This window comes from Cheilinus undulatus, linkage group 12, assembly GCF_018320785.1.
Source record: "Cheilinus undulatus linkage group 12, ASM1832078v1, whole genome shotgun sequence".
NCBI lineage: Eukaryota > Metazoa > Chordata > Actinopteri > Labriformes > Labridae > Cheilinus > Cheilinus undulatus.
This window is the reverse complement of record NC_054876.1, coordinates 7,186,300-7,330,478: the sequence shown is the minus strand read 5'-3', so window position 1 is coordinate 7,330,478 and position 144,179 is coordinate 7,186,300. Positions and strand designations below refer to the sequence as shown.

General features: G+C 39.8%; 1 protein-coding gene across 1 annotated transcript; it reads right to left on the bottom strand.

Moving 5' to 3' along the window:
• Positions 1 to 35,671: 35,671 nt before the first annotated feature.
• wscd1b (WSC domain containing 1b) lies at positions 35,672 to 103,693 on the bottom strand. Its single transcript, XM_041801741.1, has 9 exons — positions 103,525 to 103,693; positions 94,097 to 94,730; positions 65,608 to 65,722; positions 56,406 to 56,590; positions 45,479 to 45,600; positions 44,782 to 44,971; positions 41,656 to 41,820; positions 41,350 to 41,550; positions 35,672 to 36,631 (listed from the first exon to the last, which is right to left on the bottom strand). The coding sequence occupies exons 2-9, from the start codon at positions 94,482 to 94,484 to the stop codon at positions 36,279 to 36,281; spliced, it is 1,719 nt and encodes a 572-aa protein (XP_041657675.1). The 5' UTR covers positions 94,485 to 94,730; positions 103,525 to 103,693; the 3' UTR covers positions 35,672 to 36,278.
• Between the last annotated feature and the right edge of the window lie 40,486 nt (positions 103,694 to 144,179).

The following is a 144,179-nucleotide window of genomic DNA, read 5'->3' as shown; positions in this document are numbered from 1 at the left end:
CTACATTGCCCTTCAGACAGAGATTTTCCAAAGGCACACTCCAAACTAAGTGTTATTGAAGAACACCTTGAAAAAATCAAGAGTCTAACGAAAAAAATGTATGCTGATCTGAGCTTGGCAACCATCTGCTACATTCATTTAATTTTCTTTTAATGCTTTATCATCCTTGATATTTTGAACAAGCATTTAAGAAATAACTAATTGTAGGAATGTCTAGTAACACTGGTGCTTCTGTTTGCATAAATATCTTTAACCACTGCTGATGACGCATCAGTATTCAAGGGTTCGTTCCACCTGGTAGAGGAAGGCTCAGTCCTTCTACACTCTTTACCCTACCACTTTGTCCTATCCCTTCAGTCTTCATTTTCAAGTCTAGTGGTAGGATGTCCTGATTCTGGTTGGAGTGGATGGATAGAGTGAAGTGCTAGAGCTACACAGCCCTTCAGATGGAGATTTTCTAAAAGCACACTCCAACCTGAGTGTTAGAAAAGATCTCCAAGAATATCATGCAAATCATCTGCAAGACCTGAAAATTCTAACATCAAACTAGTATCATAATTGAATACTGGTTCAATGCATGATTTCAAACATACTTTAAACCCTTAGGCATCCCTTTAAATGACTACACACATTTATCCCTAGAGGACATGTTCTGCACCTACTTTAAATGCTAAAATTAAGGATTTAGATCATTTTTTCCAACATTTTTTTTTTCTGTTATCACTTCAAGCTCTGATCATGACATAGCAAATCTTCGGTCGTTGTTATGATTTTATGTGTTTTTAACTCTAAACTTTTGACTTCCTGTTTGGAGATTTCTGATCAGTGGGTATTGATGTGGTTTGGCAGTGCCAGCACTGAACATAGATCTGTAGCATATCCCCAAGGAAGCACGTTAGAGTGGTGCTTCAGAGACGCAATTTCTCATATCTAACATGCAAAACCCAAGTTTATATTCATATCAGCACCCACAGACATTTTTATTTCACTTCTTTATGCCTTTATTTCACAGAACTATAAAAAATCCCACTGTAAGTGTGTCTTTTAAGTGCCCTACGGATAAACGCTTGGCCCAAAAAGAGTAATGGCACAATCTAGTGGTTAGTAGTGAAAATGGCAAGTCTAAGGTTCCCATTCAAAAGTGCAATACAGATAATGGTGTTAACAGTGATACATGGTATTGCAAATTTGCAATCAATATAAGCAATTATAATGGGTTTAAAAGGGCAAGTTTTGTTCCCAAGGGACACCAACATGAGTATTTTTTCTATACACAATACCAAACAGGTCAATGTAATGATTTGGCTTGAAAAATTAAAAATGAGCAGAAATACATATCTTTGATCAGTTTCATGCCAATTGCATCAACAGAACACCCTGTTTGGTTCAAGAATTCCAAAACAGAATACAAAACATGTGCCTAGGTATACCTAAGGGTTAAAAACCATTAGTACCAGAAATGTCTGATGTTGTTTTTGTGTCTGTTTTTATAAATCCTGTTTTTGACTTTCAGTGAGTTATCAGGAACTGGAAGGGTCGGCCCATTTAGTAGGGGAGGATTTCACCACTACCCTTCTGTTTCAAGGGGCGAGGGGGCGCTGGAAGATAAAGGTTAGAGACCAAAGTCAGACATGGGACTGACTCTTCCTTTTCAGTAGAGTTTTCAGTAAACCTTTTACACAGGCCTAAGTGTTCTGGTTTCAATCTGGTTTTATAAGTACCCTACTTTTCATTTGGTCATGTAGACATCATATTCTAATTTTAGAAACTTGAATAATTCCTTATCCCAATATGAAAAAACAGATTTTGATGCTTAAAGAACTCAGAAAGAAAACAGGAAACAGAAACACCAAAAGCCAAATATGTCAGGTCAGGTATGGGAGCATATCCTGATTCAGCACTTTGCCGTGTCAACCTTGGCCGTGAACTGCCCCGGCCTCTTGATGACCAGTGTCCAGGCCTGCACCATCCCCATATCTCCAGGTATCCTCCCGGTTGAACCCTCCACAATGCACCCCTGAAATCCGGTCCAGTCCACCAGGCCTTGGGCACACAATGTGTGGTGTGCCAGATCATAGAAGCACACCTGCACCTGTATCAAGTAGCTGACCCCTCCCATCCTGACTCTCCTGAGCACATCTGCATTAGACACATGCACCAAAGACAAAGGAGTCTATCCAGCGTCATCAGTAAGTGTCCAGGCCTCAGAGTAAGACTGGGAGGACAACGGACCAAGAGACTCTGATGTTTGTAAGCATGCTCAGATACCAGGAGCACCATGCTGCCTTTCCCAGCAAACCCATCGCCCCATCTGCAAGTTCAAGTCAACGGCTGATCTCAGCCTCACAATCAGCAGATCAGTGGATTACACTACCAAAGTAGGTGAGCTGCTATACAACTTCCACACTCTCACAATTCCCAGAGGCAGATTCGATGACAACATCCAAGGCATCCCCAAATCCCTGGAGCCAGGAGATGGGTATTTCCAACAATTCACCCTCATCACTCAGCAAGTTAAGAGCCCCCTAGCTGCTACCCACCCCATTGTCCAGTCTGTACAGGCACTGAAGAGTGTAGGAATCACACCAGAATCAACTATGGCCGTCCTTACTCCATGGGACTTTGCTAAAACTTTTAAAGACTCTAAATAGACTGACATCTGAGACTCTCTCACAACCAAAGACAATTTGTCGCCAATCAGTGACGAGGGGCAGTTCTCTCAGACGCAGTGGAGTCGTGAAGTATGCAAGCAGCAACAAGAGGCCGGTGCAATTATGGCAGAAGAGCTTAGCATGGACGCTGCTAAAGCACAAGTTTTATCAGGACTTGAAGACATTTCTTTGTCAAAAGAAGAACAAAGAACAGCAGTGAGCTGTTTTCTTTTCAAAACGACAAAAGTCATGTACTAACATGTCTATAGTCACCATGGTTCGCGTTATTCCTCGACAGCAGCTACGTCACGTGTTTTGTTGCTCTGGTTGGCCAGTAAAGATGTGACAAACAGAACGTTCATCCAGTCACACTCTGAGTTTTTTTCAAATCCTCTGCCCTTTCCCAAACACTTAGTATTGAAGGTTTTCAGGTCAGGTTAGTGAAGACCCGAAGTGCTTTTTGTTAATGTATGTAAATGGATCATGACTGCTTTCTCTGCATCTGTTGGGAGCAGTAGCTGTGTACATCTTCAACCAATCACAGAGGCTGTGACTAAGGACTTCTTCTCAATAAAACAAAAATAGGAGAAGACTTTGTTCTCACTGCACTGATCAAAATACCTTTTTCTAACTCATTTAAGTTTTAGAAAACTCTTCACCCCCATCCCATTCCAGTGAACGGGTTCAGCTGGGCCTCACACCTGTGGCAGTGTCTGCTGACAACTATCTGAACATCATGTTTGAGGACCAAAGAGAGCAACACCATGATATAAAAAGAAAAAAGGGAGAAAGAAACATACTAGGAGAAATATTATTTTTACAATTAGATTCTCTTAAAAGAAACGCAAGCAAAACTTACAGTTAGGTTGAAGTTACTGATAGGAAAGTAAGTATTGAGATAGGATCATATCTGTGCTGCAGAAACAATATTCTACACAGTATGTCCAGGAAATAAAGCACAACCAGAGAATAGACAGCTTAGTTTAACATATTCATGAGAACACATAGGTCTCATACAAGGGTTAAAAATCACAACAGCGCTGCAACGGCCCAAATGTTGCATTATGTATTTCTAAATTTGCATTGTTTAAGAAGTTACATGTTTTATCTTCTGATGGATTTTCTTTTGGCTCTCCTCTCCAGGGACATGACGTGAAAGCTGGTCATGGAGCTGTTATCATGAATATGTTCCTGAAAAAAAGATGTGGCAAAAAGCATACACTGTAAGTAGCAATGTCCATAAATCCATGAATAAAGTTTTAGTCTATTGTCCCATGATATTGAGAAAATCTAGGTTTTCTTTATATTTTGATTAATTTATCAGATCTTTTATAATTACAAAGCCATATATCCCATCAATACATGTTCATTTTACAAGATCTCTTGAAATCCACCCACATTTATATTTTTTCATGGAAATAAAGAACAATAGAGTGGCGCAGAGGTGAGTTAGCATTTTAGCACTTCTGGTTTCCTCGTCTGAACGTCTATGGGAGTTTTCAGCTAAATGCCTGAAATAAGGTCTGTGGTGAACACAAGCTCAAGAGATTTTAATGTTTTCTACCACATAAAAAACATCTGAAAAGTGTCCCACCTTTGAACTGTACATCTTTTCATATCTCAATTGAGGCGGTTGCTAAGGGGCAGCTTACTAGGACTACAGCATTTGTTGGGACCATATATAGCTGATTCCACCAGGTGGTCCAGTTTATTTCAGTATGATTTGGTACGCTAAACTCCAAAATAGTTCACGTTTCCACATACACTCGTGCCCTCACTTGGTGGGCGGGCTGTAAAGCCATGTGTAAGCGGCCACAGGAGCTGTAGAAATCAAGCTATGAGTTATTCACGTTCCAGTTTGAGCTACAGCATGTGACATCACATGCAGCGCGAGTCTGCTGGTCCAGCCGCAGAGTTGTAGAAAGGTGACAGAAATCAGGTGGGCATAAGCAGTAAACGGCTTTATTTCAGTTGAAAGTGCTTTTAAAAATAAATAAATAAATATATAAATGATATTAACAGCTGTCAGGGTGCGCTGATCTTGTTTTAAAATAGGCTGCAGCCTGAAGTTTTACAAACATGTCCAACAACCACAGAGCGATGTTTTCAGAAGTTATCTAATGCAAAAAGTAGATGAATAAGTAGTTACAGTACAGAGAATCAACTGATCTAAGGCTTTGTTTTCACCAAACTTCAGCATTAATTTAGTTTCACATCCATCGCGGATAAACCAGGCTGATGTGAGCCTTCAGGCTCTGCTTTGTGTTCTTAAAATCAGATCCAGATAAACATCAGGAAACTCGATTTGTGACTTCAGTCAGTGCAACTCCCTATTGTTGTGTGTAGCCCCAGCTTTTTGGGACAGATAGGTAAGATTGGTACCGCAACAGAAGGGTGCAAAAAAGTGGGATGGTACGGGTCGTTCTTTCGGGACCGTTTCCAACTTTTGTTATATGGAAATGTAAAAAATGTGTGCCATTACCACCTCTATGTCACCACCCAAAGCATGTGAAAAAGTGTGTGACTACCTGTGTTACAAAAGAGAAGTGACTGCACATTTTGAGGGAATTTGTCGGTGATTTAAAGACCCTGTAAAGTGAAAATAAATCTATATTTAGGTTTTCTGTATTACAGGTCTCTGTGGTATGAACCCCCAGGTCAAATTTCAGTCAAATAAAAATCTTGAGGTTTATAAAATTAAGCTTTAAAATCATGAAAAATGAGGCAATAAAACCTGCTCCAGGATGGTGTGGGAGTGGCATTTGAATGAGCAGAAGCCACGCCCACTGAGGAGAAAAACAATCCTCTCAAATTCAAAAAATGCTACTGTCTGAATGTAGTAGCCCTCAGTGCAATGTGCAATAGTGGGAGGTGACCAACAAGCGTTGGGCATTGCCCACTTTCAAACTGTCATCCAATCAGATGTAGATGTCAAGAAACAGGAAGTAAACAGTATGCTATGGAAATGATTCAGAATGGAAATTACTCATTTAAATAAAACATTTGGATATACGTTTTTTTTACATATATGGATATAATTCTTGTTTTAGTTGCTATCATCTCTACATAAGGCATCAACATGTTTCCTGTTCAAACATGCATTTTCTTTGTTTTTTAATCATTGTATTCACTTCAGGATAACTAGCAGGCTAACCAGCTAGTGCTGTGAGACGTCTGCTGCTAATAAACAAAAACATTTACTGAAGTTATTATTTATCTTCAAAATCTATAACACTTTAGTTTATAAAAAGTGTAACATTCACAGATAGATTAATCTGATTTTTAATATTCAATTAATTTAAATGTGTTTTATACCACATCAAATTCAACTATCTATTCCACTTTTATTGTTGTAAAGCCTTCAATTATGATGATTTTTGTCAGATACTCATTGTTCCATTTAGCACTTTTAAGTATTGTTTTATTAGTGGGTCGCAAAAAAATCTTTTCCAGTGCTATGTTCCTTGTACCCCACAGGTTTGATAGGAAGGGTAAGGCAGCGTTGAGCATCGCCCACATTGGGCTCCGCCCCCTATTGCACACTGCAGTGAGGGTCTTTCCTCTGAATGGGGGAAAGCACCACAGACTGTAGAAAGAATTAGACAAACCCCGTGTGAAGTCAGCTGTCTGCTTACAATAGGCAGACTCAAACGGCTCCTGAAGCCAATCCCCAGAGGCTTCCATATTGAAACCGCGGTCTCAACCAAACTTTGGATCAACCTAATGGCTCGCCCACTAAGCGCGTCTTGCTGTCAGCCTGCTAGCTAGCATTCTGGTTGACAGAAATGGAGCCTCTGCCTCTTGAGCTAACTGTCAATCAAATGAGACGTGCCAATCAGCTTTCATCCAAACGATCGTGGTACAAAAAAATTCACCCCCCCATACAGTGGGAGCACAATAAGACACTTGCTAATGAGACATGTCTGGTGTTTTGAAGCTGGCTGTAAACCAGTTTATTTCTAGTGTCAAAACCAGCTCTTTAACAGGTGTCTAGACGGAACTTCTAATGTTCCTGCAGCCAGCCTCAAGTGGACACTAGCGGTATAGCAATTTTTTGCACTTCCGCATTGGCTTCATTTTTCAGGGCCGGAGGTTGCCACTTGAAAAGCACTCACGCAATTAGCCCCTCCCTTGACCTTACGTTGACCTTATGATCAGCGTGCAGCTGCCTGGCTCAGTGCCAGAGAAGAGACAAAGTCTGTTTTCTGGCTCAAAACTCTTTTATGATGCTTTAAATGATCCATAAACCACTGTGGCTGATAGATTTGGCATATTTACCTCACAATGAACTAAAAAACAGCATTAAATGGACTTTAAACTTTCAGAAAAGTGACGTACGCCAACTTTAGGCCCTGTTTTGTGCAAATGTAACGTACATAAATGAGACCCTGTTAATTACCCACACATTTGTGCTTGTCTTTAAAAATGAGATGAACTCTTAGCTCTTAATCATGGTGACATTGAAAGGCAGATGAAAATGTAACTGCTGTTGAACTTAGGATTGATGGTGTTATAATGCAAGGTCAAAGCCCAGCAGGTAAACTGGAGCATGTGCAGAACCTTAGAACTCTACTCATCCTATTAATAATAATAATATCTTGAATTTATATAGCGCCTTTCAAGAAACCCAAGGACGCTTTACAGGAACACATAGACATGGACAAACTATGTGAGGCGTAGGATGAGTGTAAGGGGTGGTTTAGTGAAGACTGTAGGCTGTGGTGAACAGGTGGTGCTTGAGACGTTTTTTTGGAAATGTCCAGAGATGGAGCGCTACGGATGTCTGCAGGAAGAGTGTTCCAGAGGGTGGGAGCTACAGCACTGAACGCTCAGTCTCCATAGGTTCAGAGTTTGGTTTTGGGTATGGAAAGTAGGCCGGTGTCTGACGACTGAAGGTTGCGGGATGGTGTGTATGGATGGAGGAGATCAGAAAGGTACTGAGGAGCCAGAGCATGGAGAGATTTATATGTGAGGAGGAGGATTTTGTAGTTGATTTTGGACTTGATAGGGTGCCAGTGAAGGTGGATGAGGGTTCGAGTGATGTGTTGTCAGGGTCTAGTGCGGGTGAGAAGTCCAGCAGCAGAGTTTTGGACAAACTGGAGCCTGTTCAGGGTTTTGCTCGGTACCTCGGACAGGACTCCATTGCAGTAGCCTTGATGGGAGGTTATGAAGGAGTGGATGAGGATTTCTGCCACGGGGTCTGGAAGTGATGGTCAGAGTCTGGAGATGTTCTTAAGATGATAGAAAGTGGATTTGGTGACAGATTTTATGTGGGACTGGAAGGAGAGGGTGGAGTCCAGGATGACGCCCCGGTTTTGGACCTCGGAGGATGGACAGATGGAGGTCCCGTCCATGTCGAGCATGAGATCTCCAACCATTTGCAGCAGCGCTTTGGGGGCCACAACCATGAGCTCTGTTTTATTGCTGTTGAGTTTGAGTTGGTTAGATGTCATCCAGGCTCTGATGTCGTGGAGGCAGTTTACCAGGGAGTCAGGAGGGAGCTGGGTGGATGGTTTGGTGCTGAGGAGGAGTTGGGTGTTGTCTACATAGGAGTGGAAGCTGAAATTGTGATAGTGACTAATCTGTCCAAGGGGAAGCATGTAGATGGTGAAGAGGAGAGCAGCAGAGCAGCAGAGAAATCCATTCCTTCCCCCCACCCTCTCTGTCTCTACCTTTCAGGAAATGTGTGCTGATACAAGCCGTTTTCAGATTCTCCCCTCAGGATGTCATGAGGCAGTTAGCCCCACCCCCAGGTTCCCCCAAAGTTGGCCCTCACAGCTCAGCTGCCAGCTGAGTGGAGGATCAGGAGAGCCACATCCATTAAGCCACATCCATTTCCTGAGGGGGTGGAGTCAGACAGCTCAGTAACATTTAAAGCCACAGACACAGAAACAGCTCGTTCTGAGCAGGGCTGACATAGAGGGGTTTTTAGACATGGAAAAAAACAATAATGGAGTTTTTTTTTCAGCAACAGACTTTACAGGCATGTTTCGGGGACCTCTGAGACCAACATAAATGTGTCTTAAAAGGGTAAAACATTTTGCCTTAAGGTAAGTAGATGCAGGAGTGAATCAGTCTACAATTGCACTGCCCCATGTGTTCAGGTCTGACTTTGAAAAATTGAAAAACTGGATTTTTCTGAGACTAATATGTTAACATTTTCAGGCAGCCAAAAGCTGTTACAGCGCTAAAGTGCATCAAAAGTTACAATTCCAGCTAAAATAACTGATGCTCAAATGTGGCCAATGTTCATTCATGGTGGGCGGCTGCAAACTTATTTTCGCCCTCTTTGTTTTGACGTAGGAGCATAATCGACAGACACCTTTAAACCTGAATGTAAAGTAGCTCTCTGCATGGATAAACACCTCTGGAGACTGGAGGTACGTAAGAAAATCATTTTTCCTCTGATGTGTGAGTCACTGCATATGAAGTGCCACCTTAAATAACATCCATTTGCAGGGCAGGGCTGGCACATTGACAGCTTTTCTTTCATATAAATCGAGCTACATTACCATACAGAAAACAATCCTTTTGTTATGATGGGTACTAGCTGAGGTGTCGTGTTTGTCATACAGAAAATATACAACACATGAGTGCAGTGACAGAGCTACAGAGAGAAGAAGCCGACACTGCAGGGCTGTGATCAGCTGTTGGCTTAAATGAGAGAGCAGGAGGTGTAAAGATGTAAACGAGGTTAATTCAGAGAAGTTCTCTGTTTGAAGTTCAGAGAAAGAACAAACTCCTCTGTAGCTCTGAGCTGTCAGGAAGAATTACCCTCACACCTCCTCTCTCCACAGAGATCTACCAGCAGGTGACAGCAACGCACACTCTAAATCCTCACACCGCGGCGTTTTGTTTTGGATGCTGCAGCTGGCTTTTCTGAGTCGCTTATGCAAATATCTTCCTGAAGAGCTCAGCCTGATGATCTATCACTTGAACTGAGTTAACCAGTGATTTATTTCCTAAGCCAGCAATTGACTGGACTGTCTATGAATCAGCACACATTCAACATAAACCCCATTATGAATATAATGCATGTCTTTCATTCTGTCATCACTGCTCTGTATGAGGATGGGCTGTGACTGCCATAGTTAACTCTATCCTTCTTTTATATATATATATATATATATATATATATATATATATATATATATATATATATATATATAATCCCACATGCATTGTTGAGGAAATAATAGGTCACAGATGAGCAACCTATGTCATGCTCATAAGGGCATCATCACACATAAACACAGATGTATTTGTGAAGGCTTAAGCTGAGGTGCTTGTACGTCCTCGTAAGACATAAAAAAATGGGTTTGCACGGACAAAACAGGCTACTCTCCACAGCATGTAGAAAGTTGCCCAATTCCGCTGGAAAACCACAGACCTGGCAACCCTGAGTTAGGGGGACAATCAGTTTTGTCCAGGCCAGTTTCATCAGTCTGGTTTTTCTTTCTTTAACAGAAAGGTACCAACAATTTTGGCCCCATATGAAAGGGAAGATTCCTCCATGTAAGCATGCATGTCATGATCCTGAATGTAAAGGTACTGATTGACTGTTGTGACTTGTCTTGACCAAAACTTGTTCTCTACAGCTTCTAAGGTAATGAGTGATAAATCACACAGATCCACTCTCATGTTTCGACCTCGTTCTTCATCAGCACTTTGATGTCAAAAAACAGACAGAGGTCATATTTCTCTGCAGATAATTGCTACACAGCAACTGGAGTATGAGCCAAGCCTGATGACCTTAGAGCCATAAATCACTGTCATCATTGATCTAGTGAATAATTGTGTTTAATTTTATTTGGTACTGAGCCACATCTGCTTATATCAACATGAATGTCAGTGTGCAGCAGTAGTTCCTAACCTTTAGTGACTCCTCTATGACAAAGGTCACACCAAAGTTTCAGCATTAACAATTCAGACCAGATCTCTGCAGGAATGTGTCTATGGATGAGGTTATGTTTGGTTGATATCTACAGTTTATTTTTTTTCAAATCAGATAGGAATGACTAAAATCCATTTCTCTAGTTCTGATGTGATGTTTGTATGTTTAAAACTCTTTTCTTATGCGCTCTTTAGCCCTGTCAAGTAAAAATACTCTCAAAAAGTACATTTCAAAATTTGAGTAATGTTAGAGTTAATCTTTATGATCCATGTGTGGAGGCTCACTGATAATGAAGCCACTCTGACTCATCTAAGCTGCACAGCAACAGACCGCTCCTCTCTGTCCATCTCGCTGCTTACTTCGTTTTTATGGACTGAGGAGTCTTTTTGGTAGAAAACACACGCCATTTAAATTTCTGATCAGTATCAACTGTTGTCATTACATGGAGGAATTTCCCATTTTGAAGTAGAAAAGCTGTTTAAAAGTGGCAACGCCTCAAGGCATAGAGGCATTGTTCTGTAGGTTAGGTGGAGTTCCACGTATATCTGCAGCCTTGGTATGAGGACATCCTGTGGCTCTTTCCCTCATGTCATTTCCCACTCTCTCTTTCCTGTATTTAAATCTCATTCCTGTATCTGGATCTACCCACTATCATCCTCTATGAATAAAAGCATAAAAAAGCCCCAAAATAAATCTTGAACAAACATCAACCTCTGTTCCTGAAAAATGAAGCCAATGCAGAAGAGAAAAAGATTCCAATACAGCGAGTGTCCACTTGAGGCTGGCTGCAGGAACACTGGAAGTCCTGTACGCAACAAGTGCTAAAAAGTTTTTTTTTTTTTTTTTTTTTTTACACTAGAAATAACCTGGTTTACAGCCTGGTTCAAAAAGGCCTGTTTTTTGTACCATGATTGTTTCAATCATATTTAGTAAAAACCTTAGATAGCTTTACAGGCTACCTTTCTGTCATCCAGAATGCTAGCTGGCTAACTGACAGGAAGCTGAGCTTAGTGGGCGGGCCGTTAGGTTGATCCAAAGTTCGGTTGAGACAGCAACTCCAGTATGGAGTCTGTCATGGATTGGCGTCAAACGCTGTTTGAGTCCGCCTATTGGCTTTGTCTATTTCTTTTTACAGTCTGTAATCTTGAAGTAGCAACTCCTTCAGACTTTAGAAGACCCTGTGCTAACCCTAACCCTAAATTTTGCTACACCTGTCAAGCTTTCACATCCACCATGCTGAATACCTAGTCTTCTGTGTAAGTAGGGGTATTCTGAATGAAATACTATCACAGTTGTAGTTAAAAGTGTTTGAAAATTTCAGAGGAGGCAGAAACATCCACAGTGTGTTTGTAAAAGCTTCATTCATGATATCATTTGTTGACGGAGTGTGAGCAGATATGTTAGCATTAAGCTAATGACTAGCACATGAGCTAGCACATGGCTAATTAAGGCAGCGAATATTCATACAATTATCTATGCATTTTAATGAACCATAATCTCCCCATTTATGAGCAATAATTTTACTATGGCCAAATTAAATTTACTTGCATATTTTAATATTTGGCATATTTGGCGTTGTTTAGGGTGGAGTGGGACCTCCCAGTATTGTATTTTACTCTATTTGGTACAAATTTCAGTCTGTTGACCGACTTATTTAGTCACTCTTGATTCAATAATGACACTAATTACTAAGAAAAAAATAAATAAAAACACACTTTTCACCCTTTTTCCCCCCTTTTGCTACATCCATGCATCCATTCATTCAGTTTCTATACTGCTTATCCTGTTTGGGGTTGCAGGGCGTGAGCAAGCAGAGAAAATTATTACAAAGAAAGGGAAGCTTCAGTTTCAACATGAGACATTATCACAACAGTGATAAAATATGGATAAAAAAGGCCAGAAATTATACTTGTACAGCCTGCCTGAGTATCAACTATGTGTGAGAAACAAGTTGATTAATTTTACTCACATTGAAAGAGAAATTTCTGCTGACAGTGTCTAGTATGCACAGAGTGACCACAACAGCACTGCTCTCCAGCTCACAGGACGTGTCTTCATCTCTCCTCCTCATGCAGACATGTTATCATAAAGTCTTATATCACCTAAACCACAGGGAGATGATGCTCTACACCACAACCCAGCAAATCTGAAGGTTTTATGGTTGAGATTTCATTTTTGTGGCTTATCCCTCCTTCAGCTCCAGCTGATTTATCTTCAGAGCATAAAAGAAACCATAAAAAGACAGAATCCATAAAAAGAAAGGTCGGACAGCGGGGGGGGAGAGTGGACAAACAACACAGCATGAGTCTGTGAGAGTCCTAAAATCAGACTCTGCTGTTGACCATCATTTCTTTTACAGATGCTCGTATATCTGAGAAACAGCCGGACAAGAACTGTGATACAGTCACAAAAGTCTTTCTTTATAGACTTCTTTTAAAAAGCACTGTTGTTATTTTCATAAAGATACTGGGAACTGTGTTTGTCCACAGAGCTGGAACAGATGGAGAATATGCAGCTGAACCTCCTGCTCAAAGAGGAAGGGAGTGAAAAGCAGACCCATAACAGATTTCTGATCGATCCTGGATCTCAACTTCTGACAAAAGGTGATATTAAGCTTTGAAATAACCCTGAAGAGGACCTCAAATTAGCAAAGTCTGTGGCAGTTCTTCCCAAATGCTGTGATTAGGCACAGTCTCGGTGTGCTGTGAGAATTTTTACACCCATGTTTTAAAATTACGATTATATGTTTATCAACTAAAGATACTGTACAACAGTGATACTCAACGTGTGACTGTGGAGCCATGTGTGGCTCTTTTGTGTCTAGATTTTAAATATTATTCCCCCCGTAAACCTTAAAAAAGGCTTAGCCACCTTAAGCTACCTTTTGTCATTAAATACCACTTTTTCCTACTTTTAGCTCATTTTGCTACTTCTTTTTGCCAGTTTTTCCCACTTTTGCCCTTTTTCATCATTTTTTGCCACTTTTTGCCCATTTAAGCATCCTTGTGCTATAAAATACTACTATTTTCCTATTTTTTGCCCATTTTTGCCACTTCCTCTTGCCTCTTTTATCTGATTTTTGCCCTTTTCCACCTTTTTTTTTACACTTTTTGCCCATTTAAGCATCCTTTGGCATTAAATACCACTTGTTTCCTCTGTTCCTATTATTGCCTCTTCTTTTTGCAATTTTTCCCATTTTTGCCCTTTTTCACCATTTTTGGCCACTTTTCGCCCATTTAGGCATCCTTTTGCTATTAAATACTGCTAGTTTCTAATTTTTTGCTCATTTTTGCCACTTCCTCTAGGCTCTTTTATCCCATTTTTGCACTTTTTCACAATTTTTGCCACTTTTTGCCCATTTAAGCATCCTTTTGCTGTAAAATACTACTATTTTTTGCCCATTTTTGCCACTTCTTCTTGCCTCTTTTATCCCATTTTTGCCCTTTTTCACCATTTTTGCCACTTTTCACCCATTTAAGCATCCTTTTGCCAATAAATACCACTTGTTTCCTGTTTTTTGGCCATTTTTTTCCTCCACTCTTGACTGCATTTTGCCCATTTTAGTCACTTTCGCTCATTTTTTTGCAACTTTTGGACCATTTCCTGCCACCAGTAACCCATTTTTTTGTAATTTCTCACCCATTTTTGCTACTCTCTGACTCTTTTTCCACTTTTTCACCATTTTCGACCTTTTTCATGCATTTTGGCCCCTTTTCATCCATTTTTGCTGCATTTTGACCATTTTTACCATCTGTAACTTATTTTAATTGCTTCTTCAGTCTGCTTTTACCATTTTTCACCGCTTAGATTGTGGCTCCTGCAAAGGTATTTTTCAACTATTTGGCTCTTTGGCTGAGTGGGGCTGAGTAACTGCTGTAAAATGTGTCAAAGAAGCTGTCTTGCATGGCTATGATTATGAATAATGTATGCTTTAAGATTTTGGCTTTATCATAAGTGTTCTTTTGGCTGAAGGAAAACTTTACACAAGATTTTGGAGTTTTTCTGTGGGAATTTGTGCCTGTTCATTCTGTAGAGCATTTATGAGGTCGGGTACCAGTGTTGGAAGAGAAGGCCTGGCTCACAATCTCTGTTCTAGTTCATCCCCAAGGCGGTCGATGGGGTTGAAGTCAGTCAAGTTCTTCCACACTGAACTCATCAAACATGTCTTTATAGTCCTTCTTTCTGTACTGGGGCACATTCATGTTGAAGTAGAAAAGGGGCTTCCCCAAACTTTTGCCACAAAGTTGGATGCATAGCATTGTCCAATATGTCTTTGTATACTGAGGTATTAATATTGGCCTTCACTGGAGATGAGGGGACTAGCCCAAACCCTGAAAAAAACCCCAATACCATTATCCCTCCTCCACCAGACTTCCCAGTTGGCAGTCAGGGAGGTAATGTTCTCTCAGCCTCTGCAAACCCAGACTCAGCCCTCTGACAGCCAAACAGAGAAGCGTGAATCATCACTCCACAGAACATGTTTCCACTGCTCCACAGTCCAGTTAGTGTGCTTTACAAAACTCTGATATGGGTTTCCATGGCATGGGTAATCCTCACAGGTTTGAGTTTGCCAAAAGAATGTGGGAGACTCCATGGTCAAGTGGAAGAAAGTTCTTTGTTCTGATGAAACCAAAATGGTATTAGACAACACTGCACATCACCACAAACACACCATCCTCACTGTGAAGCACAGTGGCTGCAGCATCATGCTGTGGGGATGCTTCTTGGCAGCCGGCCCGAGAAGGCTTGTAAAGGTAGAGGGTAAAATGAATGCAGCAAAATATAGGAAGATCCTGGAGGACAATCTTATTCAGTCTGAAAGAGAAGTACGGCTTGAGAGAAGATTTTCCAGCAAGACAATGAGCTGAAGCAAAAGCTACACAGAAATGGTTTAGAATATTCTTGAGTGGCCAAGTCAAAGCTCAGACCTCAATCTAATACAGAATTTGTGGCTGGACTTGAAAAGGGAAGTTCATGCCTGATCCCTGTACAACCTGACAGAGCTTGAACAGTTTAGTGAAGAAGAATGGAGTAAAACAGCAGTGTCAAGATGTGCAAGCCTGGTTGAGACCTATCCTCATAGACTCAGTGCTGTGATTACAGCCAAAGGTGACTCTACTAAATACTGACTTGAAGGGGGTGAATATTTATGCAGTCACTTATTTTACAAGACATTACTTTAGGTATGTCAGGACTGAGTTTACATGCATCAGCCTTTATATTTTAGTTGTTTCTGTCTGCTTTGTTTTTGATGATTAGCCAAGTCAGTCAAGTTTTACAGCTGGTCTTGAGTTTTTAAACTTCATGGCTGCATTAAAGAACATCAGGACGGCCCGTATGTGAAGTGCTGCAGAAATTGCATGAGTTTATATGTGGAAAATTTAATGAGGCGCTATTTTCCAAAGGAATAGCCAAATATCTGGTGCCAAGCACAAATTGCATACCATAAAATGAAGCCCCTCCATCTCAGAGTCCTGTGCTGAATTTCTGTCCCAGTTCATCCCTGTATTTATGAAGACAGGGAAACATTTGTTTTAAAAAAAAAGTCTTATTAAAACTGGACTTTTGGCTGTGATGGGGGCGGATTCTTCTGAACCCTCTGAACCCCCCTCGCTGTGGGCTTGACAGCGCACAGAGCAGCAGCCCAACATCCAGAGGTTTTCTCATCTTTTCAGTCCCTGTGAGAACTGTCTGCATTTCTAATCATCTAATCTGACTGAATAAAACCCCTCTGTCCACCAGGAGGCCTGTATTCATTAGAGCAGCTCTAATTAATCTATATGATTAAAAGAAGTTGACCTGTAAAGACATGCTTCTTTCTTTTATTCCTATGAACACACAGCATGCAGAGATTTCTAAGAGTCCATTTAATATTCTCTTTAATTTTAATTAATTTACACGTCTTACTGATGGACAGAGAGCAGCTCTTTAATCTCTCTGTGGTCTGTTTGATCAGTTTGTCTGATTAAAAACTCTCATGTTTAATCAGATCCAGCTCCAAATGGACTCGTGTGTGTTTGAGGCTGCAGAGAAATGTCACCTTCACTTCTGACATCCTTTCACTCCCACGTCCTCTTTATGTCAGGAGAATTAAATGCTGCCAAAGTTTTAAAAAAATCCAGATTAATTGCATGCATAGTTACAAAAACTATGATGGATGCCCTATTCATAAAGATTTTATGAGCTGTATGGCTGTTAGAAAAACAAGACTAATACAAGTTTACTGAACCTGAAAATTTCTCAGTGTCTTTCTCCTTCAGTCTCCTCATCTTCTGCATCAACACACCCATGCATTCAGGTCTTCACTGATCAAATCAGTGCAGTATGTCTTCTTTTGCTTCAGAACCTCCGTGGTTCTTTTCTTAACTTCTGACACAAACTCTAAACATGTTCCTTTGAGCACAGATTTGATCTCAGGTGCTAGATCAGGTGAACAGGGAGGGTGATCAAGCACTGTGATTGTTTTTGGGTCAGAAACTGCTCCACTAAGAGCCCTGATGAAGAATAAAACCATTTTTCCACAGCTGTCTCTTTCTTCCAGACCCTTCTGGAACCTATTCCTCCAAACTGATACCCTCAGGGCCTGTGTCCAAAGTAGGGCTGGGTAATTAATCGCAAATTAGATTAAATTGCAGTAAGGCATACTGTAATTTTCTAATCACACACAATATTCATTACCTCCGCCAGGGAGGTTATGTGACCAGCAGGGTTTGTTTGTTAGTTTTTTAGTTTGTTTGTCAGCAGCACAACTCAAAAAGATATGGACTGATTTTGATGAAATTTTCAGGAAATGTCAGAAATGGCATAAGGAAGAACTGATTGGATTTTGGGAGTGATCCCGATCACCGTCTGGATCCAGGAATTTTTAAAGGATTCTTCACTCTTGGGAGATAGGGCTAATGGTGGAGGTCTGTGCTCTTGTCTAGTTAAACCTAGTTTTATTTTTTCAAAAATTCTACTTTTCTTGTTCATGTTTATGTATTTCCTAATCAAAATAGTAATAATATAAAAAATCATCACCCCCATAGTATAGCAATTGACATCAAATTTGCTTTATTTGCCAAAATTGCAATCAGATTTTGTGTGTGTGTGTGTGTGTGTGTAAATCATTTATCACTAGTATAACTAATTTAATATTGTGCTATCTTTAGTATATAGAATGTTTACTATCATTGCTTGTTGAACACCACACAAGATGAGGAAGCTAAAAATAATCCTATATTAAATGTCAATCATATTTTTAGGGGGAAAAATCACTCGTAGATTATTAAAGCACATCGTTCAGCCCTAGCTGGCTTTGTCTGCACTGGCAGCGCTGATAACCTCATTTTTGGAGCATTTATTGTTGCCACGTTACAAAACATAAATCCTGCTTTCCTTGGTAGAATCTGTAACATTGTTCTAAAATAGAATTATTGTTTTATTTTTCTGTTTTTCACAGAAATGTCAAACAGGAGTTTATAAGGAATCCTGGCCTTACACAGGCTGCAGCTGCAGACCTTAAAACTTTCCTTGGAAAAAGACGAGGCAGATCGGTTTCTCTTCCACTATTGTCAGAAGTCCCGCCCCTCCTTGATTCTGATTGGCCAGTGAGGGAGACGAGACACTGATGAGCAGGGGCATAGCTAGGGATTTAGGGCCCCCAGAAATAATATTACGCCCCATTAACCAGCTAGCCAAGCAACAACTGTGATGTCATTCTTACGAATATCTCTGCATTTTAATGCATTTTTTGAACCATAATTTCCTCTTTTATGAACAACATTTTACTATGATTAAATTAAATTCACTTTTATTATTTTACAGTGCTGGACTGCACCATTGGGTTATTTTTAGGGGAGGGGCAGGGCCCCCTGTATTTTATTTTATTTTATTTTATTTTATTTCATACAAATTCCAGTCTGTGAAAAATTAATTTAGTTGCTTTTGATTCAACAATGACACTAGTTACTAAAGAAAAAATAAATAAATATGAACACTCTTTTCATTGCAGGCTTCTCAAGGGCCCCTCCATACTGTGGTCCCGGGTAATCAGTACCCTTTTTCCCCTTTGTGCTACGTGGCTGTGGACACAGACCTTTAATGTCAATGAAAACAATAACCATGGCCTTGGATTTGGACCTGCTTTGTGGTGCTTTCTTCATCCTTAGTGTTGATGGTGTTTTTCCAGTGCATTGACTGCTGTTTTGTCTCAGGATGGTATTGGAAGATCCAACTTTCATGGCAAGTAATCACCAAGAAATTTTGGTTTCCTTCATTTATACCAGAATGTCTTAACAAATGTGCTTATGTTTTTCCTTCTGATCAGGAGTCAGACGTTTGGGACAACTCTGACAAACACTTTTGTCATGTTCAAATTTTCCCGCCAAATTCGCCGAACTGTCTCTTTATCAATGGAGACCATTTCTGCTATCAGTCTTATACTGAGGGGTTGATCTTTTCCAGATCAACCACTCAGTTTGGTGAATGTTTTTGAAGTTTTTGATGTGCACTGGCGCCCAGAACGTTTATGGTCCTTGACATCTGCCTTCACTGAATCTTTGGTTCCATTCAAACACGCATGAATGTGACGTGCAGTGTTCCCCATACACCTCAGTTAATTTACCAAGATTCAGCTGCTTTTTGTTCATTTCCAATAAAAAATCGAGGTTAATTGTTGCTCAACTTCTAAGCAAATCATTTTCTGATGCCTGTTTATATATAATAAACAGCAATTTTAGACTTTTAACACTTTTTGAAAACTGTGATTAAAGCTGTTAAATTTTTAATGAGTAGATTTTTTTGTAAATGACACTGAAACATGTATGAAGATCAGTTTTGCTGTTCATCAGTGTCATGTCCAACATTGTGTCCATCCAAAAAAATTTCATCTTCTATAAAGTGTGAGGAAATTAAGCCTTTTTATTGTCATAAAATCTCACATTTGGCATGTAGACTGGCATTTAAAGGGTTAAATCAATTGAAATGATGAAGTAATTAATATAAATAACGCTGAAGATAATGAAAAGATCTGAGCTTTTTAAAGTAGGAAAATATGTTTCTATATATTAGTTTTACGGCTGTTTTAGGATTGGGTCATTAATGTCACTTAACAAATTAAAATAACTCTTTTGAGGGTCAGATGAGCACAGCGCTGTTTCTTTGCTCCTGCAAACACTGAAATATTCCAGCCTGATCAGTCAAGGTTCATCTTATTCTAGTCTTAGCAAACAATGAGTTTTCTTTGAAGACAAGTTGATGCTTGAAACTGCTGAGTTAAGTTCAACAATGCTACAACAGCCTGTTTTATATTTTCCACATCAAAGATTTTTCCTGAGTGATATCTTTAAGGTTTCATGAGCTAGTTTCAGGAACAAAGAACACACCTCTTATGTGTCTCATGCCACAGGTGTTTAACCTCCTCTTGTTTTCTTCGCCTTTGATTCTGCTTTCACTTTCCTCTCCCCCTAAAAATCCTCCTTTCTTCTTTTCTGGTTCTCAGTCTTGTTAATCTCCTCCTTTCTTTCCTTATACAGGAACCACCTGAGGCTCTGTCCTCCAAAGAATGAAGAGATGATTCCCTCAGCCAGAGTTTCTGCTCCTTTCATGTCACCTGAACCCTGAACCAGTGTTTCATCTCTCAGCTCCTATCCTGACTTCTTCTTTCTTCAACACTTCATCTTCCACCCTCACCTTCTTCCTCTCATCCCTTAATCCTCCACACAGCCAAATTATCCATGTTGATTCACTCATAGTGTTGAACTGAACACTTTTTCTGTGTTTTTATCATTCTCACAGGTACCGAGTTAAATTTATGTAGCACCTGACCCAGCAGTTAGATGATTAGTGTAATATTGAAGTGGTGTTGTAGTGGTATGGGCGGGGCCCTGGGTACTTTAATTTATAAGGCTAACCATGCTAACCTATGCACTAGAAGTGAAAGTGTCAGTGATCTCACACAAGCCCTCATCAGCTGACTGTCAGCTGATCTGCTCTAAGCACGCTATTGGCTAATCGCTCTCAGGTTGCCTTATTTGAACTGCTTGGCCACGCTCTGCCGTTCTCTCTGCAACCCTCCTCCACCCCAGCTCCTCCTTCATTCTGCTTCTGACATAATCACTGTCATTCTGTTGTCACTGATGTCTGAGTTACTTCTCTCCCTGCCTCAGGCTTTCCTTATTGGCATAGCAAGAGCAGAAATGCACGCTGTTCCTACTTGATGTTTCCACATAGGCTCTTAGAAGGGTAAGGAACCCAGCACAGACACACTGTCAAACATAAATAACAGCAATAACTGCTAATTAATAACCACTAATAAAGAAATATTTACAGCTCCAAATCTATCTATCTATCTATCTATCTATCTATCTATCTATCTATCTATCTATCTATCTGAAACTTGTTTATGAATTTTAAATACTTGGTGGGGAAAATGAATCATCACATGTAATCTCACTTCAAATAGGTTTTGGCACACAATGTTCTTTTTTTTAACTTAGAACACACCCTAATAAAATGAAAAACATGACAAAAAGACTTCTCTTTAAATTCAAAAATCCAATTTGAAAATAAAAAAGTTAAACGATAGAAAAACCTTTTAAATATATTTTAAAACAACCAAGAGTATTTCCCTTTCTATTAAAGACCCTTTGGCTAAGTTCACACTGCAGGCCATAATCTGATCTGAAAGTGGTCTAAATCTGATTCGAAATGGTCAGATTCAATGGGACTTGCGCTGTTCACACTATCAGAAAAAAATTAGAGTCACATGTGTGCAAAAAACTTAGAATCAGGTCACTTTTAACTGCAGTGTGAACGTAACCTTTTAAGGAGTCTTTTCATTTTGACTACAGGTATCCCTTAAGTTCAGATTTTAACTAATAAACCCAAAATGCAACGTTGCAGACCTGATTTGTCACGTGTTAGCAGTTTGAACAAAAACAAAAGGCTGTTTCACTTACTAAAGCAAGCACAAGAAAATGAAAGCATGTGCAATTGTTAGTTTTAACTCACGAATCCTTCAGTTCTGTCTGCAGCTGAGTAGAAATAGGATTGAACACATTTCGATGGTTAAATTAATTTATGAAATGAGCAGACGTGAGATTTACAAGTCAGTTAAACTAATTGGCTATTATTTTTCAAACACAGGCTTGAAACTCATGATGCTCTTTTAAACAGTGATGAACCTCCCGCCACTAGAGGCCGCTGTAGCTCCAGCTGTCCCACAGCTCTTGACTGGATGTGAATGTGAGAAGCTCAGCAGTTAGCATGTGGTAGGAACACCGTGGTGTGGTAGTTCTTTCAGTAGTAATGTAAACAGAGTGGTATGTAGGCTGTTGCAGATTAAACTCACGTATAACTACTCAACCGAAGTGAAAAGAGGCAAAATAAAGCACGCTATTAATCTGCAAAGGGGAACGATAGCTGGCAGGGCTAGCTGCTAATGTTAGCAGGGTGTGATGTGGCTAACACAATGACCCTGTGATGAATTTGGCTGTTCTCCATGTATTTTCCTCTCTTTAGACTACTTGGTTTAATGCAAACTTGGCATTTAGCCGAATGGGGAAATAGAAGCCTAGAAACATCCCTGGTCAGAAGGCATGGACAGGACAGTGGATGACAGACAGGAACAATCATTGACGTTTAAGGGCTAGCAGCAGTCCAGAATGGGGACTGTGTGCATTAATATGTCTATCAGTCTCTTTTAAAGCCTCCAAACTCATTTAATCCTCACACAAAGTCTGTTTGAGCTTTTAACTAAATAACATACCACACAACCACAGTAACATCAGCTGCTAACATTGCACATGCATGCTTATCCCTTTTTCCTCTATTCAGACTTTTTTTGAGGTACTGTAAACTGGTATCTTTGCAGAACATTTGCCAGACTTTAGGTCTGTCATTCTGCAAAGCGCCATGCTACAGTGATATTGCAAGACCTGAAAAGGGTTCTGACCAATCAGCTTCCTTTGTGGAGGACAAGGCAAGCGAAGTTAAGTTGTACTGGGAGCCAGTAGCAATGACTGCCACTGGTGTAGTAATCAGCTCGGATGCAGGTATAGCAGCAGTTTCATCAGAGCTGGACCACATTTCTGTAAGGCATTATGAGCAAAGAATCCTAAAGAAAGCTTTTCATGACAGAAAGAGTGTTTTCACTGCTACAGCATGAGTTTGTGAGAGTTTGTGAGGAGATATTGTAGGATGAGTTGGTATGGCTGCTGGTGGAGCGATTACCTCGGATGTAGCCACAGCGGCAGTTTTATCACACCTCAACCAAAATCCTTTATCAAAACATGAGCAAAGAGTGATACCGGAAGCTTCCCTTGACAGGGAAGATGTTTTTGTGCATCTCCTGATCGGCTTTGGCATGAATTTTAGCAACCATTAGGCTTCACTGTTCATAAACCACGGCAGCCCAACCTGAACACCTTAGTACTGGAGCTGCACATGTTCACTACCTCATTTTGTCCTGTCACTCTGGTTGGCCCGCCATGAATGTGACCAACTGAAATGTTTTAATGTGAATTAATAAAAGATGCTGCTGATGAAGTGAGTCACTAAAGTAGATACACAGTGAAGAAGAAAGAGGAGGATGGGTGAGCTGGTGTGGGAATGAGGGGCAAGAGGGAGGTGTGTCCATGTGGGTAAGTCTATGTGTATGGAAAAGACCTGGTACAAAATCCTGCTTAGGGCCCTGCATGTAAGTCATCAAAAACACCTGATCTCCCTCTTTATCCTCTCTGTGATTGGTCTAAAGCTTCACTCTCATCCTCACTGTGTTTGTCTTTTGAGTTTCCTCCTGAGCCGTCAGGACCGACTCATCTCATCGTCTGCGCTTTGAGAGAAACAATCCCGACTCCCGTCCACGCTCGCTCAGCCTGCCCATCATCAGCAGTCTGAGCACATCGTCCTCCTCTGTTTCTTCATCTGTGGAGTCAGATTCATGTTTGATCACTTCATGTAGTCAATCAGCGGGAGGAGAAGACAGTGAAGACATCAGCGTTTGAAGCAGATGGTGTGTGGTGTCTTAATATAACCCAGCCGCGTGTCAGTCTGCTCAGAGCTGATGACAGACATCTGACTGTGAGGCCGTCTGCTGCTCCGCTCACAACGCTCACTCAGCCGCTGGAACAACACGACTAGAACACACAATCAACATGAGGAGCCTGCATGATTCCTAACAGGCAACCAGTGAAACATTACAACAGGATCAGTCGGTCTGATCATGCTTTTTATTTTTAAATCAATTCAGTTCATTTATACTATGAGCATCAATCATCTCCCACTAGCAGGATTAACCTGAAATATCTCCTTCATGAACTTTGACTGATATTAGGCCCTGCTATGACAGTAAAGCATGTATCTGCAGCATGCAGTGCAAAGTGAGGATGTGTTTCCTCCATATTATTATTTACTCAGTTAATAATCTAGATAAAAATCAGGCGCAGAGCACACAGAGCTGAATTTCAGTCACTTGATAATAAAGGTTGTGCTTTAGGTGTCACATGAACAAACCAATTAGAAAGTGAAAGCCAGGCACACTTGCTAGCTGGAGCACTATATGGATTTTATTTTAGACTATGACATCATCACAGGCCTATTAGTGCAACCTATGATACAGAGAGATGCACCACTCTGAGGAGTAAACTACCTAAGTTAAGCTCGACTTTACTGATAACTATCAGTGGAGCCAGCGGAAGCCGGTCGAGAGAAGAGCAAAAACACTTCTTCCACCTACAAAAACTTTCAGCGTAGTACTTTGCAAGGTTATTATTGTTAATAAAAACTAACTAAACGACTAAAACCAAAATGTAAAAATCTTTTCAGTTAACTAAAACTAAATAAACCTAAGCGTTACCAAAAAAAAGAAAACTAACTGAAACTTACAGTGCCGTGAAAAAGTACTTTCGCCTCCTTTCTGATTCCTGAATTTTTTGCATATACAGTATATCACACTTAAATGTTTCTGATCATCAAACCAATTTTAATATCTCTCAAAGACAACCCAAGTAAATGGAAAATGCATTTTTTTAAATGATGATTTTATTATTTTTTTTTTTTTACCCTTAATGAATAAACTAATTTAAAAACTACATTTTCTATTTACTTGGGTTGACTTTGCAATACATTAAAATTGGAAACATTTAAGTGTGATAAATATGCAAAAAAAAAAAAAAAAAAAAAAAATCAGTAAATCAGAAAAGGGGGCAAATACTTTTTCACAGCACTTTAATTCTATAAAATGAAATTAGAGGCAAAATCTCCTTAGTTTTAGTCTTTGACAGCATTAAACTGACTGGCATGGACACCCAAGCCTGGATGGTGTAAAAGCACCTGATTTTGTTTGGAGATATTTTACACAATGGTAATTTTAGGTCTTGAGTCATATGTAAACATCAAAACTGAATAAATAAAATGAAAAGTGAAGAGCCCTTTTGGGTCTCATCCCTGACAAGTTCCCTCTATTGTTGAAAAAACTAAAAGTGGCACTAAACTTATACCAACTAAATTAAAATAAAACATTTTTGCAAAACAAAAACTAGAAAAAGGAAATTAAAAATCCCAAACTGTAATGACCTTGGTGTTGTGTAAAGTACAGCAAAACCACGCCTGTAGCTGCTGCCTCTTTGCCCTCAAATGGTACCGATTGGTCCATGCATTCTCAGACAAGAAACATGTCTGTCAGATTCATGGAATCTGGCCAATCCATTGGATTTGAAGGGTTACTGAACTCCAGATAACTCTTTCAGATTTTGGACCAGAGGTGGATAAAGTACACGACTATATTTCCCAGGTAAAAGCAGTTACTCTGATAAAAGTACAGGTCTATAAATCTACCCAACTCAAAGTAAAAAGTTTATAATTTATAGCAGTGATCATCAACTGGTGGCCTGAGGGCCACATCAGGCCCCCCACATCTCCCCATTTCAACCTCCGGAACATCATTAAACCCAGAGGAACAAGGAAAAACATATTGATGTGCAAACCAGTTTAAAGTTCAGACACCTTGTTATTCAAAGGTTTTTCTCAATTTTTTGTCATTTTGTACTTTGAAGATTAATATCAAAGACATCAAAACTATGAAAGAACAAATATGGAATTATGTAGTAAACAACAGTGTTAAACAAACCAGAATAGGTTTTATACACTATATTGCCAAAAGTATTTGCTCACCTGCCTTGACTCGCATATGAACTTAATTGACATCCCATTCTTAATCCATAGGGTTTAATATGACGCTGGTCCACCCTTTGCAGTTATAACAGCTGCAGCTCTTCTGGGAAGGCTTTCCACAAGGTTTAGGAGTGTGTTTATGGGAATTTTTGACCATTCCTCCAGAAGTGCATTTGTGAGGTCACACACTGATGTTGGATGAGAAGGCCTGGCTCTCAGTCTCCGCTCTAATTCATCCCAAAGGTGTTCTGTCAGGTAGAGGTCAGGACTCTGTGCAGGCCAGTCAAGTTCATCCACACCAAACTCTCTCATCCATGTCTTTATGGACCTTGCTTTGTGCACTGGTGCACAGTCATGTTGGAACAGGAAGGGGCCATCCCCAAACTGTTCCCACAAAGTTGGGAGCATGGAATTGTCCAAAATCTCTTGGTATGCTGAAGCATTCAGAGTTCCTTTCACTGGAACTAAGGGGCCAAGCCCAGCTCCTGAAAAACAAGCCCACATCATAATCCCCCCTCCACCAAACTTTACACTTGGCACAGTGCAGTCAGACAATTACTGTTCTCCTGACAACCACCAAACCCAGACTGGTCTATCAGATTGTCAGATGGAGAAGCATGATTAGTCATTTCAGAGAACGCGTCTCCACTGCTCTAGAGTCCAGTGGTGGCGTGCTTTACACCACTGCATCTGACGTTTTGCATTGCACTTGGTGATGTATGGCTTGGATGCAGCTGCTCGGCCATGGAAATCCATTCCATGAAGCTCTCTACGCACTGTTCTTGAGCTAATCTGAAGGCAACATGAAGCTTGGAGGTCTGTAGCAACTGGCTCTGCAGAAAGTTGGCAACTTCGGCGCACTATGCGCCTCAGCATCCACTGACCCCACTCTGTCATTTTGTGTGTTGGCTGAGTTGCTGTCGTTCCCAATCGCTTCCACTTTGTTTTAATACCACTGACAGTTGACTGTGAAATATTTAGGAACCAGGAAATTTCAAGACTGGACTTGTTGCACAGGTGGAATTCTATCACAGCACCACGCTGGAATTCACTGAGCTCCTGAGAGCAACCCATTCTTTCACAAATGTTTGTAGAAACAGTCTGCATGCCTAGGTGCTTGATTTTATACACCTGTGGCCATGGAAGTGATTGGAACACCTGATTTTAATTATTTGGATGGGTGAGTGAATACTTTTGGCAATATAGTGTATTTTAGATTCTTCAAACTAGCCATGTTTTGTTCTGATGACAGCTTGGCACACTTCTGCCATTCTCTCAGTCAGACTCACGAGGCAGTCCCCTGGAATGGATTTCATTAACAGGTATGCCTTGTCAAGAGTGAATTTCTTGCCTTCCTAAAGGGATATTTTGGGGTTTTTGAAGTTGGGTCATATGAGGTGCTTGGCTATAGTAGTGGCATTAACCTTCAGCGATATCTGTGAGAGTTGATCCTGTGGTTATAACGAGCTCAGAGAGCGCCGCAGCACAGTGGCTGTAGAAGGGAACATTTTATCTGCTTAGTTTAAAGAGTTTTACACAAAAATGGGCCAAGACAATATGCTGGCTTGCCTGTACGCTGTACGCTTGATAGAAATCCATCAGTCAGCCATTATTAGCAAATTGGATGCATGAACACATACTTATCAGTTTATTGGTCATTAAACCTGTGGTTTTCTTTCAGCATTTTCCTGCCTAAGAATCAAACCCATAGACCTGTTTCCTACATGGGTTTTTCTCCAATCAGGACACAGCATATTGGCATCAAACTCAGTGATGGAGAACCACAGACTGTAGAAAGAACTGGACAAAGCCTGTGTGACGTCATTAGGCAGATTCACACAGCTTTTGAAGCCAATCCGTGGCAGCCTCCATATTAAAATCTCAGTCTCAACAGAACTTTTGATCAACCTAATGGCAGACAAGAGCCCACCCACTGAGCTCGACCTCCTGTCAGCTAAGCTAGCACTAAAGCTGTCCTTCTGGAGGTAGCGTCTGCCTGTCAAGCTATCTGCCAATCAAATGAGATGCGCCAATCCGTCCGCAGTGAGGTTTTTCCTAGATATAATCTAAACGATTGTGGTACAAAAAAAATTTCTCCCCCTGTACAGTGAGGGGACATAAAGACATTAGCTAATGAGACATGTTTAGTTTTTTAAAACCAGGCTGGAAAACAGTTTATTTCTTGTGTAAAACAGCTTTTAAACACGTGTTGTGTACAGGACTTCGTGTTCCTGCAGCCAGCCTCAAGTGGACACTCGCCTTATTGCAATTTATTGCCCTTCTACATTGGCTTCATTTTTCAGGACCGGAAGTTTCTGCTTGGGGAGAACATTAAAGAACTCCAGAAATATTCAGCTAAAATATCTCAATCGCCCTCTTGTGGCTAGCTGTAGTATAGGGACTGATCTTACTTTTAGAGGCTTAAAAAATGGCATACACTGCCATGTTCATTTAAGCTAAATGTCTCTTCATTTCAGTTTATTTCAGAGTCTGACCCCTAAAGCATCTATCAAGGAAAAAGCTGGCCCTCGCACTAATGTAGTTGATGACCCGTGACTTAAAGTTGACTTTAAGCTCTGAGAAACTAGTAATACAGTAAAATATGATCTTTCTTTATTGGCAACAACAAGAGAGAGAGTTCAATTCTCTTGTACTGAATATTCTCCAGGATTTTAGGCTTAATCACCAATTTCTCTCTGGATTTAGTAAATACAGTTAGATCACTGGTTTCTATAAATGCTCTGGAGAATCTACAATGAAGAGATGGATCAGATATGTAGACCTGAATCTTCTCCTCATGGTTGCAGCTGTAAAAATGTTATAAGGATCCCGTTCACAGCAGGGACGTGAACCTGCTCATAAATCCAGGGATTGAGGCTGCTTCCAGGGATTAGACTCTGGATTTATATTCCTGTAGCTCCAAAGGCCTTTTGAGCTGGAGTCTTACCTTTTACCTGTGACAGACGGAGAATGATTTCCTGAAATCTGTGCAGGAGAAAATGATAATCATGCAGTTATTTTTACCTCCCTCTAACTCTGGTAACGTTTTGTTGACAATCTGTCAGAGAGATCCACAGTACAAGGCATGGTAAATCACAATTCAGCTGCTACTGTATGCTTACCTGTGCAATATTTTCTCAGTCAGATTAATTTCTGTTTAGAAAGCGTAAATGAGTCAGTGACTCCACCTGCGTTGTAATCGGACACCACTGTTGCTGCACGCTTCCTCCACTCGTTCCTGTGTAACAGAGACTTAATTCTCCTCCTCTCTCCTGTCTGTGACTTAGACGTCTGCACTTTTTCACTTTACTTACTTATCTACATCATGTGCTACGAGGCATTCTTTTCCTTCTTTTCTCCCAAATAATCTGAAATCTCAGCTTTTTTAAACTTCTGTAGTGGATAAACATAGTGACAGTCTAGGGACGACCTTCAGACATGCTGCTTTGTGCCGTAGTTTTTTTGTGGTTCAGTTTTTCCTCTCTCTCTCTCTCTCTCCTGTCTGCTCTCTCTCTCTGTCTCTTTCTGCTCACCAGGTGCTGTTCTTGTCTTGCTGAAGCCGTTGATTGAGCACACCTGAATCTACTCAGCAATCAGTGGCAGGAGAGAAGAGGCAGCCAGTGCCAGTGGGCTACCGTCTGCATGTGTTAATACTGAGCTGTGTTTAGAGCCTCATTCTGTGGAAGGACAGAGCGTTGATTCACTAAAAAAACCTGTTTCTGAGTCGTTTGTTGTCCTTTATCTGTTAATACACATGCTGCAATGCCAGTTTTTTCTTATATTGTTCATCCCTCGCCTGAACACAGGTTCACCTCTCAGAGTCAGACTGATGCACCGGTTTGACCACCAGACAATCAAGAAAAGAATTACAGAAAAGTCTCTCAGCACCATCCTCTGTCATAATGATCAGCTCTGTAATTAAAGAGGCTTTAAGTGTTTTCATCTTTATCTTGAAATGTCCTTGGTGGGTTTTTTTAATAAAAAAATCTGAAATATTAAAATGATGGCAGCTACAGAAAGCTTTTTCCGGTGGTGTGTCAGTGAATAGTTGCAGTTTGTGTGATTGTCTTTGTGTACACTCTGTCTTCATTGATAAACACTTCAATATATCCTCTTTTACTCTCATTTTAAAATTTTTCATCCAGCCAACAATTTGTTTTGTTTTTCTGCAATGTTCTGCTCAACCAGCAGGTGGCGCTTATCTCCCAGGCTTTACAGGACATGGTCCATCTGAACATACTGGGCTCCCTTAGTGGGATCTTTATTGTCACGAGGCCAGACTGGTGCTCAAGTGAAAACATCACTCCAACTTTTTCATTAGATTAAATCTTTTCCACCCTGATTTTCTCCACAGAGCCGCTCATAGAGACAAATCATACATGAAGTTTCACGTTGTCTTATTTTGTGACTTCAAAACCATAACTTTGATTTGTTTTCATTCTGTTTAGTTATTCTCAGGTTTTTGGCCACTTAGGATCAAGAATGGTCAGGGAAGCAGTTTGTCGGCATTGTAATAGATATCTAGAGTGAATATGGTGTGATGATTTTCTTTCTTTCACCATCAATAAGGCTATTAAAATGATTTTAAGAACAAAAATGGAAAAAAAATATTGTTAGAATGTGCTCCCTCTTGCTTTCTTTCGTCCTTAAACAAAGTGGGTTTTTAACCTGAATAATTATCTCTACAGTATCCAAATATAGACTTTTCTGAGATGTACACCCTTTTTCTTAAAAAAGAATGACCTTGATAAGAGTGTGGATGGGCACATTGAACTAAACAGTTTGTACAGCAATGTCAGACATCAGGGTAACAGAAAGACACAACTTTAGTGGAAAAATATTTTTATGATTCATAAATGATACAAAAATGAAATATGTGGCTAAACTTTTTAGAAGTGGAGAAAAGGGGAAAACGGATAAAAAGTGGTAGAAAGTAGCAAAACAGTTAAAGGTGGCAAAAATGGGTTAAAAGTGTTGGAAGTGGAGAAAGTAGATTAAAGTGGTAGAAAGTGGTAAAATGTGTAAGAACTGGCAGCATCTAGCAAAAGCAATTAAAGAGGCAAAATCTGTGTTGAAAGTGGCAACAATGGCAAAAAGTGGCAAATATTGTTAAAAATGTTTCAAAAGTGGCAAAAGTTGACCAACAATAGAAGTAAATTTTGGTTAACCTTGCAGAGCAGATGGATACGCCCGTTTCCGTGTTTCTCACTGGTGAATCCATCTAGCAAAGCTCCCGTCTGAACCATTTGGGCCCGGTTAGAAAGTGACAGGACCAATCAGCAATGAGGTGCAGTACTTCTAGGTGCGGCGGAGCCGTGACGTAAGCAAGCAGTGACAAGAAGCCATTGCAATTGTGGCAGAAGAGATTAGTGTGGCTTCTAAAGCGCCTGTTTTATCAGAACTTGGCGACATTTCTTCATTTAAAGAAGAACAAAGAACAGCAGTGAGTTGTTTTCTTTTCAAAAATGACAAAAGTCGTGTACTGACATGTCTACAGCGCCATGGTTCACGTTATGCAGTTCTAAATGGAGTTAACTCGTCGGTAGCGTTTTGTTGCTCCGATTGGTCCGTAAAGATGTGACACACAGAACATTCATCCAATCAACCTCTGAGTTTTTTTTCAAAGGCTTTGCTATGGACATAAAACAGATCCATCTTAACCTTGCAAAGCAGATGGATACAACGGTTCCTTATTTCTTTAATCCATCTTGTTAAGCTCCCATCTGAACCCTTTAGGCCCGGTTAGAAAGTGACAGAACCAATCAGCGACAAGGGGCAGTGCTCTCAGGCGCAGTGGAGTCGTGACGTACGCAGGCAGCAACAAGAAGCCGTTGCAATTATGGCGAAAGAGATTAGCATGGATGCTGCTAAAGCGCCAGTTTTATCAGAACTTGGCAACATTTCTTCGTTAAAAGAAGAACAAAGAACAGCAGTGAGTTGTTTTCTTTTCAAAAACGACAAAAGTTGTGTTCTGACATGTCTACAGTCACCATGGTTCGCGTCATTCCTCGGTAGATGCACACAGGCATGTCACATGTTTTGTTGCTCTGATTGGCCCGTAAAGATGTGACAGACAGAACGTTCAAATCCTGTGCCCTTTCCAAATGCTTAGTATTGAAGGGTTTCCAGATTGATGTGTGAAACACGTCCATCTGACGTGTCAGGTTATCAGGCATCAGGATAACAGAAAATAAAGGAAAGGAAAAAGAGACAACTTTAGTGGAAAAATAAAATTATAATTTCTAATTGGTGCAACAATTGGCCACAAGCGATGAAAATAGGAGAAAAATTGTTAAAATATGTGGCTAAACTTCATTAAAAGTGGTGAAAAGAGGCAAAATGGGTAGGAATTGGCAGTAACTAGCAAAAGCAATTAAAGAGGAAAAATTTGTGTTGAAAGTTGAAGGTTCAAGATTGTTGAAAATGTTTTAAAAGTGGCAAGTTAGCTTACCATGGGCTAAAATTGGCAATAGAAGAAAATTTTGGTAAAAAGGTGCTAAAACTATCAAACTGTCTTTCAATAAAGAGAAAAAAATGCCAAAAGTGGCAAAAAAAACCAAAACTGTCAGAAATGGGTAAAAATTGGCAATGAGCAGCAAAAATGGATTAGGAGTCGCAAAAACATGGCAAGAAAGGGGCAAAAGTGTGTTAAAAATAGGAAAAAAGGGACAAGAATTGCCAGCAATGGAATAAAATTGGTAAAAAAAAAAAAAGGCAATAGAGTTTAAAGTGGCATGACAAGGGTTGGCAACAGTTAGCAAAAGCAAAGGGGCATTGCAGGTCAAAAGTTATAAAATGTGCTGAAAAACATGTCAAATATCATTGAAAATGGTTTAAAAGTCACAAAAATTAGTTATAAGAGGCAAAAAATGAGGTGAAAACTGGTTAAAGCTTATAAGCATTGGCAAAAATGGGATTAAATTGGCAACAATTGGCAAAGATTGGTTAAAAGTAGAAAATATGTGGTGAAAATGAGTCTCAAGTGGCAAAAGTGGTGGATGTAAAAAGTGGTGAAAAGGTGGTAGAATGGGCACATTTGGACAATTTCCACATTGAGGGGACTGTTAGCCAGGATGCTAGCACCAATGCTGCTGGTCCAACACACATGCAATGACATCACAATAAATGATAACTGGAGAAGACCCATTCACTGGATTGTTCAGGGGCCAAACACATTCAATGTGTGACCTAAAAAAAGATGTTAACATCTAGGAAAAGACCAAAAAACGGCGGAAAATCCCAATTTGTTTTTTGTTTTTACTGGAATTCTAGTAACCCTTTTCTCATTTTAAAAGTTTTGGAAATAAAAATATCAGTTTGAATACAACCAGCACGCGTTATAAAAACTTGTTGAGTTTGTGCATGACCCAGATTCAGAAACTGAATGTATATTGAATGTTTGCATGTTTGTCCGCTGTTTTCTGAATTGAAGCCCAGTATTGAGTAACTCTGCAGGACGGTATCTCTGTTTCTACATCTTTTATCTCTTATTTGTTAACATTGTGTGCTGGAAATTGATTTTTATGCCTCTGAGCAGGAAATTGCCTTGGCCAGACGCATTGTGTCCTTGGGAGGTTCATCCATACGTCCATTCTTATCTGCGGTCAATTGTTCCATGAATTGTTGGGTTTTAAATGAGCTGTCAGCATTGTTGCCATTGCACATTCTGTATATCATGGTCTTCTGGACTTGTGTTTCTATCTCACTGCCTATCCATTGTGGAGAAATCCATGGGAGTTCTGTAGGACATGCATGTATTCATGTATTTTTCATGATGTGTGTAGCATATAAGGACTACTGTTGTAAAAATGTACAATAAAGATTTTTCAATCCCTATGAGCTACACTGGATCTCAAGAATGCTCAGACAGATTTTCTTCGAACTCCACACAAATGTTCACTATGACTTAAAGATGAATGGCTTAAATTTTGAAGTCCATAGGTCAAAGCTTAATGTCATTGGACCTTATATTTATCCCTTTATATGTGAACACAATATTTTAAGAATGCTTTGAAGGATTTCCTCAAGACTGCACTTTGTTGTGTCTGATATCACACCTTCACCGTGTCTGAGCATGCAGATAAAGGTCAGTCTTTTGGTTCTTGGTCTGTTAACTCTTACTGTGCTCTTGCGAAGCCTGGACACCTACTGATGGCCAGAGGCACAGGCTGGACTCCTCTGTGACGACTTCTTCAGCCACATTTTTTGGATATTGTTGGAAGGACCATGTTTCTAATGCTGACATGCTGAGGACAGCAAGGATGGGACGGGTCAGCTGCTTGATACAAGAGTGGGAGCTGTGAGGATTTTCTGGCCTGATCACATCATTTCGGGGACTGGGAACCCTAATAAGTTAATAAAACTCAAAAATGTTTATGTAATCAGTCATTTTATTTATGGTAACTCAAATTCAGTTGCACATTTATGCTAAGCTATTTTATTTTTTTTTAGGTTTAATGAAACTGTGGACATTTTTCTATACTTTAAATTCTGTTAACATCCGACAAATACCAGCACTTTAAAACAGCTTTTCTTGATACTGTAGGTTTCTTATCTACTATATTATTCACACCACTTTGACATACTTTTATTTTGTATTTAATGTTTTTTATTTTTTTACACTAACTGAACTGACAATAAGTACAAATAACTGCAAGGTGCAATTTAAACCTGGGAATGCTCTTACATAATGTTCAGCTAAGTATCCATGTTACACTGAATTTGCCACCCTCAAGCAGGACTTTACTGAGTGGGTAACTTCACCCATGGTGCTAAAGTGTCTAACTACAAAAGCTCAGACTCTACCGCAAACCAGTTCCCATGGACTTGAATTAAACTTGTTCTTGTTTTTGAGTCAAAACCCATCCGAACGAAACCTGAACTTAACAGAAGCTTGGGCTCGCCAAACCATGCAATGCATCAAGAGCGAACTAGGCCGGAGGCCCGGACGACAACAGCGTGCAGGGGAGCTTACCCAGCCTGAGTTTCCTGTACTGAAAACCAGTCCTGTTTTTAATACACTGGATGTTAGGGCTTTAGAATGTGGCTTTGAATATTTACCTGGGTTTAGCCCATAACATATCCACCCATCCACCCATTCATCCATCCATACACCCCTTCATCCACTTCCACTTATCCAGGGCCAGGTCACAGTTGCAGCAGGCTAAGCAAGTCAGCCCAGACATCTCTCTCCCCAGTGACATTTTCCAACTCTTCCTGGGGGATTCTGAGGCACTCCCAGTCCAGAATTGATACGACGACATGTATAACCCCTCCAGTGACGTCTTGGTCTACCCCATGGTCTCCTTCTAGTTGGACATGCCTGGAAGACGTCCACAGGGAGGTGATCGGGAGGCATCCTGATCAGATACATGCCTGAACCATCTTAGTTAGCTCTTTTTGAGATGAAGGAGTAGCAGGTCTACTTCAGGCTCCCTCCAGATGTCCGAGCTTCTCACCCTATCCCCAAGGATGAGCCCAGACACCCTCCCGAGGAATCTCATTTCAGCTGCTTGAATGTGCGATCTCATTCTTTTGGTTATTCCCCAGAGCTCATGAGCATAGGTGAGGGTTAGAACGGTCGGTCAGTGTGGTGATATTTGAACATAAATAAGAATGAAAAAAGAAAAGAATAAAAACTATGCACTGATAAATTATCAAGAGGAGGGATGAAAAACATCTGATGAGAATAAAACAAACTTTGAAATAATTTTAAGAACATTTATGGTATTGTTTAGTACTCATATCTGTGCTCAGAATCAGTGAGAACCCAAATGTAAGGACTTGTACTCAGTCTGGAAAAATGTGGCATCCCTAATCTTTAGCCAAAAATAGCTTTTTGGGTTTTCTGTCAGGTTTGTGAACACATAACAGCACAATCAGTACACAAGTAAACAGCTTGTAAACAACTGATTGAATTTAATGAAATAATGTATTCATAGAAACAGCTGTTCTTTTACATTTTGAAGCGTAAAGCACTGATCATATTTCTGAGGTCATGAACCATAATCCTGAAGACTCCTCCAGCCTTGTGGGGCAGCTTTGAGTCTTAAATCCAACATGATTGCAAACCTGTCGCATCCAGCAGATTTTCACAAATTCAGTTTAATCCGGTAATGCTGTTGCTGTGGTTGTCATCTGTGTTAGTATGCAGTTTAACTTTTATAACATGGGTATACTGTATGTTAAAAACACATCAAATGTCCTGAAGTGAAATTATAAAGAGCGTCAGAAAACGCTCTTCATCCAGATTGAGTCCAGCGGGGATTAACACACTTATATTTGTGCAGTCAGCATTTTGCTGGATAATCCCGACTCTGCAGGCCGACAAATCATGTCAAATCCTCTCTGAGTCTCCGTCATGTTTACAGCTCTCAGTGGGGAAGACTCTGCCCGAAGCCTTCCTCACTTTCACCAGTGGATTCACACTGAGAGTCACGCGTTTTCCTGTGTCCTCCTGAGTGTTTCCATGACCGTTCACATTGAGCGTTATCAAAGAGTCAGGTCAGACAGTGTGTAACGGTTCCCCATGAAGAACTTCTCTCAGTCAGAGACATGGGAACAACCTGTTCACATCATCATCATCTGGGAAAGTATTCCTGTGGCAGTCTGCTAAAGTTCCTGCTCTGCAGCGCCTGGTCCACAGAACGGATGAGAGGGTCAATCCCGTCCCTCATGTCTGCAGTGAAAGGGTCGAACGAGGGCCTCTTGGCCCCTGAGCGTTTAAAATGTCCGTCCTGGTTGGTCTGAGCACACAGCAGCCTCTCCTCTGTCATGGAGATGTTGAGGAAGTCAGTGATGAGGCGGAGCTGAGGGAGGAGAGCTCGCTGAAGCTCCTCGTAGTGCACCACCAGCAGACGGCGTCCAAACTTCAACCAGCTGAGAGCGTGGGACGCCCACCAGGGGGCGTAACTGGAGACAAACTCAGGCCACTCTGCAGGAGGGAGAAGAAAGTGAGGATCATTATGATGACTGCAGGTTTCTAGAGCTGTCAGAAAATTTAAATAGTTAATCACAATTAATCCCAGGATTTCTATAGTTAACTGTGACTAAACACACCCTTTTTATTGCATTTTATAATGGATTTTGTGTCAATTTGGATTTTTTCTACTGTCTTAACCTCAGGATAATTGACTTCCTGTCCGGATACATGCCTGCTTTTATAGTGAGATTGAAGATCTTAACAGAAGAAGAACTTAACCACAGAAAAAGGAACTTGCTATGGGTTGAGGAAATAAGGGGACAGTAAAAAGGTAAATATTTGTTTTCACAAGGTTCAAAGTGGCAAATTATTTCCCCTGTTATCTCCCTCATTCATTCTTCTTTGCCTTTATTAATATGAGTAGCAGAGAAGAAAGTAGGAAAGAGGCTAAAATGTTGCAGCCAACATGCTGCTTTGCATGCAGTCAGAATACTATGATAGGAATCAGTGCAAATGAGGATATGCAGTTAGGACATGCTGTGAGACCCTTTTTTTAAAGGAATGGCAGAGATACATATCTGGTTGATAAATTCAATTCAACTGCTCAGTCTTTATGATAGAGGTAAAGTTATCCATCAGTTTGGTTCTGATTTTGCAGTTTTCCAGAGCTTAAAAACATCCATCTCAAATGTATTATCACTTGTATATTCCAATATAATCCCTTAAGAAAGCAGGGTTAGTTTAAATAAATAAGATGGCAGCATTAAGAGTGAATTTTAGAAATAAAGAACAGACTTTGGTTCTTTTTAGTATTTTCAGCTGCATGCTGTTGATGTTTTCATTATAAATATTGAATTAGATGCAGGACAACATTGTCAGGATGGCCTGAAAATCTAAAAGCAGCTGATATAATGTTGAAGTGACCGCAATAAAAAGCCTTAAAAGCCAGCTTTTCTTTAAGTCTAACATAAAATGCAGCGCTTCTTTCCTGTCAGACACTGCAGAGATATTGGCTCCTCTGGCTGCTGAATTGATGCCACTTGACATTTCTCTGAAAAGTCTCCTCGTGTTATTGGATATGAGGTGGCCGGCAGTGAAGCCCACTTGATCTGTGTGAATTAAAGATCAAAACAGTGTGCGAAGACGTACTGTGAGCGTCTTTGCAAACACTTTATGATCATTATTCTACAGGCTGGATGGAAATTATTCATCTGCTAAAGGTCTTTGAGTGGTTTTGTATCGTACAGATCACACAGAGCTCACACTGTTCAGTGCCGACTGACTGATAGAAGGTTATCAGCACATCTTTAAAGCATTTATCAAAGTCTGAATAAAGCCGCTCCTTCTGATGCTCTAACAAAAGGCAGGGTCCTGATTGCAGCCTTGATCTCTGACTCTAAGACACCTGTTTTAATCTTTGTTTTAATTTCCAGCCAAAGATCTGTCATAAACAATTTCTTTGAGGTGTTTTCATTCTAATACATGTTAATTTTTTGATGATTTTTTTAAAAAACTTCATATTTAAGTTAAAAAGTTTAAATATTGAAAAGCTTGTGTCATCATAAATTAAAGGAATCACGGATTGGCTTGATTTTTGGGGCCCATGGTGTCACTTTGAAATCCTCTGATCAGAGTAACTGGGACGCTGTTTCTCCAGAGAAAAGCTCTTATTTAAATGTTTAACCCTTTGAAATCTTCAAAGAAATGGCCTGACACTTCTTACTCTGCTCATTCAGCTTATTGTGATTCTGTTTCTTCAATGTTTTGAAGTTATGCATATCACTAAGAACTCTAAACCTAATCTAACAAGCCTCATAAGTCATAAAGAACTGTATTTTTGTCAGAGACACAAACAGAAATACACCAAAAAACTCAAATAAGGACCATAACAATGACCAAAAACCATTATGAATGTACAAACGTTGACAACCCAAAGTCTTTAGAACTATGCACGTTTTTAGTTTTTAAAATATTCAAACCTTTATGAGCAGACTGAGCACCTGTTTACACCTGTTTTCAAAACCATACAAACTGAAGGTAGATAAAGGTTTCTATATTCTGTCTTATCATGAAGCTATTTTTCATGTCTCCATGCCAGCAAGCTGTTCAGCTGTGCATCTGTTTGCATGGACAATACCTGTGAAGAATTATCTCCAGTACCCCTAAAGGAATTTTCTTCAAACTCTGCATAAATTTGCATTGTTATTTAGGTATAAACTGACTATATTTTGGATGTCAAAGGTCATTCTCATTAGACCTCACACTGCTTTCTGGGAACATCACATCCCCACCCGATGACTGCTTTTCTTCAACTTTGCACAAATGTCACTCTGACTCAAGAATAAACTCAGCAAAGGTCAAAGGTTTAAGGCCAAGGTCATAGGGCCTAATGTTCATCCCTTGCATGTGAATAAAATTTTAAAAATTTTTATGGGATTTTCTCAAAACTTTGCACCAAAATACACACATAGGCCTTTCAGACTGGCAGGGCTCCGTGCAGGATCCAGAACAAATTTTTGAACCAGCTGGCACGTTTAAACCAAAACAAGTTGGTTCTCTGCTGGAATAAAAAAAAAAGACAAGTTGGATCTTCCTCTTGAACACTGACATCATCAGCTGGCATGGCATATTTCAGGTTGTGAAGATGAGCAGAAAATGGAGAAAAAGTGGTCAGTTGAAGAGACAAAATGTTGATGCAATGAAGCTGGAGAGTAGTACAAGGGAGAGCTGAACTTGTGGAAGAGATGATGAAGGCTTGGTTCAACCAAACACCGGACCAAGTAGCTAATAAACTCTAGAAACATGCCTGAGTAAGGCAGAGCAATGTCCCACTTTGGTTCCCCCTAACTGGTTCGCCAGAAAGCACCAAGGTTTTGAGACTCCAGAACCTTGGCCAGAGCCAGAGCCAGAACCAGAACCAGAACCAGAACCGTGTCAGTCTGAAAGCAGGGCGCTTTCACATTAGGCCCAGTTGTTTTGAACCTCGCCGCAGCCCGATTCCTCCCCCTCCCCTTCTCCCACTAGCTTGCTTTCACACTAGCAACACTGAACCGTGCTCGGGCCCACTTGCGTATTTACTCAGTCTGAAACAGCAGGTGGCAGTGTGCACGTCAACCCCCCCAAGAAGGAGAGAGTAGAAGAAGCTACCATGTCAACCACTGGGGTCATGACCTGAGCGAAGATTGTTTTTGTTTTGCCCCAGCAAAAAGTCCATCCTGCAGCCATGGATGATTTAAAATCACTTTTTAAGATGCCAGCAACTTTGCTTTTCATATGTGCACATCTACGTGCAGCTCAGAGGATTAAATGGGCTTGCGCTGCGCAGATACAGCGGTTATTGAGGTGACAGGAGACTTTTATCGCCTTTGCACCTCCTCTCACTGACTCTAACTAGTGTTCATCTGTAAGGTGAGTCACAACAGACCATTTATTGACTGGATTCTGATGATTTCCGCCTTTTATAGAGGAAAAATGTGAACAAACTGCCTAGATGTGGAAATAAGTTTAGTTTTTACAATGTCGTAAAGCCGATATGATGCTCTGTCCTGTATCTGGGCGCGGTTGCATTCACATCTCATCTGAACTGAGCCAGAGTCCACTTGAATCGCGTCCGAGACCACCTCCCCAAGAGGGCCCGGGCGCAGTTTGTTTGCATTCACACTACCAAAATGAACAAGACTTTGGGCTCAAGTGCACTCGGATCCGGGACCAGGCCCCTAGTGTGAAAGCACCCTGACACAAGAACTGAGATGGTAAGATTTAGTCAAATGATAAGATTCTGGAGGTTAGGGCGCGCAGATGGTCGAGTGGTTTAAGGTGCTACCCGTATACGCGGGCGGCCCGAGTTCAAATCTGGCCTGTGGCCCTTTACCTCATGTCCCTCCTTACTCTCTTCCCTGCTTCCGAGTCTATCCACTGTCCTTCCTCTATCAAATAAAGGCATGAAAAAACCCAAAAATAAATCTTAAAAAAAAAAAAAGGAGGTTAGAGAACATTTTCACCTCCAAACACAACAAGCTCCCCAAAGTTTAAAACAGAACATTAACCAACAAAAGAGATACGATTTCTACATATCCTAGTCCTTCTTCTTGACCCACCGCTGTGCAACTACTGTTCGACAACTGTTTGCTTACAGAGGCATTAAACACTAGTTTCAGACTGGCTGCATGTTTTGTTGCATGTTTAAGCTCTTCGTATGGGAGGTTTCCCAGATGGGAAACAGTCTGTCTGCTATGTCAGATTATTGGGATTGAGCCTTGGTCTTTTTAAAATGATTTAGACATTTCAATTTCAAAAAGAGTGTAAATTTGAGATATTTTACCTTTAAAGCATAGCTAAGAGCTTCAATTCACATCACTTTCATTGCATGACCCTTTAAAGATGCTGCATCCCTTTTGTGTAGCATGCATCTCTGTATGTTTGGTTTTATTTGTCTACAAGTATGAAACCCACATCTTGTTATAATGAAAGCATCATTCTGTTTGTAAGACATCAGGTTTTGAATGTTTCTGATCCTGTATATAAAGCTGGGATACTTCAGAGTGCAGTATTCACTGTGAATATGTGTCTTAACTGTTCTCTGATGCTCTCACAGTCACATAAAAAGCATGAAGACTCTGCTCTGCTGCTGTAATATCAGCAGGGCATCATGCAGCAGTAACTACAGGATCCTCCTGCAGAGCTACAAACCTCTTCACCGTTATATCTTTTCATTAATAAGACTTTATTACCTTTGCTCTTCCACTGAGCGTCTGTGGCGTGCCCTAAATGTCCGGCACACTTGCGGTTGAATTCAGCCATGAGGGAGCGGTAAGGGTTACGTATGAGCAGGATGGCAGAGTCGAACATCTCGATCTCTTTCTGACCACTCTCATGGGTCTTCACACAGATGCTGCGGCCGCTCTTCCAGTAATCTTTCTCTCCTTTGAAACCTGGAGCGGTTAATAAATGAAGGAGTAATGGTCAGCTATGAGGAGGTAATTCAACTCACTCAGTCATTCATAAAATAAGCCTGGGGGCACCCCCTCCTCTCCTACCTCTGTTGTACAGTGTGCCGTCGAAGTAGAAGCTGCCAGTGTAGTAGCCGGTCACGAGCTCGATCAGGTGCCGTACCCAGGTGTTCCCCGCACCAGGAAAACTAGCTAGAGCCACGAGGGAGCTGGATCTCTGAGGCAGAAACATTCGCTCTTTGCACCTGGAGTCTAAACACACAGAGATTTGATATCTGTTATGAATGGAAAGACAACTGTGTCAGATTAAGATAAATCAGAGAATATGCACACAAAGAGCCTGTAATGGATTCACTTTACGAACAAAAGACGTGATGGAAAATGCATGATGGTTGCAAAAGTGACTAAAAGCATCAAAAGTTTGAATCTGGGTTGGGTTTAAGTTTGGGAATAACAAAACTTTAGAGAGCAATTTCCTCCTCAATCATGTATAAAGGCTGGGCTCAGACTACTGGAGTTTTTAAATCCCAGCCAATTTAAAAATCAGGCTGCATCATGCACAAAAAGAGATTTTTTTTTTCTCTCTCATCTCATGAACGCACAGCATGATACAGTAAATAATGTTGCATCACAAATAACAGCATGTTTAGTAAACTGTGTACCAGAGGAAGCAAAAAATCATCCCAAGTAGTTATGTGGAAAAAGCAGAAATATTATCAAATGAAAGGCAATGTAGTTTGGTAACATTTAGTAGCAGTAAGCAGTGATGCTGCAGATGTTAAAGTAAAAGCAAGAGGCCCAGTGAGTTTTGGGGAAAATGTAATTTAGGAAGCATGGCCTATAATTGCTATCATGTCTTTAGCAAGATCTCTTTTTTGGCTCTTTTTACCAAAAAGTGGACCTTTTTGCTGTGTATCTCATTGCTACAATGGGAGTGCAATGTAAAACCTCCCTGGAGAAGATGCTTTTACTGTTGCTGCAGATGATCCAAAAAAGAAAAAAAAAATCACTGCTGGTCCAGGATGGTCCCAGAGTACAAGAGCATATAAAATTAACCAATCAGGTGAACTTGTAATGTTGGATTCAAAACACAAAGACAGGAACGACATTTTAACTAATTTCTCATTTACAAACGAGAAGTAATTAACTATGGTGAATAGAAATGGACTTTCTATGTTGCAAAAAAATTTAAAAGTTCTATCCATCCATTTTCTATACTGCTTATCCTGTTCGGGGTTGCGGGAGGGCCGGAGCTTATCCCAGCTGGGCGAGAGGCAGGGTACACCTTAGACTGGTCGGCAGCCAATCCTAGGGCTGACATGTAGAGACAGACAACCAGGCATGCTCACATTCACACCTACAGCCAATTTAGAGTCACCAATTAACCTAACAAACATGTCTTTAGTGGTGGATGAGGATGCAGGAGGATGCCGGAGTAGCTAGAGATAACCCACAAACCCACCACAGCAAGGCCCTTACCAGGAAGTGAACCAGGGACCTTGTTGCTGTGAGGTAACAGTGCTAACCCCTGTGCCGCCGGGCAGCAGAGTAAAAAGCATCTCATAAATAAAGCAGACAAAAAGATCACAGGGGCTATCTGAGATTAGATTATGTATAGACCTATTTTAGAAGTAGTTTGACAAACAGTGATTTATAGCTACATAATAAGCATGACTACATAAGCAAATGTAGCCAAGTTAGCTTTTGTAACTTGAGCCTCAGCAAAAGTGGCTCAAGATAATGTCGCAACAAACATAAAGTAGGTATGTAGTTTGAGGTGCTTTTTGAGTTTAGTTTTAGCTATGTTAGCTACATAGCTACATTAGCTATGTAGTTCCTTATCCATAGCATGGATAAGTTAGCTTTAGCAACTTGAACTTAAGCAAACAAAGATTAAGGTAACAAAAATGTATAGATAACATATCTATGTAGCTAACTGCTGCTCTGTGATAGCTATAGCTATAGCTATATTAGCTATATAGCTACATTTGTTATGTAGCTCTGTTATCTATAGTTAAGTAAGCTCTAGTAACATGAGCCTTAGCAAATATAGCTAAAAATAGCGTAGCTACAAAGGTAACCTATCTGCGTCGCTTAAGATATTAAGTGAGTTTAGTTTTAACTCCACCAGCTATGTAGGTAAGTTAGCTACGGAACCCTTATCATCTATAGCAAAGTTAGCTTTAGCAAATTGGGCTTTAACAAATATTGGGAAAGCTAACATAGCTACATAAAAAAACATATCTACATAGCTTACTGCTACTTTGTTAACCTCTATTTAGCTATGTCAGCTACCTAGCTACATTAGCTGCATAACTTTGGCAACTGTAGCTAATTCTAACTTAGCTTTGTAGACACATAGCTTACATAGCTGCTTTGTGAGTTCTCTTGTATAGCTACATTTGCTATGTAGCTGTTATCTTTGTAGCTTACGAAGCTAGCAAAGCTGCATAAGTTACGCTTGCTACATTAGAATATTTTCATTGAGGATGAGCTTTTTTCCTGTAAGCAGACTGTCAGGTTTTTCAGGTCAGGCTTTTTACTTTAACTTTTGCTATCCCAACCCTTACCCTAACCCTACACTGAAGTTTAAACTGAGTTTATTTCAGTAGTTCCAGCCCGTATTTCTGTTCTGAGATATACAGCGTCTCAGATGAACAGTCTGTGAGAGTGGCTGTCAGAGATGAAAGCCAGACTGTCTCGCAAAAGTCTGACTTGGACACTTCTGACAATATGTCTGACACTCTGGAGAAAAAATAGTGGGGTTTTTATTTCTGAAACCAGGATGTTGAGCTCTGTTTTTAATGTAGTTTTCTCATAACTAGGGTGAATATAATTTGCAAAAAAAAAGAACAAAGAAGCAGAGGTGTAAAAAGGAAAAAGTCAAGTTTTCTCTCCTTTAGAGGAGAAGAAAACAACTTTTAGATTACCTGTTTGGCTGATTCTCTCAGATGCATTTCAGGTAATGTTTGATCTACATATGATGGATTGTTAGCTGAACTTTGATGCAAATATCTTTATGAAATCCTGCCTATTTTTGCATGACTTTTTATGCAATATATAATTGTGTTTCTTTTATAAATTATGGAGTAAATAGTCCATATCCATCAATTGATTAATGCAGCTAAAGATTTAAAATACACTTCAGTTTTTGAATGCATCTACTGATGCTGATAATGATGAAGTTTCATTCAAAGATGAAGCGATTCTCACCCAGCACCGGTGTGTGGTACACCTGGTAGTGGTCGTGCTCAGTGGGAGCTGCTGGTGTGGACATGCTGGTGTAGTTCAGGGCGGTGTTTCCTGCACACTGCTGGCCGTCCGACTTCTGGTTGAGGCTGAACAGAGACGACGTCCACGTACAGAAACAGCGGGGCTTCTTGAACACAGCCAGCGGGAGCTCCTGCAGACCACAAACACAAATGTTCTGCAGGTTTTTCTCTGACTCATCAATCTTATTTTGCTCTCTGAAGACATATTTCACCTCAGGGTAATGTGTTGGATCAAACGAGAAGGACAGTCTGCATTACATCCTTCTTCTACTCTACATTTTTGTTCCTTTCTCTCGTGTTTCAAGGTCAAATCCTCAGTCATAGCAGAAGGGAAGACACTGCAGTGAATTATTCCTGAATTGTATGCATAATCACACACATGGACACTCCGATCACAATGCTGCACCACAAAAGGATGTGCAATATTTCCATCCCTGTTTTTCAATGAGACACAGCTGCATTAGGATCCACATGATCTCCTTCTCATCAGCTGCATATTAAACCACAGCTACATGATCCTATGTATGATCTGCTGAGAGTACAGTCAGCAGCTCTCTGAGCTTCAGGACATCTAAAGATAATCTACAGAGAGCTGTGTGAAGTAAAACAACGACCAGGGATGTGATTTAGATTCAAACCTTGTCTGTGCACGTCTCAATGCAGGCCTGAGTGGTCAGGTTGGGCTGAGACGAGGAGATGGGGAAGGTGGTGAGGGTGTTCTTGGGCAGCTTGAAGCAACCGCGATAGTGAACATTTCTGACTGGAGAGAAAAAGACACATCAGAACAAATTTAGTCAAGAACAGACCAACTTTTTCAAAATAAAATGTTAAATTGCAGAGATACTTTTTTCTAAACAAGTGAAAGAAGATGTGAGTTACTCTCAGTTTCACTGCACGGCATCTTGTTGACGTTATGAATCTGTCTGGTGTCACTGATATCATGCAACTGAAATGTCTGAGTAGTTAAACTGCTGGATGGTTCATGATTTCATTCATTTATTTAAAGACAAAACTAAGAAGGGGATTTCAAAATAAAGGCCCAAAAGGCAGAATCAGCTTCTGCAGCTGGATCTGATGGGTGCATTTTAGCAACAATATGTGCAGAAAGTATGCATTGAGGTCTTTGGTGCTCCCATAGGGAGCCCAGACCCCAGGTTGCCCCCCCCCCCATTTGCAAACTAACTGAATAACTGATATGCACATCTATTTGGCTCCTCAATGGCAGAGTCAGTTTTGACAGCAATTTTAAATAGTTTTCGTCTTTGGATTAAAATGACTTTTAGATTTAGTCACATTTGAGTCATTTTTAAACCTTTAAGTCTTTATATTTTTATATCTTATATCTATTTTGAATTAATATTTTTCAAACTTTAGCTGGCAAAAAAAAACTTAAAAAAAATTTGAGTCCAGTTTATGTCTATAAAAAGTCCTTACATTTTAGTCTTTACTTTTGCCAATCAGCCAGTTAGTAGCAATAATATAAATAAATGAATCAATCAGTTCTTTAGTTGACTGAATATAAAATATCAACCTGTACATTTCTGGCATCCCCTCTTATACTGTAGTCACAGTGGAAATATATCGTGTTTTTTTATCCGTTTCAATCTCCTTGATTAAAAACTACTTGCCAGAGATTTTATTAACAAAGATCTGTTTTTAACTAGTCTTATTTTAGTCTTTCCCATGGAAAAAGAGTTGGTCAACAAACAATTTAGGCCATTGTTTTAGTCATTGAAATTAACTCATTTAAGCCCACTGGGCTGCAAAGGTCATAACTGTTATTTATCTCCTATAAACACATTTTAAAGTACTATGCATGTTTTTTCTATCAAATAAATGTGAGTAGACAACATAACTGAATTTCTGACTGGCAAAGCAGCAACAAACCTTGACAAGAAGAGGCCATTTTTTTAAAAAAGAGACTTTTTTTTTTGCTTGATAATTATGCATCAAATAATCATAACATAATAGAATAACTCGACACAAATATTACATCAGTAGTATCTGATTTTGTGTGGAGTCATTTGTTTAAGAGGCAACTGTCGTTGCCAGTTGGCTAATGCTACTATCCAACAGTAGAGTGAGGAACGACAGTTCATATTAATCCAGAGATCTTGATCTTTTCTGAGAGTTATGTTATTTTTTTGTACTCTAAATCAAATGTTACCCTTACTGCGTGACAAATAAGGTATGTGCTGCCCTCAAATTCTGGATAAGAGAGGACAATATGGGGATAATAACTGGAGAACATGTTAACATGGGACTCAATGAACATAACAATCTGCTAGAAACAGGAAGAAAATTTTGGGCAGAGATGGGTTAAAGCTACTCAGTTTTTCTATGTAGTTTGTGTTCTTAGTATTCTAGTCTACATTCTACAATGTTACTATATTTTCATATAATTTTACTGAAGTTTCCTGTTAGCAGAAATACTGCTGTTTTCTCTGTTTTTCTTCCCCGATTTCATTCTTTTTGCACAAAAACACCTGGTCAAATTCCTTGTATGTGTAAATGTACTTGGCAGTAAAACCTGACTCTGACTCTGATTACAGAGACGGGCTAAATGGCTTCTTTTCAGCTAAAGGCTGGTGTGTGAGCTAGTGTCGTGAAGCCTTACACACTTCTCTTGAGAGAGCCAGAGCTTACTGGCAAAGTTGCACAGTGCTGGAAACAGGTGACCAGGGAGGTTATGCTATAATACTCTTAAGTACTATTCACACAGGATTAGTATTACCTGCGGACCTGTGATTATTTGTGAATTACCCCCTGACGTCAGTGTTTGGTGAGGTGAATTTGGACAAGTGAAGCCTGTAATGTACTCGATTTTACAGACATTTCTGAAGGAAAACATAAAGGTGCAGCAATGAAAACAGTTTATTTTTGTTTCTAAAGTTACAAAAAAGATACAAAAATGCTATGTCATTCACATCAGGTTCTGCACGTGATGTTGTCTTCAAGTGCAATGCAAACGGTTTCTCTCTCTCTCTGTATATATACATACATATATATATATATATATATATATATATATATATATTTTTTTTTTTTTTTTTTTGGAAACATTTTTTGATCCTTAGCAAGCTGTCCATGAGTGAAGTCGGGAACAATCTCCCCTAACTCGTCAATTATGCATCCAGGTCACATAACCCCCAGTCACCTGTGAATATCTGCAGCTGATCAGACAGAGAAGAAGAGGAAAAAGTCGTGCATCCCTCCTGTTAATCCAAAAAAACTCTACATAAAGGAGAGAGAGAGAGACGTCTCGTGTTGAATATGAACCTCTCCTGTCATTTCTAACTGTTTCTATGCAGGTGATGCTGTGGATATTATTCTGCACTCTACTAATTTGCATGCACAACAACACTTCTTGTGCCAAATTTTAAATTAGAAATTGTGTTATGCCCTGGAATTTTTGTTCTGCAAATTCCAGACATGATCAATTGCACAGGATTAAAAACACAGACATCTTTCCCAATTCTTACACAATACCAGAGGTCCCTAGGTAAAACTAATCCCATGCGAGCAGGGCTTTAGATTGATTTTGAAACTATTATTTTCTGTGAAAACCTTACATATTGTTACTTTTAGGTGAAAATATTTTGATATCTTTTATCCTATGGCTTCATTGACTTGTTACCCCTGAAGTATGTGTCCTGTTTGGACTCGGCCATTTAGAGTTAGGATAACATTTCTCAAAAATTAAACAAATAAAAACAAAAATGTAATACTCACTGGGCTGTTACTTGTTGGGACCTGTTTGTCCAACTTATATTTCCACTATTTCTTTACATGTTCATTTACTCTTTGGTAAATATCAAACATGAATGACTGAAGGCTTGTATAAATTGAAATATCTCAAACATAAGTGAATAAAGATCAGGGCTGAATCCAGTTACCGATCTATTCAAAGCACTTATGCTGTGATTATATTTCCATACTAAAGTGTATCCTGGTGTGCAATATATTCAATATTCAGCTGTAAATCTCCAGAGACACTGAGGCGTCTGATCATGAATATTAATACTGTATATGAAATAAACTCCTTATATAATATATATGTGACCTTGCCAACTGAAAAGAGAGGCATTTTTAAAGAACAAAAGAGAGAAATGTGCATGAATAAGAATGAAGAGTGGATTTTTCCATCCTGTTGTTTTTCTTGAAGTTGTTCAGTCTATAAAGACTGCTAAGAACCTCCAGCTGAGGATGTGCATGTACTGTCTGCTTTTTTTTAATGATTATTTCATGCACAGTAGCTTTTATGTAAATGCATCAGGGGCTATAAGTGACATGTCTAATGCTAAAAGGTAAAGGATGCTGCCATGTGTTCCTGTGATTTCCTTGAACTGAATCACTCTGTGACTCTGCTGCTGCTGCTTAAGAGGCAATGATGGCAGTACCGACAGTACAACCAGTGCAGCAGCTGTCAGGTGACCTAATACTGGGACTCGGCACCACAAGGTATTTGTACGTAGTATGACTTATTCATCTTATTCTTATTCATCGCCCTGTATAATGATCAACAATGTATTTTATGTGCTTTGTCTTGTCAGCTGTGGTCTTGTCAGGTGTCTGCCCTTGTTTTGGGAGTTTTTATGTTTCATTTCAGTTTTATGTGGGACAACAGTTGGAAATTAGCAACTTGCTATATCTGGTGCAACCATGTTTTCATTTACTTTGTTTGAATGATTAATGTCATTGCACATTATCCCTTGAAAATTAAAAAACTAAACAAAATTAATAAGGCAGTGGAAGTTAAGGCTGGATCAACAGACCTACATCAGCTGAAGCCTTCTATATTCATTAGGGTTGGGTATTGCCACTGTTTGCCTGAATTGATTAGATTCTGATTCACAAGGTCCTGATTTGATTTAATTCGATTCAATATCTATTCATGCAGGGATGTTAAGCAAAACCTCAAAATGTAAGAGATTAACAGAGAACTAAAGTTGGAAATACCACAAAGAATATTCCAACCGGGCACATCATTAAAAATATAAAGGTTTGCATCAAAAATTGACGCCAAAATCCTTGTACTATTTTACTTCCATTGTTTTTTGTCCCATTTTACCAAAAACTCCCTAAATTCCAGGAAGAAACTGTGCCCATCTGTTCCATTGTACAGTCAAGCTTCCTGGCTGGTAAAACCAACGAGTCCTTTTAAAGGAGCAATGACGACTAAAATCACTGGAAGCTAATGCCACTTCTACTGCTATGTACCTCATACGTCACAACTTCAGAAATACTGATATAACCCTTTAAGGACTGAAATTTGTTCACTGTCATACCTACAGTTGTGTGTTTTAAGGACTTAAGCTCTAGGTCTGAATTACATTTAAAGTGTAAGTGAACCCCCAGCTCAAAGCTAACCCCACCCACTTCAGTAATCAAAAAAATGCACAGAAAGTGAGCAGCCATAAAATGCAGATGTTTATCAGTTTGGTGCAGAAGTCAGAAATAACACTAACATTGATGTCTTTTATCATAGTTCAGTCAGATACTTCAGTGTACATCTGAAAAAAATATTGTTCACTGTGTGTTCACTACTTCTTTAATATTGCACGCCCATTTATCTAGACTAGAATATTGGATTTAATTAAGATTTTTTTAAATCTTCTTACCATAAAAGATGTGAAGGAGTGATACGGGACAACAAACACACATATTAATAATTGACAAGAATAGCTCTGGTGATTGCCTCTGTATTTGTCCCTCTGCTCTGAGCTCGCACATTCATTTTGAAGATAAAATCTTAAAAAACTGTCCTTTATTAAAATCAAGCATTTCTCAACAGTTTGGTGCTGTGCTTTAGAGAAATAGAAGTAGCCAACTTATTGAATACACGCCACTGTTATTGTCCTATTTTTATTCTAGAACATGTTTGATGCTCTGATGCTGAAGGACCTGGAGGCGTCTTGTCTTGCTGGTAATAAAAACTGTCAGTCAACATTACAGACAGGATCCCTGCAGAGAATGACCTTTATGTTTAGATAAAATCCACTGTTTTTGGCTGAAACAGCCACTAGCAACATCACACCCTTTAAAGGCAGCAGAATCCAATGAGTGCATTTATATGCACACTTATAAACCAGTTTATATCTTAAGTAGTCAGGTAAAACAGCATGGTGTGATATGATTTATCAGATAAAGGCTATTGTCTGGTTATGAAAAACTGGATAAACACACCCAGCTTTTCCCCAATAACCTGTTTTAATACAGTGTATGCATAGAGTTTCATCTGGCTTTCTTTACATCTGGTTTCCTTTGTTCAAATCTAAATCTGTGCATACAGGCAGTTTTATCATTAGGCAAAGGGGGGCAAATGTGTGGGACCTTACGCTCCAAGGGGCCTTAAGATATCGTTATTATTGAATCAAAATCAAATCAAACATATTTATATAGCACATCTGAAAACAGCTGCAGAAGACAACAGCTGTATAGGTATACACCTATTGATGCACACTATAAGCACTTAAACACAGACCCAACACAAGAACACACCTACAGGGTTCCGAAGATTCAATCAGCATATCAAGGTAGGTCTTGAGACGTGATCTGAATGTGCAAAATTAAGTTGCAGTTCTGATTTTGAAAGGAAGGCTGTTCCACAGTCGAGGGGCCATGGGGGACTAATAGAATGAATTTCCTTCAGGATCAATAAAGTATCAATCTATCTATCTATCTATCTATCTATCTGTCTGTCTGTCTGTCTGTCTGTCTGTCTGTCTGTCTATCTATCTATCTATCTCTAAAATGATCATTAAAACCAGGGACTTGGGTGCGCCGGTAGTCAAATGGTCAAGGCCCGCACCATGTACGCGGGCAGCCCGGGTTCGAATCCAGCCTGAGGCCCTTTGCCGCATGTCTCTCCCCCATTCTCATACCCGTTCCTGAGTCTATCCACTGTCCTCATCCATCTAATAAAGGCACGAAAAGGCCCAAAAACAAACCTTAAAAAAAAACCAAAAAACTGGGACTTCCAGAAGGACCAGATCTGAAGATCTGAGAGGTCTGCTCGTTACATATGGCCTTTAGAGGTCAGTTTTGTTGGATGGGGCTAGTTCAGTTCCATTCAGGGCATTAAAAGCAAACAGTGCTCCTTAAGTGGACTTGGAGCCAGTGAAGGAAGGTTAGACGGGGATTATATGATCCCTCTTTCTGGAGCCTGTTAGCTGCCTGGCAGCTGTGATTCGACCCAGCTCCAGGCAGGACAGGGATGACTGGCTGATACCAAAGTACAGGGAATTACAATAATCTAACTGGGATGAAATGAAAGCATTGATAACTTTACTAAATCAATGAAAGAAAGTGTTGCTTTTAAGTTTCAGATGGTTCTGAGCTAGAAAATACTGGATTTTACACTGGTTTACCTGATCATAAAATGTAAAGTTGCCATCAAAAATAAATCCAAGGTTTTTAGTGTGGGGCTTAACGTATGAAGACAGACCTGAGTTATTTAAGGCCAGTTTCGTGGCACCTGAGGGACCAAACAGAGCTGCTTTGGTCTTTTTGATAAGTTAAATAAATTCATGGCCATCTAGGGTTTTAGATAATCAAGACAGGCTGTGAGAGAGGTGAGATCAGATGGATTGTCTGGCTTGATCCAGAGATAAAGCTGAGTGTCATCAGCATAAAGTAACATGAGAGGCTGTGTTTAAATAATTTGACTTAAAGGCAGCATGTATATAACCAAGGGGCCTAGGATGGCTCCTTGAGGAACTCCAGAGCTTGAGTGAGCTGTAGAGGAAGTGGAAGTGCCAGTGTCTCAGAGAATTTTCTCTTGGTCAGATATGAACTGAAATAGCTCACGGCTGTGTCTGTGACGCCAACCCAAAACTGGAGGTAACTGATTAAAATACCTTGATCAACAGTATCTAAAGCAGAGCTGAGGTCTAATAGTTTTAGGATAGCACAATGCACGAATCTACTGCTAAAGGAAGATCATTACAAATTGAATTGAAAGTGCAGACTCTGTGATGTGAGCTTTCCTGGCACTTGACAAAAATTTGTCTTGTATGTCATCTTTAGCGAGGTGTGCATCAAATGGATGAATACAACATGTATTTTGGATGTACAAAAAAGGGGCAAAGAGTAAATAATACATCACAATAGACTTTGATAATCCAAAAATGCCCCTGGGGAGGGCCACTGACGGCGACAGTAAGGTCCAACCCCCCCAAAAGCCCTTGACTGTCTTCATATTAGGCAAAATATGGTTAGATAAATCCCTACAATGAAGCAAAGAATTGGTGGATTGTCATGTGAAAACATGTTGTGCAATTAACAAAAATCCATTGTTTGTATCAGAAGGATGTCTATTGCCCCAAAACTGAGCATATATTTTCTATTGCTGTTAGTTTGACCTTGCCTGGAGGCGGATTTTAAACATTTACATGTGTTGAGTCTGAGTCATGATACTGTTTTAAGGGCTAGTCAAGTACTGCTGGGTATTTTTAGTTCATATTTGGTCATTTCCTGTTATTCTCTGACTTTGTTCCCTGAAAAAAGTGCAAATATCTAAGCTAAAACCTCCCTGTCTGTGCATGAGTAAAGCAGAAGTGGAGGGAGAAGCAGCCAACATAGCAACAAGCAGCAAGTGCATTGGGAAGCAGCATTTTTAGATGAAGCTGAAATGAATTTCATGCTCAAGGAAACGAGGGATTTTAACATCCTTCATTTCCTAGATGGGAAGAAATGCAGAAATGATTAAATACTTGAACTGTCTATAAAAATGGCTCATGTGGGGTTTACAAGATGCCTTAAACAGATTTGCTCCTGCTGAAAATCACTGAGATAACCTTACAACGTAGCTAGGGGACAAAACAGTATGAGCTGCACTGTAAATTAAAGACCCTGTGATGTGAAATCCAAAATGTATGTCTTAACACACTAAATATGTTGGAATAAGGTTGCTGTAAACATGTGAAAACACTGAGATCTACACATAACTGAATTCTGGATTCAGACTGTTAGAAAGATTTCACCTCTTCCCTTGCTGGGTTTTATTTGGGCGGGGCAAATGTTGGCTGGTGAGTGGGAATAATCCCGCCCCCCTAATACTACAATGAAATAAAATCACAGAGCAGTTCATCTTAGTACAGTCTGTTTTTAGAAGATGTCACTGCCTTTATTGAAAGTTAACAGTCAGTTAAATGCCGTTTTGTTGTTCATTGTGAGGTAAATTAGCAAATCTAACATCCACAGTGGTCTATAACAGAGATTTGAGCCAGAAAGCAGACTTTGTCTCTTCTCTGGCACAGAGCCAGGCAGGCAGGCAGGATCTGATCATGAGGTCATCGTAAGGTCAAGGGGCAGGATAATGGTGTGAGAGCTTTCCTCCATTCAGATTGTAGTATTTATTAAATTTGAGAGGGTAGTGTTTCTCCTGAGTGGGCGTGGCTTCAGTTCATTCAACAGACATGCCCACACCAGATTTTACTGCCTCATTTGTCATGATTTTGAAGCTTAATTTTATAAACTTAAAGATGTTTTATTTGATTGAAATTTGACCTGGAGGTTCATAACACAGTGACCTGTCATACAACAAACCTAAATACAGATTTATTATCACTTTACAGTGTCTTTAAAGATGCTCAGTGCTACTGCTGCTAATGTTAGAGGTGGAGAGTCTGCACAGAAGAAAAAGTTACAACTGAAGTTACAGAGTTTACATCATGCACTTGTGGAAAGACATTCAACTACTGAGTGAATCATGTAAAGAAGTTTGTTCCCAACAGCTCATTGTTGAAGTGCATGTACTCCTGTCAAATCAGATTATTTCTAATACCTGATTAAAACCACTGATCTGATTAATATGATCATGTTGTTGTACTCAATGACTAAAACAATCATTCTAGCTTGCTGAACACACGCCATGCTGTTGTACTCTTGCCTGGATGTGTTAGTGTGTATCATTGGATGGATCATGGCTAATATTTCAGCAAAACAAATAAAAAGACAAACTGAATATAGCAGGACTAAACCAGCTAGCGTCTGAATTTAAAGGTAGAATCAAATTTCTGTTCTTTTGGGTTTAAAAAGAACAATGTGGTGACTATTTTAGGTACAGAGTTGTGTCTCTATCAGGATCCTTTCCATGATGTTTCAAACAGTCAAAGTTTTTTTGAGTAATGTACTTTGTTCTGGTGCCTTAATAATATAATGATAACGCAATTATCCTGAAATTTAGACTGCAGACATTGCAGGCTGCCTTGCAGCTGCCAACAATCAACTTTTGAACCTTGTAAACTTTAAAAGTGTTTTGTTTATACTCCAGTTCTGTCAAAAATATGGACTCTGATATGAAGAAACTTAGTTTGTTGATTTCGGCACCCCTCATGCTAAAGTGGTTTGTCTTATTTTTTGCTTATTTCATGAGCTGTAGAGTTTAAACAACAAATAAATAACTGATCTCATCCTTCTTTGAACAATCAAATGTGAAACTCATTAGGAAAAATTGCTTCAGAACGTGCAAAAAAAAAAAAAAAAAGTAAAAAAGGTCTGTTTCTACAGCACTCTGTTAAAAGTTTTCAGAAATAACTAAAATATGCATTTAAAATACAGTTAAGCTGGTATTGATGGCTTTAAGCTGCAAGGTTAAGCTAGGTCAGCTAGGTTTAGCCTTTGAGGATCCTTGGAGCACGAGACCCCGGGCGTTTGCCTACCTTTGCTTAAAGGTATAACTGCCAACCATCCGACTAAACCAGGAGTGTCCAAACTTTTTCCACTTAGGGCCACATAGAGAAATATATAAGAATGGTGGGGCCACTTTCATAAACCGCACCTTGAGAAAATTAAAAAGTATAAAGTTATCATATTAACTCTAATGCAGGTTAAGTTGTTCTGATTGAGTGTGCTCACATGGCTAGTTAGTGGTTGACAAGACAAATAGCCAATCAATTTAAGCATTCTGGGGAGGCCAATCATGACACGTTCGAATGTGGGCCATATTTCATTTTATTTTTAAAACTTGCTGTTGGACAATCAAAGGTGGACTGTGGGCCTTATTTGGCCCCCAGGCCATAGTTTGGTCACCCCTGGACTAAACAATTCATCCATGTTGCATGATGAAATCCATACACTTACTAATTTAAGAATGGAGGAGAAATAACTTAAAATAACAGCATTAATTATTTACTGTTTGGTGTAAGTTTAGATTTCAGCTGCATAAAATTTCAGCCTCTCTGAGCAGCACTGATTTTTGAAGCATCATGAGCATAGGGTGAATGATTCCTGGCATTACTGATGTCTATTTATAATCAGCTAAAATCAAATATTTAACACTAGCTGGTGTGTATTGTTTGGATTTGTGTTTATTAGTCTCTGTTGTTTAAATATGCACACTAGTTATCAGTTATTGCTATTCCTTTAAGCACAATGAAGGCGTTTTTTCCTGACTCCAAATTCTGCTGACTGATGTTTATTTATTCATATTTTCTTTCAGAAAGTTCTAGAGTAAAAGTTCAGTCATATCTTCACTCGTGTGTGCCGTCCCCCCACGGAGCGGCTCACACAGAGAATAAAAAGCACTCAGCCCTGCGTCCTCCCCGAGGGGAGTCGACTCACACTTTCTGTGCCCAGGCAGCTGCTCCTCCACTTTATAGACGGAGAGTCGGCCCACACCGCCACAGGGAGACCCCCTCTCCCCCCGACACACCAGACTACAATCCTCCTCGGGAGCCCGTGGGCTGCTGATCCGGTTCCCGCAGTGACATTCAGCTCCGTACTCCAAACCTGCAAACTGGTACCCACTGCACAGAGAAAGAGACACAGATGGAGACACAATTATCGCTCAAACTGTCACCCTCAGGCAAAACCCCCACAGGACAGAAGTTAGCATTTCAAACTTCATATTAAATTCAATGGTGCTGCTTTAAACACACAGTAAACTCTGCCTGCTGGGCTATTTATCATTTTCCTTCTTACTGCTCACGTCTAGGGCTGGGCGATGCTGCTCCTACAAACAGATGTAGATATCACTTGCTTATTTCCACTGGTATAAATGCTCTGACACAAAATAGAATACTTAAAATAATAACAAGACTGATGGGCATTAACTGTGTTTTGTTGTTGTTTTGTTTATGTGATTCTGTGTGTCTATATTGTTGTTTTTGTGTTGGAGTGGTATGTCTCACACTCTCTCACTGCATGCCAGTTCTTGAGAGCAGGAGCGCCGGGCAGTCATGGTTGCAGCTCAGTAGTTGTCACAGCTGCAGCTAATCTCTAGCAACCAAAATCTCCTTGTAATCACCCTTTGTTGAACCCCCAACTGCCAGAGTATGCTACAGCTTCAAGTGTGGTAACCAGGCCCTACTCCAACATTCGAATCAGGGAATTTTTTCTACAGTGATTTTTCTTACCACGTCTAACTCCTTTTGGTACCTCCATCTCTTTGCAAGTGCTTCTGCCAACCACCAGCCTGTACATTCATCATCGTTTGCACTGTTTTTGTAGATATACCTAGGGCCCTATGATTTCTGCGTTAACGGTCCGATGAAACCAGGGGTTTCCAAACTTTTTCCACTTAGGGCCACATAGAGAAATATAAGAATGGTGGGGACACTTTCATATATTCATATGAGAAATTATAAAGTATAAAGTTTTCCTAACCAGTCTAATGCAGGTTAAGTTAGTCTGATTGAGTGTGCTCACATGGCTAGTTGGTGGTTGACAAGGCAAATAGCCAATCAATTTTAATGATTTGGACGAGAGCCCTGGGAAGTCATGGTTGCAGCTCAACAGTCATCACAGTTGCAGCTAATCTCTAGCAACCAAAATCTCCTTTTAATCACCTTGTGTTGAACCCTCAAGTGCCAGAGTATGCCACAATTTCCAGTGTGGTAACCCGGCCCTACTCCAACATTCAAATCAGGGAATTTTTTCTAGTATTTTACAGTGATTTTTCTCACCACGTCTAACTCCTTTTGGTACCTCCGTCTCTTTGCTAGTGCTTCTGCCAACCACCGGCCTGTACATTCATCATCATTTGCAATGTTTTTGTAAAATATACTTCCTGTTACCTCATCTCATGCTCTGCTCCTTCGTCCTTGTCATATATATTTGTCATATCATATGTTTGTCACAACTGTGTCTTTAGTATAAGAGCACTGTTTTTAATACTTGTAGCTATGAAGCAAAAAAGGAATCATGTGTTGTCCTCCTTTAAAGGCAGCAGGAAGAAAATGATCTTCCAGTCAAATACAGCTCTATATAAAGCATTACCTATTTCAATTTGTATGGAAAAAAATGCTCTCAAACGAGTAGGAAATATTACTACATGAAATGAAAACAGCTCTATAGGTATGGAAAACAGCTTTGAAAGAAGTTAAAATACTTTAACATTTACTATTTAACTTTCAATCAGGCTTGGATTAACCTCACCAGCCAGGCAGTCTGTTTGTATACGCATGGCATGGGATATATTTCACATTAATCTTAGCAAACACCATATAGTTGAAGTTTCAGGAAGGAAAAACCTTCAAAAAGTTTTCGAGGTTGACTGATATGGTAGGAATACGCCACCCTCAAGTCATTTAAAAAGGTGTTTGATGATTCAAAACAGTGCCCGCTGCATCCTCCTCGCCCCCTCCTCTCTCTTGCACCAACATCTCACTTTAACACCAAAGTTTGCTCATTTATTATGTGAATATCAATCATGGAAATAAAAGAGATAGATGGGTGGTTGATATTTCAGATCAGCGCCTCTTTCTTTATTCTCTCTTGCTGGCTCATAGATGTCCAAACATGCCCATCTCTCTCCCTCTCTTGCACTGAAACCTCACCTAAAGCACCGTAGTTTGCTGGTGTTATATATCTGGATAGCAGCCGTGGAAATATAACAGATAAAAGCAGAAGTTTGTAGTCTACTCACAGGTCGTTACAGAGACTGAATTAAGAACTTGCTCTCCATCTCTCCAACTTGGCTCAGCGTTATGACGCATGAGTGTGTGCTGTATGAAGCTCTCTGTCAGGATGGATGGATCCAGAGTGGTTTAAAGGACTGACAGAGCCACAGGCTCGCAGTACGAAGCAATTTGCCTTATTCTACGAATTTTTTGCAGCGAATGCAAATAAAAGCGCATCGGACTCAGAGAGCAGTCAGAGTGTGTGACATTTTTTCAGGTTACGGATCAGAAAAATAATGCATCAAAAATAACAGATCCAGTGTATAAAGACTAAGTATTATGCACTGTTTAAATTGTTCACTGCTGTTTCGCACTTACAGGAGGTGACAACGTTTAACTCCCTCTGATTTCTTCTTGTACTTTTAAACAGTAATTTGTAAACTGAACTTAGGTGACATTTAACGTACTGTTAGGCTTGTGTTACTTGTATTTTATCCATCCATTTTCTATACTGCTTATCCTGTTCAGGGTCATGGGGGTGCTGGAGCCTATCCGAGCTGTCATTGGGCAAGAGGCAGGGTACACCCTGGACTGGTTGCCAGTCAATTGCAGCACTGACATAAAGAGACAAACAACCAGGCATGCTCACACCTACAGCCAATTTTAGAGTCACCAATTAACCTAATGAGCATGTTTTTGGTGGTGAGAGGAAGCTGGAGTACCTGGGGAGAACCCACGCATGCACAGGAGAACATGCAAACTCTGCACAGAGAGGCCCTGACTGGGAAGCGAACCAGGAACCTTCTTGCTATGAAGCAACAGCGCTAGCCCATGCATCGTCATGCAGCCCACTTTTATTTTATGTTAAAATAATTTTTTCTCTTAAAGAAAGAACCTATTTTGTCGTAAATGCCCTTTTCTTGATGTTAAATCTTCATATTAATTTGATGTGTTAATCAAATTCGCAACAGCAACAGAGATAAGCCGTTGTTGATAAACGACTAGCTATCTAGCAGGAGCTAATGTTAGCTAGTGCGCTAGCATGCTAACAGTACTATATTTAAAAATGTAGACAATAATGCAGTCACTGAGGGTGTAAATTGTCCATCGTTCCACTCTCAGTACTTGGGAGTGTGCCTGTGCATTTGAGTGTACTCCTCAGTGTGAACTCACTTTGTCGCTTATGCACTCAAATTAGTATTTAGTACAGAAGTTTACGATTTGTAACACACTGTGTAGCTGTATTCTTGCCCCATGCTAAGCCATATATCAGCTGCCATTGTTAATCAGCTTTTAGTATAACTAAACCAAGCCCATATTTAACACCTTTTCTCCTCAAATGACACTGACTGGTCTGGTCATTTCTCTGACCAGGAAAAGACTTCAGATTAAAGCTTTGCAAAGTGGATCTATCTTATGACAGACATGATATCGGGTTAATCCAACAGCTTTGTAGGGTAATACTTGTATAACTGTGATGGATGTGCTTGATTAGCCAGCTGAATGGCTAAACTCTGATATTAAATTTGCTACTGCAAGCTTTATGAGTTGGTTAACTAAATATCTATGATTTTTTTTAATAAATAGAGGCCTTAAATCCCAGTCAAATGCTCTTTAAAACTGTGATGAAGCCTCTTGCCATTAGAAGCCACTGTAGCTTCAGTTTATGGCCACTGACTACCTGCCAGAGCTTTCCAGCAGCTCTTTACTGGACTTAAATAAAAACGAACGAAGGCTGGCAGAGCTAGCTGCTAACTTTAGCCACATTCTACTCAATAATCAGCCTCACATCATAAACCCACTGATACAGCGACCCTGTGATGAGTTTGACCTTTTTTGAGCTTTTCTCCACTTTAGACTGGTTGCAATTTAGATACCCATTTAGCTGGATAGGGACATGGTCATCTGAGAACATCACTGTAAAACAATATTACTCTCTAAGACAAGATGTTCTGATTCTAATGACTGCTGTGGATATCTTTAGCACTTGGCCTGTGGCTACATTACAAGAGTGATGATATTCAGAGCAACATCAGTCTCCCTCATGTGTAATTGCTTGATAAGGCATCATTATAAACCTATGAATATAAACAATGTCTTTTTCTCTATCAAGCTGAAAATACACTGATCTATCTTAAAACTGGATATACTGCCCAGTCCTCTCATCTCAGCGTTCTCTCTCTCAGCTGAACTGCCGTCACCTCTGATCTGTACTTTACATATCAAGGCTGTTGTGACTCATCGCCCCACCCCCACCCCCGTCTTCCTCAGAATGGACACGGCCTCATCAAAATTGACCTTTTCATATATGTCCTTTGAAGCTTCCTCATAAATTGCCTTGACTTTTTACTTGTACTCATCGCAGTAATTGGCTCGCTCAGGTAACGAGCGCAGCAGCTCTGTGTGGACGAGGAGGAAGAGGAGGGGGAGGGGAGGGGGGGCTCGTGGGCTTGAGATGAGAGCACCGACTCTCTCTCTGCCTCCATCTGTCCTCAGCTCCTCTGTTTCTGTGGGGATACACTTCATGAGAATATGAGAAGGAATTATTCAAACCGGTCATTTCTTCAGTCTGCTTTGAAATCTTCCACCTGCTTCTCCGTATTTTCTTGCAAATTTGGCGCACTCCCAGAATCAGAAATGTTCAACTCCCCCTTAAAAGACCCTCTAAGTACGCTTCTTCTCTGGCATTTTGAGATTAAAAACACTGCTGGAGTGAATCGACATTATGGTAAAAATAAAGTCATTAAACTTGTGTACAAAATAAGACAACTTATCCATAGTTTTAAATATCTTTAACACCATTCCAACAGCATTTGTGAAATCTTTATCATGATGTGAGATTTAACTGATGATGAGATAACCTCATTTTACTGATTTAAGAGTTTATAGTCCACAGTGACAACTAACTGAGTAAATACCAGTTTGTGGCTTTAAATTTCTACAAGTTTTACAACAGTGAGTTCTATAACTCTTATCTGGTTGGACGAGAGCCACTGAGCCTTATAAACCAATATCTTACAAAGATTTTTAAAAACTTGTTCTTAAAGTTCTTTAGAGAAACCTATGTGGGGCTCATCATGTTCTGAAACTGCCAAATTGTTTACACCTGTGTTCTTACTTTGATGAATGCCTGGTGGAAGCATGTGCACATTTCTCCAGATTAGCATAGAGAAATGTTCCTTTATACCATGGTCTTGGTGAATACTCGATTTTGACTGGCTCTGGAAATTCCATTGGCGTCAATTAACTTCTGATATAAGGACACCTTTTGAACTTCCCAAGCAATCCCGGTCAAAAAATCTTTTTACTGTTCAAAATTAATGTGCAGCAGCCGTTAGCTATAGCAACCTGAAACAGTCATATTTTCTGAGCAGGGAGTATAGCGCTGCCAGCCTAAGAAGCCTGTGGACTGGCATCAACCGTCACTTTACTGACATAAATAAAATGACAGACTCCAGGTTTAAGACCTGTAACCTAAGACGGCCTTATCTTTTATAGCCAACGTTGTTGACATAAACAGGAATATGTATATATCCTCTCAATTGTATTGAGAGGTTCTGTTCTGTGTTTGCTTATGTGAATGAGCAGCAACAGTAGCCAGTGATGTACGCTGGAGATATGTGACAAAATGCGCATTTGCTGTGTGTCTATTGACGTGTGTCAATAAAGTTTTCTCCCTCTCAGAGAGAGAGCACGAGATCCAGTTCAAGCAGAGCTGATGTCCCACTGTGTGATTATTCCTCCGTTAATAATTCAGTCTAGTACTGGATATGCACGTTAGAAACGCTGAGCAAACCGACTCTGCTAACAGACGTACGTCTTGTTTCCAGGCTCACCTTAACACTGAGAGGTGAGTGTCGCAAAAAAACTCACTTCCCTCCTGTTCTAACTGCTACAAACTATTGTCAGAGGATTCAAATAATATAAACAAAAGAAAAGAAGCCATTATTTCTGTAGTCTGCTAAAACTAAGCTTTCTATCAGATGTTTACATTCCCTAAGAACGTTATGAGATTGAAATGGCTATTTCAGTTATTAGTCAAGCCCTCATGCATTGCTAGGGGAAAGAAACTGTTGTTTTAGTAAAACTTTACGTTTTGATCACAAAACATATAAAATTGTAAATTAGTAGTCGTATTAATTATTTTTGTTGGCAAGTGACCATGGTATAAGTGGGTTAATGCCCTTCGAGGCGTCCGGTTATCAGGGATTAATGGACTTCGTGGAGGCAACCGTCCTCCGCTGCTCATCGGACGGTTCACACCTCCACAAAGTCCATTAATCCTTGATAACTGGACGCCTCCTCGGGCATTAACCCTTACTTAATGGCCATATAAGGGCATGGGACTGCAGGGCAGTGTGCAAACACAGAAGGCAGGAGAGGAGGGGAAGCGAGATATCACTAGCTTACAAATAAAAATAAACTGTAAAAACAATCACAATGCTTTTAAATACTTTGATGGTTCCTAAGTGGATGTAGTCCTGCTGAAGTTACACCAAAAGAGGAAGATTTATTAATATTTTAGCTCTTGAATTTGTCCTTAAATTTGTTTCTTCAAAACACTTCTAAGAGAAATCTTTGTGAGATTCATGTCAAAGTGCTCAAATATTCCCACCTGTGTTCTGTAGTTGATAAACATCTGAGAAACACTTCTTTTATGCACAAATAGGGACATATAGGAGCCGTTTGCAAAAGAGTGAAGGAAGAAGAAGTGAGATATTAGTAAGTAAATCATAAAAACATCTGCAATACCATGATCATTTTAAAGTAAAGTAGTGCTGCTCCAAATGACAATAAAAGAGGAAGATTTAATTATATTCTTAGCACAAGAAGTGTATATTAAATACATGTAACAAATATATTTACCGAATGAAATCACTGGTTCAGATGCCTTCATAACAGAAAGGGATGCATTTTGATAAGGATTTGTCTTTTTTGGGTTTGTTTTGTTTTCCACAACGAGTATGATAATTAAATGTACATTTATTTTGAAAGTAGATGCTTCAAAATGGGACTTACATTAAAAGCCTGTGTTAGGAACTTTTAATTATTATGAATAAACGTCTGATTTAAAAAAAAAGTCTGTAACGTGATAAATTTGCATTAATATTAAAAGAAAAAAGCAGCTTTGATGAAACACTGCATGTTTACAATCATGTTGATTATATTCAGCTCATGTTTTTGTGCATACTGTTAAATTATATGACAGTGTTTAAAAAGTGACAAAAATGCAGTCATTTTTAATCAAACTACTACTTCATTTGAATGCTGATGAGTGCAAAATTTTATCCTCTCAATCAGCACTCAAAGGTTCATAAGAATGTTCTGGAGTGTTCCAAGGCATAGTCCAAATGCAGCTGTCAGTTTTTAAAACCAGTTTTTTTTTCATCTGTATTCAAAAATAGGCCCCACCCAAACACAGCACTTTAAAAACATCTTTGTCCACATGATGTCACAAAAATGCACTAACCTAAAGATCATGCCATGCCAAGAGTAGTCCGTCCTTTTCTGTAGTGCTTTACTTAGTGACAGAAATAATGTTCTTAAAGCTGTCCCATCAACCTGAACCTTAGTCTTTTCCAAACTGCCCTTATTGGCGATCGGGTTCATGTCTTTGAAGTTTTCAATAAAAATGTAGTCAGCAATGTAAACTACTGAGCTATCCAGCCCATATAGTGGGAAGACAGCTGTATGTGTTTGTGTGAGCATACTAAAAGTTCTGTAGCAGGTCTAGTTAGCATGAGTTTGGCTACGTCCACTGTTGCTATGGAAACAAAAGCCATAAGGTTGTACACCAGTGACGTCAAACAGGAGAAACTGGAACACAGTGTGAAGTAACAGGGTAAAAACTCTGTTTTACAAACACATAAACGCTGTAAATGAAGTTTCTAAAACTCTTTATCCTAGAAGGAGTTTTTAAAAAAGTTTGTGACACAAAACTCTGTTTGCATGCATGTGTCTATGAGTGGATAAGGTCTTAGAGTTTGTTTTTACTTAGAGAAAATCAGAGATTAGAAATATGAAGAATGAGAATCTGTGTAAAAAGATTTGAAGGACAAATTTCTTCTTAAGAACGGATGGTGAATGAGGCCTGTTAATTGGATATCACTGGTTTAGATGGTGCTTTTATTAGAAATTTCAGTGTCATGCTGGAATACGAAAAAGATCCATTAAAGATGTGTTGTAGAAAAATGATGAAATTAGGCACAGTATGATTTATCGACTCCCATCACAGTTATCAGTCTTATGAAGTACAAATACCCACTACCAGTATCAATCTGACATGTGGACTAGGCCAAAGTGGAAAACCATCAGTGGAACAGTTTGTTATTTCAGCAGAGAGTGAAGAAGATGAGGGAGAGAACCGATTATTAGACCACATAATGATCAAGTATCTCTCTGGTTTTGTACTTTAGCACATTTCATTTGAAGTCTGTTTAGTTTTAGATTTTATGCAGTGTTTGTTCATGGTTATTGATCTTAGAGAGTTAACTGTGCCTCTACTTGGTGATATAAAATCCAATTTGATTAATCTGGAACATAATAGGAGCTTTTCTTCCCTTCGCTAAAATAAGTGTTTATTAACTGTTAAATGAAAAACTGGTAGAAACTGCTACACAAAATCAGACTTCCTGTTCTGACGGCACATATCACTCCAAATGCTGCCTGCAGCTCATTAAGCGTTCACACACACACACACACATACACACTCTCCTCCTTCTTCCTCCTGACACATCAAGCCTTCTGTCCGGCTCCTCACACCTCCTCCTCACCCCCTCATCTTTTACTGTCATCCAGCCACCTGGCTCTCTGTGCCTCCACACACAGGAGGCCATTCATGGAGGAGCCTGAGATCCAAAGCGTTTACTCACACAGCGGGCCCTCTGTGCTATCTTCACAGGAGCCGGTGGCACTCGCATTACCTTTCTGAGCAGGTGTCCTGACACAGAGAGCTGGTCATTTTGCGCAGGTCATAAAGCATCGTTCCTCCCAGGGCTCGATCGGTGGCGTTGTGCAGGAAGCAGCCCATGTAGGTTCCTGCAAAAAAAAAACAAGAGAGAAAAAGTTTCAGACTTAAAAAGTCATAGCAGAGGTCACAAGTGTCTTTGCTTTATAAAGGTGACTATTGAAATGATTGAACTTTTACAGCTGAACTTGCAACTTGCAACTCCTAGTAACAGGTTCTGGTATGTTCTGAAATAATTTCAGTTCACATTTTTGCAACTAAAGGAGATAATGTGAAGTTAACATAGAAACAACTATCCATGCTTTAGTTTTCACTTCCACTTTTCATGCCCTTCTTTTCCTGGCCTATACAGTCCCTAAAAAAGTATTCATCCCCTTGGATATTTTACTCTTTTATTGAGTTTCTAAATCAATCATGGCCGATATAACTTGGCTTTTTCTTACAACAAACGACAGATAACTCATAGTAAAAAACAGATTCCTACAAAGTAATGTCAATTAAACAAAAACATGTAATTTAAAATAAGTGAGTGCATAAATATTAACCCCCTTTAAAGTGACTGACCTAATCTAACAGAGGTCCAGCCAATTAGTGGAACTGGGATCACCTGAGTGCAGTGAATGTGTCTAAAGTGATTGTCGTATAAAGACTCCAGTGTCTGGAAGGTCCAATCACTGGTTAATCAGTATTCCTGGCTACCATTACATCATGAAGACAAAAGAACACTCCAAAAATGCTGAAGGTTCCCAAGAGCACAGTGGCATCCATAATTCTCAAATGGAAGAAGTTTGGCACAACCAGGACTCTTCCAAGAGCTGGCTGTCCAGCCAAACTGAGCAATCAGTGGAGAAGTGCCTTAGTAAGAGAGTTGACCAAGAACCTGATGGTCACTCTGCCTGAGCTCCAGAGATCCTCTGTGGAGATGGGATAAAGTTCCACGACCATCACTGCAGTGCTCCACTGATCTGAGCTTATGAAAGAAGCTTCTCCTCAGTGCAAAACTCATAAAAGCCTGCTTGTAGTTTGCAAAAAACTCCACATGAAATCAAAGTGGGCATTCATGTGATTTGCACTGAGGGGAAGCTTCCATCTAGCCACTCTGAAACTTTGTCCCATCTCCACACAGGATCTCTGGAGCCCAGCCAGTGACCATCAGGGTCTTGGTCACCTCTCTTACTCAGGTCCTTCTCCCCTGATTGCTCAATTTGGCTGGGCAATCAGGTCTTAGAAGAGTCCCGGTTGTGCCAAACTTCTTCCATTCAAGAATTATGTAGACCACTGTGCTCTTGGGAACCTTATACTTTTTTGTAGGAGTGTTCTTTTGTCTTTATGGTGTAATGGGAGCCAGGAATACTGATTAACCAGTCACTGGACCCACAAAATTCTGTGTCTCTATGTCATGATGGGTACTAAGGGTATATATTGTAGCATTGCAATAATACTGAAAAAGTGAAGGGGGTCTTAATTTCCTTTATCATCTATTCTCTTCTCAGTTTTAAACTAATTAAAATCAATTCTTGTCTTAATGTTTTTGGGGTGTCTGTTTCTCTGTGAATGCCATAGCTGCAGCTGTTTTGATGTTAATTGTCACTATATTTTTTCAGCATAAGTCCTAAGTAGTTTCTGAATATTTTCCTCTAAATAAACAAGTGAACTTGTCATTGTGAAGAATTTAGTCCTTATGGAGCATTTCCAAAGACTTTTGGGGATAAATTATTTATTTTTTGCTTTATTTCTCCCTTTCTTTTTTTTTTTTTTTTTTTTTTTTTAACTTGTCTTCGTGTTTTCGGAGGTTGCCTGTTTGCTATGATACAACAACTTCCTATAATGGCCATAATTAGCACATTTTGTTTGCACTTAGCACAAAGAGCAAGCACACAATGCCCACACTCACAGCTGGCTGTAAATGGATGTTGACTCTCTCCGCTCTGATTTGGATGTAGACCAGACTTCCTTCAGTCTGAGGTCTGGCACTGTCAAAGTCCTCTCTCAGTGCCAGAGCGGCGTCTGCGTCATCACTTACTCACAGTAATTAAACACACCAGCGTGCATTGTGAGCCATTATTTCCAACTAATTTATAACAAGATGACGCCTAATTTATCATCCAGTACAGATGATTCTTTTCTCTGCGGTAAAGTGAGCCTATTCTGAGTTAAAATCAGCCCTGTCTAAAGACGGATGTGCTGTAACACATAATGGACTTCGACAGACTATTATGATGTGCGGGCCAGATTAAAGCTCCATATAAAATGTCACCCAAATTCAGTCTTTGATGTTATCCTCGTCTTTGGCACGCAGCTGCATCAAACTCTAACCAGCTGACACATTAAAGTCTCCTTTTTTATAAAAGCCTCCTGTGAGAGGAAAAGAAGCATATGCATTTCTTTTGTGTGCAGCCTTCATTTACATCTCGGCCCCTCGGGTCCAAGAGTGGTTTATTTTTAGTTTTTATTTTTCTAAGCTTAAAGGCATGGGCGGAGAAAAGAGAAGGGGTGGTACTGACACATTTCTATCTAGATACATCCATCCAGTGATAGTGTACACAGATTTATATATTTGATCTACTAAAAGCAGCAGAGAACAGGAATGATATGCATGATATGCATGTTTGGATGCACCTGTGCTCTCTCACACTTCTGTGATGCTGTAACACTCCATAAAATCACACTGATATTTCACCATTAAAAAATTAATCTGAATGTACAAAGTCAGAATATTGGAGCATCATCACAGCACTGTTGGGAGAATGTAATTTGTATGTCCTCTGGTTAAAGTTGTCGTACAAACCTCATATTGTGTTACACGACCTTTTGACACAATCAAGCAATTTCTGTAACTCTCAATGAGACTTTTGCACCTGTCCACAGGTATTTTGGCCCATTTCTCATGAGCAAACTGCTCCAGCTGTCTCAGGTTTGAAGGCTGCCTTCTCCAGACTGCATTTTTCAGCTCCTTCCACAATAGGATTTAGATCAGGGCTCATAGAAGGCCACTTCAGAACAGTCTGATGTTTTGTTCTTAGCCATCCTTGGCTGTTTATAGCTCTATGTTTTGGGTCATTATCCTGTTAGAGAACTCATGACCTGCGACTGAGACCAAGCTTTCGGACACTTGGCAGCACATTTGGCTCCAGAATTCCTTGGTAGTCTTGAGATTTCATTGTACCCTGCACAGATTGAAGACCCCTGTGCCAGATGCAGCAAAGCAGCTCCAGAACATAACCGAGCCTCCTTCATGTTTTTCAGTAGGTTCAGTGTTATTTTCTTTTTATGCTTCATTTTTGCATCTGTAAACAGAGCTGATGTGACTTTGTTGTTTTTAAATTTGGTTTCAACAGTGGAGTCTTTGTCAGTTGTCTTCCACTAAGTAGAGGTGTAATGATTCATTGACGTACAGTGCTTAACAATTTATTAGACCACCTGTCATATTTGTCTCAGAGACCAACCAGCATCATGAAGTGCTTTAATGCGGACTCTTCATTTTCAGTGAGCTGGAAAGGGAATGAGGGATTTCAAACTGAATTCGCCCAAATTTGAGCCAACTCACCGGGCTTCTCTGAGAAGTCAGAAATGAATCAAGCATAACATTCAACCTAGGGCTGGACGATTATGACAAAAATAATAATCACGATTATTTTGATTGATATTGAAATCACGATTAATGAACAGATTATTCATTTGAGTATTTATTGAACCACAACTTAAAAGAACAATCAAAAATAAATTCGTAACAAGTAAAATAATAACAATTTATTAAATAATAGCAATAAAAAAACAATAAATAAAAATAAATATCCAATCTACATGCATTCCTGTAAAACTTTCAAAATTTGCAACATGCAAAAAACACTAATAACACAGCCAAAAACACAACCCAAAAATACTCTTTGAAGCACACAATAATCGTTTTTCTTCAATTATAATGTTTTTATGATCACGAGAAGCCAAAATTGAAATCACGATCAAAATTCAATTAATTGTCCAGCCCTAATTCAACCACTAAAACTAATCTTTTCTGCTCAGGAATGCAAGTAAATAACTATAATTTGACATATAAATCAAAAATATTAACGTGCTATACTATTTTTTCAGTTTTTTTGTCAATCAGTAAATTTGAAAATTCATGGATAACAATTATAATTATATTTTAGTATTAAAAATATCATTTGGGTTAAAGATCTTCTACATATTGGTGTATTAACCATTGCAGAAACATAAAAAATTATTTTGGTAATTACCAGTGCTCTTAATTTAGGGCAGCTTTGGCATAAACCACATCGATTGGTTGATTAATGGTCCAATCAGATCAATGGAAAGTCAAGACATCGATCTAACTCAATGCTTCAAGCTATGCTTTTATTTTGAAATCCACCCCCCCCCACCCGCACGCCTGTTGACAGCAGAGTCCTCAACAAGCTAGCTGCAAGCTAGCTAACTAGCAACAGTGGCTCAAAGTTTTGCTGCTGAAGGAAAGAGGATATCCTCTCCTCTCTCGGCTGTGTGGACATCTTTCAGACAGATGCTACTGAAGGACGGGTCTCTCGCCTTAGTTTGTCGACTACGTAGACATCTTTATCCGTATACAGCCGCCGTATGAGATCGTTCACGGATACAAAACACTCAACTCATTATGGCTGAGGTAGTGCGAGGGTTGTCTGATGCTTTACACTCCAGATAAACAGGGAAAAGCCACTTCTGCATGTCCCTTTGATACACTGATTTTATTTCGCTATCTCACGTTAGATTTATAATGAAAATATAAGCTGTCCAAACTTAACCTGGTTCAAGCAGGACAGCTGCTCTCTTTATAGCCCCACCCCCTCGCTCTTGTCATGAGGCTGCTCATCACAGGAGTGTCTATCGAAATAAAACTTTGGTCTAGTCTTAACTCTCCATTTATTAAAATCAAGGTTGCAACGAATCAAAAGTATGAAATAGTCATCACTATAACATGATATGCCACATATTTAACCTCATGTACATCTCATAATGTACAACTAAACTACAAATGAACTATCTGCCACATTAACAGGCCTCGGTGTGAAGGGCTGATTCAGAGTAGAAATATCTGTTCAAGTCCACATGTGGGTAAATAAGTTCAAGAAAAAAATCTACAATTGGAAAACGCACCAAAAATGTTTTTTTTTTTTTTCAATTTCATTTTTATAAAGCGTTGCAGAAAAAGTCCATATTGTTGCTTTAGAGTGATCTGAGGATGTGAGGAAATAAAAATGTCCCTAATTTAAAAGTAATCAGGGTTCTTAGTTTAAAGAAATGAGAAAACATTTGTTATTGTGAAATGCAGGTCTTTGTTATTTTTGTTAGAGTTGTTTTTATTAAACACAGAGACCTGACAATAATGTAATTGCAGAAACTGTTTTTTTCAGTAACTGTGTGAAATTTATGCATAACATCACCTGATATTGGTTGTAGGCCCCCATACCGAATTGAATCAAAATCGTATCGTGGCAGATTTTTGGATATCAGAAAAAATCATATCGGTGTCCTAAATATTGATACCGTACCCTACTGTATCAGGATGAAACTGGTGATTTACACCCCTACCATTAAGTCTACATTGACTCAAACAGCAATGGATGGTGACCTTGGAGTTCACCTCTAATCTCTTTGGAAGCTGTTCTGGGCACTTAGGTTACCCTTCTTATCATCCGTCTATTCAGCTTGTCATCAATTTGCTGAGGCACGCATACCCCTCCCACCCCCTTCCCAGTCCTCCACTGGTCTGCACTCACACTGCTCCAAGCCCAGCCAGGCCTGAGCTCTGATACATCATCACATCTTATGACAATGCAGTTTACAAGACATGCAGTCTCAGAGTCCAGGGCCAAGGAGGCAAACCGTGCCTGAGTGCAGTACGGAGCAAACATGTTGGTCAAACAAACTGGACTTTGAAGCTCTAGTATGCTTTTTAATGGTGCAGATTGCATAATGTGACTGTGCTCTAGTTTAACTCATTCTAAAGATGCTTTCTTGTCTTCTCTCTCTTATGTTAAAGGTGCTGGTCTCAGACAGGGAAACATAAGCCAGATCAGCCTCTTCTAAAAATATTTCGTCCACAGTTCTATTGCTACAACATGAACTCATAACTTCTTTTGGCTAAATCTATGATTTTAGAGCTAATAACCGCTCTAAATAAAGGCTTTGCAGTTAAGTCTCACTATCAAGCAGTGATCAAACAATAGTTACCTAATTGCAGCTATTTGTTATAGAAATTCATAATGACTTTAAAGTAATTCAGAGGGCAGGGAGAACACAGCTAGTATCAAACACATTAATTTCTCCTCATTTAATTTATGCAAGAGTGAAATTAAACCACTCAGGGATAAAATAACTCAGTGAATAATAGCAGGACACATTTTGTTAGAATATGATTATTATGTAGAAAGCACTTCAACTTTGTGCACAATTGAAGTTTTATTTTTTTCTTACAGACATTAAGAAGTTTCCAACAAAAGTGACCCGCTGATCAGTCTGCTTGCACACCAAGAAAACAGCGCAAGGCTAACTCCAGTTAGACGAACTCTTACTTAGCCACAATCTTTTCAGAGCATGGCTGTTGAGTATGAAATGAGTGAACACAAAATGCAGTTTTTAAATTATGATTTCACTGATTAAGGGGAGAAAGCTACCCAAACCTACCTGGCCCTATGTGAAAAAAGTTATTGCCCCTAACTGTTTTTTTTCACCCTTGGTGGCAACAACTGCAAGTAAGCCTTTGTGATAAATGGCTATGAATCTCTCACATCACAGTGAAGGAATTTTGCCTCACTCTTCTTTGCAGAATTGTTATATTTCAGCCACTTTGGAGGGTTTTCGAGTATGAATGGCCTCTTCAAGGTCATGCCAGATTTCAATCTTGACTTTGACTAAGTCCAAAAGCTGCAAAACCTTCAGTATTTTTGAATCATTCAGAGGTGGACTTACTGGTATGTTTTTGACCATTCTTCTCCTGCATAACAAAAGTAAACTTGAGCTTAAGGTCATGAACTGATGGATGGACATTCCCCATCAGGATTTTCTGGTAGGGAGCAGAATTCATGGTTCCATAAATTACAGCAAGTCGTCCAGGTTTTAAGCCAGACGGAGGTGGGTAAAAATGAAGCAGAGGTTCACCAATCTGCAAAAAATAGCATCTGTTGTAGAACAACAGAAGAAAAATGCTCTCCAGCATGAAATTGTGAAGAATATCCTGCAATCTATAGTCCATAATATCATCAAAAGAATCTGGAGAAATCTGTGCAGGGGACAATAGGTCAGCACTGGATGCCTATGATCATCAGCCCCTCAGGTGGCACTGTATTAAAAACAGGCATGATTCTGAGCTGGAAATCACTGCACGGGCTCAGAACACTTCCAGAAATCACTGTCTGTCAACACAGTTGGCTGTGCCATCCACAAATGTGAGTTAAAGCTGTATCATGCAAAGAAGAGGACGTATGTGACCACAAGTCAAGAAAGGGCGGCGTCTTCTCTGGACCAAAGCTCATTTAGAATGGACAGAAGCAAAATGGAAAACTGTTCTGTGGTCAGATGAACCGTAATTTGAAATTCAAAAAGTCTGCATCTCTGATGGTATGGGGTTGCATTAGTGGCCATGGTTGGGGATGGGACCGATCTGATCCAATATCGGTATCGGGTCCCATATGGACGTAATTAATAGATCAGATATCTGACTGAAGGTGCCGATCCAAGTGACCAATCCAAATCCATCCTACAGTTTATGGTAGACCATGAAGACCATGACGTACTTCCTACTATACGCTAACTGCTTAGCCATTAGCCGTTAGCCTCCAACGAGCTTCTGATTGTTTACATCCGGTGAAGGGTCAGAGAGGAAGGCTGCGGCCATTAACTGAAGCTACAGCGGTCTCTAGAGATGGGAGGTTCATTAAAAAGCATTATAGTTCATAAAAAATGATAGGTAATTAGTTTAACCAGCTAGTAAATCAATATTTAGTAGTAGTTCAAATAAATTTGATTGGAATACATTTAAATTCAATTCATTTTTGTATTTTTTTTTTTTTTTTTGCTTTGCAATAAGAGGAGCTGGGTGGTTTACTATAGCCACATGTAACCTCACACATTATACCAACAACAATAATAATTGTTAAAAAAATATATATATCTAAATCAGTATCGGTATCGGCACATATTTATTAGAATCAGATCAGAACTGAAAAAAAGTGGATCGGTGCATCCCTAGCCATGGTGTGAGCAGCTTACACATCTGGAAAGAAACAATCAGTGCTGAAAAGCAGAGAGGTTTTACAGCAACATATGCTTCCATCCATCCAGACGTCTCTTTCATGAAATGGTAAAATGTCTGTTTCAACACACGACCTGTTGTTTGTGTTCTATTGTGAATAAAATATGGGTTTATATGATTTAAGAATTCCAACATTCCAGGGTTCTTCTACCCTCTAGCTGTTTTTTTCTCCTCAAGCTTTCAACAGGTATGTTTAAGTCACTTGAGTGCATGTTGATAATCTTTCAGCGTTGCCTTTTCATTCTACCTCACAAACACAACTGAGATATTCATGAAAGTTTCAAGGACAGCGAGGACTCAGCTCTCACTTTTTAATATTTACCACCAGCATTAAAACTTCAGACTGATGCCAGCTGGTCAAAGAGGATTAAAAAAGACTTGGAGGGGTAGATGAGACAAGGATTGAATAGAAGTGGCAGCAAGGTGCACAGAAGAGATGGAGGCGAGCAATGGAGCGTGAAATCTCTGGCAGGCCGAGCATCGGCAGATCGAATCCATGATTCAATCAGTCTGCGTCGTCCTCTGAAGCTCGTCCAGACATTTGTGTCGGGGCGGAGCTGAGTCACCAAACACCGAGCTTTAGGAGGAAAAAACAAGAGAGCACCAGCTTAAAGCACGAAGAGAGCAAAACGGCCACAGTCTGCAGCAGAGAGAATCTCAAGAGGCATCATCAAGGTGAGCCCCCCCTCACCCACCCAGCAGGCCGGGTCATTTCTTTAATCAAAGTGAAGGAGAGGCCCCGGGCAGCTGCAGCTCAGGGTTAATGGAGGGAAGCAGCTTGAATTCCCAGACATGATAGAAAGGAGTGCACTTAGGCCTGACACCGAGTCGCTTTCTTAAACACTGAGACAGATGGCTGCGCTGAGCCGATTCCTCCCCGCAGGACGAGATGGAGGAGCTAATGACACGACGGCCGAGGACGAAGACATGTGCAGCAGCAGCAGGAAGCATGTGCACCGTGTGTGACCATTAAAGTGGGCTGAGGAGGGTTCACAGTCTCACTGCTGGGTGGGTAACATCCACAGATGTGAGTCATCCAAACCACAGCACAGGGGGTCCACACATGGTGGGCCGACTATTTTTAAATATGCAAGATTATATTGCAGAGTTGGAGTGCAGATTTTCTGCAGAGATGGGATGTAGAGCCGACATCTGTCAGTTAAGAAATATGAAAAATATCTGCCAAGTACGACTAAAATATTCATTTGGCTTTCATGTGTAACTACACTGCAACTTTTTATCATTTTTCAGTTTCTAAAACTTTCTGAAAAACATGTCTTCTTCCCATCTAAAAATCTCTGTTGCTCTGTCTGCATAATCTTTAACAAGAGATTACCAGAAAAGACTGTTAAGTACACCGTTGGTCCATTTTGATAGTCCTTTTTGGTTAGAGAGGTTCCTAACTGAGTGAAATGACCCTTAAAGTGTCAGCCATCATAAGAGCTGCTCAGATTCTCTAAGACGCTTCATCACTTCCTTTATTTTCTCCTTTAGCATAAAACACACTCGACCATCCTCACCCTGATTCAGTGGCACACACCTCTCCACAAGTGATCAGCATGACTCTTAAAATGTCATCTTCACTCAGTTAAACAACTTTACTTCAATCAAACTTTAGATTTATGTAAAAAAAATATATTCTCGACATCACAATCATGTCACCCCAACCTCCGATCAAGCAATCACTTAAAAATCAAACTGCTTTTGTGTCGCTATTTTGAGCCAATCCATCAATCATGGTCAATGTAATTTTGGCTTTTTTGACAACTGAAAATTACAATAACATCTCTTCAACGTCAAAGTGAAAACAGATTTTTAGAACATAATGTCAACAAAATAAAAATATGTAATGTAAAATAACTGACCACATAAATATTCACCCCTTTTAAAGTGAAAGACTTATCCAACAGAGGTGCACTCAATTGGTGCCAGTAGTCTCACATTTAGTGAAATGGGGATCACCTGAGTGCAGTGAATGTGTCTCAAATGATTGTAGCATAAAGACGATTGTGTCTGGGAGGTCCAGTCACTGACTAATCAGTATTCCTGGCTACTATTACACCATGAAGACAAAAGAACACGTGTAAATCTGCCTAGATCAGGTTATCCTCACAAACTGAGTGAGCGTGCAAGGAGGAGACTAGTGAGAGAGTCCACCAAGACACCTATGACTACTCTGAAGGATTTCAAGCTTCAGCAGATAAAATTGGAGAGACTCTGCAGACAACAACTGTTTGCTGGTTTCTTCACCATTCAAAGCTTTATGGGAAAGTGACAAAGCGAAAGACACTGCTGAGGAAAACTCAGAGTCAGTCTGGACTAGAGTTCACCAAAAGGCATGTGGGAGACTCCATCATCAAGTGGAAGAAATTTCTTTGGTCTGATGAGACCAAAATGGTGCTTTTTGGACATCAGTCAAGATGCAATGTTTCCTGGACACCAAAAGCTGCACATCACCACAAACACACCATCCCCACTGTGAAGCATGGAGGTGGCAGCATCATGCTGTGGGGTTGCTTCTCAGCAACCAACCCTGGAAGGCTTGTAAAGGTAGAGGGTAAAATGAATGATGCAAAATATAGGAAAATCCTGGAGGGCAATTTTATTCAGTCTGTGAAAGAACTAGAGCTTAGAGAAGATTTATTTTCCAGCAAGACAATGACCCAAAGCATACAGAGAAAGCTACACAGAAATGTTTAAAGACAACAAGGTGGATGTTCTGGAGTGGTCCAGTCAAAGCACAGACCTCAATCCAATAGAAAGTTTCTGGCCAGACTTGAAAAGGGCTGTTCACACCTAATCCCCATGCAACCTGACAGAGCTTGAGCAGTTTTGCAAAGAAGAATGGAGTAAAATTGTAGTGCTCAGATGTACAAACCTGATCTAGACCTATCCACACAGACTCAGTGCTGTGATTGCAGCCAAAGGTGACTCTACTAAACACTGACTTGAGGGGGTGAATATTTATGCAGTCACTTAATTTACATTTTTTATAGTGTACATTATTTTGTAGAGATGTGTTTTCTCTTTGATATCAAAGAGAATTTTTTTGGTCAAAAAATGCAAATTGTATTAACCATGATTGATTTATAAAATCAGTAAAAGGGGATGAACATTTTTATAGGGACTGTACATTAAATAAACCTGAAAGGCATCTCTGAGGGGTAAAGAGTGACTCACCACTACCTTACTGCTGAATGATTTAACACAAAGGGCGTTTTCACAATAAACAAGATTGTTTGCTCCGTGCCTGACCATGATAGCTCCCCGTCTCCTCTACCGTTAGTCTGCTTTCACATTAGTAACATCGTTTTGTGCTGTCTGTGCTGGAGTCTACTCTGCAGGCCGAATGTTTTCCTTATTTTGGGGAAGCCAAAACCAGTCCTCTTCCGATACACATGCTTACCGTTGAGCTTAAAGGATGACATGGGTCTCTGCTAAGCAGTTAAGGCAGTTTTTAAAGTGACAGGAGACATTTAGAATCACCTTTATGAGTGTACTTACTGATGCACCTTGTGCACATCTTCCATGTTTGAGCACATTACCGAGCACATGGATCATGCTCAAAAGCACCCCGTCCAGTCCAGTGCACTGATCAAATAAACTGAAAACTATACAAAGCAAAGAAAATATATATCAAAGTATTAGTATGAGTATACACTGTGATCTACAAACAGCCACCTTCAGTTTGCATGATTTAAATAAACACAAACTTCATAAATCAAGAATCATATTTTATCTACAGTTTGGTTTCTTCACCACCTTCTCTGGAACATTTCTCACTTTTGATCCCTCGAATATCTCTGGGCATGTAAAACTTCTGATGTCAACTTTGCATTTCAAGGAATTTGTGATTCATCCCTGCGAGGCATAAAGTTAGACACACAAAGAGTTCTACATCACACGCTCTGATTTGAAATGTTTGAATAGATAGGATTTTCTCATGAATATCTGAAACTTTAAATGCACGTGCAAACTGTTCCACCTGGCTGCGTGGAGATATCACTGCTATGGAGCTGAATGACAAACAACAGAGGTAAAGATTCACTTCAGGTTTAACAAATACAGGGGAATGAGCTGGCTTCTGGTTAGATCTACAGGCTTTTAGTTGTGCTGACGATGACATTGTGGTTTCTCACACTTTTTGTTATATTTACTTATTCTTAAATCCTGTTACAAAACAGTGGTAGTTTTCCTCCAGAGGGAGCATGTCCTTAAATCTGTTACTATACACCATATTTTTTTCAACACTTGGCATTAATGTTATTTAAAAAAAAAAGATCATCTGACTCTTTAATTTCCAGTGTACACGTTTTATTTAGTGTAATCTGCATTATTTTGATTCACTTCCACTAAGTCAGCTGATCTTCTTTGTTCCCAATCACACACCTACATCACATATGGAGCCTGAACATAATTTGCTAGATAAAAGGCATTTTAGGACATTTATGGGGCTCTCGCCTTTTTGTATGGGACAGGAGTCCTCCCCAGGAACATTTTTAAGATAAGTAAAGTCAAGAATTGTACTATTTGATGTGTTCTTGGCCTCTCATTTATGTGCAAAAGGTAAGTAGGACTGAATCACTTTAAGTCATTTAAAACTTACTTTATATTAAGATGTATAATTCAAATCTGATTCACACGAATACAAGGCCCAAAAATGTATTCACTCCCTCAGTTGTTAAACCCTTTGATTGATTTTATAAATAATCATGGTCCCATAATTTGGCTTTTGTGACCAAAAACAATTAGAAAAACCTCTTTTATGTCAAAGTGAAAACAGATTCCCACAAAATAATGTCAATTAAATTAAAATAAGTCATATAACATAAGTGACTGCATATATATTCACCCCTTTGGTACGATCACTGCAATACTCCTCAGTAATCTCTGCTTGCATTAGTGCTGATTCATCACCATGCTGCTGCTGGCAAAGCCTAACCACCTCCACCCCTGTTGCCTCTTTTATAGCATAAAGCTTGTTGCACCCTCATATTCATATTCATTCTACAATTGATTAACTGTTGTTGAACTAGTTTCATTGTATTCAGTACACATTGTCATAAATGTATCCATCCATTTGTGGGTTTCTAGCCATGCACTCCCCCGAATGTTAAAATATGCTGCTTGACTAACCAAGAGAGCATCTTTTGAGCAGAGCCTTTTCCATCATGTAAAACTGTATGATGAAAGCGTTCCTGGATCAACATATAAATTTGCATCCTAATGTATTGTTTCCTGTTGCATCATGTCCTATCATATTGCATTATATAAGATCTCATCATATTGGATCATAACACATGATCTTGCATTGTGTTGTATTGCATATCGGCTTTTATTGTGTTGTTTCTCTCAACAAATTCCGGTGCATCATAGCGGAATGCATCGTAGCAAATCACATCTAAGTGCATCACAACTTACGCATCACATCATAGCGTATCACAATGTAGCGTATAACAACGTAGCATATAACAATGTAGCATATAACTACGTAGCATTTAACAACGTAGCATATAACAACGTAGTGTATAACAATGTAGCGTATAACAATGTAGCATATATCAACATAGCGTATAACAATGTAGCGTATAACAACGTAGAGTATAACAATGTAGAGTATTACAACGTAGCACATAACAACGTGGAGTATAACAACGTAGCGTATAACAACGTAGCGTATAACAACGTAGCATAATACAACGTAGCGTAATACAATGTAGCGTAATACAACGCAGAGTATAACAATGTAGAGTATTACAACGTAGCGCATAACAACGTGGAGTATAACAACGTAGCGTATAACAACGTAGCGTATAACAACGTAGCATAATACAACGTAGCGTATAACAATGTAGCGTAATACAACGTAGCGTAATACAACGTAGCGTAATACAACGTAGCGTAATACAACGTAGCGTAATACAACGTAGCGTAATACAACGTAGCGTAATACAACGTGGCGTATCATAACATAGTGTGTCAAACCGTAGCGTGTCAAGTAGTATTATATTGTGCCTCACCGGTCGTGTTGTGTTGTATTGTATCATGGTTGGTTGGTTATATTTCTCGGTTGAACACTTCCTTTAGAAAGTTGCTGTTAGGCTGGACTCTTCTTACTTATTCCTTTTCTTTACTTCATCATTACAGTCCTTTTCTATCTCTATTCTCAGCCATTGCATCAAACAGTACTGGGATGGACTAACTGGCTTCTTTTTAGCTGATGGCTGGTGTGTGAAATAGTGCTGTAAAATGTGTGCATTTCAATAGAAGAGCTGTAGCTTCTTAACAAAGCTCCATATAGCTGAAATATGCAGGGCACTGTGAGGAAATGTGATCAATGCCATCTCCTTGTTAAAAGTTATCCTACTGTTAGATTGACTCTGATAGAACAAAATGTAAAAGTTACATTTTTTTTGCTTTATTCAGTATTTTTCTAAAGCCAAGCACAAAATGACTAATGTGTGAATGATTTTTGAGTATTTTTAGAAATAAATTAATTTCTCCAAAATCTGGGCTCTGCGTTTCACTCTGAAACCTTCAGCCACCTTCTCTTCTTGGCCATGTGCATCACAAACATGGATAATTTAATTCTGCGTCCTGTTTTGTACTTTTTACCGGGAACTTTTGCCAGATGGCTTCTTCTAAAACTGATCTCCTTCCTGCCTCCAACATTTTCCGTCAGTATTACCTTGCTTAGTGACAGAGTGGTTCAGTAGTGTCGGTTTAAAAAACGGATTAAGAGCTCTTGTAAGATGCTTTTCAGGAGCGAGCTGGAAGAACAAATGTTCACAGGAGGTAATTCTATTGTATTTATCATTTCAGGCGCTGACAGGCAGCCCTCAGCATTACGGCAAATCTCCAGGGATATTTTAAAGTATCATTTTATCTTCATAATTTAGTTTCCTGAACTACTCCGGAGCCTGCCCGTCGTTTTCTATCTGAGGTTTTCAGAGAATCAGTGAGCTCTATCCCTCATCTACACGATGTGACGCACCCATGCGTAAAATGTCATATAAATGTATAATGAAGCTCGTCTAAATGTTCTCAGGGTGATTATCTGCTCATAAATCTACAATGAAGCCTGTTGTGAGTCTGCTACAGAAACAGACAGGGTATGACCTTGGCTGCAGCGCCTTTCAGCAAAAAGGGAATCGCAAAATAGAAAATAAACGTGAAAATTTGCTCTGCCATGTATTATTCACTAAGAAAAACATCAACTCTGTCAACACACATCTACCAAGAAATTTGTATCCCTCATATCTTCACTTTCACCGCTTCATTTCAGATTGCACGATGTTGTCAGAAGGGAGAGCCTTTCAATCGGCGGTGCATCTTTATTTACAGATTCTGCCTGGAAATGTAGACTCAGTAAGGCACAGGCCTGGATCTGAGCTCGGAAGTGCTCTGGTTTCTGTTTGTGGTAAGAGCAGTATCATTTACTAGCATTTAAGGGCACTGAAAACAGTCCATAGGGAGAAGAAGACTGAGGAAACAGTATCTGCTGTAAGAGAAATCCCAGAATCCTTTGACAGTTTAGCTTTAAAGGGGGCATGTTGAGAAAAGTACATTTTCAGCACTGCTGCACATACAGTATATTTAGGTATTTGGAGTATCTACTGATCTGTAAAATGTGACATAAATTTAGTCAACATAATCCTGTATTCATGGTCTGTTGGTGTCCCACATCCCAATGAAAGTCATTGTAAAACTCATCCCTCACCTGATATCTCAACCTACAGCCTCAGAGCCAAACTTTTAAAAATGTCAGCTATTGTTTTTCTTCAAGCCTTGGATTTGCTGGAGTAGTACAGACTTGGAGAGCTAAGGCTAGACGCTGCCATTGTTAAAGACAAACGTGTCTTCGCATCACTGGCCAGCCACAGAGGAGCTAAAAGTGAAGTGGTTGGACTTCATTTTTAATGGAAACATCTCGTCTACGGGCAGGAAGAACTTGGCCATGCATGCCAAATATTTTACATCCAACTGCCTCATCAACCTTGAGTGGTATAAAGCAAGACTGTCCGTGGAAAATGTACTGGCGAAGGAAGTCTAAGTATGTTAGTATGTTCTCTGTGTCCTTGGAGGTTAAGTACAGGCAAACAATGTTTGACAATGTAGTGACGTTAGTAGCCTCCAGACAAACTGAGTTTACATGAGAGCAGAATTCAGAATTCTGAAAAACACTAGAAATAAGTTTGGGGTCATGGTTTGGTACAGCTTCATTTCATTGATAAAGTCCCAGATTCAGAATTCTTGATTTCCCTCTAACATTTTTATTGTTATTAACACTCTGAGCCCATAGCCATTTTTAACCATCATGTCTTGCCTTTGGACCTGTTGAGTTAAAAAAACTTATAAAACATCAACCCTGTAGTGCACAGTCAAGCTCTAAACATCCTTTTCTTCAACCCAACCTGGGCTTTAAGGATATGTGTGCTGCAGTAATGTGACCTCAATCTTAAAAACGCTACAGGACTATAAAGAAAAAGAAAAAACTTATTAGAAATTAAAACTCAAAGATTTTAATGTATTAAACACAGTAAATATTAATGACTTAGGTTTTTTATGCACAAATCTCTTCTCCCATCTATCAAAAAATGTGAAAAATAATGACTGTGATAAAAAGCCTTCAAAATATTCACATTTTTGTCCCCCCAAAAAAGCCCTAGTGCTCTTGGGAATTTGAGTCATTATTTAAAGTGGAGTGACTCTGAGGGACACATCACAGCCTTTCTGTGTCTCTTTCTCTCTATTATGAGTCATTCAGGCTCTCTTCTCCAGTTTCTCAGTCTGTGCATATGCGCTGTGCAGCAAAGTATGACAAGACAATGAAACAGCCTACCATTGGTTGTCACAGCCCAGTCACAATGCATTCTGGGATACAACCAGACATTATGGTGGAGGGATAACTCTGCTAACTGCCAGGAGGATTAAAATATGGACAATAAACGGATAAATAAAAAGATGTTCAACTTCAGTCTTACTGGTGTGGATTTAATATTTTAAGACACCCAAATTAAAGGCTGGCTAGAAAATGTTCTGTAAGAGCTACAAAGATGTGGATAGCATCATTAGAACAGCGCAGTAGAGGGGTTTTAGAGGAAAAAAACAAGTGGCTACAAATGGTTAAAAAGTTTTTAAACTTTGAATAACGTGTCTCTTCTTGTTGTATACAACAACGCCGTCCTCAGAGGGTCAATAGCAAACACTTATGAACATTACTGTTTGTTTGCTCTTTATTGTAATTTAATGGTCAGACATATTCATTGTGACTACACGCATTGAACTGTAACAGTTCAGGACAAATATAAAAACCATTATACCCCAAGTGTCAGTGTTTATGATGTAAAGGGAAACTTTTATGGACCAGGAGACATCGCTGTCTCTCTTCTCTGCTTTTTTTTCTGTCTATTATAGAAACTAACAGTAATGCATCTTAATGAGGTGCAAATAGACTTCAGTCAGGAACTTGGCGGAGAAGGCTCTGTTCAAAAGCTGCTCCTTGGGTTAGTCAAGCAGCATACAGCTGGAAACCGCCATATGGATGGATACATTTATGACAATGTGTATGGAACACAATAAAATTAGTTCAAACAGCAATTAATACACAGTAGCATGAATCTGAATATGAGGGTGCAACAAGCTTTATGCTATAAAGGAGGAGGCTGGGGTGGAGGAGGTTATGCGTTGCCAGCAGTAACATGGTGGTGCAAGCAGGGATTAAAGAGAAGTACGTTATATTTAAATATACCGCTGTCTTGAGAGAAAGAGCTGTGATTGGCTGTGGCAGCTGGGAGGCGATGATTAGGATCAGCTGGTTGTCAGCTGGTCATGGCTAAGCACATAACATCATATAGTGTAGATACAGGCATATCTTGAGAATCAATTAATTAAAGAAAAAGGGGTGAACGCTGATTTAGACCACAGTGGACTGTGCTAAATGTTATAAATGGGTCACTTTAATAAATCTATATAAACTGATATCTAATATCTCACTGTTTTGTCGCCACCCCCAATCTTAGTGCTAGTGAGGCTGTGAACATGTTGAACGGTGCTTCACACATGCACAAAACTCCTTAAAATTTAATGAAGTTTTTGCAGTGAGCTGCACGTGTGATGGCAGATTTTTTTCTCTTTGACTTAACTCAGACTTTTTTCCGCCCCCTGGACAATTTCCAGAGTGAAGTTGGTTTGAGCTGATGTGAGGATGCAGCTTCACTTCAAGCGTATGGGAGGGGGTGATGATGTTTATTTCCTGCGACTGCTGCACAACCACATGTAATAAAACTGCTTCATTATGTCTCCTGTTAGCCAGTATATTTGTCTCTGTTGTTTTGTTGATATTATTGCAGTTCAGTCGAGCTTCACACATGCACACAAATCTCATCATAGTGCCTTAACTGCTGCATCTTCCCCCACACTCCTAAAATAATCTTAATATAATAATAATAACAGCTTCTTTAATGTCCCCTTTGGTTTGTCTACAGACTTTATGAGTTCATAATTTATTCCATGTTGGTTTCTAGTAGAAAATATGAGGAGAGGATGAAGCTGGGGAGAAGTGAGGGGTTTGCATGCATCAAAGCTACACTGTCTTCTCCTCAGGCTGACTCATTAACTGGTGAATGAACTGGTTAGCTGGAATGAGATTTTCTATGTGGCTGTAGTTGTACTGAGATGTTTGCTCCCTTGTCTAAAGAAGCTAAAAGACCTTGTAAAAGAGTAACAGACTTGATGTTCTTTTCCAGCGTTTGAAGGACATGTACTGGGTGACTTAACACAACCACTTTTCTCATCACTGAGCCTGACATCCTAGCTACGCTGCTGAGTCTGTGGTAAAAAAATAACAGCACAAAGCCCTGACGAATAAAACAATGTATGATGAGCACTACACAAGCCAACACATTAGGTGTAATGTGCACTCAGAAGGACCTTTATGTGCTCAAGAGTGCCACACTAACGAAGCCCTATCTGCTCCCTCCATGAAGAGAAACACAGCTCACTGTTTAATTTGTGGAGACACTGTGTGCACAGATAGAAGGCCCTGCTTGCCTTGAGTGACTTTCTTTCTGCTTCATAGCTGATGGGCTCTGAGTTTGTACTATATAGCACATTTAGGGGATGAATCACTGAACATGAGCCGTGCCCTTGCAGGGAGCAGTTTGCCACTTCTCTGTTTTTATTGAATCATTCAGTCAGTGAATGCACCATGCTCATTTACTTCTGACTGCCTCAACAGATCCTCTCAGGAAGTCTTCTTTTTTTGTTTGTCCTAATTTTTTTCTTTAGAAATCATTCTTAATGAATGTAAAAATACTTGGCAGACGCTTTAGAAATCCAGCTTTTTCTTGCTGGTTTCTCAAAAGTTGCAAACTTGAACTTTAACCCACAATTTTTTCAAGGTTTACAAAGCTTTCCATCTGCACCATGTACTTCAAGGCAAATCATGGCCTTGCCAGTCAATCTTTTTCCATAGCATGCACTGTGGTCCATCTCAGGCACATGCCAGAAGCAGAGCTCCTGATTATGGAGAAAGTAGAGCTGCTGCAGAATAAAAGCACTGCTCGAAAATGCGGTTTATTTTTATAATTGAAAGAACCGATGGTGCTCTTATTTTGAAATCCATTCTGGAAGTGCACCATGCCTGTCATTCTTACCAGAGACATAATGTCCTGCAGGACGTTTACACTCAAGGCCAGATCTACTAAGATCCCAATTTGCGTGTACTAATTTGCGTGTGCAATCTAGAAATTTGCATTCAGGGTTGGACCGCGGTTTGCGGGTGATTTACTAAGAGTGAATGCACTAATGACAAGAGGTGCAAACGTGTTGGAGACATGCCCATTTAAATGAGGGTTTTGCGTGTTTCATGGTTTGCAGCATGGCGAGTTTGGAGAGCTGAACGTGCAAAATGGAATGAGCCATTAAAGTAACAAGCTGTACACGTAAACTAAGTCTAAAAACAGGAAAATTAAATAAATAAGCAGCAGTTACGAATGGAGACGGTAAAGAGTATCCCGGCTGGGCGTCAGGGAGAAGAAAAACATTTTTCCTTGTTGGATTATGTTCCCTAGAATTAGGAGAGATCGTCTTTTTTTTCCTGGTATACCAGTAATTAGCGCTAGGTTGCGAATTTTTTTTTTTTTTTTTTTTTGCTGTGTGGATTTATTGTGTTTTTTTGGAGGAGACTGGTGGATTAATGACTTTTGCATCACAGACATTTTAAAAAGACTTAAAAGACACTTAAAATTGCTCGGATAAGGACTGGGTTTCTATTTTTGTTAGATTTGGACTTTTAGTTCATTATGAAATTATAAAGACTGAGGTAAAATCTTTCATTTTGTTGTGACCTACTTTTCATTTGAGTTTACGCATGACGTGCGCTTATGTTCTGGTGAGGTGGTAATTAAATGGGAAGCGCTTTAAAGTCATTATGTTCTCTTGAGAGACTTATTAATTATATTTGTTCAGAATTGTTGTTTATTGCATTTTGATATAGGCAATTCTTTACTTTAAAAGGTTTTCTATTTCCTTAAAAATCCCCCCTTGTGTGTGTTTAACCCCAGCTTGAGAAAAGTTAAGTGTTACAACTTCACACAGAACATCGGGATTGAAAGATCCCAGCTGTAATGGCTACCGTACACTGGAATGACCTAGATGCAAAAAAAAAGTAAACTTGCAAGGAGTTTTGTCATTTCAGGTACTGTGTGACTCCTTCTTGTGACTGGCTCCAAATCTGCTCTGAGTTCCTCCAACAGCTCCAAAATGGCAAGGATAGGCAATATGTTTTAATGACTGTTTCCTCATTTATTCCAAAAATGTTCAAACAAGGGTGAAAAATGTGTTCTCTGTGTCTCCTTGCCACAATAACTGCAGCCATGTGTGCACAATTACGCTGTTAAATATAGATGCAGTTTCTATGAAAAAAATTGCTTTAAGGTTTGATAAATCGCTTTGCGTGGACTAAAATAATATATTTACATTTCCTCCTCCCAGTACACACACAATTGCGTGTAAACGCCCCATATTGCATATTCATTGCAGTGAACGTCCAGTACTAACTGGATGCAGCCGCGCTATATTGCACCTTTGAAAGATGCAACATTTAGCGTGCACTGTTAGTAAATCAGTTTGCACATTTTTTTGTGTGTGCAATGAGTTTGCACACTTTTTATACACGCAAACCTTTAATAGATCTGGTCCTTAATCTGCTTTAGCAAATGCTGGTTTTCAACCCTCTTTATCTCACAGATATGCTTATTCAGTGGCTTCAGATTTAGACATTTCACTCATGGAAATCACATTGAAATGTTTAATTTCTTATTCACCCAAAAATTAAACATTTGGGATGTTCAGGAACAAGACTGTGAGCACTCATTGTGCTTTAAATGCACTCCCTTTACCACACACTACAAAAGAGTGCATCACGGCATGTGGTACAGTAATTGTTTACTTCTATCATCCTTTTTTTATGATCATGGGAGGCTAAAATTATAACCATTATTGATACTCAGTTTGCCCTGCAGCAGCTAGAATCCAGACTCCACTCTGCTCCACTTGAGAAACACCCAAATCTATTTTTGACCAGGTACTTCCAGTAAATGAACAGAACAGATCGCCACAAACAGGAAGTCAGACACAGGAGGGCACAGGGTGTCCTGCAAATTTCTTAACACAGACACCCTGTGCAGTGTTGTAATCTTACTGGCTATACGGCCCATCCATCAAACAAACTTGCTACTTGCGCACTAAACCTACCCATGCCATTGACAGCCAATGAAGCCTTGCAGGCTTGCTACTTTCTGAGCCAGGACAGTTGCAGGATCAGGCGGTCAGTTTGTTTGGTTCCTTAGAGTCTACCATGCAAAGACAGAGTAAACGTTTGTTTATACCGCTGCTGTCAGACATAGTAAAGAGTAAAATGAACACACAATATGTGTGCCTCAGAGGTAAGGAGAGTCTGCACAGTACTTTTATTCAGTTGACTTAAGTTATACCTGAGTGAGCGAGTGTGCATCTGTGACTAAATGACGTTTCTAGTATTGTTTGTTGGGCCTTTACTTCTATTTGGATTCCAACACTACTGTTATTGGTGCCAATTTTTGGACTACCAAAATCAGAAGGCAGAAGAGAAGACAGGCTACACTCCCTTTGAGTTCATTTGATTTGAGTTTTTCCTCATACTTAAGGGGCAGGCACTGATGCAAAGTCAAAGACAGACCAGTGCTGTTCAATGGTTAAAAATAAGGAATAAAAGATATTATTGCCATGATGTCAGAATTGCTAGATTCCAGCTAAGAAAGTTAAAAATCAGTAATTGTAAATCAGAAAATTCCTGCTGTTATTTACAGTCAATATACTGGCCTTTATATCTGTAGTATGTATCATTTACCAGCCTTAAAAATCAGCCAAATGTACAAGTGTACCCTCAGGTATACGTAGTTGTCTAGGGCGCTTCACACTCAAGGAGGCCAACCGTGAGCCCTGAACATTTTGAATTAGGCCCAAAATGTAAAACAACTACCAGACAGTTGACTTCCATCCTCCTTTTTCAGCTCTGCATTACCCAGCCTCTAGGCCAGTGGTTCCCAACCTGGGGTCCACGACCCCCCGAGGGAGGGGCGCCAAATATCTTAGGGGGGGGGGCGCAAGGCCTTGTCTGTTCTGAGGCTGCCAAAACAGATTTGCAAATATTGATTAAAACCATGGTAAAGCAGTTAAGTCATTAATGCAAAGGTCTTTTGATAAGAAAAGCATGCATAGGCCTTTTTTTTAGAGTTTTATAAGTGAAACAATTCAAATCTATGTTGATTTTTGCTGGCAGTGTGTCACTTTTTCTTCTTTCTGGTCCTGGGGGGCTCCGCTTTTCTTAGGTACATGTGGGGGGGCAGAGAAAAATGGTTGTGAGACACTGCTCTAAGCACTCAAGACACGTGGTGTGTTTGCATTAAAAATTCTGTGAATATATCCATCCATCATCTTATATTAGGTTGGGATGCAGCGGCAGCAGGTGTAGCAAGTCAACGCAGACATCCCTCTCCCCAGTAAAATTTTCCAGCTCCTCCTGGGGGATTCTGAGGCGCTCCCAGGCCAGATGGGATGTATAATCACTCCGGCGAATTCTAGGTCTGCCCCGGGGTTTCCTCCCAGTTGGACGTGCCTGGAAGACCTCCACAGGGAGGTGACAAGGAGGCCTCCTGATCTGATTAGAACCACATAAACTGGCTCCTTTTGGTGCAAAAGAGCAGCAGCTCTACTTCAAGATCCCTCAGGATGTCTGAGTTTCTCTCCCTATCTTCAAAGGGATACTTCAACATTTTGGCAAATTCATCCATTGCCATAATCCTTATAGTCTTAGTAATGGGTTCGTTACCTTTGGTTGTCGGTGCAAGCTATTTTTAGATTCCCACTGCTGATCTGCTGTGCCAACTCAATATAAGCAGACGGTATTCCGGCTTTTCCTCATCAAACTCATCAAATGCACAATCCAACAACTCCAAAACGCTCTTGTGGACAAGTTGTGACCTGCACATTCACCACTCTATGAAATAATAATGTTTAATTATGTAACATTACAACGCATGAAGCAAATACTCAGAACTATTTCTTGAGTAAACCACTGGGTGGAGTGACACAGTGCAGCAGCCATGTCTGGAGTGTAGTTCCGGCTTTGCATTTAGCTTTAAAACATCTCCGTCTCATAATTTTCCACTATTATTTCTTAGCGTGGTGAATGTTCAGGTCACAACTTGTCCACGAGAGTGTTTTGGAGTTGTTGGATTGTGTATTTGATGAGTTTGATGAGGGAAAGCCGGAATACCATCTGCTTAAACTGAGTTGGCACAGCAGGTCCGAAGTCGGCAGCGGCGATCTAATAATAGCTTGCACCAACAACTGAAGGCAACGGACCTATTACTAAGACTATAGGAATTATGGCAATGGACGAATTTGCCAAAATGTTGAATTATCCCTTTAAGGCTGAGTCCAGACACCCTCAGGATATGTTTATATATGAGTATTGAGTAAAATTAATTTGTAAATATTTGCATATTGGATATTGAGAAAAAAACAATATCATGCATATTGCCACATTTATAAAAAACCTACAAATGGAATTGGAAGTGAAATGATTAGATTTTGCAGGTCAAAGGTCACTAAAACCTTATATCTTGTGAGGCTACAGCAACCTTGCACATATTTTAGCTTCTTTGGAGCTACACCTTATTTATGCATGTGAGCATGCTCAACAATTGACCTATGGCTAAGTCCCCCCCCCTCAAACGCGATGAGCCAATCACAGTGCATATACCACTCCAATATACTCGGACATCGGCTGCCTGGATGTCCATTGAAATGAACGGGTGAAAGTCAGTTTTCGTCTGGTTTTATGAGTTATTTTTGAGATTTTAAGTTTAAAAATGGTCAAACGGTGTTAATGGGGTACATGTGACTCCATGTGACTCCATCCAAGGTATCCTGAGAGGCTGGGCGACGGAGTATATTTTTACCCTATCCTATGCCACATCTAAACTGAGAAAAGTTTCTCCTTTGGATAAAAGTTTTGCAGTAGACCACAACATCAACTCAGCGTGAATAAAATTAACAACATCTGTTCTAAGGTAAGCCAACATCGTATTTGAGGCAACATATTGTCACTTTGCTGGAAAGAAATATAAATTTATCTTTAACATCTCTAACGTTAGCTAAAGTTAGCCTAACGTTAGCTCCTAGCTGCGTTGTTCGTTGTGTCACCTTGTTTGTTGGGAGTTCGTTGGCATTGTTTGTTCTAGTTTTTATTCTTTGGTGATCGTACATCATTGTTAGCTGTTGTCCAAAGCGCTCTAGTTAAACTAACATTAACTTCTGGAGCTTAGCTTCATTAACTTATCTGTAACAGCGCAGATAACAAAGGTTGGCAGACGTTATGCTGAATGATTCAGTGTAAATACTGTAGCACCAGACTACCGGAGAGACACTCTTGGTAAAGATGGTAAAAAGGCCATTATATTTTTGTCATATTATGAGCCGAAAACCTTAACTTCAGTGCCACTTTGATGCTGACCCTCTATCTTGTTGTCTGAGATTGTGATGGCAACGAGATGCGGTGTATCACGTTTGCACTGGGACCTGTGAATTTGGGCTTGTAACTGAAGCTTTTTATCGACCTTCTCAACAGTAAAATGATTAATATATCCCTCCAATGCGTAGTTTGGACCCTTTGGGTGACTTCTAGATTATATGTGATCTTTCTGTCTCCAAAAATCATCAATGGCCTCCAGTGAAATGTCTCCTACTGTGACAACTGCAATAGTGTCTGTCAGTTAATGTTCATTGTTTGTCCGAGTGAGTGGAGGGGGCGTGGCTTAGCCATAGGTCAATTACACTGATTGTTTTGTTTTACCGCTCTACACCAGTGGGTTTCAAACTTGTTTTGGGTATTCGCTGCTCTAGACTCACATAAACACAAGGGGAGCTGTGGCTCGGTAGTAATGTAGGAGCACAATTCATTGTTATTTTATTTTATTTTATTTTTTAAGATTTATTTTTGGCCTTTTGGCCTTTATTTGATAGGACAGTGGATAGAGTCGGAAACAGGGAAGAGAGCGGGGAGAGACATGCAGGAAATAGTGCCACGGACCAGATTTGAACCCGGGTCGCCTGCTTACATAACTCACGCCTTAACCAATCGACTACCGGCCCGCCCAAATTTAAATTTATTTATGGAATAATTATTGATGTTGCACAGTTTTTACCTTGTTGATCCTGTTTTAACCTAAGGCACATCTCTGTCTTGTTTAACCTGCTATGTTTTTAGTTACTGGAAGTATATTGTTGTTTCATCTTGCCTTGCTATTAACTATGGCATTGGTTCCAAACTTTTCAGCACGCAACCCCCGAAGTAGTGGTAACGAAGACCTGGGACCCCCACTATCCCAAGGTTGGCTGTGACTGATGATTCAAGAATCATCATGTGCAGGACTTTTTAAACATTGCTTTGATTTCAGCATAAATCTCAACCGATGACCATGTTTTATTTCTAAGTGAACCAATTTTATGCTTACATTTCTAGATAAATGAGCAAAATATAACATTTCAAACCATTTGAGAATACTCTCTGTTCTTGGAAGGCATCTCCAAACCCCTCAGGGGATCCCGACCCCCACTTTAGGGACCATTGATCTACAGCAAAGGTGTCAAACTCAAGGCCCGGGGGCAAAATCCGGCCCTAGGAACAGTTAAATCCGGCCCGCAAGATGATCTCATATTTCTGTTATAACTGGCCCATCAGTCTGAGGTCTGCAGATTTCCTCAAATATAAAAATGTAAACATATCCTTGATGATTTAAGATATCCTTGTTAAGTCACAAAATCTAAAAAAGTAAGGAGTAAAAATATTTAGATAAGAAGTCAGGAATGTGGGAAAAGAAATCAATTTGTGTTTTAATTTCACATTTTCAATTTAGGACTCTAACAGGATTTTCACGTTTAATTTCATACTTTGAGCATTTCAACTCATATTTTTTGACTTCTCATATAATATTTTTAGCTTTAAGATTCATAATTCTAATTTTTAAGTGATATTTTGACCTTTTTAACGCATTATTATGTATTTTATCTCATATTTTCAACTCCAAACTTTGACTTCATAACCCCATAGTCTGACTTTTTAGACTCACAATTGAAAATTTTGAATCATATTTTGACTTTTAATTTCATGAATACAAACTTTATTTCATATTGTGACCTTTTAACTCATGATTTTGACTTTCTTTCTAATATATTTGCTGTTAAAAACATTATTTTTCAATTTAAAATTCATGTTTTGACTTTTGTGAACTAATACATTTATTTTTCTCAGATTGTAAGCCTTTAAAAACTTTTAAACTTATCTTTTTAACTTTTTAAATGTCAAAAGGTTTTTTTTTTGTATTTGATTACCTTTAAAACAAGGTTGACAGTTTCTGGTTAAAAAGGTGACCCTATTAGGCCTCTGCTTAGTCCTGAATCCAGAATCCGGCCCCTGCTATGATTGAGTTTGACACCCCTGATCTACAGCGTCTAACTGATCCAAGTCAAGCATAACCCTATTTAGTTTTGAGCACTATGGTCACTTTATCATGATTTTTCCTGTCCTGTTGATTATGTTTGAGAGGAGGCTGACTCAAATCTACCTACAGGTATTACATAAAGTTACCTTATCTTACCTTAGAGTCTGTCATCTCTATTCACTGAATATGTGTGTGAATGCATACAAATAGATTTAGCTAATACTGATGGCCACTCTACAGCAGACTTCAGCATCAGTGTGTCCATGTGGAGTGAATGGGTGTTGGTGAAAGAGTGTGACCTGTGGTGTAATAGAGCTTCGAACACACAGATGACTAGAAAAGCGCTACATAAGCTCAAGTCCATTTAAATAAAAAAGAACACCAACATTACTAGTTACAACATTAGAACATTATTAGTTCACACACTATTCTCTTAATTCTTGAATGTACTTGGAAATTGTTGATCCAGCTGCTCTGCTGCTTCATAAACGGACCCAGAAGGCAAGTGTACATGCAGTCAGACGGACCATAACCAAAGAGCAGATGGATCCGAGATGGATCTCATGGGTTTAAGAGTTAAGATTTAAAGCACCAGATTAAAGCTACACTGCAAAAAATTTAATCTTAGCAAGTGCTTTGTCTAAATCCTGGTCAAAGTTATCTCATTACACTTGCTATAAGCCACATTTACTTGATAAGTCCAGATGATCACCATATATAAGACACAATAAGGCCTAATTTGCTTATAATTAGTCAAACAAAGCAGCTACTTAAGCAAATAAAACAGTGTTGAGTGCCTTGAAGATGTGTATTAATCCACTGATGTATGGATATTATTTCACACACTCCAATGCTTTGTTGCACTGGCAGATATCTTAACTATTTCAAGCAATTCAGGCTTTTTTATACTTGAAATAAGAGCTTTAAATGGGAATGTCAGGGGAATGTGGCTTGCATTAAAGGCACTGAAATAAATTGGACAAGTAATCTGACAGAAACACAGACAAAGATTTGAGTTTTTCTTCTGCTAAAGCAGGCCAACCTGAAGCTAAAGTTTGTGTTTCATTTACTGACTGTGTCACAGCAGCGATGTCTGCATCGTTATTTACCTTTATGTCTGCTGCTCCTGTGGAGAGAGACTCTCTGCTCTGGATTCTCTGGCAGCAGATTGTGAAACCAGCGGCGATGCAAGTGTTGGACCCCGAGGCTTTGGGAAGAGGGCCAGTGTCTCCCTGCCCTGGCTGCCCCCGCAGACACGGGCTGAACAGCCCATCTGGAGCGCGCCCTCACTCCCAGACCTGCAGTCCTGAGGACGGTGGGAGGTGCTGCCAGAGACAGCAGTGGCGGCAGACTGGCGAGGCTCTGCTGGGCAACTCTGATGCTGGAGCGCTGAAGGAGCAGGATGCTGCCCGCCATCAGGTAGGCGACGCCCAAACAGAGCAACAACATGTGAGCCCGCTTCAGAAGGCAGTGCAGTCTGCAGAGGGGCGCCGCCATACTGCTTCCTGTCTCACCTCAGAGGAAAGCCATCTCCTGGATCAGGAAGGAGGAGATCTGTAACCTACTTACAACTTCATAATCTGGAGAAGACCTGCAGCATCAGGCAGCGCTGGAGACACTGCGTCTCTGCTCTTCATCGGCACAGAGTCCAACAGCAGAAAGGAACAATGGATGTGTCACCACGGAGAGGGTTTAATATCCAAGGCTGTGGTCACTCAGTCCAGGATGAGCCTCAGGGGAAAGCTGCGAACAGAGAAAAAACACAAGCAGCTGGATTTAAGGCATGAGTGTGTTTCTGTGTGTTTGTGTGTATTCACGATCAAAGGGAAAGGAAGTATATGCCTGGAGGATTAGATGCACAGCTCATGTTGACATATGGGCTTGTGTTTCTGTCTTGCAGCATCTTGCAACACATCCCCCCGGTGTCTGCTGCTCCGCTGTGCTCACTCCTGCCGTTTGTTTTTAATTCAAAACCCTGCCTCAAGTTCTGTTCTGCTGCTCCGGATTCCTCTGTGTGCTCTCCTGTCACATTAATCCGGTTTATAAAAAAATAAAAAATAAAATAAGGGAGGGGGGAGAAAACGACTCGATGACACCAAACCTTTCCGCTTTTAAATTGGATTCTCTCTCAATGCATTCAATTCCTGCACTGTCGGATTATATTTATTCTAACAGCTGCTGATATCTCCCAGCTTCCCAATCTTGAGTCTGAGCGAAACAAAATCATGTGATAAGGACATAAAAAATGTCTGGTGAGTGAGAGGGCATTATGGGTGTTTATGGAGGGAAGATTATCAAAGCAGAATACGGAGAGTCTGTGGCCTCACATGGAGAAGTATGGTGGCCCTGATGGTCAACTGCAAAAACATTCAAGGGAACACCAAATCACCATCATAATCAGAGCTGAAAGCGTTTCATATTACTTTAAAACATCTAAAGAGACAAAAAAATTCACAAAACACACATACATTAAAAGAAAAAAAATTATTTATGACATAAAAACATTAGAGAAAGCATTGAAGAAGAAAAACATTTTATGAAACGCAAAAATATTCAAGAAATCTTCAAAACAAAACATTAAAAGTATTTCATGAAAAAACAAAATTATCAGAAGAAACAAAAAATAGAGCACAAAAACATTTCAGGAAACACTAAAACTAGGGCTGAGCGATTTAGGAAAGTAATCAAATTTTTAGGTTCCTCATCTTATGTATTATTCAATAAACATAAGCATAAACAATTCTATATTATAACTAACACAACAGAAAAAATCTCTAATTGGGATTTGGCTAGTGTAGCAAATTTGATGTCGATTGCTATATTGATGGGATCTTTTTTTTTTTTTTTTACATTATTCTCATTTTGATTAAGAAAATTATATACACAAACATGAAAGGTTGGGTTTTAGTAAACTATTCTGAAAAAGGAAACTTGTATGTATGCATAATGTGTAGAGCATAAAATCTCTACAATTTTTTAAATCAAATTGGTATTTTGACACATTTCAGGATAAAAAAAAACATTGCACTGTCTGTGATTTTAAAATTGTAGCAGGCCATATTGTGATTTAATCTAATTTGCGATGAACTGCCCTGCCCTAACTAAAACATTAAAAATGTTAAAAAATAAAAATAAAAATGTTATCAAACACAAAAGAAGTGAATAAAATACCAAAAATATAATGAAACCAAAATAATCTCATGGAACACAAAAAAGCTGAGAAAAAATAAGTTAGTGCACTTAGAGCTTAAAGTTGAAATGATGGGGCTAAAGTTGAAATTTTAGAACTAAATCAAAGCTTTTTACTCGAACAAACACCAAATCTTAGACACTTTTTATCAGCTAAAGGAGAAGGAGTCTCTGTTTTTAAATCCAATTCTGAAGTAGGGCTTAATCGAAAATTAGATTTAATTCTGCTTCAATTTTCAAATAGCAGAAGTTAGAATGGTTTTTTAACTTAAAAACTGTGTCAAAACACCGGTTTACATTTTTGTTGCAGCAGAAATGTTATGCATTATCCTATCATTCGAGTGTCATGTTTTCTAAAGCGTCCTACCTTAACATTGTTGGATATTTTTCTGATTAAATATGAGGATGACATAGAAATAATCATTCCTTTCCAAGAAAGAATTCCAAGAAAGCAGGGACAGAGAGCAAGATGAGGATGATTCATAAGAAGAAAGCAGGGACAGAGAGCAAGATGAGGATGGATTACAAGAAAGCAGGGACAGAGAGCAAGATGAGGATGATGGATTACAAGAAAGCAGGGGCAGAGAGCAATATGAGGATGATGGATTACAAGAAAGCAGAGACAGTGAGCAAGATGAGGATGATGGATTACAAGAAAGCAGGGACAGAGAGCAAGATGAGGATGATGGATTACAAGAAAGCAGGGACAGAGAGCAAGATGAGGATGATTCATAAGAAGAAAGCAGGGACAGACAGCAAGATGAGGATGATGGATTAAAAGAAAGCAGAGACAGAGAGCAAGATGAAGATGATTCATATGAAGAAAGCAGGAACAGAGAGAAAGATGATTATAATGGATTACAAGAAAGCAGGGACAGAGAGCAAGATGAAGAGGATGGATTACAAGAAAGCAGGGACAGAGAGCAAGATGAGGATGATGGATTAAAAGAAAGCAGGGACAAAGACCAAGATGAAGATAATTCATATGAAGAAAGCAGGAACAGAGAGAAAGATGATTATGATGGATTACAAGAAAGCAGGGACAGAGAGCAATATGAGGAGGATGGATTACAAGAAAGCAGGGACAGAGAGCAAGATGAAGAGGATGGATTACAAGAAAGCAGGGGCAGAGAGAAAGATGAGGATGATGGATTAAAAGAAAGCAGGGCAAGTGAGCAAGATGAAGATGATTCATAAGAAGAAAGCAGGGACAGAGAGAAAGATGAGGAAGATGGATTACAAGAAAGCAGGGACAGAGAGCAAGATGAGGATGATGGATTACAAGAAAGCAGGGACAGAGAGCAAGATGAGGATGATGGATTACAAGAAAGCAGGGACAGAGAGCAAGATGAGGATGATGGATTACAAGAAAGCAGGGACAGAGAGGAAGATGAGGATGATGGATTACAAGAAAGCAGGGACAGAGAGCAAGATGAGGATGATGGATTACAAGAAAGCAGGGACAGAGAGCAAGATGAGGATGGATTACAAGAAAGCAGGGACAGAGAGCAAGATAAGGATGATTGATTACAAGAAGGCAGGGACAGAGAGCAATATGAGGAGGATGGATTTTAAGAAAGCAGGGACAGAGAGCAAGATGAGGAAGATGGATTACAAGAAAGCAGGGACAGAGAGCAAGATGAGGATGATGGATTAAAAGAAAGCAGGGACAGAGAGCAAGATGAGGATGATGCATAAGAAGAAAGCAGGGACAGAGAGAAAGATGAGGATGATGGATTTCAAGAAAGCAGGGGCAGAGAGCAATATGAGGATGATGGATTACAAGAAAGCAGGGACAGAGAGCAAGATGAGGATGATGGGTTACAAGAAAGCAGGGACAGAGAGCAAGATAAGGATGATTGATTACAAGAAGGCAGGGACAGAGAGCAATATGAGGAGGATGGATTTTAAGAAAGCAGGGACAGAGAGCAAGATGAGGAAGATGGATTACAAGAAAGCAGGGACAGAGAGCAAGATGAGGATGATGGATTACAAGAAAGCAGGGACAGAGAGCACGATGAGGATGATGCATAAGAAGAAAGCAGGGACAGAGAGAAAGATGAGGATGATGGATTTCAAGAAAGCAGGGGCAGAGAGCAATATGAGGATGATGGATTACAAGAAAGCAGGGGCAGAGAGCAAGATGAGGATGATGGATTAAAAGAAAGCAGGGACAGAGAGGAAGATGAGGATGATGGATTACAAGAAAGCAGGGACAGAGAGCAAGATGAGGATGATGGATTACAAGAAAGCAGGGACAGAGAGCAAGATGAGGAGGATGGATTACAAGAAAGCAGGGACAGAGAGCACGATGAGGATGATGCATAAGAAGAAAGCAGGGACAGAGAGCAAGATGAGGATGATGGATTACAAGAAAGCAGGGACAGAGAGCAAGATGAGGGTGATGGAGGAGGAGAAAGCAGGGACAGAGAGCAAGATGAGGATGATGGAGGAGGAGAAAGCAGGGAAAGTTATTATTTTTTCTTTGGGTTGGGAAGAGATTGGCTCATTCATAGGGAGAGTGAAAGTGTAGAGGTCCATTATTGCATTCCATGCCTTCTGCTCAAACATGGGTCCTCAAATCCAGCCAAAAGTGCATCACTGAACAGCAAAGATAGATTGAAGGTAGTGAAAATCACATGGTAAAAATTGTACAGAAAACTACCAGAACATGAGAAAAGCAAGGAGCAAGCAGGAGTGCTATTCAAAATGGAAATGTCTAATAATACAAGTAAATGTTGTGTAATAAAAGTAAAGAAGATTGCTCATTTATAAAGTCTGAGTAAAGTTAAAAAAAAATACATCAAAATACATAGATATTCATAAAACATAATTTGTAACTTGTGATTTTGTTTGTATTTCATGAATTTTATTAATTCATAGTTTATTGACCTCAAAGGAAATTCAAAATTGTTAAATGTTTTGCATTGAGTGAATTGTTTTTTTTTAAGTTGACCTTCAGGGTCATCATACATAAACAATGAAATCTCAGGGATGTCTGATTCATAGCTATACTGTAGCTGTACTGTGTTTCTTCACCTATGCGTTCTCTGAAAGGAGCAGTGGCTCTGCTGTTTGTTCTGTTGGCATATCTCATCTCAGTCCTCTAAATCAGACAAAACCAGAAATACACATACTAAAATTACCAAAACCCTGATAAATCACTCATTAACTGCTTTTGGCAAGAGATTCTTGTAAGAAATCACGCATGGGCATTTTTGGATGTTTTTTATGAATGAAACTATTACAGTCCATGTGGGTAATGTTTTGTTTTCCTGTGGGTCTTGGAGGAGCTTAGCTCTTCTCAGATGCAAGTAGTGGGGGCTCCAAGGACAACAGGATGGAAACCACTGCTCTACCTGCTCAGATGGTTAACTTACACCTGTGGAGGTCTACATGCACAACAGCTCAATTTGCACAACTCAGACTGTGGACAGAGAACCATGGTTCCATAAGGAGTCGATTCAGATCCCAAAAATCAAACAACTGGTACACAACCTGTTGTTTGAGCAATTTTTTGAAAATGACTGAAGTTCCAACCAATAAATATCATGCACACTAGCACTAAGACTCATATTGAACAGAAATGGAGCACTTAAACCTGGTCAGCTTGTCTGCTGCTGCAGGTCTCCTCAGCTCAAAGCAGCCATGGAAAAAATCCTCCAAACTTTGTAACAAGTCTTCTAAGCTAAAACTATTAAACCACTTTAGAAATATTTACATTGAAATCTACATTGAAACTGGAGCCAAAAAGCTAGTTAGACATTTTAGAGAGGCAGCATACAATGCATTCTAAAGTGTTTAAGGTTAGACTGGAAAATAACTATTAGGCAAAGTGCTGTGAAAAGTATTAGTTTTCTGCCTGATTTCCTACTTTTTTTTTGCATATTTTACACTCTTAAATGTCTTAGATCACCTAACAAATTTCAATATTAGACAAAGATAACCTGGATCAATACAAAATGCAGTTTTTAAATGATTTCATTTATCAAGGGAAATGCCATTCATAGCTACCTGGCCCTATGTGACAAGGTAATTGCCTCTTAAATCTAATGACTGGCTGTTTCACTCTTGACAGCAACAACTGCAAGCTAGCGCTTGTGATAACTGGAAATGAGTCTTTGCATCACTGTGGAGGAACTTTGGCCCACTCATCTTAGCAGAGTTTTTTTAATTCAGCCACAATGGAGGGTTTCCCAGCATGTTTTTATGCCATGCGACAGCATCTCAGTGAGAATTAAGTCCAGACTTTGACTTTCTCCAAAACCTTTATTTTATTTTGTTGTTTTTTAGCCATTCAGAGGTGGACTTGCTGGTGTGTTTTGCATCATTGTCCTGCTATATAACCAAAGTGCTCTTGATCTTGAGGTCATGAACTGATGGTCAGACATTCAGAATTCTAGCTCAGTGGTCGGGGTCCCAGACATCACACTAGCACCACCATGTTTTTTTTTTCATGAAATGCTGAGTTAGTTTTACTCCAGATGGAACGGGACACACACCTTCCAAAAAAGTCAACTTTTGTCTCGTCAGTCCACAGAATATTTCTCCAAGTCAAACGTGAGATGAGTCTTTGTGTTCTTCTTGGTTAGCAGTGATTTTGGTCTTGGATCTCTCCCATGATGAACTCTGACCTTAACTGAGTCAGTGAGGCCTGCAGGGGCAGAGTGCACAAGTGGTTGTAACTTGTGTTGGCCCAACATAGCTACGCCCACCTTCTAGGTTCAACTTTTCAACAATTGCACCAAGGGTAGTATAGGTTGTTTGCAATCACATGATCTTGAATGTCCATTGGGGGTCTGGAAGTGGGGGACAGCCATTAGGAATGAATGGGAGGAACTCAGAACTTATAATTCAAACCTGTAAGCTGCAATTATCATCAGAAAATTTCTACATACATTGAGTATGGTCTGTACACTTTACAAAAGAGTGATTTTTTCCACTGTTTAACAGATATGCCTGGCGTGGAGGGGATTAATATCACAATTCACTCAGTCCTGCAGACCTCCTAGCATCAAGCGAAGTAAAATGAAGGAAAACAAGAGTCTAGAGGAGTCTTGTCCTGAGCTAAGAGGCTAGCTGAGCCCCTTTAATATATAAAAATCCACATTTTATCACAAGCATGCTTCTAATTAAAACAGTGATGTACCATACACAGAATAAACCTTTTGGGGCAAGCGACCGAGTGAAGATGAGCCGTTCATGAATGAGTCTGTTCTATGAAATGACTCTTAAAGGTGAGCCACTGTAGCCAGTTCCAGAATGCCAGATTGATTTCCTCCATTCTTTGTTGTTATCTAATCCACATTTAAAAAGCCAAACTGGTATCAAATGAAGAGCTGTTTGGGAGCCAAACAACCAGCTCTACCAAGCTGAGCCAAATGACCTGGAGCTCTAAAAAGAGATGGATTTCCCATCACAAGTGAAGCTGGAGGTCGGTGAGACAGACATCAGCTGAGGAAACACAGGTTAGATCAAAGCTTAATGTGCTAAACCATGACAAAAATGTACTGAACCAAACAGGACCTTTATGGAAACGGGCCTTACATGAGTGTTGTGTGACAACGCTTATCCGGGCTTTAGACAAAGGCTTTTATAAATTTCTACCTGCTGTTGTCCTGCTGTTGTTGCATCCTGCTAAGATTCCAAGCATGGGTTTGCATTTTCCACACCTTCACTGACAGGTAACTCGGGATCTCTCCTGCTCAAAACTTTCAATGAAGTTTCTCTGCTCTCTCTTTCAGCCTTGCTGACTCTCCATCTGTTTAAGTTCTTTTTCTGTGTACTCCGGTTCATACAAATATCCTCTCGTATCCACAGTAAATGGCACATCATCATCAATCTGGTCAAAATTGCTCATATTATCTTTGTTTTAGCTTGATGTGGTGTTATTATCCCTGTGGAAGCTTGCAGTCTCACAAAGCTGAATCAGAGGATCACGACATGCACGGCGGAAGGAGACAAAATGCTGAAAGTTGCATCGTAAATTAGTGCATGACACAGAGGTGTTTCTTGGGAGAAATGAAGAGCTTCGTATGTTTTCGACACAGCGTACAGGTGAGCCAACATATTTTCTTGGCCCATTTTTACATAAAACTTGTTAAACTACACGGATAAAACATTCCCATCTACAGCCATTATGCCTCTCTCTGGGCTTGTAATAACCACAGGATCAACTTTCACAGAAATCACTGGAGGCTAATGCCACTACTACAGCCAAGTACCTCATACCACCCAACTTCAAAAATCCCAAAATATCCCTTTAACTGAGTCAATGAGGCCTGCAGGTCTTTAGATGTTGTTCTGGGTTCTTTTGTGACCTCCTGGGTGAGTCGTTGATGCACTCTTTGAGTCATGTTGGTTGGCCGGTCACTCCTGAGAAGGTTCACCTCTGTTGGAAATTTTTCTCCATTTGTGGGTAATGGCTCTCCCCATGGTTTGCTGGAGTCTCAAAGCTTTAGAAATGGCTCAAGACAGATAGATGTCAGAGACTGTTCTTGAATTTCTTTAGATGGCGCCATGATGTTGGAGATCTTGTAGCCTATTTTGTCAAACAGGTTCTATTTAGAGGATTTCTGGATTCAACAGGTCTGGAAGTCATCAGGCCTGGGTGTGACTGATGAAATTAAACTCAGCTTTCCAAAAAAATTGTGTTAATCAGTTTATTCCCGATTTAACAAGGCAAAGTGATTTCTTTTTTGCAAAGAGCCAGGTAGATTTGGAAAGCTTTCTCTGGTTATCTTTGTCTAATACAGCTGTTTGGAGGAAAACGTGTTTGTTTTCTCAGCTTTCTGAGCTAGTATACCTTTGCCCAATAAAGAAACTTTTCTTAATTGAAAGAAAAAGAGGAGTTAAAAGGACTCGGATCATTAAGGAGTATCGATAAGGCTATCAGTATCAGTGGGTCCCCATCCCTACCTCAGACTCAGGCTCTCCATTCATATCCATTAAAGCTCGCTTGTCTCCATGGCCGTCACACACCGTCATGCCCTTCAGCTCCACTTTTCATCTCAGGCCTCTCCTCTTGAAGCTACACTGGACTCCCCCTCCTCAGTTTAAAAGTAGGGGTGCTCCAGAGGAAAGAAGCAACAGTTTGCACAATGAACACTCTCCCTGATCAAGTCCGAGTGCCTAAGTTACCCTCAACTCCACGTTTTTACGCATAAAACCTTGCGAAAACGATGCAGAAACGTGCACGTCTGAGTGTTTCCACGCAGCGGGATGAATGTGAGACTGAAACGGGCTGAACAAACAGCGAGAGTAAACACGGAGCATCTATTTAAGAATCCAGAGGTCTTCCATCTTAAAAGCCCCTCCACCATTTACAGTGCAGGATGTGAGAGCTTACCTCCAGCTTCAGCAGAGGACTGTGGTGCGCTGCATCTCTGCACGGTGCGAGGCCGTTTCCATCGCTGTTTTCCCCGCTCTGACTGTCCAGTGAAGGTCTCCTCTGCTCGGCATTTCCCAGAGCTGCTGTTATATAAGCTGCCTGTTTCTTTCAGCCTGTCTGTGCTGCTCTCCGCCGCTCTCTGGAAGGCTGGCACGGCGATAGAAAGCACAGGCAGTATCAGTGTGTGTTGCTCAGAGAGAGAGAGAGAGAGAGGAGGTGATGGGGAGGTGGTGAAGGAAGAGGGGAGGAGGGGGAGGAGAGGTAGTCAGTCTCATTTGCATTGGTGATCTGAACGCGTCACAGCTCCTCCACTGTGTGCTGTCCAGCCGTCCACAGCTCGCTCTGCATCTCTCAAGGAGCCGTTTACCGTCTCATATCTCCTGACAGCGAGCTCCATCCACACCGAGCATTTATCAGCATGCACTCTGCACAAATGGACCTCATTTTGACGTAGAAAATACCGGAGCAGCATGCTCTTAGTTTTGTGGGAGTAAACTGCATACTGTAAATCATCCCTCAGACATTTGAAGGGCAATTTTCTCATTGTGTATTTTATTAAAAACAGCCTGAATGCAACCAATTCTGACGGTGCCAGGTTTCCTTTGTTATGATAATAGAAGACCAAGCATGAAGCAGGGACAGGTTTATTTCACCACAGTATCTCTTAAGCTGATTTTTGAGATCCAAACTGAAAGTATCTCTCTCAAAGAGAAAGAGGATTTGTTGTCCTCACTCATACATATTTGCTTGATTGCATCCATGAAGCACTAACCCTGCAACAATAAGATTTTTTTCTTGTTCTTCAGAAAGTTCACAGGAAACCCTAAACCAGATTCATGATGTGCTCTCATACTGCTGATTTCTTCTCACTTGTGTCCTTAAATTAATGAATGCAAAGCGCTTGAATCTGGATGTTTCTCTTAATTAAGATAAAAAAAATAACAATACACCTGTTATGCTCATACAAGGACATGAGACTGCAGGGCTGTGTGCAAACTCAGAATGCATACAGGTGTGAAAGTAGAAGTGGCAAGAAGTCAGTGACGTCCACATGAAAATAAGCTAGGACTGTCAGCATTGCTGCATAAATCATGATTAATCAAGGTTAATGATTAAGTCATCAGTAAAAATACACCCCAGGTATTTTTTTTCTTTGCAAAGTATTGTTAATATTTTTTACATTAATGTTTTTAGCATAATAAGAGAGAAAATACATGAAGTAGTGGCGTTACCAGCTGCATGATGATCCTGTGAAGTTGAGGAGAGAGAGGTTGAATAAAATTCACAAAACTTGGGATATCATTTTTTGGGAACCACCTTCAACAAGTTCCTTTATCTACCATTAAATTAACAACATTAGCCTCAATCTACCTGTTGTTCCTTACTTTGTTTCAAAATAAAAGCATGTTTACAGTACCTATTAAAAGGATTCACCCCCTTGGATGTTTTACCATTTTATTAATTTCAAAAATAAGTCATGGTCAATACAATTTGGCTTTTGTGACCAAAAAATCTTTGATGTCAAAGTGAAAATAGATTTCTATAAATGCCAATTAGATACAATCATGTAATGTAGAACAAGTGAGTGCAGAAATATTCACCTGCTGATTCAACAGAGGTCCAGTAATGTGCCAGCAGTCTCAAAGTTAGAGAAAGGGTCACCTGAGTGGAGTGACTGTGTCTCGATAAAGATTCATGTGTCTGGAAGGTCCAACTGCTGATTTATCAATATTCCTGGCTACCATTAAACCATGAAGACAAAAGAACACTCCAAGTAGCTCAGAAGAAAGGTTATTGAAAATTGTAAGTCAGGGGATAGATACAAAAACATTTCCAAAGCTCTGAACATCCCCCAGAGTTCAATTAAATCAATCATCAAGAAATGGAAGAAATATGGCACATGTGTAAATCCGCCTCAATCAGGCCGTCCTCACAAACTGAGTTAGCGTGCAAGAAGGAGATTAGTGAGAGGGGCCACCAGGACACCTATGACTACTCTGAAGGAGTTAAGCTTGATTTATGCTTTTGCGTCGCGTCGACGGTGTAGCTACATGTAGCCCTCTGCATCGACGCAGACCCCTACACTGTTGGCCGGGTTCTTCACCAGTCAAAGCTTTATGGAGGAGTGGCGAAGAGAAAGACGCTATTGAAGAAAACTCAGATTCAATCTGGACAAGAGTTCACCAAAAGGCATGTGGGAGACTCCATGGTCAAGTGGAAGAAAGTTCTTTGGTCTGATGAGACCAAAATGAAGCTTGTTGGCCATCAGACAAGACACCAAAGATTGTACATCACCACAAACACACCATCCCTACTGTGAAGCACAGGGGTGGCAGCATCATGTCATGGGGATGCTTCTCAGTAGCTGGCCCTGGAAGGCTTGTAAAGGTAGAGGGTAAAAGAAATGTGGCAAAATATAGAAAATCCTGGAGGACAATCTTATTTAGTCTGCAAGAGAACTACAGCTTGGGAGATTTATTTTCCAGCAAGAAAACAACCAAAAGCATACAGCCAAAGCTACATAGAAATGGTTTAAAGTTAGTGGTCAAGTCAAAGCCCAGACCTCAATCAATGAAAAATTTGTGTCAGATTTGAAAAAAGCCATTCACTTCCTATCCTGGTGCAACCTGACAGAGCTTGAGCAGTTTTGCAATGAGGAATGGAGTAAAATTGCAATGTCCAGATGTGCAATCCTGATATAGACCTATCCACACAGACTCAGTGCTGTGATTGCAGCCAAAGGTGACACTACTTAATACTGACTTGAAGAGGGTGAATATTTATTCCATTGCTTATTTGAGATTACATGTTTACCTTAAAAATCATGAAATATGGATGGATTATTGTGTAATAAGTTGGCTTACAATAGAGAAGAACTCACGTTATGTGGCTCTGTGGCTTTGCTAACTTCAGTTTGATCTTTGACCGGGATCTCCACATTTCTGAAACCACCTCTGCAAGCAACAAATATCATTGCCTCTGAATGCCCTAGTAGAAGCTGATCTTTAAGGTCCAAACCAAGCACATTTCCTCCATAAAGAAGATGATTTATTGTCCTCATTCATACATGTTCACTTGGATTCCCCCCTGCCCGTTACAGTGCATCTGAAGCACTAAATCAATGGACTTTACCACGAGTCATAGATGAAGCATCAGTCATCCGTGGCTCACCGTGCTGACGTCCCTGCATGAGCTTCAGCCGTGAACAGCGTCTCATCCGTGCGCTGCGGCTGCATGAACAAAAGGAATTAACAGCGCATAACAAAGCGCTGTGTCATGGCTCATTGACCTTCAAACTGTAAGGCATCCTCATGTAGGCCTGCACTACATGGCCTAGAAAAGACTGCAAAAATATACATCTCTGTAGCCCTCAGTGAAGAGAGGAGTCTAAGAAATTAATCAGCTCTGAAGTTCTATATCTTAAAAATACATCTGAAGAAATCTTTGGAGTTCTTTGAAAACACTTAGCTTTCTTCTCTCTTCTGCAAGCTAAAATGTTTGAAGACTCCTCTTTAATGTGGGGAAGATGAGATGTTGTGGCATAAACATAAACAGTTTATCATCCAAAGAGAGATGAAATGCTCAGTTACTTCCTAATCGAGCCTTTTGGGAGCAAGTGCAAAATAAAACAACAAAGATCTAAGTAATGACCCTTGTGGAACCCCTGAGAATACCTTCAGCAGATTTAAAACCACAAAGCTGAAGAGCAGCGGCTTTTAACTCTCTCTTCCTGAACTAGGAATAAACTTTCACTTTTGGCACAGGGATGATGTTTATTCTGACAACAGAAGCATGCAAGGTCGTTCACAGATGCTCTTGTCTTTTTGCAAAGCTCCAAAAATGCTAAAATATGGAAGGAAACGATTGAACAAACTGTTGGTTAGCAAGCTAAACCACATAAATCAATAGTGAGGAGGGGGAAGTATTGCACCAGCCTGACCCAGCAGACTCGGCTCAGCCTGTCTCTGCTTCTCCTGTCCTCTTGTTAAACTCTCTCCTCTGACTTTCTTTTTTTCCTCTATTTTTACTTCTTTTCCATGCGTAATGTTAGCACCAGGAACAGTTGTCTTTTTGTTACCTGGAGCGTCCAGATCCAGGGTCTTTTGAAGGTGGTGATGTAGTTTTGCGCAGAGACAGGGGCGTTATCTGGCTGGAATTCCAAGAGGGCCTAGGTTAGAGCAGGGTCAAGGGGTCCTTTATGGAAATGGAAAAATTTGAACACATTTGAAAATGTATGTAATCAACAGCCTGAGGGGTATCACTATTCTGTGAAGACCGAAGAAAAGCTCAGTTATATAACATTCCCTGCTGCCTAATTGCTACTTTTTGTCACTTTTACTTGTCTGATTCTGTTATCTCACCAAAAATAACCTACCTCTCTACCACTTACTCTTCAGACCACAGCAGCTCATGCTTCCTGGCATTTTTTTTTTCAACAAGCAGATATTCCCCTGACCTGAAACTATCACATAAAAGTTTGTTTTGCTGCCTTTTCCCTCTGATTTCATGTTGATAAAATTGCCTGTTTGTTCTCCAGCTGCCCGAAGGATTCACTTAGCTCTGAACCTGCTTTACCAACACAGAATTTCACCAGTCATAACTGACTTTATCTAGAGAAGCAGAGACTAAACAACCTGAAACAAGGCCGCCCATAAGGGGGATAAAGAGCCTTCTGGACTTCAGCAAAATCACAGTCCATTGTAAGGTTAATTATATCTTTTTACCTGAATAATAAGAACTATTTTCAAAGCAATAATAATAGTTTTTATATTTATATGTATATGCTGAAGCACACTGATCATCAACTGGAGGCCCGCATCAGGCTTGAAAACTTGTAAGAAAGAAACAACAATGGTTAAAATGAGGCAAAAATGGAAAAAGAAGTGGCAACAAGTGGCCAAAAATGGCAAAGTGGGTTCAGTTCCAAAAATGGGGTAAAGAAGTAGCAAAACCAACCTAGAAGGACCAAAATGGGTAAAGTAGCAAAGAGAAGTGGCAAAATTTGGCAAAAAAAAGGCAAAGACAAGTGGAAAAATGAGTCAAAAAGTAGCAGGAAATGATTAAATGTGTATAATAGGGCAGACAACAGCAGAAATTTTTAACATTAGCAAAAAATTGGCAAAAATGGGTTACAAGTGGCCAGGAAACTCATGTAAATGAGATTCTTAATCTCAATGAGGCTTTCCTGGTTAAATAAATTAAAATATAAGTTGCAAAAGTTGATAAAGTTTGGAAAAAACAAGGGGATAATGTAGCACAGAAGTTAAATTATGCATAAAAGGTGGAAAATATGATTAAAAACTAGCAAAAATGGGTGGAAATGTGGTGAAACAGGTTAAAAAGTAGCACAAATAATTAATTCATAGCTTGACACACTTTTCAGCTTTAAAATGAAGTAACTGTTTGCAAGGACGCTTGCACCAGTGCTACGGCTTTAACACACATGCATTGATATTATCCACTGGGATGGCCCATTCTCCGGGTTTGTCAGGGGCCAAGCCATTTCTGTGGGCAGGCCTGACCTGAAATAGGGATCACAAACGTCTTGAACAGTTAGATAATAATGTATAACTTTTTATCAGGGCTGTTGAGATTATAGAGAGTAATTACTGTCTACTAATTAGTGGATTTATTTTTAATATCACAATAAAATCTCTAATAAATTGCATGATTTATTGTCCATTTCAGCACACTTAGGTTAAGCCACTGCAACATCTTCTTGCAGCCATGGTGATGTAAAATAAGTCTATCTCTGTAGAGCCCTGTGCTAACCTGACGTGCCAGATGGATGTGTTTCACACATCCATCTGGGAAACCTTCAATAGGAAACGTTTGAGAAAAGGCAGAGGACTTGAAAAAAAAACTCAGACTGTGATTGGATGAACATTCTGTCTGTCACATCTCTACAGGCCAGTCAGAGCAACAAACCACGTGATGTAGCCACTATCAAGCTGCACGTGCGCAGCTGCTGAGGAATAACGCGAAACATGGCGACTGTAGACATTTCAGTACACGACTTTTGTCAATTCTGAAAAGAAAACAACTCACTGCTGTTCTTGTTCTTCTTTTAACAGAGAAATGTTGTCAAGTTCTGATAAAACTTGTGCTTTAGCAGCATCCACACTAATGTCTTCCACCATAATTGCACTGGCCTCTTGTTGCTGCTTGCTTACGTCTCGACTCCGCCACCCAAACATACTGCCCCTCAGCGTTAGTCCTGTCACTTTCTAACCGGGCCCAAACGGTTCAGATGGGAGCTTTACAAGATGGATTCACCAGTGAGAAACACAGAAACGGGCGTATCCATCTGCTTTGCAAGGTTAGCCCTGTGCAGGACTCTTTTCTAAGTACTGCCCCCACCTGCTCCTGCTTGATTTCTGACCATTACCTCTTACTTGTGTGCCATCTGGTCTTTCCCACACCTGTAACAGGTGTGTCAAATCTTGCCCACATCCCGCACAGATGCTGACAATCCTTGTTAAATAGTCAGAATAACAGGCAGTTGATTTAGTCAAAGGAATGGTAACACTAAAGTGTTCACTCTAGCCCCACCTCGACAAAGATTCCTCCCTGAAGGGAAAACTCTAAGAAAACAACCACAACACTCACATCGTTGTTATGCCACACATGGATAAAAAAACGACTGGGAGTCTCAGACTGATTTAACCCCTGGTTCTAGTTTAGTTATTAATAGCAATGTCAAAGTAATATTTACAGACCTTATTTACACTTTATTTTCAGTCATACAGAGGGGGAGTTGTTTTCTGATCTCTGCAAAGTTTGTGCATCATAAAAACTACAGCACTCCATCAGCTGTCACAGACAGTAGAGTAATCTTTACTGTATTTATGTCATACTGTTAGCCTCCTCAACATTAGAGGATTAATGCAGTAAGGCCAATATGCATGGAAAGGGGTGTTTTTCTCTAAATAACTGCATAATGGTTCAGTGTTTTTGTGCACGCTGGTGCACATATGCTGTGATAGGCCAGCATCAGAGCTGTGCCTTTTAACTTATTTACAAAGTTTTAGTGCATGCACTTTTTTTGTAAAGCTTTGACAAAGAATTACAACATTTTGCTGCATGGAGACAGACCCACATTCAAACACATTTATGCAGCAGCGGCGACTACAGCTGACAAAACAGCAATTAAACAGTGATTTTTCAGTGAATGATTTTAACACCAACGTGGGACACATCTCCAGTATTATCTTGTTTAATATGGGCATGGAGGACCACTTTAAAGAGAGCCTACTGTAATCAGGGGTGGTGCGGCAGATGTATCATCACATCCAAATAAGTTTCAGAGTCCAGATGTTTCCTGTCTCTGTCACGCTTTTGAATTACAGAAAACATTTTTTATATTGTGTTAAGATTTTAGAGGGGCATTTGTAGTAATCTTCCAAAGCAGTTGGATTGGTACGATCCCATGTCATCAGGCTGATGTCATTTAAGGAGAACAAGGCGGTAGCTACGGGCGGGGTTTAGTTGCACTTGAAGCTGGCAATGATGGCTGCTGCCTCTAAAGTGATGAGCTCAGATGTTACTCTAGAGTAACTCATCAGAACTAGTCAACATTTCTTTATTAAAAAAGCAAAGAACCACACTCACTAGAGTTGGGCATACTACTTTATTTTGTCTCATTGTTTCGTGTAATTGGTCAGTTATTAATGTGACATACAGAACATTTGTCCAATCACCTTCTCAGAATTTTTTAAAAAGTCCTGACCTTCCCAAACACTTTTTATGGGATGTTTCTCGGATAAATGTGAAATACAGTCATGCAAAGGGGAAATGAAACAGTCCGTCTGACGTGTCAGGTTAGATATTTCCCTGATCTTGACCTGAAACTATCACATAAAACTTTGTGTTTTTCTGCCTTTTCTCTCTGATTTCATGATGATGAAAGTACCAGCTTGTTCTCTGACTGCCCTTAAACTTCACTCAGCTCTGAACTCGCTCTATCAGTATTGTGTAGGATGATGCATTTTCACAAGTCACTAACACTGCTTGCTTGTCAGAGGACTAAATCAGCCAAATTAGAGATAATAAATGTCTTTAGCAGGTGAATAACCATTCATAGCTTTTATATTTAGTACTTACACAGTAAAAAGCAAAGCTCTGTGCACCATAGTCTTTAACTTCAGCCACACACAGCTAAATCTGAATCCATGTGTCCACTGCTCTGAGCTGAGCTTTAGCAGCAACTTTTGGATCCAACCTATGTTATTTATTATTATTTAATTTTTTAGTATCATACACCAAAATAAAAGCTTTTAAATGAGATTATGATTTTAAAAATGCTGTAAGATTAGATTAAATGGGAATGGTGCCTGTGGGCTGTGATGGCCATGTGGTGGGGAAGGTAAGATAAAGAACCTCTGAATGTTGCATGGCTGGCGGTGAGGGATAGGGAGGGAGTAATAACAAACTTGTATTGTCAAAAAAATTGTTTTGATTGCAATTTTAGAGATTCTCTTCAACATATCAAGTGGATAAATACAACTTCAATTCCAAAAAAGTTGGGGCACTGTATAAAATGTAAATAAAGCACTTGTAGCTGAGAGGTTCCATCACATCCTGAGCACTGTTGAAGTGCCCTTGAGCAAGGCACTGAACCCAACAGCTCACTGCAGCGCATAGCAATGAGCAGCAAGGCCATCACTGTATATGTGTGTAATATGTAAAAAGCAACTAAACAGTGTAAACTATAAATTTCCTTTCGGGGATGAATGAAGTACGACTTTACTTTAAAAAATCACCCCTGTTCTCATCCAACTTCACTGGCTCCCTGTACAATACCAAATCCACTATAAAAACCTTCTCCTCACCTATAAAGCTCTCCACAACCTAGCCCCGACTTACCTCTGCAACCTCCTTCATGAGTACACTCCCTCCTGCACCCTCTGCTCAGCCTCAACTCAACTCAACTCAACTCAAAACCGCCTGTTCAAACTGGCATATTCCTTCTAACTGGACACTGCGCACTTCACTTGTTTTCATGTTGATGTTCTGTTTTAATGATGTTTTATTATGCTTTTACTTTATGTAAGGTGAGCTTGGGTGACTTGAAAGGTGCCTCCAAATAAAATGTATTATTATTTTTTTTATTATTATTTTTTAAAAATTGCAAATACTTAAAATGTCCCAACATCTACAGTCCATAAATATCATCAAAAAATTGAGAGAATCTGGAGAAATCTTTGTGCAGATGGGACAAGGCTGAAAGTCAGTATTGGATGATCTATGGGCCCTCAGGCAGCACTGCATTAAAAAAAAAGCAGGATTCTTACTGGAAATCAGTGCATGGAATTACTATCTATCAACACAGCATTCACAAATGCTAGTTAATGCTGTATCATACAAAGAGGAAGCAATTGATCTAGAAATGTTGTCATCTTCTCTGATACCAAAGCCTGTTAAAAATGGACAGGCAAAATGAAAAACTGTTCTGTGGTCAAATGAGACAAAATTTGAAATTCTCCTTGGAAACAGCAGTTTCCTGTGGACTAAAGAGGAGAGGGACCATCCAGCTCATACAGTTCAAAAGCCTGCATCTCTGATATGGGGTTACATTAGTGCCTATGGTGTGGGCAGCTTGCATATCTGGAAAAGCACTATCAATGCTGAAAAGCAGATAGAGGTTTTAGAGCAACATATGCACCCATCTCTTTCAGGGAAGGCCTTGACTATTTCAGCAAGACAATGCTAAACCACATCCGGCACAACAGCCTGGCTTCATAGTTGAAGAGCCTGTGTGATGAACTGGCCAACCTGCAGTCCAGACCTTTCACGAATAGAAAATATTTAGAGCATTAAAAAACTAAAGATCTAGCAAAGAAGACCCATGACTGTACAACAGCACAATGGCACACATGGCCCTGTCCCTACTTTTTAGGGGATTTGTTGTTGCTGCCATCAAATTCAAAATGAGCTAATACTTTTCCTGAAATGGTAAAATGATGTGTTGTCTATGTTCTGTTGTGAATGAAATACGGGGTTAGAGGAGTTACAAATCACTGCATTTGGTAATTTATCAAATTTTTACAAAGCGCTCCAGTTTTTTTGGAACTGAGGTTGTACAACATTTACCAAGACCACAGGAGTAGCCTGTTGCAGACTGACCACTGCACCATTGGCAGCCCCTGTCAAATCCTCAGAGTCCCCAGCAGAGGGCGCTGATGTTGAGGTGAGTTACAATCCCAGTGGGAACTCATAAAAACAGATAATAAGCAGCATTTACACAATCAAAACAGTAAAATAAAGGGCAAATGCTGAGAGTTGGGATCATTAACACTGGCACAGAAGCATAAAGTCCCCATCATTGTGAAGAAAAACAAGACAAATACAGACAAAACTACATGTGGAGTCAACATTTAAAGCTCCAGTGAAAAACTTTGTGCTGGTGACCCCTAAGGGTAAAGTAGTACATCTATACTTCTTGCTGATCATATCCTGTTCATTATTTCTGACCAATTATATCTCTCTTTTGCCTGTTCAATTAAAATTAATTTAAGTGTGTTTTATGACCAGCTACAAATTCTTCACTGAAGCTCTGAAGCTGAAAAAGGTGCTGTTCTATGAGTGTGAACACTGAGCTAAGAACAACAAACTCATAGGGAGTTTGACTGCAGTCGTTTTAGAGCAGCCTTACTCATCAAAAATTTAGAAAGGATATTTTTGATATCTGCTATAGTAATGCTAAAAAGAATGCATATTATAACATTAATGTCAAAACGAGCCAAAGTGAAAAGATGTTGTATCTCTGCTTTTAAAGCATTTGATTCAGAGCTTTCTCGTAGCTGTTGTTAAATGAAAAGTCTGACTATAAAAGCATAAACACTGCTTTTGCAAAAGGTTATTGATTCATCTTTACTTTTATTGTTATCCCAGGGGAAGGAAATTAGATCTGAGGCTGGCATCAAGACACAACAGATACAGAAAAGACGACGTCAGAAATATTAGTACAGACAAACAGAAATACAGCAGCTCAGAGAGAGAGAAAGGAAACTCAACCGCACTGAGCCAGAGGCTGAAGCTGTTGAGACACGGCAAAATAAAAAGCACTGTAAAGAGACATAAAGGGCTGTGCAGAGCCATGAAGATAAATAAATAAATAAGAGAAGAAAAAATGATAGAAATTAAACAAGGTGTAGTGTTGTCAGATGTGTTGTCCTTGTTGTGTAGGCATGTCTAGTGGCATTTTTATGTTTGATACCTGACTGAAATCAGAAACTTCATCAGCTCCATCTGGTGCAACCATTTTTTAATTTCCCCTGCACGAATGAACAATGCTCTGCACACTATTTCCTGTTACTTAAACTTAAATTAGGATGCAACCAAAATGAGTACCTGAGTATGTTAGTAAATAGTATCTCTCATTCGGACACATAAACATGGTGACAATAAACACACAGCAGGGTATTTAAATTCTGCCACTAGGGGGTTCTCGAACAAAACAATAACAACAGATGACCAACAAAGAAATCAGCTTCTACTCACCTCCACTCTTCCATCCATCCATCCATCTTCTTCTGCTTATCCGGGGTTGAGTCGCGGTGGTAGCAGGTTAAGCAACTCAACCCAGACATCCCTCTCCCCAGCGACACTTTCCAACTTCTCCTGGGGGATCCTAAGGTGCTCCCAGACCAGACAGGATACACTATATTGCCAAAAGTACTTGCTCACCTGCCTTGACTCGCATATGAACTTAAGTGACCTCTCATTCTTAATCCATGGGGTTTAATGTGACGTCGGTCCACCCTTTGCAGCTACAACAGTTTCAACTCTTCTGGGAAGGCTTTCCACAAGGTTTAGGAGTTTGTTTATGGGAACTTTGGACCATTCTTCCAGAAGCACATTTGTGAGGTCACACACTGATGAGGTCAGGACTCTGTGCAGGCCAGTCAACTTCATCTACACCAAACTCTCTTATCCATGTCTTTATGGACCTTGCTTTGTGCACTGGTGCACAGTCATGTTGGAACAGGAAGGGGCCATCCCCAAACTGTTCCCACAAAGTTGGGAGCATGAAATTGTCCAAAATCTCTTGGTATGCTGAAGCATTCAGAGTTCCTGTTACTGGAACTAAGGGGCCAAGCCCAGCTCCTGAAAACAACCCCACACCATAATCCCCCCTCCACCAAACTTTACACTTGGCACAATGCAGTCAGACAAGTACTGTTCTCCTGGCAACCACCAAACCCAGCCTCATCTATCAGATTGCCAGATGGAGAAGCAGGATTTGTCATTCGAGAAGAACACGTCTCCACTGCTCTAGAGTCCAGTGGCAGCGTGCTTTACACCACTGCATCCAACGCTTTGCATTGCACTTGGTGATGTATGACTTGGATGCAGCTGCTTGGCCATGGAAATCATTCCATGAAGCTCTCTACGCACTGTTCTTGAGCTAATCTGAAGGCCACATGAAGTTTGGAGGTCTGTAGAGATTGACTCTGCAGAAAGTTGACGACCTCTGCGCACTATGCTCCGCAGCATCCACTGACCCTGCTCCACCATTTTACGTGGCCTACCACTTCATGGCTGGGTTGCTGTCGTTCCCAATCGCTTCCACTTTGTTATAAAACCACTGACAGTTGCCTGTGGAATATTTAAGAGCCAGGAAATTTCACCACTGGACTTGTTGCACAGGTGGCATCCTATCACAGTACCATGCTGGAATTCACTGAGCTCCTGAGAGCGACCCATTCTTTCACAAATGTTTGTAGAGACAAGGGCCTGCTCTGGTGGAGGCAAACACACACCAGGAACGTGTGCTCAATATACGGACACAACTCTTCATTTGGTCATAAAGGGACCTGATGGCTTGCCTTAGTGGTCTCGGGACCTCATATTCCTGCAGTACCCCCCTCATTCGCCCGATTGGGACACGATTGTAAGCCTTTCCCAAGTCCACAAAACACATGTAGACTGGATGAGCGAACTCCCATGTCCCCTCAAGAAAACCTGCAAGGGTAAAGAGCTGGTCTACTGTTTCACGGCTGGGACAGAATCCACATTGTTCCTCCTGAGCTCCACTCTTGTTTTGAACTAAGGACTCTATTCATTGACAGCAGCACACCATACTTGTAATCACTCGACAGTACACAACCAGCATTTTGGTTCCATGATGAATTTCACACAATGAGGGAGAAAAGATGTTGAAAAATAGCCTGGCAAGGTAGTGAAAAGGGATTAAAGAGTGGCACACCGGGGCAAAAAAGTGCAAAAAAATCGGTTTAAAAGTAGCAAAAATGATCAAAAATAGGTTGCAGAAATGCCCGAATGTGGTAAAAAGGTGTCAAAAAGTGTGGTTCTAAATCACAATTGGGGAGGGCCCCTTCTCTTAGATTGTCAGTCTCACGGCCAGTTCTGTTGGCAGGCCTGCATGTCTCCTTGTGGCCTGCTGCTTTATAGATAAAAGGGAAAGATCTCACTGGCAATGCCTAATAACTTCCTGTTTTTGAAAGAAAATACAAATACTCATATAATAATATGTTAATCAGATTAAAATATTCTTTTAAATTTTTGTTTATTTGAAAGCCCAGCTCCCTGAGTCCCTGTCAAGACTAAATCTGGCTCTTGTGCAGATGAACTTGATGACCCCTGCTATAGATCGACTCTCTGAGCTAATTCAAGCTCTATAGAAAGTGTTGGTAGCCCACTGGGTCTTTCTTGTTTTGTGGTACTGCAGAGATAGTTTAGTTTTTTTAGTCATTTTCAGTTTTAAAAACCGTGTTCTCCTGATGTGACAGAAACAAGAGGGGATAGAAGCATTCTCAGTGCCATAGAAGCTCTGGGAAAACTGACTCCAAAAACCTTTGTAGCCCTTTCTCCACATCCAGATAGTTTGACATGCTAGCTTTACCACAATGCATTTTATCCAAACTAAATTTGTTACAGTACACTGACCTGCCATTGGCTCCTACAGGTCTGCGGTGGGGGATGAAGGATACCATGAATGACTGATTAATGAGTGAAGACTGAGAGATACATCACTTAGCTTTTCATTGTGCTTACAGAATGTTTCCTGTACCAGTGCTTCTCAACTGGGGTCTGCAAAATTATTTGAAATAAATTATTAAAAAGAATGCCATGTCAATCAAAAATCAAATAGATACGTACAGGGACCACTGCACCATAAAACAACCATACTAAACCAATGACTCAAGTGATGCTAGGCCCAAACCAGCTAAACTGAGAAAATATGATGACAGCTATCTCAAGTTTGGTTTTCTTGAGAACAGCCACAGAAGACTAAATGTTGTGTGTTTTCATATGAAGCCATGGAGCCCGCCAAGCTAAAGCATCATCTGATAACAAAGCATCCAGAGTATAAGAACAAAACAAAAGATCTTTTCAGAAGAAATGGTGAGGAATAAATCTGCCAGAAAACACGAATGGTGAACCTGACCACAGCCAAGAAAAAGAAAAAGCACAGAGGGCTTCTTATTTGGCTGCTCAAAGGAATGCAAAAAAGTAAGAAGCCATACTTAACTGGACAAGAGCTTGTATTTAGGTTGACAAGTTTAAAACACAGCAATTAGAAGTAAAAATGGCAGTTAACACACTGTATGTTTAATCAGCGTGAGGGTTATCTGGGGGTCCTTGGAAAATTTTCTGACCCGTAAGGGGTCCCTCGCTCCGAAAAGTTTGAGAACCCCTGTCTTATACCATGCAGGCAAATTGCAGTTGGTTGGTTACTCTGTATATTTTCTATTTATTTTTGCCATCTGCGCTACAGTGCCACTGTAGGCAGCCGCCTAGTTTGCCTTTATGGATATGCCGGCCCTGTTTCTACTCAATGTTGGCACCATCACCTGTTACCAGTCAATACTTACCTGTGGAATCTTACCAAGTCTTTTCTTTCCCCTGTCCCAACTTTTTTGGAACTCATTGAAAGCATCAAATTCAGAATGTGTTTATATGTAAAAACAAATTTATCAGTGTGAATATCAAATATCTATTCTTTGTGCTGCATTCAGTTAAAATAGATAAGAATGTGCAAAAATCACCGTCTTTAATACACATTTTACACAACATGCCAACTTTTTTGGAATTAAGGAGTAAAATGTTATCATCTCTAGAGTCTAAACCTGCTCAGTTCTGGTTATTATTCAGTAAAAATTCTCTGGAAGGATGCATTCATGAGTTTCTTCTTATTTTTGGAGGATTCTTGTTTGCTATCTTCTATTTTATCAGACATTCAAGGACTGTCATACTTATTGTTTTATTTTACCACCTGTGACAGCAGGTTGTTTATTTCATGGATCACTTCTTCTCTTTCTCTGCATCTACAGAACGAGTAAAGCACTCATCTCATAGCCAAAGAGTTCTCCTTGACATCCTCTAAAATAAAGGATAGGAGGCCAATTATTTTTGATAGTTGCGCTGAGAGCACAAATACGAGAAAAAAAGGTACTGAAAATAAAAAGTGACATCTTCTGAGCGGTAAATTTCCAGCCTCTGGTGTAAATAAGCTTGCAGACTGTAGCACTAATGACCAGAACAGGTTTTTCTGTCACTTGTTAAACCTTTAAAATGCAGTGGATTTATGTCTGTAGATTCTGAGAAGCTGCTCATGTATTTTTCCTCTCCATCGGGTTTGATAAGTGTAACGCTCTCTCCCTGTGAAAAAAAACAACAGGAAGCCTGCAGAACAGCAGCCCAGCTCCTCACAAGCTCCTCATCACTTAATTGGCTCCCTGTGCAATTCAGATCAGCTTCAAAACTTCTATTTATAGTCTTTTAGAGCGAGCCATGGTTTGGCTACCAGGTACCTCACTGACTCGCTGATAGTCCAGTCAGATCTCTCAGGTCATCACACTTGAGTCAACCAAGGTCGGCCACATACGGGACAGTTCTAGGGTGCAGGTGGCCCAGTGGTCCTTTCCCACGTGTCCTGTCCCATTCTTTCGCTGTGATTTCTTAAACTGTCCACTTAACCATCCTCTCCAAATAAATGACAAGTTTTAACAAATTTTTACAATAATACGATTCTGCCTGATAATTGTCAAATGTGTCCCCAGCCCAACTGTGATGGTGTTTGAGACTCTGGTTTAACAAACTCCATCGGCTCACAGTGGCCTTCTCCTCCCTCTGAATTTAATGGGGGAAAATCTCCAGCCAAACTGTTTGACAGGAGATTCATTCAGCCTTTATCTAATCCCAAAGAATCATTTAGGGCATGTCTTCATTCTTAATGATGTTAATGCAGCAAAAACAAAATAAATATTCATTAAACGGAATAAAAGAAAGGATGTCACCGACAAATTTAAAAACATCCATTCCGCTTATCCCGTCCTGAGTCGCAGAGGCAGCAGGCTTGGCAAGTCAACCCAGACCCCTCTCTCTACCCAGCGACACTTTCCAACTCCTTCTTGGGGATTCTGAGGCTTTCCAAGACCAGAAAGGATATTTAATCCCTCCAGTCCATTCTGGGTCTTCCCTGGGGTCTCCTTCCAGCTGGATGTCCTGGAAGACCTCCAAAGGGAGGCGCCCAGGAGGCATCCTGATCAGATGCTTGAACCACCTCAACTGGCTCATTTCGATGTGAAGCAGCAGATCTGCTAGTACCCCTGGATGCCTGGACTCCTCGCCCTCTCTCTAAGGCTGAGCCCAGACCATCCTCCTAAGAAAACTCATTTCTGCAACCTCAGTCTTTCGGTCATTACCCAAAGCTCATGACCATCGGTGAGGGTTGGGAGGTCGACCAGTAAATTAAAAAAGCTCTACCTGTCGGCTCATCTCCCTCTTCACCACAAAGGTCCAGCACAATGGCAGTGCTACTGCTGACGCTGCACCAATCCACCTATAAATATACTCAAAATTACAATCATAATAAGGCGGTGTGGGAATACCAATACAGACTGTTGACTGTTAGGTTTTTTATTCTAGCAAAAAAAATAAGCAAATACAACTGAACAGCTTGTGTTAAGGCTTGCTTAGATTACACAAATTCAGCCAGATTTAAGCCCGACTGCAACGTCATCAAAACTCGGGCCCCATTTTGAGAGTCGGGAACGACAAACAGTCTTGTAGTGTGACATAATTAACGACACGTCTAAGACTCCTTACGATTCCTCACAACCACGATTCAACAAGACTAGCACGTCAGAATTTTTCGTACATCATCGTCTAGTTTGACACGCTGACCTGACATTAATGACATGAATCCTGACATCTAACAACAGGAGAACATTTGCTCCTTATCTTTGTGTCATTATTTACAAGATTTACCACTTTTTATCCCCTTTTATTCCCTAAAACTTTGTACATTTTATTTGATTTTATTTACGTTATCACATGCATTCCTTAAGGTCTATCTGAAGGAGAGCCAGTCCAAATTGTCCTCCTTTTGTTACATCCATACTTATTATCCATAATCCAATCCACAGTTGTTTCTTATTTCCTTTTTTTGAGCAAAATACCGCTACAATCACATAGAGTGCTTCTGCTGTAGAGTGACACTCTTTGACCCGCCCCCCGACAACCTGTGAACTGGCACTCAGTCGCAGAGACAGTCGTGGTATCAGCATACGGTGAGCGGTCCTGACCACTCTTGTAGTGCAGCCAGGCTGCCAGCCAAGACGGGACAAGATTTTGGTTGCATAGTCTGGCATGGTCCAGTCGTGAATGACCAAAAAAATCGTGTAGTCTGATCCAGTCTTTAGTGGCACTGCAAAAAAAAACAAAAAAAAACACTTATACCATAAATGTATAATATGATATAAATAACAATTTATTAATTATTAAAAAGTATTTTCAAGACCCCAGTCGGTCATGGACTCTTGGAATTATCCCAACTTTTCTCCCCCATAAAGGGCCCCTAACTATGGATGTAAAAGCAGGGAAACACTTTATAAAAACTTCAGAGTATTAAACATTAGTATGTTGATCATAAATAATTCATCATGAATGGTAAGTTAAGTATTTACTCATATTTTTCAATCAATAAATGTAACTGTAAATGTTTTATAGTTACTGTAAATGAGTAAAGCATTAGTAAAGGGGTATAGTTAGGGTTAGGTTTACTGACGCTTTACTAATGCTTCATGAGTGGTTGCTTTATTGGATTTAAATGTTTAGTCAGCATTTTAAGTTTCTTTCTACACAGCAGACAGACACAGATCTTTATAACAGGGAGGGTGTTGTAAATTGGAAATTAGTTTAAATAGCAAAATGATCTGAAATTGTATGGTAAACTAAATAGGATAAGTAGAATCAAATCAAATTAAACTGAATCAAATACAAGAAATCCAATATGAGTCACATAAAACCTACATTTTCTACAATGATTATCTCAGTCAGGGGTCACTGGGGGCTAGAGCCTATCCCTGCTGTTATTTGTGGTGGTCGACACTTGACTGGTTGCCAGTCCATCACAGGGCTTGCAAATTAATATAAAGAGCATGTTTGTATGTTTTTGCTCTGTGAGAGGAAGCCTGAGTACACATGCACATACGTGGAGAACATGCAAACTCCAAATTATACGGTGGCTTTTGAAGAGGCCCCATTTTCCCATATGCACCACGGCGTTCCAAGTTACCTGCACAGCATGTATAAGTGCAGCACAGTCAACATCATTGTGCCTATTCTGCAGCAGGGAGTTAATGCTCAGTAACCTGCTGTTAAGGCACAATAACAACAACTTATATTGCACAACAAGTTTAATCAGAGAAAAATCAGAGTAAAAAAGACATTAAAAAACAATCACAGAAAACATTATGAAATAACCACAAAATCCTTGAGGAAAAAACAGAACTCACTGATAAGTTCAGGTACCTCTGTAATTCTGGGCCTTATCCCAGTACAGGAATCATTTTGTTGTTTTGTGGAGCCAGATGCTCGTAATTTTAATTCATTATGTGATGAACAAGTAAACAACAACACTTAGATGTTTATACCATTGGACTTATATTTCATGAAACTTAATTTATATAAAATAAAATAATAACCTACATGTTCGCAGCTTTTTAGGAGTCCCCTTTAACGTCTCATTTAAGGCTTTAGGGGGAATCGAGCTCTGCTTAGCTCCCCTGTAATTCAAACTGTTTAACGCTGCAGTAAGAGATTTATTTTTAATATTGTATGCCCACAAAAACAACACAACCTGTCAGAGTCTTGTTATTGAAGTCATCTGACAGAATAACACACTTCTGAAACATCACCTTGGGCTGCGCTCTTACTTGAGGAAAACCAGCAAGGGACGATGCTCCAGCCAATGAGGAGGCTAGCAATCGCAGCCAATAATAGGTGCACTTCCGCCTCTCAGCTCAGTGAGAAGTTGATACAGTTGCAGAGTTACCAGCGGCGTTCAGTCCTATGTAGAATTTGTTCATGCTAAGATGATGTGTTTTCTTACCTGTAATTCAGCCACTGATTTCAGTGGAAAAGCGGAGAAAAACAACTCCACGAGAGCTTTGCCTCCGTCAGTATTCAATTCAGCAGACGTGCACATTCGCGAGGAGGTATGTGGGAAAAGGGGTGGAGCTACAGAGCTCAAACGTGGAGAAGAACAGGAAGGGAGGGGGAGTACAGTTGATTCTACACAGTTCTCATTGAATGCTACATACTCGAGCTTTAACACTATCGTCTCCTTTTTTACTAAAATACGTCCTAACATCACCTGTCCTGCTCATAGCTGATGTGGGTCATGAGTGTGTTCATTGAGTGTGCTCATACTTAAGGCAAAGAGGAAACTTACTCAGCATCTTTCTAAACCATGAATGAAATGTGAGCATAGTTTACTCTAAAGCCACAGAATAAGCTTTACTAGAAGTACAGAAAGTTGTTTTCACTCTGTGCTGAAGTCAGAACTTAACCGCTTTATGCATCCTGTCTGCTGATTTGTCACCGGCTGATAAGTAGGGTTGGGTTTGTTTTTCAAATAAAAGCCTTATTAATTTATTTGATGAGACTATCCGTGTTTTCAACAATGCTTTTACACTCTGAAAATATTCCCAGGACAGTGCTTTAGACTGAAGTGAGTGGCAGAGTTGCTTGAATTTTCTTGGCATCCCTGCTAAACTTCCTTTTCAACAAACACCTTCCTCACATAATCTGTTTGTACTCCATGTTAAAACAAGATTACCAGCGGTGTTCACTAATGTGCCGTCTCCATCTCATTCTCCACATCACTGACTTTGATGTATATGTAATATTAAGAATTTAGTTAAGCACACAGCTCTTCACCCTGTCTCACACAGAACTGATACATATACCCAAATCGTTTCACCTTTTCTCCAAAAGGCTTATTGAGAGGCGCCTTCGACAAAGATTTGGATCACCAAGACATCCTGCACAGGCATTGATACTTACCATATTTGTGAAACGGTAGATCTCATTTTGAATGTGAACTTGTACAACACTGTTTATGTAGATATAAAACCTCCTAAATGTTTGCAGCTTGAATCAGCACCAGTGTAAATGCAGCAGTAGCAGTACTTGAAAAATCCTACTCATCCTTACAGTGCCTGTGAAGAGAATTCATCCCCTTGATGTTTTATCCTTTTATTTATTTATTTTTTAATCAGTCATGTTCAATATAATTTGACCTTTTCAACCAAAAAGGTTACAAAAAAAATTATGTCAAAGTGAAAACACATCTCTAAAAGTAATGTCATTTTAATAAAAAGTGACTGCATAAAAATTCACCCCCTTCAGGTCAGTATTTAGTAGAGTCACCTTTGGCTGCAATCATAGCACTGAGTCTGTGTGGATAGGTCTCAATCAGGCATGCACACGAGGCGCTGTTCATGGCGCTGAAGCTGAGCCATGGATGACTGATGCTTCATCTATGACTCGTGGTAAAGTCCACTGATTTAGTGCTTCAGATGCACTGTAAAGGGCAGGGGGGAATCCAAGGAAACATGTATGAATGAGGACAATAAATCATCTTCGTTATGGGGAATGAGCTTGGTTTGGACCTTAAAGATCAGCTTCTACTAGGGCATTCAGAGGCAATAATATTTGTTGCTTGCAGAGGTGGTTTTAAGAAATGTGGAGATCCCAGTCAAAGATCGAAATGAAGTTAGCAAAGCCACAGGGCCATATAACGTGAGTTTGTTGTATACCAATTTATCACACAATAATCCATCCAAATTTGATTAATTTTAAGGTAAATTAACTTAAAACATGTAATGTCAAAGAAGTGACAGAATAAATATTCAACCCCTCCAAGTCAGGATCTAGTAGAGTCACCTTTGGCCGCAATCACAGCACTGAGTCTGTGTGGATACGTCTCATTCAGACTTGCACATCCCAGCCACAACCTCCACCAATTCGGCTCAGCCACTCCAGAACATTCCTCTTGTTGCCTTTAACCCATTTCTGTGTAGCTTTGATTGTATCCATCAGGTCATCGTCTTCCTCAAAAATAAATCTCCTCCATAGCAGTCGTTCTCTTGCCACCTGAATAACATTGTCCTCCAGGATATTCCTATATTTTGCTGCATTCACGTTACCATCTACCTCAACAAGTCTTTCAAGTCTGGCCTCTGAGATATCCCCACAGCATGATGCTGCCACCACCATGCTTGAAAGTGTGCATGGTGTGTTTTTGACGATGTGGCCAAAAAGCACCATTTTGGATTTTTTTTTTGTATTTATCCCCTGAATTTACTACTTTTCAGTAACAATTTCTCTGGGTTGTCTGGAGTGTTCCTTTGACGTCATGGTGTGATGGTAGCAAGGGTGAGTATTTATGCCATAACTTATTTTACAATATATGTTATTATTTCATCATCATTACTATGTAGAAATCTGTTTTCACTTTAAAATTAAAGATTTTTTTTGTATTTTTGTTGTATTTCTTTTGTCAAAAAAGCCAAATCAAATTGACCATGATTGATTTGTAAAATCAGTAAAACAGCCATACTTTTTACAGGCACTGCATTTGAAGTTTCTCCCAACAAGGCATGGAAGAGAGCATAATAAAGTCTAATTTATATAAATTCATAAATATTTTCCTTTGTATTTAATAGAAAACTGTAGATATTTTCAGTAATATTACATTATTATTTGCACAAACATCGGGTTCTCTCACCACACAGGTAAGCCATGTCACACTGTGCTGCTTCAGTTTACAAAGCATTCTGGGATTTATTTTCACTGATCTATTTGGAGGACTGCTTTGAAGGTCAGATGACCGCTATCCCTTGATTACCAAAATAAATGGGACACTCTATTATGTGAGGGAACACACAAAGCAGAGAGATTGAGCCAAGTTTTAGGGCTTAGTAGGAAATCTGGGATGCAGCCAAAGTCTGGCCGTGTGTATCTCAGTGTGTGTGTGTTTGGTGTGTGGGTGTGTGTGTGTATGTGTGTGTGTGTTTTGTATGTCGCCTGGTGGGAGTAAGCTGTTACCTTGCTGTTACCCTCGGCAGACAGGTGCCTCGCTGTGGGCTTGTTTCTAATCCAGGTTATAAAGAGTGACACTGCCTCCCCCGCTGGGTTTAACACTCTGTTATTATTCCAATCAGCGTTAATACAGCTCGGCTTCACTTCCTCCTCCTGTGGATACTCCATAGCCTCGTGTTAACTTCCTCTCTCCCTACATACAGCTGCACACAGACAAGAGAGCTTATCCACGGTAGGAGGACAGTAAATCCACGCCGGTCTGATAATTTGTTTTTATTACTTTTCCCTTCATCTGTCTCCCTCCTCTAACTCCCTGCTGCTTCTTTTGGGAGGACACAGCCATCTGTCCCCAACAGTGCAGTCAATTTAACCTCACTCAGCCCCGTGGGTCAGACTGCTGCAGAGACGGAGCGGATGTTGAAGCTGTCAGTCAGCTCCTCTCTCTCCTGTCTCCACTGAGTCACAGACACTGATCACCTCAGAGCAGACACAAACACTTGCTGCTGTCTCTCTACAGTCTCACCTCCATCCCACATGTCTGCTATTCTCCATTATCTTCCCTCTTTCTACCAGAGAACAAATGAATCAATCATTCACATTTACCTACAAGTGACACCATACAGCAGTGATCATTCTGGTACTCATTTTAACCCTTGCGGGGGAAGGAACCATATACGGTCACTTCCTTTGTGGCCTCCTCCCGGCCAGTATTAATTTCGTCGGTTTAAACTATGAATAAAAATGTTTGTCGACAGCCTTTTTTTTTTCTATGACAAAATCTAGACTAAGACTAACAAAAATAGATCTGACTAAATATGACTACAACTGACAAAAAGTAAATTTAGTTTTTGTCAAGATGACTAAAACTAGACTAAAATGTAATTTAGTTCTTGTCAGACATTCAAAATCTGTGATATTTCACCACTGTGGGTTAATCTGTCAAAAAAACTATGCAACTGTAGCTATTCTGCCTCTCAGCTGTAGAAAGCAGGGACCCCAGGTTTGGCAGAGAGCAGAGAACACACTACCATGATTTGGTACCAGATTTAGGTAAGAGAATGAATCACTGATCATTAACTTGCAGTTCCCAAAGCTTCCTGTCCGGCCCCCGAAAGATCATTAAATTCAGAAGAGGAGGAAAAGAAGATGTTGTGGTTTTAAGAGTATCCTTTAGCTTTAAATGTCTGCAGCTGTTAAATCCATCCACAAACAACATTGAAATAGTTTTAGAATGACTTAACATTTGATCTGTTTTAGGTTGGCAGAAGTGCTGCAAAAATGACCAGATAAAGTGGAAGAAAAGGGGTTAGGGAGTAGCAAAAATGGGTAATAAATGGCAAAATGGGTTGGTGAGTGGCAAAAAGGGACAAAAATTTGCAGAAAAAGTTGTGAAAAGAGGTTAAAATGAGCCAAAAAAAAAAAAGGTAAAAAAGCAAAAAAGGGGGAAAAGGTATCAAATATTGGTTACATATGACAAAAACAGTGCAAAAAAGTAATGTAAGGGTTTACAAACTGGCAAAAGTAGAGGAAAAGTGGCAAAAATTGGTAAGAGTGGCACAGAGGGGATAAAACAGGCAAGGAAAGTGGTTTAAATGGGTTAGGGTAGAGCAATAAATGGGTTAAAGAGGCAAAAAAGTATCAAAGATGGGATTAAAGTGGCAAAAAATGCTTTAAAAGTTGCAAACATTGTTGAAAAAATTATAAAGAGAAGGGATTAAAAAGTCGTAAAAATAAAAGAGTGGCACAAAGGGGATAAAACATGCAGGACAGTCATACATAGCATAGTTTACATTACACTGACTTTAGTTTAACTAACTCAGCTGAGTTAGCAATAATCCACTCAGAGCAATAATCCACTGCAACAATAGTCCAGAATAATCAACAACGGGCTTAACATTTATTAGTATGTGAATAAATAACCAGAACTATTTATTTTAGACCTATAAAATACACACTGAACTTAATAAATTAATCATAAGTATCCTAATTTAATGTTAAGTTGGAGAAATAACTTCCCCTGGACATAGCAGGCAAGTGTACAACAACAATCACTGTGGCTTATTTTATTCTAAAATCCTACTTTTTTAAGCATATAAAGGATAAAGACAGGCCATTTTAATTCTCTTCAGATGAAAATGAACGTTCAGCTTTGGGGCCCCCTAGTGGTCTGTGGGGCCCCAATGCATTTGCATAGTCCGCCTGTACCGTAAGTAAATGTTAAACCACAGGTGCCAAACTCAAGGCTGTGGGCCAAATCCGGCCCCTGGAACAGCTAAATCCGGCCCACAAGATGATCTCTTGTGTTTCTGTTGTAACTGGCCCATCAGTCTGAGGTCTGCAGATTTCCTCAAGTATAAAAATGTAAACGTATCCTTGATGATTGATGATGTGGAAAAATAAATTAATTGTGTTTTAATCAATTTAATTGTTTTCAAATTTTCGATTTAGCATCTCACAATTAGGACTCTAACTTAGGATTTTGGCTTTTAAATTCATACTCATAATTTTGACTTCTCATATAATATTTTGAGCTTTAAGATTCATAATTCTAATTTTTAAGTTATATTTTGACCTTTTAAACCAATTACTTTGTATTTTACCTCATATTTTCAACTCCAAACTTTGACATCATAATCCCATAGTTTGACCTTTAAGACTCACTATTGAAAATTTAGAATCATATTTTGACTTTTAATTACAAGATGAAAAATTTTATTACATATTTTACACTTCTAAGCTCATGATTTTGACTTCTTTCTAATTTATTTGCCATTAAAAAAACATTATTTTTTCAATTTCAATTTAATTTTTTTTGTTTTGACCTTTTTGAACTAATAAATGAACTTTTCTCAGATTGTGAGCCTTTAAAGTTATCTTTTTAACTTTTTAAATGTCAAAATCGTTTATCATCAGTTTTTTGTTTCATATTTTCTTACCGGTGAAGCAAGGTTGACAGTTTATGGTTAAAATGGAGGCCCTGTTAGGCTCTCAGGTTAGTCCTAAATCCAGAATCCGGCTCCTGCTGTGATTGAGTTTGACACCCCTGGCCTACAGCAAGAAACGGCCCTGGACCCAGGTATCACGGAGTCATTTTGTACATGCACTCCTATCAGTGGTAGAACATTGTGTTTAATACAGTAAACACTTTGAAGCTGTCTCATAGCTCTCAGTCATGTTTTCAGACCACACTGGTGCAACTCAATAGAATAATTAAATTAAAACTCAACATCATGAAATATATCTCCTTGACTTTAAAAAAAAAAACTGGTGTAAATTGTTAATATGGACTAAAAATTTTATGTTTTAAAATGCAAAATAACAGGATTTCAAACATGCAGTTAGATGTGATGAATTATCTGACCACAAAGATTTTTCTAATTCAATCTTTTGGAGGGGCATTACAGCCCCACTCTTCCTCAGGTGTTTGTCATCCTCTGTCAGCCCTCAGCTCCACTTAGTGGTTTCTAAGAAACACGGTGCATCTCTGCTGACCTCAACATTTCTACAAAGCAGCTGAATTCTTTCATTTTCCATCTCTGTTTGTCCTCTGCATTCATGCCTCTCTAACCCCTTTAATCTGTTTCACTTCACAGTATCAGTGCTGAGCAGAATCTGCAGTCAGCACTCTTCTTCACCAACTCCACAGACCGCCGTCCTCCTCCTGCCGCTGTCCTCTGTTATTCCCTTGACCTTCACTGTCAGGATTTCTTCCACAGCACGGGTGTAAGAAAAAATGAAACACTTGTGAAATAACCTTCCTGCTGCTAACAAAAAGAGGAAAAAAGACAGCACTTTAATTTGTCCTCTCTTTCTGTTTTGCATTTCTGTCAGCAGAAATAACATTCAGAAATCACATCTTTTCTACCACTAGCAATCATTTGAGTTTTTCCTGTCTCTTCATGCATCCTGCCCTGCTCTTATCAAAATGTCACACCCATCAAGAGCATTTCTGAGGGTCCTCTCCAGCCCCCTCCTCATATTCCCCCTTCTGATGTACACTGGAAGTGACATTTTCCTCCTCTCATCTAAGGCCTGGAAATCTTTCTCCACCATCAGCTATAACAGCTGCTCTCCTGACCGCTTGGTGCTCTTCACCCTACAGCACACTACGCTCCTTTTTCATCAACGTTCACTCCCTCTCAGGGTACATAAACATAAAATCAGACTTATTGTCTCATGGAGACCCTCCTCTTCCTCTTCATTAAACACAATCCTTAAACCACCTACAGCCCTGTGAGTTCACACAAGGACTTTACACTTTGGATTTTCCTGTTTTTTTCTGCCTTTATTTAGTAGAAAATGACAAAACTCGCAGCATATTAATCAATCATGATGGAGAGACGATGGCAGCTCTCTCTGCAAAGTCATTTTACCACTAATCTATCAGAGACAAAGTGGATCAGACATAAACCCACTGGATTTTATGGATGAAACTTATTTATATCTGCTGAGTCACACTGAATAATAAATATAGAATTATTATTGGACAGATTTATTCAAATTAAAAATCAGAACACTGCTGATGAGGAAGTCCTTGTTTGAGGTCATGTAGTATTTATTTTGGACTTCATAAAGATTCATGTGTAGACTTGAACCTCTTGGGACCTGAGGGTTTGCTTGGACTGCATTTATAGTTCTTTTATATAAGTAGGACTGGATCAGTTTAAAAGCTCAACTACTTCTTTAAGGCATTGGAATCAGACAAAATTAAGTCTGCAAATCTCCTAAAGGTCCCTTTTTCTGCAGAAAATCCAGCCCTGGACTTTTTTTTTTTTTGAGCTGATGTTTTGGCTGTGTGCAGGAATAGACCAGGACAAGAATTTGGCCTGGGCAGGGGCACAGAGGGGAAAGGGGAACGGGGTAATGATCACCTAAGCCCTGAGAAGGGTGGGGTCCTTGAGAGCCTGGAATGAAAAGTGTGTATTTATTTGTTTCTTAGTAATTATCATCATTATTGAATCAAAGCCACTGAAAGAATTGGTCAAAAGACTGAAATCTGGAACAAATAGAGTAAAATAAACTTTTGGGGGCCCCGGCTCCTCCCCTCAAAAAGTCCAAGTTGTTTGGTCCAACCCTAGGGCTGCACATGATTCTAGGGGAAGAAAGAAGGGATAGAGGAAGATGAGGATGATTGGGGAGAGGGAAGTAGGGCAAATAAAGTTGTTTTTTTTCTTCTGAGGGCTGTGAGTAGTAGGAGAGTTTCATAGAGAACCACAAGTGGTGAAGAAATGCATATACAGGGGGAGCAGGTGGCCTAGTGGTTAAAGGCGCCCTACATGTACACGAGCAGCCAGGGTTCGAATCCGGCCTGAGGTCCTTCGCATGTCTCACCCCCATTCTTGACCCTGTTTCTGACTCTATCCACTGTCTTCCTCTATATAATAAAGGCATAAAATCCCAAAAATATATATTAAAATAAAGAAAGAAAGAAATGCAAATGCAGTATTGGAAGCATTTTCCTAATGTGGGGGTATGATGTTAACCTGACACGCCAGATGGATGTGTTTCACACAGTACTTCAATACTAAGCATTTGGGAAAGGGCAGAGGCTCTGAAAAAAACTCTTAGTGTAATTAGATGTAATTTCTGTCTGTCAAATCTTTACGTGCCAATTAGGGCAACATAACACGTGACGTAGCCATGACCGAGGTACAAGTGCGCAGCTGCCGAGGAAAAACGCAAACCATGACGACTGTAGACATGTCAGTACACGATGTTTGTTGTTTTTGAAAAGAAGCTCAATGCTGTTCTTTGTTCTTCTTTTACTGAAGAAATGTTGTCAAGTTTTGATAAAACTGCAAAGCAGCATCCACACTAAGCTCTTCTGCCATCTTGGTACCTGCCTCTTGTTGCTGCTTGCTCTCGTCATGACTCCACCGAGCCTGAAATACTGCCTCTTGTGGCTGATTGGTCCTGTCACTTTCTAACCGGACCCAAACAGTTCAGATGGGAGCTTTGCAAGATGGATTCGCTTGGATTTGCTTGGCTGGCTGAGTGACTGAGGGGGGCCTGTGTACTTTTTTCTCTGGGGGCCTAAAATCCTTAGCTACACCCCAGAGCTCGGGACTTTCAGGGTGCACACGCCTCGTACGTGGAAAATAGTACATCATGAAATTAGCCAAATGTACAATATGTAAACTTAATTTCTGAACCAACTACCACGTAGTCACTGCTGCAGTTCTCCAATGCTGCCATCAAGTATCCATCAACCATCAACATAATACAATTCAGAGTCTGTATTATTATGTTTGTTGCAAACTTTTACTTTTCTTTCAGCCTACCTATACAACCACATATAAAAGAGTAAATCATTGTAGTTCATTATAATTAATGCATTAAGTCAGTTTAGACACTAGCCCTGTTCCACAAGCTTTCTCTCAGTGCCTGAAATTGTGCCGTCATATCATACAGTATTGTTGTAGATTAGATAATGCCCTCTAAACCATGGTTCTCAACCTTTTCAACCCCAAAATAAAGATGCCAGAGACCGGGGACTCCACTGTACCTGAAGGTAGCTGAACTCAAACATGCACATTCTTAGCCATGTGCTGGCAAGGCCGCCCATAAGGGGGATAAAGGGGAGAGCTTTCTGGGGTCCAGCCAAACTGGGGGCCAATGGAGGTCAACAAAATCATGGTCCACTATAAAGGTAATCTGTGACATCCATATTTTATTTTAACCTCAAGAATAACTAGGGTTGTTCAGATTCCAATACCAGTATCAAAAATGCGTCCGATACTGTTTAAAATGCAGGTATTGGTATCGGCGAGTACTCAAGTTTATGCAGCGATCCGATACCGTTTGGTTTAACTTTATATTTTGTTTCATTTAGCCATGCTAAATGTTAGCGCTATAAACCAGAAATTAATTCTTCTTTTCTGCCAGAAAGCACGTTATGCACGGCAGCATTTTCAACGAGCCTTGAACTCATGTGACTTTTGTGGACTTAAATGATTAAATCCACACCAGTAAACCTGATATTGAACGTCTATTTATCCATTTTAATCAAATTACAATCATTTATTAGCACTAGCCTGAATGCTAACCATATTTGTTTGGGTCTGACAGCTAGTTGCAGGCTGTTCCATAATCACGTCATGGTGCCTGAGTAGAGCATAGAGAGGAAGAGAGAGAGAGAGCCTGTGATGCAGCCCCCTGTATTATTATTTCAATATTTAGGAGTAAACCTCAATAATCAGCAGGAAAGCAACTTTAGGGTCCCAGAGAATTATGGTGGGGAATTTGGAGGAGGTGGGGGGGAATCCGGGAGATCGTGAAGGCATGAGGCGAGAGGCAGGAGGTCGGTGAGAGAGTCCATGATGAAAGAGTGGCAGTGTGGCAGAGATTGGGCTGAGGCACTGGCGGAACGGGAAGGCACTGGAAAAGGCGGAGGAGAACAGGATTAGTCAAAGGCACAGGAGAGTGAGTCACAAAATGCTCAAGCGAGAGGCCGATACCACATCAGATGCAGGAATAATCTGCCGCCTGAGAAGCCTCTCCGCAGAGCTTAAGAGGAGGTGGTGATGGCGGTGATTGTGTGCAGGTGCGAGAGTGCCGTGAGAACCAGTGCAGGGGAGGTGCCCAGTCTCTGTGAAGACAGAAGCAAAAACACCAAGCAGGAAACAGACATCCAGAATATTTTCAAAATACAACTGAAGAGTGTCACAATCACCACATTAATAGAGGCAAAAATTAGATAAAAGTGGCAAAAAAAAAAAAAAAAAATAGGGAAAAAGTGGCAAGAATGGGTTAAAATGGGGGGAAAAGTGTTAATGGGAAATAACAGGGGGCAGAAATGGGTTTAAAGTGGTAAAAATGGCAGAAAATTTGATGAAATGGGATTTAAAATTGGGAAAAAAGTGGTTTGGGCAAAAATGGGTTAACTGAGGAGAAAAAAAAATGGCAGAAATTGCCAAAAGGTTTATCTGGCAACAATGGCATAACGAATAGTGAAGTGTAGTTAAAATGGATAAAAATTGGCATTAAAATGAGTTATAGTGGCAGTAATGCATCAACAGAGGCATCATTAGGCGCAAAGAGGGATGAATTGGCTCAGAAGTGGCAAAACAGGCAGAAAAAGTGGTAGAAAGGGTTTAAAAGGCACAAAAAGTGAAAGAGAACAGTTTTAAATCAAGAAGAGGAGCTGGGGTGTTTCTGTGATGTTGTAGTCACGGCCTGACCATTAGGCCTAATGAGTCATACCTCCAAAACTGAATCAGTTCATCCTTGATGCACAGTGGATATTTGTGCAAAGTCTGAAGAAAATCTGTCAGAGTGCTTTGGAGATATCCCAGATGAAGGATAATCTGAAAATATGAGACCTCCTAAGATATCGCAAGTGCAGAGGAAGTAAAACTTGTTTGTGCCTGCAAACAATTTTTAATCCATCAACCAGAATTTATTTATGCTCAACAAATCATGGAGGGGGCAACGCTCATTGACAATGATGATGGCTTCATCAGTGCAGGACTGACTCCTGACAGACTGGTCGGTACCAGCTGTCTGAGGCTAATCTACTGGAAGTGTTTTAAAGCACCAGTATGTTTTGTGTTTGTTTTTGTATTAAGCCAGGGGTGTCAAACTCAAGGCCCGGGAGCCAAATCCGGCCGTGGTACAGTTATACTCGGCCCACCATATCATATTATATTTTTTATTAGAACTGGCCCTCTAGGATGAGATCTGCACATTTCCTCCCGTATAAAAATGTAAACTTGATGATTGAAAATATCATTTTTAAGTCATAAGAATTAGAAAGAGTAAAGAGTTGAGATAATTTGATAAAAAGTCAGGAATGTGGGAAAAGTAATTTGTATTTTCATTTTATATTTTCGATTTAGCATCTCACAATTATGATTTAAAGTTATGGCTTTGACATTCTCAAATCATAAATTTGACTCTTTATCTCATATTTTGACCATTTAGATTCATGATTTCAATTTTTAAGACATATTTTGTCATTTTTAACTTCTAATTCTGACTTTAAATCCCAAATATTCACATTTTTTATTTAAAATCCAAAAATGTTTTCTCATATCTTGAACTTTAATACTCATAATTTATTTTTTTCTCATAACCTGATATTTAAAATGAATGATTTAGAGTTTTATCTTATATTTTAACCTTTTAAACTCTTGATTTTGTCTTCTTTGTTATATTTTGACCTTTTCAACTCCTAACTTTGACTTTTAATCTCAAATATTGACCTTTTAGATTCAAAATTCTACATTTTTATCTTATCTTTTGACCTTTTAAACTCATGATTTTGGATATTATCTCATATTTTGACATTAAGACCTCACAATTTTGAATTTTAACCAGCATCTTAACTGTTAAAAATCCCGATTTTTTGACTTTTTTTTTTTTTTTTTTTGACTTTTTTGACTTTTTTTTTTTTTTTTTTTGACTTTTTTTAGTCTCAAAATCATTTATCATCCTGGTTAAGTTATTTGGCTATAATTCGTTACTGGTGAAGATGAGGTTGACACTTTATGGGAAATTTTGACCCTGTTAGGCCCTCAGGTTAGACCTAAAGTCACAATTCGGCCCCTGCTGTGATTGAGACTGACATCCCTGTATTAAGCTAACATCATTGAGGACTTAAAATCTGGCCTCCATACAAACTCACACAGTCGGGTTAGCACCAGTGGCTGCTTGTCTTGTGTTAGTTTCTGGTCTGAGACTGTTAAAAGGTTGATAGGTGTATAACACGTCACCTTTATACTGCACGTCTGTCTGATGCTTCTTGTCCTGTTCGCTCACTAAAGAAATGTTCTCCCTGACCTATTTTTCTGTCCTCACCGGGGTCTCTGCTGTCACTGACATCCTCCAGGCCTCCTCCTCCTCTTCTTCTTCTCTGCTATCACAGCCCACAACTCTCCCTACCATTGTTACTGCTGACAGCACTAAACTCCTCTATTGTCCCATCGACACAGACTGAGGCTTGAACCTCTGCTTGCTGAGCTGACATCTGCGCTTGGATTCCTGCCAGCCACATCAATCTCGACACTTTTCTTCCCTTCAGCAAAAATCTTTAACTTTTTTGTAGAAACTGTCACCGACAGCATCTTCTGCCCAAGCGACCAAGAAGCTCAGCGTGAAATCTCACACACTGCAACCACAGCCACAGCCGCCTCCTCTTCTTCTCCTCTCGTTGTCCAAATTCTAGTCATCGCTTGTCCGTACTACAACACCTCCCTCCTGGCTGAGCTCCCAGCAGACCTCCACAGCTCAGAAAGCTGCAGCCCTGTCCCAATTTCATCCACACTAAACTCTCCCATTTCATCCTCCTCTCACTGACTACAGCTCCCTGTATTAAATTCAGAACCAGCTCTCCTCTCCATGTGCTCCCAGTGGTGCGATGACCTTCCTGCCCCGACAAGACAACACAGCCGCTCTCTTTCTCCAAGACTGAGCATAAAAATTCTGCTCAGTGAAAACATGTCATGTCAATGTCTGCTCCTTTCCTCTCGGTGTACTCGCTGTGCAGCTAAAGCTAAAGCTAAAGCTGTGACTTTTATTTATAGACGCATTTCTTTGTAATGTCAAGCACACATGAATATTAATGCACCTCTAGCTTTAAACATTATATTTCTATTTTACATAATAGCCTGCAGGAATTAATGTAAAATATAGATTATTTGACTTAGAGGATTAATGCAGGAGCTGTAAAAACGCCAAAGAAGAAGACTAGCTTAAGGGGGAGTAATGAAGCAACTGCAACAAAATGCAGTTCCTTAAATGGCCACTTGAGGCAGACTCCAGAAATTAGTCAACCTGGTCCACAGTCAGGAGCCATGTGAGCCAGTGTCCTCCCATGTTCACCCAGGCCTAGCCAGAATGACTAGAATTTACCTTAGAGTTTGGAGTTTTAGGATGCACATAGGGTAAAGGGTTACTTTTTCACTAGTGTGTGATCACTACCTAGCTCTAGCATGATGCACCTTCTTGGTCCTGGCCAGTGAAGGATTCAGGATGTTCATGGAGTAAAGGTTCTATTTAGTTGGGCATCAGCAAACAAAAGCTGTCATCCATTTAGAGAGAAATACTAAGAAACCCTGGTTAAGGGTGAATCTTTCTCATGTTATTACAGCCACTACACTACTGCAATAAAACCAATGGGGGATAAGGAACTGTTTAGCAATTTGTATTTCACAAATGTGCATGAGGGAGGATGCCAATGAAAATTAACAGAATATTGAGGTATTTAAGGCCCTTTATTGTATTTTCTCCTCTATTTGACATGGGCCATACAGGGCACTTTGTTAAATTTTCTCCATTTAGAGAGCACCAAAGAGAGCAGTTGGTCAAATGTTCTATACTTACAGGGCACTTTGTTCATTTTGTACCCTTATGGGGTGAGAAAAAGGGGAAGTTTGTCAGATTTTGTCCACTTAGAGGCACTTTATCGTGATCTTCTACCATAAAGGCATCTCCTCCTGCTCCCCCTCAGAGTGCACCAGTGGCCCTGGCACACATGGAAAACACAGCCTTCAGCAGGGTGATTGCTCATGCAAAGGCATTCATTCATACAAGAACACAAGAACTGCTGCAGTGCATCCAGAAAGTATTCAGACCCCCTTCACTTTTTCCATTGAAGTTGAAGCCTGACACTACTGAATTAAAGTGTGTACATTCACTGATCTACACTCAGTAACTCAGTTAAGACCATACACAGTGGTAGTTTTATGTCTGGAGTTGTATTCAGACATCATCATTAAATGAATAAAATGATAAGTAAAGAGAAGCCTGTTTGCATATGTTTTTAAAACATTATAATATTCAAACAGGCTTGACATGTACCCGAAAAAACTAAAACAAAGCATTTTTGCAAAATAAAAACTAAACTAAACTAACAAACCAGAAGTAAAAACCAATTAAAACTAAACTGAAATTGAACACAGAGAGTGAAAATAAAACAAAAATAAAAACTAACGAAAAATACAAAACTTTTATAACCTTGCAGTGGCCTCTATTATTCTAAAATGGAAGAAGTTTGGCACAACCAGGAAAAGCAGCCAAACTGAACGATTAACGGAGAAGGGCCTTTTCAAATCACGTACAACCAATTTAGTTCTAGCACAGGTGAACTCCAGTCAAGGTGTAGAAACATCTCAGCAAAGATCCAGAGAAATGGGAGGAACCTGAGCTACATTTACAGTGTTTCAGCAAAGGGTCTGAATACTTGTGCCAATGTGATATTTCAGGTTTTTATTGTTAATAAATCTGCAAAGAAATTCTAAAATTCTTTTTTCATTTTGCCATAATGGGGTACTGAGTACAAATAAATTAGAAAAAAATTATTCTTTCACTGTCGCATCAGGCTGCAACATAAGAAAAATAAAAAAGTGAGGGGGGTCTGAATACTTTCTGAATGCACTTCCCATCATCCATTTTTTTTCCTGCCCACTTTCTGGCTGGCTTCTTCTAAAAAATTCAACTGATTCAACCATTCAAACTTCAACATACTCAGCCAAAGAAGGCTACGCTTGGAATTACTTTTCTAATTCATATCATCGAAACTATGAGATATTCACCAATTTCCCTAAAATTGGGACTTTTGAAATGAATGATCAAAACTGGCACTTTCTAATATTTTTTTACAAACATTTTAAACCTTAAAACTCACTCCTACTCTAGGAGGCTCCTGTAAGTGACCCGTTAACCTTCCTGAACAAATTCTAACTGAAACAACAAATCTAAAAATCCCACATACATACATCAAAAATACTTCAAGAGGGAAGTAATCTTTTCCATCCACTGCATCGAGGTCTTTCAAGGTACCACAACAGGAATTAATGTGATGATTGTGTTCCTGTTGCATGCAGTTAGAAATATCTGTGAAGTGTATGAACGGTAGGGGTGACCCGGAATAGCCGGCGATTCGACGATTCGATTTGGAGGAGTGTGATTCGACTATGAACCTCATAGTCGAATGTTGTTATGTAACCAAGATTGTACCATTCTGACTACATGGGGTTGCTAAGCCTGAGTTTCTGTTAGCTGGCATTTGCCGGTCATTGGCCAGTAAAAAGGGCGGAAGTCCAGCAGATAAAAAACATAACCAGTCAAAATGTCCAGCAGAAAACGTGTAAATGACCAGATAAGAAAAATACTGAATACTTGCATATTATATTTTGTGTAACCTAGAAGATATGTTGTGAGAATGCGTTAATTTAAACTAAAAGTTGCCTAATCTTACTACATCTACTGTCCTGTGGTGATGGGGTTGTTTATCTCCTCAGACTGCAAGCACATGGCTAATTATGTATGCACGATGACGTCAAAGTAAATCTATCTCTCTGCCCATGCTCAGCATTGCTGGGGACTATCCAGGGAAAGTTTGACCAGAGCTTTCTGGTAAAGCAGAATTTTAATCTAAGGGAGGTTTTCTGGGTTAACCAAAGGCTTAATATCATCAGCGGTATGGAGGGATTTTGAGTATGTCATTGCTGTAATGAAGAAGCTGAAACAAGAGGAACTGTACAGCTGAGCATCGTAAACACTGATGCAGCAGCAGAGAGAGAGAGGCCTACGCCGAGCAGAGTTGTAGTTGACTTCGATACATCTACCAATGACCAATCCTCAGATAAAGTTGGATTGTAGTCAACACAGAATCACATCATGGAGAACGGCATGGACTTATAATGAAGGCTCTGTCTCTCTTCTGGTTGTTAGTGCTGTCAGGATGTCCTGAATAATTAGCAGAAGTAGTCTTGGATAAGCCATCAATGAGAGGAGGACTGGACCGGACTATCTGCTGTGGAGCTTTTGTCTTGTCGGGACTAGTCCAAATAAACCAGGATGGTTGGATTTCCAGCTTTAGCAGAGGTTACACTGATATCATCATGAGGACTGATATTAGCAACTGACGGTAAGACTCATTTTTCATTTGAGTTCTAACGCAGTGTCCAGTTAAGAGAGCACTTTTGTTATGTGTTTGGATGCTTCGTTGTTGTCGGTGCAGGATGCTATTTGGCTGTTGTAAGCTGCAAAGTTATAGTAATGGCCAAAGTGCTAACAGGCTAACAGTGCTAATTTGAAGCTAACTGTTGTTGTTTATAAGTTTAACGTGGGTGTATATTGTGTAACTGACTGTGTGTGTAAGGAACAGTGCGCAGCTTTCATGTTGATACTTTAAACCACTTACATAAAAAGTAGAAGAGAGATTTATGCGTTTTGCTGCTGTTAATGCAGCACAATAATGTTGAAGCAAATGTACGGCAGTTGTTCTAAATGGCTGGAATTCTTGAGGACTGCCGGTCATTTTGACCCGAGACAAAAAGTCTAGTGGAAACACTGTTCGTCTATTAGTCGACTAAAGGCAAAATCTGACGAATCAGATTTGACTATGAAAATCCTTAGTCGAAAACACCTCTAGTGAACAGTATAGGCTGTAGTTTCTGAAATGTTCAAAAGTTGAGGAACTGAAAGTGATAAAAATGTTTGTTTATTATTAGTTCATGCAGGACACAGTAGTCATACACCCAGCCGTGATCAGCTGATGGCCAGCTCAACCCAATTATCACCGCCCAGCTCCCACAGCCAATCACAGCTCCTCTCTAAACATGCCAGTCCATTTAGATGTGAAATACTTCTGACTAATCCCTGCTTGCGCATCATGCTGCTGCTGCTGGGAAACCTCCTACACCCCAGCCACCTCCTTTATAGCTTAAAGATTGTTTCACACTCATATTCAGACTCATGCTACTGTGGAGTAATTGTACATTTTTTTGTGTGTTCAGTACACCTAGTCATAAATGTATTTTTCTGGATTAGGGTTTCTAGCCATGTGCTGCATGGAAAGTCAAAGCATGCTTCTAGACTAACCCAGGGAGCATCTTTAGAGCAGAGCCTTCTCTGTCAAGTAAAACTGTTTACCAAGTTTGCAATAAAGTGGTAAAATGTATGATGATAGTGTTCCTGACTGAAGTTAATGTAATCCCTGAAGTTAGCCGCAGCAGCAGCAGCAGTACATTATGGAACAATGCAATCTAATTACAGTAATGCGCTACTAATTCTACTCCTAATGAGACGTTTAGAACAACACAGACTGAAGGTGTTTTTGGATTAAAACCAAAACTGGATAATTTTATTTCTCCTTTAAGCCCATAATCTTTATTTTCTAAATAATAACCAAATTTTAAGATCTTTCCCTGTCTCATAGTCCTCATCCAGTCAGAAAAATTCTGAACATTTTGACACAGGCTCAAGAAATCTATCCAGAAATAAGAATTGCTCTGCAAATGAGGATTGATGTTAAATTCTTTTATACAGTCTATGCTTGTAGTTCCTCACTTTAGAGAAATGTGAATAACAAACACACAAAGCATTGTCACTGTTTCTCATGGATCCCACTGAGGCCACATCACAGCCAGAGCAATCTAAAAGTGTAATACATACCTGCAGGCACGCTGATAGAAAACAAAGGCGCATTAAACCCTTATTTCCTCTAATAACTCCTGTTGTTTATTTCTAAATCAGAGTGGAAACTCTTAATACCCCTCATGTTTAGTTTCACTAATCCCTGCTCATTGGGTTTTAACTTTTCAAAAGGATCCAGAAAGCAGAATTAACCCAGCAGAGAGCACAGCAGTGGTTACAGTTATTGACCTAACAACACATTCAGCTCTACAGCCTGCAAGATCGACTGTTACATCAGACAATAGCCAGCAACAAGATGAGGCATGGGACAAAATAATAGCTTAATGAAAAAGAGAACCAAGTTCAAGAGTGCACTTTTCCAAAGAAACAAGTTTGAACATTAAATATCTTGTCCTCTGTGTTGTATCATATTGAATGTAAGTTCAAAAGAATTTTCAAGTAACTGTATTCTTATTTATTCACAACATCCCAACTTTTTTGGAATTGGGGCTTGTATATCCTGTCATGGAAGGTACTTAGTACCAATATTGAGTAGTTTCAGGCTGAGTCAAGCTAAACCAAGCTGAGTAAAGCTGGTAGCACATATGGAAGTGGAACTTCAATCTGCATCCATGGTGGTTTGTTGTTCTTGTGCCAAATTTTGCAGTTGTTTCAGTGGCATGCTGTTCATGCAGTGATTATGTCTGTTTCTAATTTTGTCATATTATGCATATTTCTATTTCTTCTTCTAATCCATAAATGCAGATAGATGAAATCAGCCTAATTAAACATTTTTAGAAATAAACCCACTGTTCACATCTGAAATCTGGCTCTATTAACACTCAGCAATGACTCATTCACCACAGGCAGAAGCCAGAATGTTTACTGATTGCTTGTTTGGTGTTACTTCGTCTCCGTGGGGTTGTGGCTGGACAGGGATTGATCTAACCCCCTGTGATCCACCCTCATCCCCCCTGCTGAGCCTCAGACACAAAGAAAAGGCCCACTGATGCTGGGAACAGCAGAGAACTGCTAGTGCAGGGTCTTGTTTTTATAGTTCAAGGATAATTTACTTTATAGCTCCAGAATTATTTGGAATTAATTATCCATCAGCAGCACTTAAGCCTGTAAATAATCCCTCTAAGTAAAGATATCTAAGAACAAATATCATGCCTCAGATGGACTCAAACGGACGCCACAAATCTAGCCTAGCTCGTGTGTTGATGGTACTTCTCGAATCAAAACTCTCACAGTAGCTATAGCTGTTTGCTCACCAGAAAGTACTACAAGCAAACGGCTTTAGAGTGCAGAACAATAAACAGAAGAGATGAAACACTTTACAGAAACACTGCGTTTATGTCCGCTCCTATTTACCGTGCCAGCAGCTCGTTTGAGCCTCTCCGCTACAACTTGCTTTGGCGTTCCTGTTCCCGTGCAGAATGAGCCTCTGCAGAGCTAAACCAGCGTTGGCAGCTCTTTCCTGCAGATGGTTCCTCCATCTTTCCACCGTTCTCTGTGTTATTAATTCTGCCAAGAGCGCTTTCTTTGCTCTCAGAGAGTGAGGCATTGAAGAAGGAATGTGTTTGTTGTTTTTCTCGCCGTTTAGTTTAACAGCTGAACAGAAACTCGGCTCTTATTGGACACGAAGAGTCGCTCTACGAAGGAGCCTCAACACCTTCAGTGGAAAGTGAGAAAGTGAACTGTGATAATGAAAAAACTAAATTTAAACTTTTATTTCCTTGTGTAATTATTTCCCAGAGTTGGTCTTTGTTAAAAACAGGTTAAAACACATCAAAGATGTATGACTTACTTTTGTTTTTGACTGGTTATTACTATGAACATTTGCAGACTTTCTTGCCTTCTTAGACTTTGTCTCAATTTGCACTTGTCTTTTTTAAACCTTTTTTTTCTGTGTTTATTTCAGCGCAATCACAGAGTTGAGCATTGCACATCCAGGACGAATCTTTCTATGGTTTTGTAAGCAGTGTTGAGGCTAATTCTTGGAGAGCATGAAAGCTGTAATGCTCTGATCATCATCTGGCAGCCTGGGGGCCATATCCTGACCCCCAAAGCTTCCTGTCTGGCCCCCGAAAGATCATTAAATTCAGAAAAGGAAAGGAGATGTAGTGGTTTTAAGAGTATCTGTTGGCTTTAAATTTCTGCAGCTGTTAAATCCATCCCAAAAAAAAATCATATTGAAATAGTTTGAGAGTGACCTAACATTTGATATGTTTTACAAAAATGTACTGCTGCAATTATTAGATATTTAAAAATAGGGTTAAGGTTGGCAGAAGTGTTGCAAAAGTGACCAGATAAGGAGGTGAAAATGCGTTAGAGAATAGCAAAAATGTGTGATAAGTTGCAAAATGGGTTGTGGAGTGGCACAAAGGGACAAACATTGGCAGAATAAAGTTGTGAAAAGAGGTTAAAATGTGGAAAAAATGGTACAAGAGGAAAAAGGGGGAAAAAGGTATCAACAATTGGTTACAAATGACAAAAAAATAGAGCAAAAAAGTAATGAAAAGGGGTTAAAAAGTGGCAAAATAGAAGAAAAGTAGCATGGATAAAAGAGTGACACAAAGAGGATAAGACATGCAGGAAAGGTGGTTTGTATGGGTTAAGGAATGGCAGAATTAGGTTAAAGAGGCAAAAAGTATCAAAAATGGGTTGAAAGTTGCAAAAATTGTTGAAAAAAATGTAATGACAAGGGGTTAAAAAGTGGCAAAAATATATGAAAAGTAGCATGGATATAAGAGTGACACAAAGGGGATAAAAAATGCAGGAAAAGTGGTTAAAATCTTGCAAAAATTGGGTTAAAGAGGCAAAAAGGGACAAAAAGTATCAAAAAGGGGTTACGAGTGTCAAAATGGGTTAATATAGGTGCTAAATGACAA

Coding starts and splice junctions, on each gene's coding strand:
- wscd1b (XM_041801741.1), bottom strand. CDS start 94,484: ATGGCGGCGCCCCTCTGCAGACTGCACTGCCTTCTGAAGCGGGCTCAC. Junction 65,723..94,096: donor CAGGAGCAGCAGACATAAAG/GTAAATAACGAT, acceptor TTTTTTTTGCAG/GAACCTACATGGGCTGCTTC. Junction 41,551..41,655: donor CGGCACACTGTACAACAGAG/GTAGGAGAGGAG, acceptor TAACCGCTCCAG/GTTTCAAAGGAGAGAAAGAT.